This window comes from Pelodiscus sinensis, chromosome 20, assembly GCF_049634645.1.
Source record: "Pelodiscus sinensis isolate JC-2024 chromosome 20, ASM4963464v1, whole genome shotgun sequence".
In the NCBI taxonomy this organism is placed as follows: domain Eukaryota; kingdom Metazoa; phylum Chordata; order Testudines; family Trionychidae; genus Pelodiscus; species Pelodiscus sinensis.
In genome coordinates this window covers 12,614,560-12,718,026 of record NC_134730.1, presented here as the reverse complement: position 1 = coordinate 12,718,026, position 103,467 = coordinate 12,614,560, and the positions used below count along the sequence as shown (strand labels likewise).

The following is a 103,467-nucleotide window of genomic DNA, read 5'->3' as shown; positions in this document are numbered from 1 at the left end:
ATAGTTGATGCAAAATGAATCAACTATTTGATTAGTCAGTTAGTCGATATTTAACATCCTTATAGTTAACTGGAAGATTTTTTTAAAGATAAATATAAGGATAAGATATTGTTTTAAATAAGTATTAAGCAATTTATTCTTTGTAATTGGAAGTAGCAGTTACCTTCCAATTGATAACGCTGTAGTATTTGTAAAGCATGATGAGGTCCATATAAACACCTAGGTAACATTTTTCTTTAACTGTGGCACCAAGAAGAGCAGAAAAAGGATGTGATCCTACTGCACACAGATTAGAATCAACATGGCAAACTAATTACCAGCTGCTTTTGAATGTGAATTGCATGATAAAGTAAACATTTCCTTCTCTTTTTCTTCTACTTACAGTCAATAGTAAGGCAGAAGTTAGATTCCATTTGGCATCAGCGGATTGGATTGCAGAAGATGTGAGGGAGAAAATGGCAGTGATGGTAACTATAAGCTTTTTCCTTCCCCTTCCAACTATTTTGTTTAATGTTACAGCCTTCTGTCACAGTTTAGGGCAACTGCATCTGCAGTTTCAGCTCATGGTCCAGCAAGGAACCTGATCTAGGCTTGTGGCTCCTCAGCTATCACCTTATTTGGATGGAGACCTGTATCTTTTTTTCTCCAGACCTCAGTTTTTCCAGGCTTCACAGTTCTCTGCCTGCACTGTGATTTCCCCAGCAAGTCAGGGTGCCTAAACTGGACAATACCTGGCAGTGATCAGACTTTCAAATCCCACCAAGAAGGTTGTCTGTCATAGTTCAACATAAGCACCCATATGCATAGATTAGTTGTTCCTTTATACAGGTAGTGTCTTCGATCTTCAGAGACCATGCATAGTTAATGTGTCAGATTATGGTTTTCTCCTCGGGACTCTGTTTCAAAAGGTTGGGTCCAGACTTAGAACTTGCATTCTCTCCTGCACAAGTACATCCTGGAAAACCCATTTAACTATGTTTGTCCCAAAAGTTCTTTCTTGTCTGGCACATTGTTTAAAATAGTTCTTTGAAGCGCATAACACTTCCTGATGTTGGTCTCATCTGTCCCCCAAAGATGATTTATATAATCCTACAATACCGGTACATAAATTTTGCATGTCTAATGCAATAGATTTCAAAGCTATTTAAACTTAAGACAATAGATATCCCAAAGATGTTGTGGAAAATTATCAGCTCTGTCTCGGCTTTGATGCCAGGAAATGATACATTTGTAACCGTGTTCATGATCAAATATTTTCTCTTTTCCTTCCTAGCACAAGAATAAAATAAACAAAAGTGGTGAGCTGATCATAAACTCTGAAGTGAGTCGCCACCAAATGAAGAATCTAGCAGACTGTTTGCAAAAAATCAGAGACATGATTAAGGAGGCCACGCAGAAACCCAACGTGGTATCCAAGGAGACTACTCAGCTCCTCATAGCCAGGTATAAATCAAACATAGGGCTCAACTTCAGACAGATTTGGATTAGACAGAAAAAATCCACAGTCCAGTTGGAATTTGTAGGTGAGTTAAACACAGGTCTCCCTGGGCAGGGCTATCATGATGCCAGAAGGGACTGTAGCAGAGCTACAACAAGGTGACAATGGGTCAGCTGCTCTAGTTAGACCGTTCTAAATAACTTGCACTGTTCTATCAGTTCTGGAGTGTTTTAATATAACTTTATATTGTGTTAGCCAGTGTAGTAGTCTTTTTTCATACCTGATCAAACCACTGGTCCATGAAATTTTATTCACATTCTTTCAAATGACCAATACGTGAGGTTCTTGAACAGTGATTCTCAACCTATTTACCACTTCAGGCCATGTATATGGTTTTCTGTGTGTTATATATACTGTGTGGATGTGGCCCATATATTATCTGCATAGCACAGAAGATGTAAATGGGCTGCAGCAGTGTGCTGGTTGAGCCATGAACAGCCCACAGGTTGAGAACCACTGCTAGAGGGAGGTGAAAGTTCCCTATGGGGAACCGAGTAGTGCTGTTTTGGGGTGAGAAGGGCTGGAATTCCTTCCTGGCCTTGGCGATAATCAACTTGCATCCTGAGACATGAGATTTTTTTTCTACTCTTGTCCTAGCATGAATAATTTTAGTATAGTTCAGCAGTTTATTTAAATCCAAAGGGCAGGGATTATCTCCCTGTATGGCACCTGGTAACACATTGTGTGTGTATCATCAGACAAGTGTTGAATAATAATAGTTGTTTTTAAATATTTTAGGGGTAGGCTGATTAAGGTTCTCATTCTCTGTTTTTAGGGTACAAAAAATGAATCGTGAACGACTGCGACAGAAAAAAATTCATTCTGCTATAAAACAAAGCAGGAGGATAGATGTTGATTGAAGATAAAAAAGAAATTCCCTGGATAGCTTACTTTTAAACACATTCATCTGGAAAATGAAGAGGATATTCAAATTACAAACTCAAATTACAAAAAAACTTTGCTTAAACATGTAAAATGTAATTTAACATGTGCTTTCTTGTATATAATAAAGTGGGTTTTCATGAACAATATTAATATTGCATATATTTTTCCATGTTTTAAAAGAAAGCCAAAAGCTTAGGCTTTCTTCTGCCATGACTTTTTTTTTCCTCGTGCCCCAACTGTACACCCTTGTGTATTGATGTATGAGAGTAACCCCTGTTTCTGAAAAAGCAAGCAGGTTAGCTTTGGAGCAGAATTGTGCACCAAGAGATTTAAACAAAGATGCTTTAGCAAGTTTAGGCTGTTATGCTTATAAGAAGCACATGGGATTTTTTCAGGGGAAAAGGCAATATGCTGCATTTATTGAGAATACAGTCGAGAAGCAGTTAGCATATGCTTTATAATGACACAGACGTCCTACAGATGGTGCATAATTACCAGTCTGTCGTGGCTCAAGTCAGTCTTACTGGCCAGGCAAGGCTCACTGAGTGAGGAGTCGGGGTCTTTTGATCGTGATTCAAGGCTCCTGCGAGGCTTGGCTTGGCTTGCAGGATGGAACCCAGAGTTCCATGGCAAGAGCTCTCCTTATACTTGTAAGTTCCCATTTGGGTCTATGGATATTGCAGTGTCATGCTGCAGTCATCCACTCTTACGAGGTGTTAATCTGCGTTCACCAATGTTATCCTTTGATGGTGATTGTCAGGATTCTCATCCTTGTGTCTCAGTCTTGGTGGGGTCTCTGCTTGTCTCCAGGGTTTGTCAATGCTGCTAATTCAGTTCAGCCTCAGACACAATGACTGTTTTGTTATGTTCAAAGTTTCCACTTCTTGATCACCTGGGCGTCTGTGATGGCTTTCACTCATTCCAAACAATTGTACAGTTTCAGACAAGATAATTACACAACTTAGTTTGTGATGCAGACAAGGGATACAACTTTAAGAAGGAGGCATCTGAACCACGCCTTGAGGTGGCCGAAGACACACTCCATCTGACTTGCCCGACTGAGATGGGACTTAATTGGTCCCTGCTGGGGTCCAGCTGGCTGGAGTATAGTTTAATCAGCCACAGCATGAGGGGGTAGGCTGCCTCCCCCACAATGCACAGTGGCCTCTGCACATCCCCAACTGCAATGTCATGCTGGGGGAAGAATGTGCCCACCTCTAGCTTCCTGTAGAGGCTCGAGCTGTGAAATACGTGGGTGTTGTGCGCCCTCCCCAACCACCCAACAAAAATGTCCGTGAACTGTCCACAGTTCACGGTCAACCAGGGCCTGTAGCACCATGGAGAATTAGCCCTTCCTGTTGATATACTGGGCTGCTCAATGACTTGGTGTGCAGATTGGAGTATGGGTTCCTTCTGTGGCACCACCGCAGTTCAGGAAACCCAGGGCGGCAAATCTTACGATGATCGGTTCCAGGTCTTCCAGGCAGATGACCCTGAGCAGCAGGATGGAATTGATGGCCCTCACAACCTGCAAGAGGAGACAAACACACACACAAAACAGAGAATGAGAGGGAGTGCCTCAGCCCTTAGGATGTGCCTGTCCCCTTTTCTTCCCCCCCCCCCCAAAATGCCCCGGGAGCCCTCCCTATGATGCCGCTCCCCCAGCAGCAGGGCTGTGTGAGGATGGGATGGTACGGTACAACCCCCCACCCGTTTCCCTAGGGTCCCCCTTTTCTAGGACCCCCCCACCCCACAGGGACTGCAGCCCAAAAGCACCTTACCTCCATGAGAAGGGCCCCGATGGAAGACTTTCCCATGCCTGACTGTTGCCCATTGACCGGTAAGCTTCCAGATGGCAATTGCGACCTGCTTCTCCAGGGGGATGGCAAGCCACAGGTGGGTGTTGAGTTGTCAGAGGGCAGGGGTGAGCCAGGTACACAGCTCCAAAGGGTGGCCTTCCTCATGCGAAAGTTTTGGAGCCACTGCTGGTCATCCCACTCCTCCATGACCAGCCAGTCCCACCAGTTAGAATCGGTATCCAGCCTCCAAAACTCTCCACTGTGGAGTGCGGTTGCAAAGGTTTTGGTTCCATGCTCAAGGAAAGAGCCTCTAGAATGAATTTGGTGTTGAGCTCGTGGAGGGCCATGAAGGCAGCCTGCACAAACTGCTGCAGCATGGCAGAGTGGGGCCATCGTATGCTCAGAGGAAGCTCCAGCTCCATGGCAAAAAGAAAAATGTGGTGGCATCCAAAAGCTGGGCAACTAGAGCATGCGCTGCTAACGCTTTGCTGTCCTTTGGAGGGTAGGCAAGCATGTAGCAGAAGCAGAGAAACAGCTTCTCCGGGGGGGTCCCTTTAACCACGTCTCAACTAGATTTAGGCAACAGCATTCGGAAGCACCTGGTGACCTAATGCCCTGCCTGAACCAGATGGCCTTACATGTGACATAGCATCCAATCAATGTGGACGCTATCTTTCGAAAAAGCAGAACACTTTTTCAATGTGCTTTTGCTGCGTAGATGCTCTCTTTTGAAAGAAGTTTTTCTGGAAGATCTCTTCCAGAAAAGCTGCTTTCAAAAGAAGCTTGCAGTCTAGATGTAGCCCCACTCAGGCAGTGGCCGGACAACCAGCACAGGCTGCCCCAGGGATGGAGCTGGGTCCCATACTAAGAAGGCAGGATAAGGGACCTGCCAAAGGTAGGGGCGTGGAGTGGGATCTCCAGTGAACTCAGGGATAGGGTGATAGAACAGGGTGGTGGGCCCAATCCCACTCAGGAAGCAGCTAGACAGCCAACACAGGTTGCCCCAGGGATGGATCTAGCTCCTGCATTAGGAAAGCAGAATAAGGGACCCCCTGAAGGTGGGGTGGGTTCTTGAGTGGGATAGGGCATTTACCTGGGGAAAATAGGGTTGTGGGCTTGAGTCCCACCCTGGGAGTGGCCAGACAGCTGCCCCATGGGTGGAGTTAAGGCAGGATTATTCTTGCCCTGGCCTGTACCACTCCATGTACAGAAGTGGCTCCATGTCCTTCCCTCATCTACAGGCATCAACCCCCACCTTTACTGGCCACTGTTCTCCATTACTGATCATTGGAAGTTGCAGGAATGGTGTCTTCAGGCAAGGATAGCATGTGGAGACCCCCTGCTCTGATGTCTTCAGGGGCTGCACGGACATGCCAGTCACCCTCAGGAGCACAATTACCACAGGGTTGTGGGCTTGTATCACAGGGATAATTACTCCAGACATGACAGGTTAGGCAATTTTGAACTCACTACTCAAAGAATTAAATTTAAGCATAAGGCAGAAATGAAAGTTATGCACAGACCAGTCAAACACTAAAAATAACCCACTCGGCAAGCAGTAAAAGATGCCTCTAGTGTAGGCCATGCAACAATGAAAGGGAAAACGACTGATGGAGCCACCACAGCGATTGAAAGTCCAACAAAAGCAAGTGACTGTCTGAACAAAGGTGATGGGGAGGAATACATGTAGGATGATCAGTGAAACGCTGCTGAGCCTGGTCTTGCACACTTTGGATACGTCTACACTGCACACTTATTTTGGAATAAGCTATTCCGGAAGAAATACTATGGGGAAGTCTCAAAATTAGTCCGAAGCAGGCTCCCCTAATGTGGATGTGCCACCTCAATTTAGAGCCTCAGGAAGCACGAGGGAGTTATTACTTTGAATGCCCTGGGGGGTGGAGCTATTTTGAAATAGCAGCAGTGGAACTTCCACACTACAGCTATTTCGAAATAGCAGTTTTGGAAGAGGCATTATTCCTCGTGGAAAGAGGTTTACAGAAGTCGGAATAAACCATCCATTATTTCAAATTTATTTTGAAATAACGGAATTGCTGCATAGACGCTTACATTCTTATTTCAGAATAATTGCTGTTATTGCAAAATAACGCTGCTGTGTAGCTGCACCCTTCTAGAGCACTTCTATGGGAATTGTCTAATGAATTAGCAGCTGGCTCTTTTCCCCATAGCTTTGGATGGCAAACTTGGTTAAGAGATACTGCAGCTAAGCACTTGCATGTGCCCTTGGTGACCTAATGGCCTCCTAACAGAGATTGTGGGCTCACCATAGTTCAAGTGCTTTTAGGAGAGACATGTTCCCTGCAGACAAATTTGCTTTCTCAGGGCAGAGCTTTTCCATTTAAAGCCTTTGCAAATATCTTAAGTCCCAAACAGTTAATATAAAGCCTTGCTTCTCTTGCTGACACTTTTGCATATTGATGAACTTTTAAGCAAAGATGTATAACTAAGTTTTGCCTAATTAAAGAAAGGGAAGCATAATTAGCAGTGGACAATGAAGCTCTGTGGGCTAGACAAGCATAATGGCCGGGTTTGCCTTCCTTGAATGAAAAATGACATAAAATAAAACAGGGGTGGGGAACCTAAGATCCAGGGGCCAGATGCGGCTTCCCCCTTTCCCCAGCTTGCCTGGATCCGGCCCTTGGGGCTCCCCCCAGCATTGGGGAGTCTGCACTGACACTCCAGCCCCCTCCACTGCCCCCTGTTGGGGCTGGAACACACAGAATCTTCTAGTCTGAGCCTCCCTAGGTTCTGGTGTGAATGTATGGAATGTCTTTCACACATACAGAGGAATGTAGGGTGTCTCTCTCCTCAGTTTGGGGCATCATCAGCGAGGGTTTTTTTTTGTTTGTTTTTTGCGTCACACTTGTATGTGTCCCCCAACTGATTTGTTTGTGGCTCAGCAGCCCCCGATCCAAAAGAAGTTCCCCACTCCTGGAAGAAAGGTATATAAAGATGGATAAAATTGCAAGAGCTGGCAAAATTTATCACAAGTCTAGTGACATTTGGTGTTTTTATCAGCTTTTGAAAGCTAGTGATTCCATAAGAATTTCAACTGTCTTTAAAACTAAACTTAAGATCCCTCATGATTATGGTTGGAAAGCTTGAAAAGGTGAAGCAAAGATTCATAAATAAGCACCTACAGAAGTGTTAGGAAGCCAAACTCATAATTTTTCCTTATGAATCTGGAAACCCCTAGCACACTCTGGGTGTGATCAGAGTCAAAATAAATAGTGAAGACAAAAGAAAGAAGATGAGTCTTGCTAGCAGAATCTGTTAACTTCAGCTGGAAAGTGTGTCCAGCTAAATTGATTCAGTTGCCCTTATAGTATGTCTACACTGCAATACTATTTCGGGATACACATTTGAATAACAGCCAGTGAATCTGTCTGAGTAAAACAGAAAAGGAAAAATCAACAGCAGAGAATAGCGTTTTCATAAAACCCTTGGGCTACGTCTACACTGCAGGTTTTTTGCACAAGAACAATTGCTCTTGTACAAAAACTTGCTGGGTGTCTACACTGCACGCACGTTCTTGTGCAAGTAAATTTACAGTACAGCATTGGAAAACAGGGCTTCATCCAGAAGTTATTCCTCTCCTCACGAGGAATAAGCCCTCTTGCGCAAGAGCTCTTCCACAAGATGGCAGTGTAGACAGGCAACAGGGGTTTCTTGCGCAAGAAAGCCCTATGGCTAAAATGGCCATCACAGCTTTCTTGCACAAGAGAGCGTCCACACTGCCATGGATGCTCTTGCTCAAAAGCACATCTCTTGCACAAAAACACACGGCAATGTGGATACGCTCTTGTGGAAGACCTTTTGCACAAGAACTCTTGTGCAAAACAATTTTTGCACAAGAAGCCTGCAGTGTAGACGTAGCCCTGGAGTGAATCAAAAAGCCACATGATTGCGCCCTGAGTTCAGAAATGGGAAGGAGCTGCTGCTGGGAACTGAGCAATAGTTTTAGATATATAGTTTGCTCCCAGTTAGGGGTAAGGATGCCCTTATGCACCAGCTAAATAACCAGATGAGCTACAAGGATGCCTCCAGGAGGGGCAGTGGTGGAATAGCACTGAGATTATTGTGGTGACTAGCCAGGCCCAGCCTGCTATTCTCTGGAGGCAGTTTGTCCTTCAAAGGAGTATCCCTGCTTCTAATCCCTTTCAAGCAGTTGCCACCTCAAGTGCCAAAGCATCAGTGATGTAATAGATGAAAACCACACAATCTGGAGACAGCAGGAGCAGGCTGGAAAGGCAGCTTGTGGCCTCCCAGGCAGTTCCTCCTTGACGTACAACGTGGTGTGGCAGCTGTGGTTCCTGTAAGAGAGGGGTGGAGAACCTTTTCTGGGTCAGAGTCCACCAATCCACAGAAAAAAATTAGCACCGGAGAAAACAAGCAAGAATTTAAAAAAAAAAAAAAAAAAAAAAACGGTCAAACCCTCAGAGAATCCCAGAGAATCATGGAAGAGACCTCCACTCCCCCTCACTTATGGCAGGAGCAAGCACCATCTAGACCAGGGTTTCCCAAACTTTTTCTGCCACAGAGCCCCTACAGCAGGGGCCTCACCGACATGGCCCCCAATTGACAAGTAGAAAGACACTCCCCACACACACCAGAACCTAGGGGGACCAGGCTAATAGATTTTGTGTGCTCCAGCCCCATGGGAGGATGGTGGGGGAGAGGGGCTGCAGCGCCAGTGCGGGCTCCCTAATGTTGGGGAGAGCCCTGAGCCTGGGAGGATGAATCCAGGCAAGTCCCCCGCCCTAAATTCCCCACCCCTGCCATAGGATCTCAACAGCATGCATATTCCTGTCTATGACACTCGAACCACTGAACACCTTCAAGGCACAGCCAGCCTCTGCCACCCAACTCCATGCATCTTCCCTGCCTCCATGAAGCAGAGCAGGTATCCTTTTCCCCTACCTCTCTTTGAAGGGGGGGATCTGGTTCCCTCTTTGACCCCATTACAGAGAAGTGGGAAAGGGAGATGAGGAAGACCAAAACGTATTTAATGCTTATTAAAATACGGAGGTGGGGAATAAAAACAAAACAAAAACAAAAACAAAACAACAGCCAATATTAGAGCTCAACTGAGGAGCGTAAGTTGGTAGATTGCTGCTGAATAGATCTACTTTCCCTAATAGGAGCAAAAATTCACACTAGATGGGATTAGCAAACAAACAAACAAAAAACTCTAAAGGCATCACACTAGATTTTGCTGGGCAATCAACCAGCCAGGAACTGATCACACAGATCCGCAGTCTCTTATCTGTTGAGAAAACTGGAGCTCAATAAATGAGGTGCGGTTTAAATTTGCAGACAGGCACCGAATTTAGATGCTGCCTGGCGATACGGTTGGCTTTTAAAAAAGTAAAAGTATTCCACCCCAGATGGGACTCGAACCCACAATCCCTGGCTTAGGAGGCCAGTGCCTTATCCATTAGGCCACTGGGGCTTGGTGAGAACAATTGCTTCACGCTCCTACTTAACTCTCTGCTGGCTGAATGTATTTCTCCTATATTTTCTGTATATATACCCTCGTCCAAATGAAATTAGATTGTTTTTTCCTCCCTAAACCCTCACTTCAGTCTCCGAACTAATCTCGTCTGGCGCTCCCCGTGCCGCAGCGCCTCCTGAATCAGGAACGTGCGCAAAGAGAAGCCCCCTTTCCTTCCTCTGCACTGTTAGCTAAGAGTTATCGCTGCGCCTCTTAGGACAGGAATGGAAGTCACCCGCACTGCTCGCTGTCCTCGCACACCCTGGCCTGTCAAACTGCTTCGCAGCCCCCTGTCCCTTGGAGGCACCGCTGAGCCAGCCGCGAGAGAGGAGAGCGGTGGGGCAGGAAGAGCAGACTCCGGCCACACTAGCATGACTTCCCTTTGCAAACAAAGCGGTAGGGGAGGCGAGAGCATGGGGAGAGTGGGGTTTATACCTTGGGGGGGGGGCACACTAATGATTGACAGGAGCAGCGGGCAGCTCTTTGCGTCACATACTAGTAGCACGATCGCAGCAGACGCTGCCGATGAGGTTCCGTGGCTGGAAGGAAAGGTCTTTGTGTCTTAGAGCAATGAGTTCAATGTTCGAATCCCGTTTGGGGTGACGATTTATCACGCAGCTCTGCTATTAGCTGCTTGCTGCGTGCACCAGTACAAACCAGCCTGGGAAAATGACAGTGGCATTTAATGCCCTCGAAGATTTGACGTCGGGTTTCGTTCCCCCCGCCCAATTAAAATAGAACTCTCCCCCCTCTTTAAATATGTAGTCATACCCCAGTGCTTGCATGCATCAGTTTATGAAAGCCAGTCTGTTTTACAAATTGTGACCATAGCCTTAAGTAGTCTATTTTAGGATGTAAATAGACATTTTAACTAGAAAGTTAAATGGCTGAAATACGATTTGAAAGAAAGTGACGGTTTTGCCTATAAAATAAAACCAAACCCCCCTGATTTTGGATGTAATTAATTATTATTATTATGGCCAATACAGTTTTAAAAGGCTCAAGGAAGCGTTTTCCCACACGCAGTACAAATGTGGAATTGAAGCAAAGGGTACTGTCAGCTTTCCTCGCAGGAGTCGCAGCACAGTCTGAGGGAAACTAGCATTACAATTAGTCTTAGAAAGTGAAAGCACTCTGCTCCTACTTCTCACGAACTCTTGCTTTCTGGTTATAATACATGATGTCCTCACTACTACTGTTGCTGTGCTCAACGTGACCGCGTGGCCTAATGGATAAGGCGTCTGACTTCGGATCAGAAGATTGAGGGTTCGAGTCCCTTCGTGGTCGATTAATTTAATTTTAACGCATAAATGAGAAAATAAGGAAGAGCGGATGTAAGAGCCTACTTAAAGGGGAAAAGGCCATGGGGATTGTTTTGAAGAGTGATATTCTAGAAATCAGTTGCGCACATTTGTTCCCCTTAATGCCACAATGAGAAAGCAGCTTCTCCAGAAAAGTATGGAAAGCAGAGTTTATCTTCCCCTCTGTACAGACATGACCACCCTACCCTGCTCTTCTCCATCCATTTGGAATTGAGAGCTATTACAATGCATGAGAAATAGCTCCTCATCACGTTATTAAAGCCTTTATTTATGCATTTGGGACAAGTGCATGGAGTTAGCCCAGCATCTCTATAAAACAGAGAGTAGGGTAGGGAGTGGAAGAGTTGGATATGAATATGATACACAGAGTAGTAGCAAGGCAATGTCTAAGGAAGTAATGTGAAAACAACCCAGTCTTTGGACTTTGAAGATTTTGCCATCAGATGTGGGTGTGATGAAAAATAAAGTTACAAGACAGAATGCATTCACAGAAGGGTGTGCACTCAATTGTCCACTCGTGGTTAAATGTGCACAGAGAAATGAGCTTGTTATTGTCACAATAGAAAGTGAACCATCCTGAAAGCGTCCAGATGAGAAAAGCACTGGGATATTGTTCTCCTGAGCTAAGTGGGTATGATGAACTAGTTAGCTCTTGAGTCACTGGTGCTCTGATATGAAATGAGCTGCCTGGCGCCAAAATGAACGGAAAGAAGATTCTTGCAACTGCATTAGGGCAAAGCAGAGGATAAAAGGCTACTTGAGCCAGAAGGGCGCTAAGGGTATGGCTACACAGCAGTTATTTCAGAATAACATCAGTTAGTCCAAAATAACAAAGAGCACATCTACACAACAAGCCATTATTTCAAAATAATGGCGAGCTGGGAGACTTCTTAGTCCAACTCCGGTAATCCTCATTTCACAAGGCCAAATGAAGCTATTTTGACTTCAACTACACAATTGATGTAGCTGAAGTTGTGTAGCTTGATTCGGCTATTGCCCTGCTGTGTAGACATGTCCTAAGAGGGTTTACTATCAGTAAGTCAGAAAAGGGACTTGAGGGAATAAAATCATAGAAACATAGAATACTAGGACTGGAAGGGACCTCAAGAGGTCATCGAGTCCAGTCCCCTGCCCTCATGGCAGGACCAAATACTGTCTAGACCAGTGGTCCCCAACCATTTGGGGTTGCCGGGCGCCAGGGGGTGTGGCTGTTTGCCCGCCGGGCGCCTGGGGGGGCAGGGCCCCCCCCCATAGCTGCATTCCCGGGGCCGGCGCTCTCTCCCCCCTCTCCCCCAAGCACCGCGCGCCCGGGGCCGGCGCTGGCGCTCTCTCCCCCTCCTCCCCCATGCGCCGTAGGGGATCAATCCGCGGCGCCCCCGGGGCCGGCGCTCACCGTGCGCCACGCGCCCGGGACCGGTTCCGGCACCGCGCATGCACCATGTGCCCGGGGCCAGGCCAGCCCTGAGCACTTGGCGGGCGCAGACAAATGCCCCCGCGGGCGCCATGGCGCCCGCGGGCACCATGTTGGGGACCATGGGTCTAGACCATCCCTGATAGACATTTATCTAACCTACTCTTAAATATCTCCAGAGATGGGGATTCCACAACCTCCCTGGGCAATTTATTCCAGTGTTTAACCACCCTGACAATTAGGAACTTTTTCCTAATGTCCAACCTAAACCTCCCTTGCTGCAGTTTAAGCCCATTGCTTCTTGTTCTATCCTCAGAGGCCAAGATGAACAAGTTTTCACCATCCTCCTTCTGACACTTTTAGATACCTGAAAACTGCTATCATGTCCCCCCTCAATCTTCTCTTTTCTAAACTAAACAAACCCAGTTCCTTCAGCCTTCCCTCATAGATCATGTTCTCTAGACCTTTAATCATTCTCATTGCTCTTCTCTGGAAGAAGAGAAATGTCTTCATGCAACTAAAAAGCCACCAATCAAATATGATGACTCAAGAGACAAGGACATAATCTCGTAGTGGATTAATTTAATAGGCATTGGCTTCCTAAACTAGGGATGATGGATTCAAATTTCATCTCTAGGCTAAACGTTGGTTTTATTATTGTAAAAGCCCAGTGCTTTAAACTGCTTCATATTATCAGTTTAATTAGATTGGAGCATATTCTAAATGAAATATATTTAAGGCATCCTTTAGCCAATTTATTGGTTCCAGGAACAATAAATAAAACTATATGGAAAAGTAATTATTTTGCACACACAAAGAACAGAATATTTTTATTCGCTACATGCCAAGATGTAGTAGATATAGTCAGCAAATTATCCCATATGCCTTACAGGGATAAACTACTCTCTATTTTTTCCTCTATGTTCTGTTCTTATTGGCATTGCTTTTGTATTAATTAAATAAGAGAGTGTTTCACAGAAACAAACCACTAGCCTTCTCCTTGAAGGGAGATTGGAGACCCAGTCATGAGGACTTGTAATGCTCTCAGTGCACTCTACATGGTTTCTGAAGGTTACATCCTCTCTCATTTTTAAAGCAGAACTTGTTCCATGTACAGGCAAGAGTTTGACATATAGACATACACACACAATTACTGGGGGGAGTCTATCATTTCTATAGGCTGAGCTCTTTGCACACACAGTCCCTTGTACATCCCTCCATTTCCCCCACAGGACCACTATATACTACTCTCTTATCACCTTCTATTTCAGGGGTTTTCTGTAGCCCCCCAATTCCCTCCTTGCAGGGATTGTGTGTGTACTCTCCTCCCCTATAACAGCATCCTTCAGTTTTCTACAGCCTCCAGGAGTTGTGTCCCTGCTCCCCACAGCTGTGTGTGCCCCTATTACTACCCCCCAATAAGAACATAAGAATGGCCGTACTGGGTCAGACCAAAGGTCATCTAGCCCAGTAGCCTGTCTGCCGACAGTAGCCAGCACCAGGTGCCCCTGAGGGGGTGGACCAAAGACAATGATCAAGTGATTTGTCTCGTGCCATCCATCTCCAGCCTCTGACAAACAGAGGCCCTGGACACCATTTCTATCCCCTGGAGGATAACCTTTTATGGACCTGACCTCCATGAAATTATCTAGCTTCTCTTTAAACTCTGTTATAGTTCTAGCCTTCACAGCCTCCTCTGGCAAGGAGTTCCACAGGTTGACTACGCGCTGTGTGAAGAAGAACTTTCGCTTATTAGTTTTAAATGTGCTACCCATTAATTTCATTTGGTGCCCTCTAGTTCTTCTATTATGGGAACTAATAAATAACTTTTCTTTATTCACCCTCTCCACACCACTCATGATTTTATATACCTATCATATCCCCCCTTAGTCTCCTCTTTTCTAAACTGAAAAGTCCCAATCGCTTTAGCCTCTCTTCATAGAGGCTCTCTGGTAGGGGCTCTGTATGCACTCCCTTCCTACCACCTCAGTGGAATCCTCAAACTTCTCCTCTGTCCCTTCCAGTGTTCCCCATTCTCCTCCGGTGCCTGGTACTCTGTCCACCCCAATGCCCCCTAGTCTTAGGTGGATTAGCCCACCAGAGTGCCATCTCCCCCTCCTCCAGCATCAAGCAGTCATTCTGACTTGATTGGTCTTCCACTGCTCCATGCATTTCTAAAAATCTTCCAGCCAGGGTACCCACTCAGCTAAAACAAGCGCAAAGAAACCAGTTCTTCCATTTCCTCTGGGGCACCTGAACACCAGTAATCTTCCTGGACCCAGCCTCCATAAGCACCCTACACCTGCTCACCCAGCCTGCCTCCTTGCAACAGAGCTGGGCTCTCCACTCCTCTCCAGTGGCTCTCTGGTGTTGCAGAGAAGGTTGATTGCAACTCAACCAGCCCACTAATTTTCCTGCCTTGGGTGGGCTTTGTGTGCCACATTGCACCACCTTTCCCCATGCTGGGGGGTTCTGTGTCCCCCCAATACCCAGATCACCCATTCTCCTTTCCCCTTTGTTAGGGACTGTGTGCATGCCACCACTCCCAGCTCTTCATGACATTCTTCTCCAGCTCCCCATTATTCTTCTTTCTGTCTGGGAGCTAAGTCATTCAGGGTGTCAACATGTTAACCAATTAAACAGGGGTGGGGGCTGAACATCCCTAGCCTCAAAGTGCTGAATAGAGGGGAATAATCAGTTCCCTCAATCTACGGGCAATACTCCTACTAATGCAGCCCCATATGCCATTAGCCTTCTTGGAAACAAGAACACCCTCTTGACTCATATCCAGCTCCTCATCCACTGTAATCTCCTGGTCCTTTTCTGCAGAACTACTGCTTAGCCAGCTGGTCCTCAGCCAAAAACCAATTATTTGTCCTAAGTTTAGGATTCTGCATTTGTCCTTGTTCATCCTCATCAGAATTCTTTTGGACCATTTACCACAGGTCAAGTTCACCAGGGAACTCACTTAACAAAACACTTTTGGCCACTCTATCATAAACTGACTAAAGATGTATTAACTAAGAAAAAGAAATGAGTTATTTACAAGGTTAAAGTAGGTATAAACACACACACACACACACACACACACACACTCACTCACAGGTTCCAAAAGATGGTAGAAAATGGCTGTAATTACTCCTGAAGGAATTATGTGTCAAAAATTAAAAAGTCTGCACAATTTTTTTAAATTCTGAGTATTTTATTTTTCAAAAGAACACAATAGAATCAAACCAGTTTCAATTAGTTTTGGTCATTTATTTTGAAATACCTGTCAACAAGTATGTTTGTAGCAACACAGACAACAAAAAAGACGCAGGAAATATTTGTTGATAAAGAGATTCCTTATTAGGCATATGAGTACAGAACTCAGTAATTGAAAGTACAATGCAGAGGCAGTGTGAAGGTTTGTGAGAGTCGGGGTAACAAAGCAGCTGAGGGAGAGAGAAGTAAATTGCTGGGAAAGAGTCTGGTGTGAAGTTGGAGGGTTGATGGGTGTGGGTGGGAAAAGTCTGGAAGAGGTTTTTTGTGGGGACAGGGAAGGATTATTAGGGATTGCTTCCCCTATGCAGACCTTGGCTGACCCCAAGCCTTTCCCATTCATAGAAGGGATGTGCTACACACCACCTTCATATTGGCACACCTCACACAATTCATGTGGTGGGAGTGAGGCCAAGGGGCTCTGACTATGGAAGGGGGCTCAGGTGTGGGGCAGAGGATTGGGATGCAAGGATATGAGGGCCCTGGTTGGGGGTGTGGGCTATGGCTGGGGATGGGCAAGAGATGAGGGCTTAGGGCTGGGGCAGAGAGTTGAATGCAAGAGGCTCTGGCTGGGGGAGGGGGAAGGACTCTGGGGTGCAGCCAGGGATGAGAGGCTCAGGACTGGAACAGAAGATGGGGTGCAGGAGTGTAAAGGCATTGGCTGGGGGGTGCAGACTATATGGTGAGGTTGGGTTGAGGGACGATACTCTGGAGCTACTGCAAGGAGAGAGAAGCCCTCCAGTTCTCTCTCCTTGCAGCAGCACCTGGGGTGGGATGGTGTGGGAGGGAAGGCACCTCTCCCTGCTGTGGCAGCTCTGGGGCTTGGGTAGCAGGATAAGTGCCCCTCCCCCACCTCATCAGTTTGAGCCAGGGCTGTGTTGTGGCTGCCCTGGCCACAGCTTGGTTCAGGGCTGGAGGAGAGGCATCTCAGCCATGGCAGACTGGAGACCAGGCTAGGTCAGGGATGGGGATGGGCAGCCCTCTCACCAGCTGTGGCAGATTCCTGTTGGGTTCTTTGAGCACCTGTGTGGTGCAAAATAAGCAGCCGAGTGGCTTACAGGGAACTTAGTTCCCCCTGTGTTCCTGCTCCCCCATGTGTCCTTGTAACACCTGTTCACATGTGTACCTCCACCTCCACTCTCATCTCCCTTTAGCCCACCTCCATGTCTCTAACCCCACTTCACCACTGATCTCCATGTGTGCCTGTGTCCAGAGTCATTCTTAGCCATACTCAGAATATGCAGCTGCATAGGGCACCCACAAATTTGGGGAACTACTAAGTTTTAATGTCCATCCACCTGCCTCTTTCTAGCCCTATTCTGTGACTCTGCTTCCTCCAGAGAGGATCTAGTTAACTTAAAGGTGAAAAACCCTGACTATGCCGAGTAAACTATTTTACATGGCTCCATCGACAGAGCCATGTAGTCTAGACGTACCCTAGTTGATTATTTCATTTTGGACCTCCAGCTGCTAACTTAGAACTCACACACAGAGAGCAGGCATGGTATATATTTACAATTTAAATTTCAGCATTGTATCCCATTGGTTCTTCTGGCTTCCTGCCAACACCCTTAGCTACCCGAGTTTAACCCTTTAGTCAGCAGGGGGCTGGCCAACACTCCTATCCATCACACAAGCTCTAAGAACACAGGCTGTCTCAGAGCAAGCTGCTGCTGTGTCCTAGTACCAAAATGCCCTCTGATGGGCAAAAGACAGAACTGCACAAACATTTCTGCAGATTTTTTTTCTATACAAAAAATTAAAATTATGTAATTATGTACATGAATTATGTACCTGTGTAGTAGTGTGGAATTCCCCCAGGGGTGGGGACAAACAGGGGCAGGCCTTGGCCCCCTGATAATTGGCAGGGGCACAGAGTTCCATCAGAACATGCCCCTCCAAAAGCTGTCACATTTAAATTTGTGTTTTTCCCTTGAGCTCACGCAACCTAAACAGCCAGGGACAGGCCCGCCAACTGGGGAAGGGCAAAGGGCACAACTGCCCTGGGGCCCGGTGATTCAAAAGGGCCAGGCACAGTGGCAGCAGCTGGTGCTCCAAGCCCTTTAAATCACCACCAAGGTCCCATATGGCTTGCTCAAGGGTGCACTGAGGGCTGGCTGGGAGAAGCTAGCCCTCAGTCACACCCCTTCCATCTCAGGCCCCAGCCCTTTCAGGGGCACAGAGCTGGGTGACCCTCACATTGATCAGGGGCCCAGCAATTCTGTCGCCCCCCATAGCCAGGGATCTCTTCCTTATGCTTTGAAGTCTCTTGCTCTCTCCATGAAGGCCAAGCAGCATAGGGATAAATTCCTTCTTGCCAGGAGATTTGATTCCCTTCTACCAGAGTTCAAACTGATGGAGTCGTCCTGCACATCTCTTCTTCATAGGTGCTAATTGCTTTTCTACTCACAAAATGTCTTTGATGTTTCACAATGGCTCATTTGGTTTCAATGGGCCTTCTTGGCTGTGTCTAGGCTGCATCCCTTTTCCGTAGAAGGGATGCAAATTAGACACATCGCAATTGCAAATGAAGCAGGGATTTAAATGCCCCCGTTTCATTTGCATAAACATGGCGGCCGCTTTTTTCCGTCTCGGAGCTTTGCCGGAAAAAAGCGCCAGTCTAGATGCGGATCTTTTGGAAAATAAAGCCTTTTCCGAAAGATCCCTTATTCCTCTTAATATAAGGAAAAAGGGATCTTTCAGAAAAGGCTTTATTTTCCGAAAGATCCGCGTCTAGACTGGCGCTTTTTTCTGGCAAAGCTCCGAGCCGGAAAAAAGTGGCAGCCATGTTTATGCAAATTAAGTGGGGGGAATTTAAATCCCCGCTTCATTTGCAATTGCAATGTGTCTAATTTGCATCCCTTTTACGGAAAAGGGATGCAGTCTAGACACAGCCCTTGTGTGTAGAACATAACACCTTCTGTAAGGAAGCCAGTATTTTACATTATGTAACTCAGTGGTCCCCAAGCTTTCAGGGCTGCTGGGCATCCGGGGGCGGGGTCACGCACGCGCTGGGCGTCCAGGAGCGGGACCACGCACATGCCGGGGGCGGGGCCGGCCCAGATCATGCTGCAGGTGCACATAAATGCCCCAGTGGGCGACATGGCGCCCACGGGCACCGCATTGGGGACCACTGATGTAACTCAAATAGGGAAGTCTCAGAGGGGTAGCCATGTCAGTATGTAACTTTAAAAACAACTTTTTAAAAAAAACAAGTAGTCCTGTGGCTCCTTAGGGCATGTCTGCACTGTGGGGCAAAAGTCGAATTAAGCTATGCAACTTCAGCTGTAGTCGAAATAGCTTAATTCGGCTTTTCGCACTTTCTACACAGCAGGAAGTTGAAGGAAGAACACTCTTCCTTTGACTTCCCGTACTCCTTGTGAAATGAGGGTTACAGGAGTCAAGTAAGAAGTCCTCCAGCTTGACATTATTTTGAAATAACACATTCTTATAACTCTAATGTCTATTTTACCTATACTAACACACAGTTTAGCCAGACTGGTTTGCAGCTATGCACGTGCCAGTGCTCAGTTATGGTGTGTCTACACTGCAGGTATTAACTCGAAATAACCTACGTAAATTGAGCTACGTCTATTGCTCCTGGCAGGGTGGGAGGAGGCTTCACATGCTCCCAGGCCAATCAGAGCTTGGGGGTGGGGGAGCACACAAAGCTTCCTCCACCCTGCGAGGAGCGCACAGCACTTTGAAGTGCTGCACACTCCTCGCAGGGCACGGGTAGAGTGGAGGAAACTTCATGCACTCCTCCAGCCAATCAGGACTTGGGGGCGGGGGAGCACATGAAGTCTCTTCCCATCCTGCCAGGAGCACGTGGTGCTTCAAAGTGCTATGTGCTCCTGGCAGAGGAAATTTTGTGTGCTTCCCTCACCCCCAGGTCCTAATTGGCCTGGGGGAGAGGGAGCGGCAGGGCCTCCGCGAGCCAGATCAACATGCTTGGGGGCTAGATTCGGCTCACGGTGGCCCTTTTGCCCACCCCTGGTTTGGAGGGAAATTTCTATCTAGTCACTGAAGTTAAATGGAGAAGAAATAAACAGAGATGTGATCTCTGCTTTACATTGAGAATGATTAAAACAAAACAGGAAGTTCCTCAACACCAGTCTGTCAGGTTCCCTTGGGATGCCACCTGGAATTGGGATAGGGTATAGAGCCCCTGTGACCCACAAGCCTGGGCTCCCTATACACTGTACTGCTGCTGGGGCCAGCGTGCCAAACCATCTCCCAGACTCCAGCATGCACATTGGTAGGAACACACCCAGCTGCAGATACATACACTTTCTTTAACCAGCCCTTGTAAGGGAAGGCACAGCTCAAGCACCTCCCATATCCTAGGGCATGCACCCCCCCTTTGGAATGTAAATCCAAAGTTATACCCTCTTGTGCTACACAGAGATCTGTACAAGGCAAGCTCATGAAATTCATCCCCCCCCCCCGCAATGTGGAGAAAGCTATGCAACAGCTTTCTGCCCCCAACTTATCACCCCCACATACTGGTTTTAGACAAAGCAAATATAAGTTTATTAACTACAAAAGACAGATTTTAAGTGATTATAAAAGACAGCAATTAGATCAATGCAAATTATCTAGCAAATAAACAAACCATGCAAGCTAAGCTTAATATACTACACAGATCAGATATGAATGGCAAATTCCCACCATAATGCAATCTCTAGGTTTTTAAGGGGCACACTGCACTGAGTTGCAGTTTAAAAACCCCAGATACTTAATTTACAAGCTAAAAGTCCCTTTAGCCTGCATCCAACACTGGCCCCCAGTTCCATCCTTGTTCCTCAGGTGTTTCCAAGAGTCTCTTTGGGTGGGGAAATCGGTGAAGAACCATGAGGATGTCACTCCCCAGCCATAAATAGCTTTTTCATAGGTGGGAGGAAACCCTTTGTCTCCAAGCTTGGTTCCCACACTATCCAATGGAAAAACACTGATATTCCAAGATGGAGTTCAGTATCAGGTGACATGGTCACATGTTCCTGTAGCATCATATGGGCAAGTCAGTTTTACGTCCATGCCTGCTTCACTTAAGTCATAGCAGAGGCCATTATCTAAACTTTAATAGAATGTTTACAGGAAAGCCCATTAGGTGCAGATGGATATATTCCACGGTTCACTGTGAGAAAAGTGGTTCCCTGATGGGCCATCCAACTTGAATAAGCCCTTCCAAGCCAGCCATTTAGGCTGAGAGCCTTTTCCGACTGGGCCTTGCCCAGGAATAATTATATGAACTACAGATACACAATATTATTAATTTCAGAGCCAAAAATGATACATGTATACAAATAGGATAACTGGGTTCATTCAATCAGAACCTTTTCAGTGATATTTCACATGCCTTATCTTACATGAAATACATCATAATTATATGCCATACGCCATGTCACATCAGTTGAACCTCTGGAAATGTGAAACACTATGCTGTGTCGGAGCAGTCCTTTTACACCCCACAAAGAGATGGCTCATCTAGGGTCACAAGTCCATGACAGCATCAGCCCCGAACTTGCACACAGACATTTGGGACTGCAAGATACCCAGTCCTTCCACTCCTACATTAAAAATTAGGCTGCTGGGTGAAAAACAAGATCCACTTCAATTTAGGCTTCAACAGTTTATTTTAGCCCAGGGGTGGCCAACCCGCCACTCATAAGCCACATGCGGCTCTTCTTCCCCAAAAGTGTGGCTCGCAAAGCTGCTCCTGCACCTCCCAAATGGCCTCTGCCCCTGGCTCCCCCCCGGTTCCCCTGTGCTCACTGGGACAGCAATTCAAAATGGTGCCCAAGATGGCAGCTGTTGATGGGAGCCTGATATGGCTAAAAAGCCTAAGCTTGTTTCTTAAAAGGGCAGCCTCCTTTTTTTTTTTTTTTGCACCAATTCTGGTGCAGCTCTCTTCGCATTTTTTCCCGCTGCTGTTTTGGCTCTCTTTGTTAAATGGGTTGGACACTCCTGTTTTAGCCTTTCTTTTATCTGGTTTAAGAATCAGTTCCCCTGGGGACAGGGCAACTCTACAATCCCCATGTTGGGGGGGCCCCCCCTTGATGGGGGTTGCCACCAGCCTCCGAGGCATCATCCAACCAACTGGGGCCTCAGCCCCAAAGCGTGATGCCCCCTTTTGGGGGAAATACGGCCTCCCAGCCTAGTCCACAGTTTACAGGCCCAGAGGCCTAGTCCACAGTTCAGTGTCTGTTACCCCAGTCCCCACTCGCCAGGGTCTCGGGCAGCAGGGGTAGGGGGGCCCGGGCCCTCCCTCTCCACCAGGCCCCGACCCAGGGCCCTAGTAGTGGCGGGCGGTTCCCATCACTGGCTCGGCGGGGGCTCCTCCCCGCAACGCCCCGAGCCCTCAGGGGCTTCTGCAGCTCCCTGCCCGGGGTCGCTTCCTACCCCCTGCTCTCGGCCGGCCGCGGTCCCACCTGTTGGCGTCGGTCGACTGGCTGTAGCGGTACTTCCCCTGGCCGCCTCAGAGTTGGCCAAGTCTGGTCCGGTGCTCGGGTCACGGGGGGCTGGTCGGTAGCTCCGGCGTTGGGGCCGAGCCCGGCTGAGGCCCAGCAGCAGCACGATCAGCTCCCTGGGCGACTCCCTCTCTGGCCGATGGTTGCTAGCTCCAGCTTGGGTCGCAGTCTGCCCCTTCTGAGCAGGCCAGCAGCCTTTTGTACCTGTGCTCCCCTTGGAGCATGCCCAGTAGGGCTGTGTGGGTGGGGCCTTCTCCGCCCCCGGCCCCAGGTGGTTTCCCTGGGCTTGAGTGCGGGGCGGGGCCGCCCCGTCACACCCCCCCTACCTGAAGTAAATACTCACCAGCAACTACATACCACACAATAGAAGCACTAACCCAATTGTGATGGCGCGTTGGGGGTGCCCCGTCTCCTGCACCCCGAAATGGCACAAACAGACTCCACCAGCCAGTGGAATTGAGGGTGGTTTATTGCTCCTCCAGGATACAGCATAGCACAGATGTAATCTGGTTACAGGAACTGGGGCTAAGAGGCCTCAGTGCCCCCCTTGAGATAGGGGAGTCCCAGCCCCCCTCCCCAGCTCCTTCTCCCCTGCTTTCCAGACAGGAACTCACTAACCCTCTTCCAGCCCTGCCCCCCAGCCAGGGCAGCATTCCACCTTCCTTTGTTCCTCTCCATGGGGGGTGGCTGGCCATACTCGTTTGCATAGTGACTCATCCTGTTTTGCTGGGTCGTGGTACCCACGGCAGCCAGTGGGGGTTACCCCAGAGCCAGCAGCATAGAAACCAGCCAGGTACCCCCACTACGTCACACCAAGACTGAATCCCTGCAACAAATCCCACTGCACACATACCTACTCAGGTGATACCATCAGGGGCTCGTTCACCTGCACATCTACTAATGTGGCACATGATGGCACATATCACCAATGCCCCTCTGCCATATACAAACTGCCAAACTGGCCTGTCTTTATGAAAAAAAATGGATATAAATCCGACATAAAAAATGATAACATTCAAAAACCATTAGGAGAGCACTTGAGTCTCCCTGGACACTCAGTAACAGACCTGAAAATTGCCATACTTCAGCTAAAACCCTTTCAAAACAGACTGCAGGGTGAAACTGCAGATCTGGAATTCATATGCAAACTCGACACTATCAGACAGAGTCTGAATAGACACTGGGTGGTTAGTTTACTGCAAAAAGTAATTTTTTCTCTTTTGGTATTTACACCTTCTCATCAGCTGTTGGAAATGGGCCACATCTTCCCTGATTGAATTGACCTTGTTAGTACTGGTCCTCCTCATGGTAATGTAACAATCCCATCTTTGCGTGTGGCTATAGACCTGCCAAACTGAAGTTTCCATTTCATGCATCCGACAAAGGGGGATCCAGACCATGAAGGTTTATGTTCAGATAAGTTTGTTAGTCTTTACAGTGCCACAGGACTCCTTGGCTGTGTCTACACTGGCCACTTATTCCGGAAAATCAGCTGCTTTTCTGGAATAACTTGCCAGCTGTCTACACTGGCCACTTGAATTTCCGGAAAAGCACTGACGATCTACTGTAAGAAATCAGCTGCTTTTCCGGAAATACTATGCTGCTCCCATTCGGGCAAAAGTCCTTTTTCCAGAAAACTGTAGACAGCACAGTAGTGTTTTCCGCAAAAAAGCCCCGATTGCGAAAATGCCGATCGGGGCTTTTTTGCGGAAAAGCGTGTCTACATTGGCACAGACGTTTTTCCGGAAAAAGTGCTTTTCCGGAAAAGCATCCTGCCAATGTAGACGCGCTTTTTCCGGAAATACTTATAACAGAAAACTCTTCCGTTTTAAGCATTTCCGGAAAATCATGCCAGTGTAGACATAGCCCTGGTTTTTAATTCACTCCCTGGCATTCTCCACTTTCCTATCACCTATCTTCTATCTCTTGTCTCATAATTTTGTATAGATTCAATTTGACTAGTTACCTCATCTGTGTACCTATCTATTGAAGCCCTAATTAAAAATTATAATGCATAACAACACATTTTTTGCTTATCCTAAGAACAAGAGAATGGTCATACTGGATCAGATCAATGGTCTATTTAGCCTAATATCCTGTCTTCCGTCAGTGCCCAGTGCCATATGCACCAGACGTAATGAACAGAATGGGCTTGATCCTTCTGCCATCCAGTCCCATAAGGTTTCTGGCCTCCAGCTAAAACTTACTTTTTTCCTGTCTGTTTCTGTCATCTATTCTTCATTGTCAGCCCTGCTGGCTCCATCCAGTTTTTATTTTACAGGTGTGTTTTTGTGGCCTTCCCATACAATGGCTGGTTTACTTGTTAAAGTATCTTGTTGGAAGTTGGGGGAGGGCAGCTGAACTTAACAATTCCCTCACAACCTCTGTTTCAGCCTGCTATTTGCATAGATCAGGGATTTTTACAGACAAGACATCCAAGCGAGTTTTAAAGTACATGAAATATGTCTCAAATCAGAGTGCCCAACTGCTGTTTTTAAACAGTATCAAAACACACTTCAGTGTTGATATGTCCACTGCCTTCCTTGACCCAACCCATGCATTTATTTTTCACTTGCTGCTTTCACAGATCTGATCTGGGGCTGACAGCTTCTCCAGGTCACCTCTTTGCTCTCCAAATGCTTTTTGGGAGCGTGATTGTGTTGGTGTAATTAGTCTGTGATAAAAGTTCTCTAATGAGGACCTGTAAAAGAGTTTATTAATTGTAAATGCACAACTGAGGCTACGTCTAGACTGCAGGCTTCCTGCACAAGAAGCTTTTATTGGAAGAGATCTTACACAAAAACTTCTTGCTCAAGAGTGCGTCCACGCTGCAAAAGTGCATCAAAAAAGTGATGGGCTTTTGAGAAAGAGAGCATCCAGACTGCATAGACGCTCTCTCGAAAGTAAGCACTGATTGGTACACACAGAATGGCCACCAGAGCCCCTGTGCTTTTTCCTCTTTCCTCTTTTAGTGCAAAAACCCCCTCTTCCCCACCCACACACACCTTTTGGCAAAAGAACTCTTTCTCAAAAAGGCTTCTTCCTCATAGAAAGAGGATTACTAATGCCAGAAAAACCCCGCTGTTCTTTTGATTCTCTTGTGCAAAAACACACTTGAAGTGTGGACGCTCTGCAAGTTTTTGTGGAAAAATGACTGTTTTTCCACAAAAACTCTGTAGTGCAGACATAGCCTGAATATGTTTAATATTTTTCCATGGTAATTAAAGCTCCTTAGGGATGAAGACATTAAAGTCTGAGATACTAGGACAAAGAAATTAAACAGAACAGCTGGCTACCCCACACGGACTTCAGCCCAAACTCTCTACCTTGGCAGACTAAGTCTACCCATATGTGCTAACTGCCAACCCTTGATCTTTAATGATGAACTTCTATGGGTCTGCAGCACATGCCTACAACTCACAGTCATGTCGTTTTCATTGGCAGTAGTTCCACATTTCCCCTCCTTACACATGTCACTGGGCTCCTCTCTCCACCCTACCACCTTCTTTCCTTATAAATAAAGTAGATGTCTCCTTTCCACAAAAAAAGGCCATACTTCACTGTTAACTAATGTTTGTCCCTGCTTCAATAACAACTTCAGAAGGGGGAAAGGAAGAAATCAGCAACCTGTGACCTGTAGTTTCCAGAGGCGGATAGCCATTATTTGTTCTCTCAGGCTCTGGATTTCAAAGTAGGACATATGTAAAACTTCAGTGGGGTTAGCCATACATTTAAGTCAGTTCATTTAGCCTGGTTTTCTAGTAGCATCTCTGATCTGATCGGCTGAGTGCATTAGGGCTCCTTTGGGCAGCTAATTTTGGTTTTTCATAGGAAAGACCTTGGGCACATTGTGGCTATGTCTACCCAGAAACATTATTTCGAAATAACTAGCACTATTTTGAAATAACATCGTCCGTGTCTACATAGCCAGCAGTTATTTCAACATAATGTCGAAATGCTGTCAAGCTGGAGGACTTCTTACCCCGACTCCTGTAACCTTCAATTTATGAGGAGTAAGGGAAGTTGAAGAAAGAGGGCTCTATTTCGAAATAAGTGCTGTGTAGACAGCATCAAAACTTGAAATAAGGTATTTCAAAATAAGCGATGCAATTGACGTAGCTCAATTTGTATAGCTTATTTTGAGTTGAGCCCTGCTGTGTAGATGCAATGCTGTACTGCAGCGTTATTTCTGAATAACTGACATTATTTCAAAATAACATAGTGCGTGTCTACACAGCAAGCCTTTATTTTGAAATAATTTCAAGGTGGAGGATTTCTTACTCCTACTCTTGTAACCCTCATTTCATGGGGAGTAAGAGAAGTTGAAGGAAGAGTATTCTTCCTTCAACTTCCTGCTGTGTTGTCAGCACCAAAAGCCAAATTAAGCTATTTCTACTTCAGCTATGCATTAGATATAGCTGCAGTTACAGATCTTAATCTGACTTTTGCCCTGCAGTATAGACATGCTCCTTTTCTGGGAGGGGAAAAAATGGCTAAATCGACCACGAAGGGACTCGAACCCTCAATCTTCTGATCCGAAGTCAGACGCCTTATCCATTAGGCCACGCGGTCATCTTGGCTGCATTTTAGGCACATAATAAGAAAGAGCATCCTGCTCACTGCTTCCAAGGGATTTTATTCGCTACAAAGCAACTGCCTACACGCGCAGCTAGACCAGCCACCCGCACACGTGCTCTCCACCAGCCCCCACTCTGTTTTTGTCCTGATGCCCACGCGGGAAGGGGACGAGAAGGAAATTCCCTCCACTGGGCTCCTGATCTGCGAACAGCCTCCGGGAAAGCAGCTGCCCTTTGTATTCTCCTTTCCCCCCCACCCCTCCCAAACTGCTTTCTTTGCTCTGCGCCCCTAAGTCCCGACCTTTAGCCACGGACCAGCTGCGGAACCCTACTCCAGAGCAGCTGTCCCGGCCCCTCGCTGGTCAGCAGAGATTTTTTTTCCTTCCCTTCCCAGTCTCTCCCCCGCCTAGGGCAGCAGGTTCCGCTGCGCCTCCGCTGCCCGGGGGCCCGACCCCACTCGCTTTCCCCGCATACTCCACTCTGCCCCCGGAGCCAAGGCGGTGGGCAGGCAGCGCGGCTCTCCCTGGAGAAGGGAGCGGACCCAGCAGGCTGGCCGGGAGGCTGGAAGAGTTCGTGGCGGGGGAGGGCCGAAAAGAGCTACTGAACCGACCTGTCACCCTGGTAATATAACAACTTCAAGCTAGGGGGAGGCAGCAGCTGTCAAGATTTGTGGGATGTCCTGCTCAACACACCCACCCTGGGGAGGTTTGATTTTCTGGGGATATGTCTGCAAGGCTATTTCGGGATACCTGAGTCTAGGGAAATGACTACCCTGCCTCCTCTCAGCAAGTCTGTTAGTTTAGACTTGCTCTTCCGACCTCCCTGTAAACTCATTCTACAAGGAGTAAGGGAGGCTTCGGACTAGCGCTGAAATTTGGAATTTGGCACTGTGTAGACAGCACCAAATGACAAAATAAGCTATTTTGAAATAAAATACACACTTTGCATGGCTCAAAAAACACTAGGGATGTTACGGTGCTGTGTAGATACATCAGGGCTGTGTCTACACTGGGCCACTTATTCCGGAAAATCAGCCGCTTTTCCGGAATAAGCTGCGAGCTGTCTATACTGGCCCTTGAATTTCCGGAAAAGCAACGACGCTCTACTGTACAAAATCAGCCGCTATTCCGGAAAAGCTACGCTGCTCACACTCGGGCATAAGTCCTTATTCCGGAACACTGTTCCAGAAAAGGGCCAGTGTAGACAGCCCAGTAGTCTTTTCCGGAAAAAAGCCCCGATCGCGAAAATGACGATCGGGGCTTTTTTCTGGAAAAGCATGTCTACATTGGCCATGGACGCTTTTCCAGAAAAAGGGCTTTTCCGGAAAAGCATCCTGCCAATGTAGACGCTCTTTTTCCAGAAATACTTATAATGGAAAATTGTTCTGTTTTAAGGATTTCCGGAAAAGGGTGCCAGTGTAGACGTAGCCCAGGCGTGGGCATCTCTGCTGAGTAAAGTGACACTATCCCAGCCCATATTACATTGACTACCAATGGGGGAGGAGCAGATCTGGCCCTGATCTTACAGTTTATGGTGCTCTTGGGACTTACCCACTTTTCCAGCCACACTCAGTTTAACCTCTGCCATGCATGGGCTGCTTTGATGCTAGTTTCATCTTTTCAAGGCATCAACCTGAGAGCAGAAAAGGCCAGTCCCAGATGCCTCAGATGCTGCAGATGGAAGGACACCCCTGGCTGGGCACTAGGGATGTTAACTAATGAGTAATTTACTAGTCGAGTAGTCGATGGAATTTCCATCAACTACTCGACCAGTTGATAGGCACTTCTGCATTCCTCCTTTAAAATGTACAAGAGCCCCAGCAGGAATTCAAACGAGGAAATGCAGAATTCCGGCACGCGGGGCCCAGAGTCAGCAGGACTTCCCGCTGGCCCTGGGCTGCACGTGGCATGCCAGATTGGAAATGAACAAGAGTCCCCAGTGGAGGCTCTTGTGCATTTCAAAGCGGAAGCACCCTCATGGAGCCTGAGGGCAGTGGGGGACTCAGAATCCCCTGCTGAGCCCAGGCTCCATGTTGTGATGCCACTTTGAAATGACACTCGGAGCGTGGAGAGTCCCCAGCTGATCCCGGGCTCTCTGCAGCTTTCTGCAGAACCCGGGATCTGCTGGGAATCCCTGTCCTGCTGGCCCCATGCTCCACTGGCTAGACACAGCGCAGGCATGTGCCATCCCTGCAATGTGCAGGCCAGCCCCAATGAGATGAGGGAGAGAGCAACAGAAGCCTCTTCATATACTACCACTATTGCCTGCATGCAGTGGCCCCATAGACACTGCTCCCTTTGGCCAGGAACAGGAGCAGTGTGGGACAGGGGTCATGACCTTTTGGGGTTTCCCAAGCTTTTATAGCCTGTGAAGCACAGAAGTTCGGGTGCAGGGAATCTGAAGGCAAGAGGGAGGTGCTTTAGGGCTGCACTGTGTAAAGCAGGGCTGGCAGTTGTGAAAGCACCAAGCCTATGAAACCTAAACAGTACAGGGAGCAGTGAAGAATGAGCATCAGGATAGAGCTGGCACTTTAGTTTAAGCAGTGGGAATTAAGTGGGATAAAGTGTCGGCACTGAAGGACCATGTCACTGTCTTACCAGGAAGGTCGTTTTTTAATTTCCTACAACTTTCAGAACTAGAGCAGGTGATGTTTTTACAGCGAGTGACAGATTTTTCCATTAGCTGGTTGTGCGAAAAGATCCAGTGGGTTTATTGCAGTGAATCAAAAAGTGTATTTCAGAGCAAATAAAACATCTTTAACCCAGAGTGTTTTGCTCCCAAGCATCTTCAAAGGGCTACATTAATAAAACAGCCAAAAGACGGCCATCCTTAATTCTAAAGGTGCTTAACTAGGATATGGAAGACCAGGTGGTCAAGTCCCCTGTGGCAGAGTGCAAAAGCAAGACTGTCCAATAAGCAGCAGGACCCTCTTGGGACAAAATTTTAAAATAAAAAAAGCATGGATTTATTTAAATAACTAAGTCATCTCAACAAGAAGGACTACTTTCCAGAGCATACCTCCAAAGGCCATAGATAGCATTCCCAACTTTTCCCTCCTGTCACTCTAACACTAAAACACTCACACTGGCTGATGTAGAAGCCAAGGATATTTGTAGAGGACTTTCCTACCCAGAACCCTTTTCAGGGAAAGGAAGTCCCATCTTTATCTCTCCAGGAGACTGACAAACCATCCAGCCAACAAAGTGTCCTTTCCCCTAATCCTGGTTTGACAAGAACATCATCCCACTACACCCCATACATTTTGGGATTTCCTGCTTTTCATAGGTTGTCCCCTTAGTTCCCCTTAGTCTCATTAGCATCTCATTAGTATCTATGTAAACATGTTCCCATGGTAACCTGAAATAAGAGCAGAATTTTCCCTGATGTTTCAATCATAGAATCATAGAATAAATAGGATTTGAAAATACCTTGAGGTCATCAAGTCCAGTCCCTTGCACACATGGCAGGATCATAGACCATCTAGACCAGAAGAGGGAAACCTCTTTTGGGTCAGGGGCTGCTGACTCATAGAAAAAAATCAGTTGGGGGCTCACAGAAGTGAGGAGCAAAAATAAAATAAAAAACCCTTGCTGATGTGGCCCCCGACTGTGCAGGAGAAAGACACTCCCCACATTTTCTGCGCACATCAGAGGCTGGGGGGGAGGCAGATAGATTCTATGTGCTCCAGCCTCACGGTGGGGCATCGGGGCACTGGAGCACCAGCACAGACTCTCCGATTTGGGATGGGGGGGAGCACTGAGCATTGGGGGCTAGATCCAGTTTGGGCCTGAGGTTCCCCACCTGGGATCTAGACCATTCCCAACAGTGTTTGTCTAACTTTGTGCTTAGACAGGTACAAACAGCATATTTTCCTGACCATCGCCTACTGGCCCATTCTTTACATAAGTTTGTAAATTGACAGACACACGATTAGTCATAGATCGCCTACTTGAAGCACACCTCCTTAAGCCTGAGGCCTAGCATAACTAAGTTAAACTTATGTGCCTTAGCCTGTGTAGACCTTGCATTACAGCCTTGCTTTTTTAATATACCCAATACACACGCCTCACTCTTATTCACTAGTAAATTTCACACGCCGCTGATACAATCCTACTTGTAACTCAACTTATACCTATAACTTAAATCTATGTATCACACTTTGATTCCATATGGGCTACCAGATGAGTCTGCCATGACAACAGATAGCACAGTTAAATGATACAATGAACTAACTGGCTGCATAATGCCTTGGCCAAATCACCCCTAATGTAATTCCATGGAATTAAATGATTTTGGAGCTCATGCTGTATCCTGCTGTTGCCTCTCCGGCTTGTTCCAAAGTCACCCACGGTTCAATCACAGCAGATGTTAGAGGGGGTTTTAACTGAAAAAAGTGACATGAAGGACAGTGATGAACCCTCACTGTCAATTAGGGCTAGCAAGGCTAGGGAATGATGTGCATGTGCTGAAATTGTCTGCTCACCCCACAAAAGGAAAAAGAAACGAGAGTGCAGATGAATGTGCGAAAGGACTGATGGCTAGAAAATGGAGAAGTTCTACCACAGGGTCACTCACCACCCCCCTCGCCTGAGCAACCCACATATGGGAACAGGAATTCAAACACAAGAGAATTTTAAGTGAGTTGTGTAGCCCCAAATGTTGCTTTATCAGACAAGTAAAAACCTAGAGTGACTCTATTTCCAGAGAAATGGAACTGCATCAGATTTAACACATAAACATGCACAAGACTTGGCTCTTAAAGGGCTAATGCTTTTAGCATTATGCTTGGTGATACTGAATCCTTCCCTTTTCTCTGCATAAGTTCTTTTTTTGGGGGTGGAGTGTGGAATCCATGAAGTTAAAGCAAATGATTCCTACTGCAGCACTGGCCCTATAACATCAATATCATTAACAGTAATTTGCCAGGCAGATCCCAAGAGCCAGCTGAGTGCATCAACCCATTATCATTGAATTCTTCATTAAAAAAAACCTAGCCTTCAATTACATCAGCTTTCTCCCTGCACTGATTAATATCAAATCACCAGCACCTCAGCAAATAGCCACAGGCAACTCTTGGTAGCGTCAGTTCTACCACTTGCTTCATTAGGAAAAGGGGGAAGATGTGGGAAGCCTTCTTAGCCATTCTCACTGTGTCTTTGGCAACAGGTAAGTTACATTTATAGTAAGACCAGGGGAAAAACAACCAGATTACACCTGAGTCATTTAGATTCTCATATATGCATTAGGAAGATTAAGACGGGCACCCTAGTTCCACCAGTGTGAAAGGGAAAAGATCTGACTGTGGTTTTCTAGTAGCTATGGCACAATGTCTTTATCCTCTGATGTGCATTCCCATTCGTAGTCTGGGTGTGTGGTATATGTTGACATCCTGCCAGTATTGCTCTATTAAAATGAATTTAAATGTAACTCAACTTTCATTTTATTTCCACAGGTGCTACCCCAGAACAGCTCTGTACGTATGATGATGTCATTCACTACTTGAATATCTCTTATGAAAAGGCACCCATGCTACATACAATACCCAAGAAAAATTGGAAAGAGCCGTTGAAAGTGGAGATAGAATTTTTATTGTTTTCCATCCTCTCAGTGGTAAGGAAACAAATGTTATTAGTTTTATAGTGGGAAATTTTGTGGAAAGTGAGATGTTGAGGCAGCTGATGACCCATGAGTGAGTGAGTAATTTTTCTCTTTCTCTGGCCAGTCCATATCAGGAGTAAATCCACTGATCACAGCTACTCATGTGAAAAGTTTGATGCTATACACCTTAGATCTTCTAAAGACTTTATGGCTGTGGTCTGAAAGCATAATCCAGAGCAATGTATATAGGGAGGCTCCAGATGTAAAATAGTTTGTCACATTCACACAGATGGGGGTATTGTTTAAAATCTCTTTAATGCTCACCCAATGTTAAACAGGTGTCACATTAAAATGAACTCTAAGGCTACGTCTACACTGGCCCCTTTTCCGGAAGGGGCATGTAAATTTCACGAGTCGTCGTAGGGAAATCCGCGGGGGATTTAAATATCCCCCGCGGCATTTAAATAAAAATGTCCGCCGCTTTTTTCCGGCTTTTAAAAAAGCCGGAAAAGAGCGTCTAGACTGGCCCCGATCCTCCGGAAAAAGTGCCCTTTTCCGGAGGCTCTTATTCTTACTTTGAAGTAAGACTTTGAAGTAAGAATAAGACTTTGAAGTAAGAATAAGAGCCTCCGGAAAAGGGCACTTTTTCCGGAGGATCGGGGCCAGTCTAGACGCTCTTTTCCGGCTTTTTTAAAAGCCGGAAAAAAGCGGCGGACATTTTTATTTAAATGCCGCGGGGGATATTTAAATGCCGCGGATTTCCCTACGACGACTAGTGAAATTTACATGCCCCTTCCGGAAAAGGGGCCAGTGTAGACATAGCCTAAAAGATCACAGTACAGGGCAAGATTCATTTCTCTAGCAGCCTCCTACCTGCTTTGTAATTGGATAGTTAAGGTGCAATTTGTTGCCAAAGCAATGCAAAGTTGTCCAAGAATATTCAGGAATTTGGTCCTTGATTTGGATTTCATCAGAACTTCTTTCTTTTTCCTCCAAAAAAAAAGCCTTTTACAAGGGAAACACCACTCTCTGCTTAGCCTGCCTGGGTGCTGTGAATCCACATTATTATCCAGTGTTAAAGCAAAGTAGAGTGGGAGAGTAAGGAGAGACCTGGTAACTCTTATTGGGTTTTACCCTCCTTATATATCAGGTATTGGATTCTGTAGACTATATTTCCTTGAGCCTTGTTGCAATTTTTCTCCCATTCTGCTGTTCTGTTCTGGATCCTCTCCCAGACCAGATTTACACAGCCAGGTGTATCCTATCAGGCAATTATTTTTTCCAAACATTTATCCTTCCATTCTACTCTTCAGTTTGTAAGACCAAAAATAATAAGTCATTGACCTGACCTGATTTTCCCATATCTGTGATACCCATCATGATATTGTAAGAAAAAGACCAACCAACTGACAAGCGCCATCCCTACCTTAATGGAATCGTGCTAACCACGTCCCATTTTGCTTCTGTAGGTTGAAAAGCTACAGACTGTCACTGTCTATTTCTTGGTGACCATGGTAAGAGCCCTTTTCTGTAAAATCAAAGCCATTTCCTATGTGCTGTGAGTCCAAACATTGGTTCCATTTGTGATTTTTCTTTCCTCTAGAAGTGGGAAAATGTCTTTGCAACATGGAATCCTCAGGAGTTCTGTAACATTTCCAAACTCATTCTGCCAGTGGATACATTGTGGTCCCCATATATCGGCATTTATGAACAGTAAGACTCTCCTTAGCTGATTTTAATTCACTTCCTTATGACAGATAATTACAAGGGGCATGATTGGTGCCGCTGAAATCAATGGGACTAATTCACTGGAGTGAGGATTACTGGTACTCATATAAACAAAGGTTTTGGAGGATGATTTTTTTTTTTTTTTTTGTGGTAATGGGCAATAGCTGAGAGTCATGTAATTTATCTCATAGCAGTAAGAAAACATTGATTAATTAAAATGGGGATCAGGGAGAGAGTTTAGTCCCTGTGTGAGAGGGCACTACTACAGCATGTGTAGGCTATGGGCAAACTATCTGACAGTCAGGGAAGCCAATCAAAGAAAGAGAGACTTTCACAATATATCTTAGTGGCTATCACTATTCATTCTGGAGGACCATGAGCTGCCTGCAGTACTATTACAGTTGGTATTGTTCCAAAAGGGTTAATTATTAATGATTATTTGTCAAGCAGTAAGAGCAAGTGTAACCGCCTGCAGGCAGAACTAAACAGGGGATCTCAAGAGCGTGGTGTAGGAGCCTCTACAGTTTGAACTATAAAACCAGCTGCCTCTCAGCTTAGGCTGGAGAGCTCACTGTACATGGTCTAAGTGCCGCTACATGGAACAGTGAAGCACACCCACTGGGTATGCGTGTTACAGATGCGCATGACCACACAAGGCCTGATTCTGCTCTTACCTACATGCTGGCCTATCCGTTCTCTGCTTGTTTTCTCTCTTCCTGTTTTCTCCCAGTTTTGTTGTTGTTCTCCCTTGTTTTTAAATCTTTCATCTCTTGCAGACTCATACTCAGGACTTTCGGGGGGGGGGGGGGGCGCAAGCCATAGGAGGAGTTGGTGGCCGCCCAGCTTTGCCCTCGGTTCCACTCCTGGAGGTGGGGCAGAAAATCAGGCCCAGCCTTCCCCCAGTCGGAACACAGAGGAGGGAGGGAGACTGAGGCAGCGTGCCGCTCCTACCTTTCCCTGGATTGGCCGGAGCATGGGCGAGAGAGGCTGGGATAACACACTGCTCCAGCCTCATGCTTACTTGGGGAACCATGGGACTGATGCATTCATCCTTTCCCACCCACCCCCTATGTACGGGCCTGACTTGTTACTCACTGTCACTCACCCTTTCTCTTCCATTTCTTGTTGTACATAGATAGGGTCACTGACCAGTCAAAGTCAGACAAATAGCGAGTTGCAAATAAAATAGTGACTTCGATCTGCAGTGACTTCGATCTGCAGTGACTATTTGGTCATTTTACTGTTTGTTTTTGCTGAATCGTTGGTTTCTTCAGAGTGGATGAAGAGAAAACACTGAGCAGGTCCTTTCTGAACATCATTCACAATGGCACCATTCATACAACCCAGCAGCACCGTGTCACCATAGCATGCAACTTGGAGATGAACAAGTTTCCATTTGATACCCAGATGTGCCAGATAACCATCTTCCCATTTATGAATTCAGGTATGTCCATTTTTACTCACATTTACTACAGCTACATTGGATTTGTTGTTGCTGGCCACTGTCCGCAGACACAGAATGGACTAGCTGGATCACAGGTCTGATCTGCTCTTGAATTTTTAGGTGCTTATAGACAGTTTTGCCTGTTACATTACTGCTCAGCTTTCCCTTTGATATTTATATACCCACTGCCTCCCCTCCAGCCCCCCCCCCCAATTTTTTCTCTCTCTCCTCCCCCATTCCTCTTTCCCTATTTATTTTTGGTTCTGCACATCCAACTCTCTGGTCATCTGAAGAAGTGGGTTGTGCCCATGAAAGCTCATGATACCACCTACATGTTTCGTTAGCCTTTAAAGTGCTACCAGACTTTTTCTTTAATTTTTATGTTCACTAATCAATAGCATTCCCTGAGTTTAAAAAAATTACAGTGCAAGAGGGAAACTGGGCCATAGTATGATTTCCCACTATGGAGTCTTGTGTGTAAAGCTCTGGAAGAATCTAGGATCTTCCCCTTCAAGCCTTCCAGGAGTGGTCAGTTTAGTCAAATGTCTCGTCCCACTGACTGCAATAGGGATTACTTGAATTTACAAGATCTAGTCCTTAAATCATGCATGAAGGTCTAAATTAAAAACACAATTCAGATTTAAGTTGGTAGGAGTACTCACAGTAGTAAAAAGGGCTGCAAGATGGAACCCAAGATTAGAGATTTGAGTTCCAGGCTAAATCTGCATTAGCTGCGACATGTTTTCTTAGAGGCAAGACTTACTATAAAGCATGATCTTTTATTGTTTGCTCAGCACTGGTTTCCATTTAACTAGAACTAGTCTAATAATTCTGTTACACTTGAAAAACAATTGCCTTTGTTAAACTAAGATAGAAAATGTTTCATGACTTTCCTAGAGTTTAAAAACTGAAGGAGCCATTAGATCATCTAGTCTGGCATTCTGTGTATCACAGGCTACTAAATGTCACACAGTTAACCTTGTCTTGAGCCCAATAACATGTGTTTCGCTAAAGCAGCTCATCCAGAAAGGCAGCTTGTTTTGCTATGAAGAGGGAAACAGTGGCTAGGAGTGCAAGTATTAAACCAGACCAGTTCACAACAGGGAGGGAAGCATTCCAGGGAAACCATCTTGGTATTGAGCTCTGGATATTTTTCTCAGGAAAATGTTTCATTTCCTCAATGGCCACCGTAGTCAGTCTGTGAAGAGGATAAGAGCTACTCCCACGTATTCATGGAAGCACAGGAAAGACAGACCCTCCACACGGCTCCTCTAAGGGTGTGTCTACACTACATGGCTCCGTCAATGTAGATTAGGGTCGTAGGCAAATAATAGCTGTTTCATTTAAATTTAAATGGCTGCCGCACTGAGCCAAAAAACAGCTGATCAGCTGTTTGTCGGCTCAACGCGCTAGTCTGGATGCTCCCCCGTCGACATCAAAGGCATTTGTTGACCTCCCTGGTATGCCTGTGGGATGAGGTTTACTGAGGAGGTCGACAAATGCCTTTGATGTCGACAGGGGAGCATCCAGACTAGCGTGCTGAGCCGACAAACAGCTGATCAGCTATTTACATTTAAATGAAGCTGTGATTATTTACATCATGGCTTCATTTCCCTTTGCCCAATAAACAAATCTACATGGCTCCATCGACGGAAAGATTCCCACTGGCTTCAGTAGGATTTGGATCAAGGCCTTAAGATGGGAGACACAATGTAATCAAGTAGCCAAGACCAATGAAGTTATAAAACTCCAACTGTCTGCAGACATTTGTTCCCATTTAAGCAGTGAACACTTGGCTGGATTCTGATCTCATACTGGTATAACTCCAATTATTTCAATGAAACCATTCCCTGTTTACCGTAAATAAGAATCAAGCTCCAAATACACAAGAGCTGCAACTTTCCCACTGAAAGGGGCCTTCACTTTCTCTCCCCCCCCCCCCCCCCCCCCGCGCCTTCTAAATACACACCTGGCGTGTTCCAGTGATTTGAATTCCTTACCCTGAGAGAGGAAACACCTTTAAAGCACTGTGTTTTCACTTTCTTTCTCCAAACAGGGGACATCATACTCCTGTCCAATCAGACAACAGAGGTTGTGACTAAGCAAAGCAAACTTTATCTCCTCACCAGTGGGGAATGGAAGTTCATAAAGCTAAATATTATATCATATGAAGAGTTAGTGGGGGAAGAAGACTGGATTTCTGTGATCACCTATGAGGTATTGCATTGTCAGTGTATTCCACACCTTATATATTTCATTCATTCATTCATTCATTCATTCATTCATGTATCAAAAACACAAGTCTTCAGAACATTTGGGTTCATCTATGAATGCTATGACCACAACACAAGCAAAATATAGTCATCTTTACAGGACTGTGATGGGGCAGCACACGCACTAGCCGAGCGCCGTCCCCGGCATGCTGGGGCGAAACGGCGGCTCTGCGCTGGCTCCTGCTCTGCGCGGCTTGAGGGCCCCGACCAGTTGCGCCCGGCCACGCCGTCGCAGCCCTAGCCAGGCAGGAACAACGGGGAGCCGACACAGCCCTGCGGCACCGGCCGGCATAGGCGCCGTGGCGGGGCAACTTCCCCCGGCGGAGGAGGCGGTCCCGCCCCGCTACGGAGGACGTCATTGTGGCGGGATGCTCAAAAGGAGCGCCGTCGCCAGAGCGAGGGGGGAGAAGACGCACAGCAGGATGGAGGGCGGACGGACAGAGGCACTTCGGACCCTGTCTGCGGAGACCCTCGGGACCAAGCCGTCATGGCGACGCGGCGAGGGAGGTAGGAAGCGACCCAGGGCAGGGTATTGGAACCCAGGGAGTTGGTGTGTTTAGTGGACTCCCTCCCACACCAACCAGGGCTGGGGGGGCGCCGCATCCCCCCAGACCTTAGGGCCCTGGGTCAGGGCTCGGAGTGAGAGCGGGCCCGAGCCCCCCTACCTCCCCTCGCTGACGCGGACGACAGTAATACTCTACTGAGTGTGGACCGACCCTGCTGGACTCGGGGCAGGGCTCCTGGGTGATCAGGGAGCACAAGGGGAAGAGACCTCAGGTGAGGGAAGCCGGAGGGGAAGGGCGGAGGACCCTGTGTGGCCCTCGGGGAGGGTCACGCCGACACCATGCCCCTCCACAAGGACCAAAACCCACAATTACAAATAGACATTCCTCACCAGGCAAAATGCTTTATAAATTACTACAAGATTTACCGGGTGTTGCTGGGGTCCTTAACTCAATTAATATTTGTTTTTCTTCATTTAAATCATTGCTCTGGGGTGGGGTGGCATGAGGGGTTCAGTATGGAGGCTGTCCCAGGGAGAGAGGACTACTTCAGCCCTCTCTCACCGCAGCAACTTGGGGTCAGGTGAAAAGTGCCTCTCCATGATTTCTGCAGCTCCAGTGGGCACTGCTGGGGGAGGGTTCAAGGTTTGTCTGCCCCCTGCACTCCCCAGCCAGTCTGAGGGATGGAGCAAACAGTGCACTTTCCCTTCACTCCCTGATGAAGGGGACTAGCCAACTATATTCCCTTATGAATCAGGGAGGGGGAAACTTCAGCCCTCCTGCCCCCCTTAAAGGGCACCTGGGAGGTGAGAGGTTCGGGGTTGAGGCAGTCCTGGATGGAGGGCACCCCCAGACTGCCCCTTTTACCTGCCTGGTGATTCTGTCTCTTTTCTGTCTAGTTGTATGAGAAGCAATCCATTCCAGGCACATTCTATTGTCCTGGCACAACCAAACCAGCACATTGCTTTAAGCTATGGTAAGAGGAAGCAGTATACTGAATTGGTGGCCCTAGCTCTTACCATAAAGGAATTTTTTAAAAAAACAGACACACTCTATTAAACATACAGTAGGTAAGTATTTTAACAAAAGGTTTAGGGAGATAAATATTATTCTCTTATGTCCAAGCTTTAGCATTGCTACTTTAGTAAGTTTATAGGACTCTAACATCCCAAAACAGAATGATCTGATTAAAGTGAATGTTGCATGCCTCTAGGTAGAGGTCTCAAAATGTGTCCCCTCAGAGTATTGTGCCAGGCCTGCCTGACCCCTGCAACAGAGGTAAAAACCGGGCACCATCTACTGCTAGTGCCAAGTGCTGTGTTCTTCAAGGAGGTCATGGGGAAATATGCAACTTCCGTGTCTAAACAGGAGAACTGCAGCAGTTTCACAAATCCAGCAGCGCATGGGCCCAAGACAATTCATGGCACCAGTTCCACTGCCAAATTCCTAGCATCTCACTCCTAACAAATGCTCCCGAGGCCACAAAGAATATGGAACCAAAGCAGTCCACTGCACAAGCCAGATGATGCTTAATCAAAATGATCTTTGACAGCACAACACTCATATGTTGTCAGAAAAATACGGAGTCAGAGACTAATGCTGACAGGTCTCTAGCTTCCTTCAAAGCTGATTAAAAAATACTCTTCATGATCTAGAACTACACAGTTATAGGACCAGATCTTCACTAATTTCTATCAGCTGAGGATGTGGCCTAACATATTTTCTTCTTGCTTTAAGATATCTAGCATAGGCCATTGTGAGACAGGTTACTGCAATAGAGGGAACTTTTCATCTGCTTCATTTTGAATATGTGGGTTTAGGGGACTAGAAGAAAAAATCAGCCAGATAAGAGCATATGTATTCAATGGACATGTGCATGAATATACACAGAGAGGATACAACCAGGAAAATAGTAAGAGTGTGCAGAAGAATTTAGGGCTCAGCACAAAATGAAGGCAAAGGGGGTTAGGTGGAGTGGATGGAAGTAGATGTTAGAAAGAGATGGGCTGGTAAGGAAGAGCCAGCAGGACAAATGGAAGAAAGGTCAGACTACAAGAGGAGGGGAAGTAGGAGTTAGAGGGAAGGGACCCAGAAGAAAATGAAGGTAAGCAAGCAAGGAAAGAAAGCTAGGGACAGGACGAATGTGAGTATTTAAGGCTGGTAGTTGAAGCTTGGGCTGCACTAGAGAGGAAGAAGGTCACTGAGGCCTGTTCCCACCTTTGAGTTGATAGCTTAAATTCCAACCAACTTTGGAAGAGTCTGTGTCATCCCATCAAGACCAGTGTTAATCCAGGCCATTGTCTCATTTCATGTTTGCCTTGTTCCCCCCCTCCCAGATCTCCATGAAGAGACGACCCATTTTATACGTTTTGAACCTTATCTTCCCAACAAGTGCGCTCTACTTAATGGATATGGCTATTTTGTTCAGCTCCGGCTCCTATGGAGACAAGATCAGCTTCCAGCTGACACTCATCGTTGGAGAGTCAGTGTTAGCTGTGATTCTTGAGAATATTATTCCCACTTCTTCTGATGACCCACCCGTAATAGGTACTTGTCTTTATTGAGTAACAGTCACATGCACTAGATCTAAGGAAGAGAGCAGAGTACAACCATGCCACCTGTTCAGCTACAGTAAAAAAAGGAACACATAGCCGCTGCTTTAGAGCTGTAATAATAGAAGTTTCTGTTCAGAGTAGTTTTTGGACTTTAGGGCCTTATATTTCTTCTACCAAGCAGGAGAAAACAGTACAATAATTCCTCAATGAACACATACCCGCTTAACATGTTTTTGCGATAGCACGATTTTTTTTTTAAGGAACGTTTTTTGAATTACACGACCATCCCCAGAATAGCACGATTTCCCCATCAGGCCCGTTGCCGGCGGCTGCGCGGGGCTTCCCCCACCTCCCTGCAAAGCAGCGGAGGGTTCGCCACTCACCGCGCCGTTTCCCAGCGACCCCCCCCCCTCGCCGGACGCAATGCGGGTCCCAGCAGACCTGTCACAGGGGCAAACCAATCCCCCTTCCCTCTGCTCCCCTTCACTTCCCCAGAGTCAAACACCTCCCCTCCCTGCTGTAACCCAGTCCCCTTTCTCCCCCAACCTTATGTCCCGGTCCCAACAGACACCAACACTTGAAACACAACCCCCACCTTTTCCATTATTTTCAATGGGAAATTGACCCTGCATAACATGTTTTCACTTAACACGATCATTTTCTGAAACATATCTATAGTGTTAAATGAGGAATTACTATAGATAAGAGTGACTAGACCTCGAGGAAGTAAGTTTATCAAGCACATCCTTTGCCTCTTGTTTTGCAGTGATGTTTTTCATAGGTGTCTTTGTCCTAATGTTTTTGGGTATATTGGAGACCTGCTTTTTAATGCAACTGAAGGCGAAACCCCTACACCCTTTACGCAAGGCTATTAGACTGCTTAAATGCGCCACGCAACCTAGAACAACATCCAGAGACCTCCTAAGCAAACAAGGTTGGTGTTTGGTTACCTACTTTGGAATGTTCCGTATCCAGTTGCTGGGTTCTGTCAGTAGGGAGCACTTATCTCAGGAAATCAATCATGCCAGCAGGCTTAGAACCAAAGCTGATTGTGTTTCAGGACACGTTTGATTCTAAATTCACAAACTTTAAGACACCTACCACTGCTCAACATCACCATGGTGCATATGTTATCCTAATCAAATATACAGCATAGAGGCAACTGTGTATACAAAGAAGCTGTACCTTGGTTCTTTATGTAAACTCAGCAGTAAACACAGTGCCCTGAAGCATCCATCACCTCTGGCCCCCCTCACATGGTCATGGAGCCAGGACAGACCCTGAGATTTTCTGACAGAAAAAGGTTTGAAGTTTTAATTAAAAAAAAACCTATCAAGCAAATAAAATCCAGTTTACGCTCCTGCAGGCCTCTGCTCTTGTCCAAAATTTCCCCTAACGTATATTTACATTTGGCTGCTGTTTTTCCCATTGTAGGAGACTCGCTGACTGAGATGGTCATGGGAGAACAGGAGAGCAGAGATTCAGACCCACTTGGAAAGGGAAATACAGAACCACCCATGCTTGTGGGAAGAATCGATGCAGACAGGCAAGGAACTGGCAAGCAGGCGGAACCACAGGCGTGCGAGTCTGATCTGCACTTTCTGGAGAAGTTGTTTTTCTGCAGTCATTTGCTCTTATCTCTGCTCTTTTTCATATTTATTACTATACGGTGGAGCAGTTAAACATGGGCTAATTGCCGTTTCTAATACTTCCTTGTCTCAGCCTCCGAACCAGGTTTTGCTGATTCTTATGCTTGAATTAAACGATTTGCTGCATGTCTGAATAAAGGAATAAGGTCAAGAGCCTTGTTCTTGCATGTGTTTGGTAAAGCAGCATGTGCACCGTGGGCATCCCAACCACAAATAAGTTACCTGAATCAAATATATTCATGGAGCTGGCAGGAATTTATTGGCATTGGTATCAGTCACCTTACCTGTACCTACCGAAAGTGCTAAACTACACATGGATTGAAGTGGTTGCGAGTGAAAACAGTCAGATCAAAGTAAGTTACTTGTTATATACCAATTCTTACCCATAACATCTAAAAAGTCATCTAGGTTGGGCCTGATCTTTCCCGCTGCTCTATCTTTTATGTTTGTAGCAGGCATCTTTGGTGGTAAGTAGGGGCCGCGGGGAGTCTTCCGGCATCTAGCAACTGCCCTTATTGTTTGGTTCTCACTCTTATATCCCTTTTTCCAAAAGCAGAAATTCTTTGCTCATTTCAAGCTTCCAAACTTGAGTGGAAAAATACCAGATCCAAAATGGGTTTCAGGCTCAGGTTTCAAAGGGCTTGTGAAGACAAAAGCCACCAGCCTCTCCTGGATGAAAGGGCAAAATTGCTGCCAGGTAAACCTTCATTGAGGAAGTAGCCAGGCCCTTGATGTTTCAGTGGAGAGACTTGTTTTTACTACAATTGACAGAAAATTAGTTATCTTAGGTGTTACTTGTAACAACTGCTAAGTAATTTTGGAGACAAGTTTTAATGTTGTGTGTAATCTGCGCATTCCTTTGCCTTACACGTGTGTCACTTTAGCAATACACCTTGAACCTCTCTAAGCCTGATCTCTCTCATCCAGAAACATCCATCATACAGAATGATCTGAGTTAGTCAGATGTCCACTTTTAATGGGTGTGGCCAAGTTTCCCACAGTCCCATAAAGTTTGTTTACAGCCACCAGTCCTAGCTCTGTGTCCAGTTCTGCTATTTACCTGTAGTTTACCCCATAAATGTCCTCTAACAGCCCAGTAAGCAGTGGAAGTGTTGGTAATGCTGTAGACAATATTGGCCTCCCGTGGCCCAGAAAATTCTCTTATTCAAAACTAGTCAGGTCCTGAGGGTGTGGAGTAGAGAGGTTCAACCTGTACTTGTGGGAGGAAAAAAATTACATGGCTGGAAGCCAGCAGAATCTGGCAACCCTGCACCTGAGCAACAGTAAACAAAATATCTCATGAGTCACATATAGAATTTAATGGACCACTGGTTGCCCACAGTGTTCTAACTCCACCAGCTCCTTATGTGGTCTAGGGAAAGTCCTGGTTATTTCCCCAGTGCCCAGTCATAAAAAGAAGTCACCATTCACTTCCAGGGATTAGTCTTATCACCACACCACTCTGGGGGTATTGACAGTGATTTTTTTTTACTTCCTGCCCTTCAGTGAGCTGGGCTGAAGGGACGTTTGACCAGTCTTTTCCCACAGAGCACAGAGTAATTTCTCAAGCCGTGACATCTCACTCAACAGTATTTGCAAAATTACTCCTGTAGGCTTCTGAGCTGGGTTCTTCTGATTTGACTCCATAGGTTCAAGGTGCAAAGGCTGGAGGGAGTGGGGTAATGCTAGAAACACAGCCCAAGAGCCTCGCTTCTCTGAGGCACTTACTCTGTATTCATACTCCATGTGTGGGGTGTAAGTGTATACAGATATGCACACATCCCCAAATTAACCTCAGAGATACAAGCATGAGCCAGCTATATTTGCTCAATAGTAAACTAGTGAAGGAGCAGCAGTGTTCAGAATGGAAGGCTCTTACACCTTAAACCACAAACCAGAGAATGCAGAATCAATGAGGAGAACTGTGCAAAGTCTCCCTAACTTCCAGCCTACTCTCTCCTCATAACACCTAAGGAAGAGCTGCCCGCCTGTCTTGTTATTGGATTTTAGTCCGAGCAGACAAATCACTGTTGCACCCATGGGCGGTGTTTGCTCCAAGTACTGTACAAAGTGGGCCATGTGAGGTGTCAAATGAAAGCTTATGCTGTACTGATTCTATGCATGCTACTCATATACCTGTATGATTTTTGTATGTGAAGTTATAAATATGGGCTCTGTTCTTATATATTAAATGTTCTCTGTCTGGGAGGGAGCAATGGGCCCGGACTGCCTATTGTGAGGAATGATTGTTCAATGAATGGCTGTGCTAATTAGCGGTGCTTCTTGGACAATGGCTCTCAGAGTTGCCAATACACACCTGAGAAATGCATCTGGAAACCTGCAGCGCAGCCAGTGTATAATGGCTACTTGCATGTGAAACACAGACAGGTCACTTGATCATGTGACCAGCTCCAGTTTGGGAGGCACCGAGAACATAAAAATCCTATGAGGCCATCTCCATCTTGTCTTCAATCCTGCTCCTGATTTCAGAGGCATCCTTGCTAGGGACAGAGAGCCGGGAAGGATTTGCTGACCCATCCTGGTACAGGATGTACACCAAAGACTTTTAACCTAGCAGTTTATAACATCTCTGCTAAGAGCCTGCATCAAGAACGTGGTGATTGATGTATGTAATGTATTCTCTTTAACAATCTCACTCTCGACCTTTTCTTTCTTTTTGTTAATAAACCTTTAGATTCTAAAGGATTGGCCCAGCATGCTTTTGTGGGTAGGATCTGAGGCATAAATTGGCCTGGGGCTGTGGCTGGTCTTTTGGGACCGGGAGAACCTGTTCAGAGGTGGTGAAATTGGGTTTTATGACCTCTCACCTGTGTGTAAGGTCTGGTTCTGATTGTGGCACAAGGAAAGCTGGGGTGCCTGAGGGGTTTTGCTTGTCAGGCCTCCTGCTGGCCAGATTGGCAGCTGAAGTGCTCTGTGTGACTGGTTTGTTGCCTATGGGAAAGGACTTCAGATGTGGGCTGTAAGTAGCCCTGCTTTTGAGCAATTTACCCTGAACGGAGTCCCTCAGAAGTGTTCATACTCAGCCTGTTATATTCTACCACCCCATGCCTTTTTAGTTTTGGACGGGACATGCTTGATAAAAAGGATCTGGAGTCATGACCCTCTGGGGTTCCTAAGCTTTGTATAGCCTGCAAAGCACAGAAGTTGGGGATGCAGGGAATCTGAAGTCAGGAAGTGGTGTGTTAGAATAGCATCGAGTAAAGCAGGCAGCTGTGAAGGTTCCAAGCTTGAACTAAAAAAATGCAGAACTTTGGCCTCAGGTGCCAGACTGTGGGGAGGTGCCACTAGGACCCAGAATGTAGAAAATTGTGTCTGCTGCTGGTGCATATGTATTCTCTCTGCTCTAGATGCACAGAGATAGTGGAGTGCCATGAGAGGAGTAGAACAGTAAGGGTATGTGTGACGTAGTGGGGGTACTTGCTGGGCTGTGGTGACCCCTGCTGTCTGGAGCAAGACCCAGCAGGGAAAACCTCACTAGGCAGAGGTAATGCCAAACTTGTTGAACCAGTGGCCAGACACCCCCCATGGAGAGGAACAAAGGAAGGTGGATGCTGCCCTGGCTGGGGGGCAGGGCTGGAAGTTAGTGAGTTGGTTGCTGGCTGTCGGAGGGCATGGAGGAGAGCCTAGGGGAAGGGGCTGGAGTTTAGGGGCCCAGTCTCCCCCATCTCAAGGGGGCCTGAGGCATCCTAGCCCAGTTCCTGTAACCAGATTACATCTGTGCTGCGCTGTGCTGGAGGAGCAATAAACCACCCTCAATTCCACTGGCTGGTGCAGTCTGTTTGTGCCATTTCGGGGTGCAGGAGACGGGGAACCCCCAACGCGCCGTCACAGTATGTCTACACTACAAAGTTAATTCGAACTAACAGCTGTTAGTTCGAATTAACTTTCATAGCGTCTATACATGCAAACTGCTAGTTCGAATTTAAATCGAACTAGCAGAGCGCTTAATTCAAACTAGGTAAACCTCATTCTGTGAGGACTAATGCCTAGTTCGAATTAAGTAGTTCGAATTAAGGGCTGTGTAGCCAATTAATTCAAACTAGTTGGAGGCTAGCCCTTCCCAGGTTGCCCTGGTGGCCACTCTGGGCCAAACCAGGGAAACTCTTCTGCCCTCCTCCCAGCCCCGGAGCCCTTAAAGGGCCACGGTCTGGCTACAGTGCTTGTGCTAGTTGCAAGCCTGCCAGCACCCAGCCAGCAGACCCTGCACCTGGCACGGCATGAGCCAGCCACCCACTGCCACTTAGCTCTCTGCCTCTTCCCAGGACCAGGCTGGCAGCCCCCAGGAGTCTGCCCGGGGCCACAAGAGGTGGGCACCCGCCTGGTCTAGTGCGAAGATCGTGGACCTCATCAAGGTTTGGGAGGAGGCCTCCAACATCCACCTATCTCCGCACTAGGCACAGGAATGCAGCCGTCTAGGGCAGGATAGCTGCCAACCTGGCCACCAAAGGCCACATGCGAACCCAGGAGCAGGTTTGCATGAAAATCAAGTTGGTCCAGTGAGACCCCCAACCCTGAGCCCTGAGCTTAGAACATAAGAACATAAGAATGGCCATACTGGGTCAGACCAAAGGTCCATCTCACCCAGTAGCCTGTCTGCCGACAGTGGCCATCAACAGGTACCCCGGAGGGGATGGACTGAAGACAATGACCAAGCAATTTGTCTCGTGCCATCCATCTCCAGCCTTCCACAAACAGAGGCCAGGGACACCGTTCCTACCCTCTGGCTAATAGCACTCTATGGACCCAACCTCCATGAACTTATGTAACTTCTCTGTAAACTCTGCTATAGTTCTAACCTTTACAGCCTCCTGTGGCAAGGAGTTCCACAGGTTGACTATGTGCTGTGTGACGAAGAATTTTCGCTTATTAGTTTTAAACCTGCTGCCCATTCATTTCATTTGGTGTCCTCTAGTCCTTCTATTATGGGAACTAATGAAGAACTTTTCTTTATTTACCCTCTCCACACCACTCATGATTTTATAGACCTCTATCATATCCCCCCTCAGTCTCCTCTTTTCTAAGCTGAAAAGTCCCAGTCTCTTTAGCCTCTCTTCATATGGGACCTATTCCAAACCCCTAATCATTGTAGTTGCCCTTTTCTGAACCCTTTCCAAGGCCAAAATATCTTTTTTGAGGTGAGGAGACCACATCTGTACACAGTACTGAAGATATGGCGTACCATAGTTTTATACTTCCCCTCCTCCTTCTTCCCCTGGCTTCCCCCTTCCAGCTCCCTCCTCTCAGGTTTCTCCCTCCCCTATCGCACCCTCTCTCTTCCCCTCTCCCACCTCCTTTTCCCAGTCTCCCCAGAGGTTAAATCTCCCCTCCCCCCAGTTTTGTTAAATAAAGAGAGTTTCTATTTTTGAAAACACGTGTCCTTTAATTTTTCATCAGGAAGGGGGGCTAGGGAGGGGTAAGTGGAAGGAGGTGAGGGAGGAATGGGGCACAAGCCCCCGATGGGGAGGACTGGGGTGGCTCTGCGGCTTCCTCGGGGTGGAAGCTCTCCTGCAGGGCCTCCTGGATCCTGACAACCCCCGATTGACTCCCCCGGATGGCAGCCTGCAGCAAGTGCAGCCGGGCTGATGGCTGAGTGCTGTGATGTGCCGAGTGTGGGCACTCAGGGCACTCCAAGACAGGACTGCTTTGCTATCCCTCATCGAGATAGACAAGCAAGTGGGGAACCCTGAGAACTGTCTGTCTGGGGTGGGGGTCGGGTCCCTTTAAGCACAGCCCTCGGCTAGCCTGAGGCAGCAGCTCCACACTCTAAGGGTATGTCTACACTACACGCGGCACGGACTAGCTAGTGCGGATTAGAAGCCTAATCCGAACTAGCTAGTCCATGCCACGTATAGCCGCGCGGCACGGAGTCCGAACTAGCCGGCATTTAAAAATGGCGCCGGCCGGCTTCATGCAAATGAAGCCCAGGAAATTCAAATCCCAGGCTTCATTTGCAACTGTGGATGACTACATTACCCCCGCTAGTTCGAACTAGCGGGGTAATGTAGACATACCCTAAGTCTTAACCTGATGTCCTGCTGGCACTGGTTCCAGCCAGCCTTAACTTCGGTTCAGGGTCCATTCAGTGTGGACATGCTATTTCAAATTAGCAAAACACTAATTCGAATTAGTTTTTAGGTCTAGATGCACTAATTCGGATTAGCTTAGTTCGAATTAGTGCTGTAGTGTAGACATACCCTAAGAAGGTAGAACTGAGACCTGTCAAAGTTTTGGCCCAAGTGAGGGTGCATGGGGGCGTCATTTGAGCTCTGCGCCTCAGGTGCCAAAATGTTGTGGACCGGCCCTGGGTGGGAGGCAGTCAGGGGAGCCCCGAAAGCCTCGCGATCAACTGGTTGGGCCCCCAGGATCGACCAATCGATCGCGATCAACAGGTTGGTGACCATGGATCTAGATGTTGCTTGGTCCTGATGTGAGGGCAGGGGACTGGACTTGATGGCCACTCAAGGTTCCTTCCAGTTCTAGTGTTCTATGATTCTATGAGATATTTTGTCTAAAGCATCTTTGAGTTACGTATATTCATGTTCATAAGCTAATGCACCATGACATCGCTGTCTTGCAGCAACACTGATTTTTGTAGACCACTGAAAGTGTTTAATACTGGCCACTACCGATAGGCGGGGAGCTGACAGCCTCTGCGAGCCCCTGGACAAGGGGGCAGGCTGCAGTGCTGCACTCCCTGAAGGGGTGTGGCCTCGGGCAGAAGGGGCAGTGCTGGAAGCAGCCAGCCCTCTGTGCCACCCATTGCACGGCCCTCCCTCTCCCCTCAGAGCCACCCCACAGTGCCCTGCCCAGCACTCCAGCCATGATTTCAAGGGCCTGAGGCTCTATGAGCCATTGTGCCACAGTAGCAGTAGGGCAGCTGGGAGCCCTGGACCCCTCCCCGGTCAGTGTGTGTGCAAATGGGAGAAGAGGACCATCCAGAAACAACAGACACCAAAGATGGTCACAGCATTGGCTGAAGGTGAAACCTACCTAATGGCATCTTATAATCCTCTTAGAAGGTACGTGTTAGAATCCTAGGGCCATGCTTGATAAAAAGGATGTGGAGTCATGATCCTCCAGGGTTCCTAAGCTTTGTATAGTCTGCAAAGCACAGAAGTTGGGGATGCAGGGAATCTGAAGTCAGGAAGTGGTGTGTTAGAATAGCATTGAGTAAAGCAGGGCTGGGCAGCTGTGAAGGTTCCAAGCTTATGGAACTAAAAAAATGCAGAACTTGGTGAAGAATGGACATCAGGGTACAACTGGCACATTAAGCAAAGAGAATTAAGGGGATAAACTGCCAGCACTGAGAGGCCATGCAAGTTCCTTTCCAAGGAGGTAGTTTGTTACTTTCATATAACTTTAGAGTTAGGTGATGTTTTCACAACAAGTGAGTGGGAGGGAAAAAAACATAAATCATTTCAATACAGCCAGTCAACTTACAAAAAAATCTGAAAGTCATGAACAATTTCAGTTAATTAAAAAAAGTTTATTGCAGATCAAACAGCACGTTTAACCTAGAACATTTTTCCCCAAGCATTTTTAAAAGGCTACATTCACCAGATAAGCCTTCTTTAGATCTTAGGGCACTTACCTAGTATATGGAAGACAAGAGGCCTATTCCCCTGTGGGCAGAGTGGAGCAGCAAGGCTGTCCAATAAGCAGCAGTACCCACTTTGAACAAATTTAAAACCAAGAATGACTGGATTTATTTTAAATAAATCATTCCCATCCACAAGGCATATCTTCCATAACACACCTCCAACAGGCTGAAAGTCCATCACCAGATCTTTCCTCCTGTAATATTCTCCCTCTCTCTCCCTCTTAACTTGTAGCCAAGGAAATGTATAAAGAGCTTCCTTACCCAGAATCCTTTGCTGGGTAAGAAAGTCCATCCATTGTCTCTCTGAGTGATTGATAGCCCATCCAGTCAACCAGCTCTCTTTCCCGTGCTCTTTGTTTGACAACAGCTTCACATCACTAAATCCTCTATACTTCCACACACTGCACACATTTTGGGATGCCTCACTTTTCACATGTTGTCCCCTAGTTTCATTAGCATCTCATTAGTACCTATGTGAACGTGTTTCCATGGTTACCTGCAGTAAGAGCAGAACTTTCCCTAATGCTACAATCAGGTGTCATGTGGTCTAAATGGGTACAGGCAGCACATGTTCCTGACCATCACCTATTGTCACATTCTTTACACAATCTTCTAACTCAGTGTTCCCCAATTTTATTGGGCCATGGAGCCCAGCCGGGAGAAAATTTGTTGAGCAAAAACAAAGAAAAAAGAAAAAGCGGGGGAGGGGAGGGGAGGGGAGGGGAAGGGAAGGGAGGGAAGGGGCGGTGTCTGAAAGCCGGCGAGGAACCAGAGAAGGCTCCTCTCTGTCTCTTTAAGAGGAGGAGTGGGGAGTGATCAAGTTCTCGCAGAACCCTTACTTTCACTTCATGGAACCCCAGGATTCCACAGAATACCATTTGGGAAACACTGTTCTAACTTAACTGGTACAGGGTTAGTCATAGTTCACCTACTTATACCATGCACCCATAAGCCTGAGGCCTAGCATGATTAAATTAAATCAAGGGTGGGCAACAAGATGGCAGGTCACCAGGGTTAGCCCCTAGTGGGACACCACCAGTATATTTATCTGCATCTCTGCAGGTACGACTTCTTGCAGCTCCTGATGGCAGCAGATCACTGTTCCCAGCCAATGGGAGTTGTGGGAAGCCATGCGGATCGGGACACTGCTTCCTGCAGCTTCCATTGGTCAGGAATGGCGATCTGTGGCCAATGGGAACTGCAAGCATCCATACCTGAGGAGAGACAGGTAAATATAATAGTGGTGGCCCACCATGGGCTAACCCTGGCAAACTGGATCCAGCCTGCAGGCAGGTATTAGCCCACCACTGAGCTAAACTCTTACAAGCCTTAGCCTGTTGGACTTGCATTACAGCCTTGCTTTACTTACATAGCCCGTACACACTCATTCCTCTTATCTATTTGTCAATCTCTACACTCCCATGATGCCATCCTAGTTGTACCTCTACCTATATCTAACTTAAATCTATTTATCACACATTGATTACATATGAACTGTCAGATGAGTTTGTCATGACAATAGATAACACAGTTAAATGATACAATGGACTAACTGGCAACATAATGCCTAAGCCAAATCACCCCTAATGTAATGCCACAGGAGTAAATGGTTTTGGAGATGAAACTGTATCCTGCTGTTGCGGCTCCATCTTCTGCCAAAGTCTCCAGGGAGGTCAGCCACAGCAGACTTGTAGAAGTTAGAGAGGTTTTCTAATTGAAGAAAGTGACATAAAGGGAACTGACATACCCTCACTGTCACTTAGGACTAGGAAGGCTAGGGAATGGTGTGTACGTGCTGAAATTGTCTGCTCACCCCACAAAAGGGAAAAGAGATAAGGGTGGAGTGCATGTGTGAAAGGACTGATGGTTTAGGGTCATTCCACATTACCCCCTCTCCTGAGCACTCTACATATGGAAACAGGAATTCAAATAAAAGAGAATTTTAAGAGAGATGTGTAGCCCCGAAGGTACTTTATCAGACTAGTAAAAACCCAACGTGACTCCATTTACAGAGAAAACCCCAAAACCTAAAAAACAACCAACAGACTAGCAGCACCTTAAAGACTAACAAAACCCTCTTGGGTTGCACCCATCAAAAGCTCATATCATCATCTACGACAGATCATCTTTTTCCCCACCCCTTCCCTTCTCCTATTTATTTCGAGTTTCCTTATCCTCTAATCATAACTCCAGTTATCTGAAGAAGTGGGCTGTGCCCACGAAAGCTCATGATACCATCTACATGTTTTGTTAGTCTATAAAGTGCTACCAGACCATTTGCTTACTGTTTTTTTCTGTAACAGACTAACTCAGCTACCCCCTGAAGCATCTACATGTTTTGTTAGCCTTTAAGGTGCTACTGGTCTATTTGTTGTTTTTTAACTTTTTCCTGTTACAGACTAACTCGGCTACCCCTTTGAAGTTAGAGAAAACCCAGGCAGGTCAGTGTAACTGCATCAGATGTAAACCCAACATGTAAATATGCACAAGACTTGGCTCTTAAAGGGCTAAAGCTTTTGGCATTATGCCTGGTGAGACTGAATCCCTCCTTTTTCTTTACACAGGGTTCTTTTCTTTTCTTTTCTTTTCTTTTTACTGGGGTTTTGGAGTTAGTGGTGAAAGCCCAAAGGAAGCCACTGGTATGAAGACTGAAGAGCTCAACACCAAGACAAAAACCAGACTTGGTTTTTGGAATGTGCAGACAATATATGAAACAGAGAAATGAACACAGGTCATAGCAGACGTGAGACGCTACAGTTTATACACCCTAGCTGTCAGAAAGAGCAGATGGATCAGATCAGGAAGATTAGCAATAGGTTTGGGAGGAATTTTGCTGTATTCTGGACAGGATGATGGACAATGCCATGGGGCCATCGCCATCCTTTTGAGGAGGGGAGTGAAGCAGTCCCTTACTGAATGGAAGTCCATCAGCAGAAGACTTTGAGCACCACACTGAAAAGGAAACACAATAATATCACCCTGATTCAGTGCTATCCCCAGACAAACGACAGTGATGAGGAAGTAAACTACAAATTCTATCTTACATTACAGGCAGAGTTAGAGAGAGAACCACACCACAACCTATCGTCATGGGAGATCTGAATGCCAGCATTGGTAAGGACCACACAAACAATGTCAGAGCAAGGGGAAGACATGGGTGTGGCACCATCAATGAAAACTGAGAGATTTGTTGATAACTGCAGTACAATGGACCTAGTCATTGGCAGAATCCTATTTCAACATCATGAAATTCACAAGCTGACGTGATATTCTCCAAATGACAGAAATAAGAACCAGATGTACCATATGATGATCAACTGCAAATGGTGATGCCCATTGATGGATGTAAAAGTGAAAAGAGGAGCAGATGTGGGCAGTTATCACCCCCTTGTGATAGCCTCCATCAAACTAAAACTAAGTAGTGTGGGTCCATCAAACAATGGGCATCTATGTTATGACGTTGACAAGTTAAAGTCTCCTGAAATAAAGAATGCCTTCATTCTGTAATGAAGGAAAGGTTTCAGGCAGTTTTCATTTCAGTTTTTCCTGTTACAGACTAACTCGGCTACCCCTCTGAAGTTAGAGGAAACCCAGGCAGGTCAGTGCAACTGCATCAGATGTAAACCCGACACATAAACATGCACAAGACTTGGCTCTTAAAGGGCTAAAGCTTTTGGCATTATGCTTGGTGAGACTGAATCCCTCCTTTCTCTTTACACAAGGTTGATGAAGAGGAAGGGACTGGAGATGAGGAGATCAACAAGAAATGGGACAATGTAACAATGATCTATTAACAGCGAGTAGTCCTGTGGCACCTTAGAGACTAACAAAAATATATATAGTATAGTATAGCTTTTGTGGGCAAAACTCACTTCTTCAGATGAGCTGGAAGCATAAACCTATAAATCTATAAATGATAAACCTATATATTTATAAATCTATGAGCAGAGCAGTGAAGCCTGTCTAGGCTACAGGCAGAAGAGAAGAAAGAATGGATTACACCTAGCACCTGGAATGCCGCAGAAATCAAACCTGCCCTAAAGAAAGTGTTTTAGACACAAAATACCATACGCCAAAAGACACCACCACGAGCAGTACAGCAAGGCGTATTGGGAGGTCAAATACCTTGTGAGACAAACCGATAACTATTATATCGATAATCTGGCAACACAAGCAGAGGATGTGGTTATGGTAACAAGGAACTATCTACGACTGCACCTTATCAATGGTAAACAACAGACACCAACACTCTCCACGGGGACAAACAAGGCCAACTACTGACAACAGCAAAAGAACAGGAAATGTGCTGGACAGAGAATTTCAATGAACTCAACTGAACAGGGAGCTATTGAAAGAGGAAGCAAAGGAGGCAGAAGTTGCTCTTGATATCAACCCAGTCACCCCACTTAATGAAGAGATCATTCAAGCTGTCAAAACCTTACAAAATGGGAAAGCTCCTGGGAAGAATAGGTTGACTGAAGAATTGTTCAAGGTAAATCCTGAGTTAGCAACATCTGTCCTGGCCCCCCTATTTACATCAGTGTGGGAAAGGGGCAAAATGCCAGGTGAGTGGACCAATGGGATTATAATGAAGACACCAAAGGAACTCTCAGTGATTGTAATAACTGATGTGACATCACACTGGTATCTGTGCCATGCAAAATATTGTGTAAGAGCCTCATCCAGCATGTATCAGAGTTAGCTGATAACATTCTCAGGAAATAGGAAGCTTGTTTTCAGAAAGGAAGAGGACGCACAGACTAGGCCTTGATGCTACAAAACATAATAGGACAATGCTTAGAGTGGCCACAGCAACTCTACCCAAACTTCATACTTTGAGAAGGCTTTTGACAGCATTCACAGGGCCAGCCTACAGCACATTCTGCAGGCAGCTGGACTCCCTCTTCCTATAATCAACATCATCAAAAGCTTTTATCCCAACTATACAGGCAGTGTTGATCACAGTGAGCTCAGTTTTGAAGCCAAAACAGGAGTACATCAGGGGGTGTGTTATGTCTACACACCTCTTCGACATTGCCATGGATTGGGTAATTCAGCATTCAACAGAAGACATGCAACGAGGCATTAAAACAGTGGTTCTCAAACTTTTTGGCCCATGGACCACCTGGCTCAATGCAAATCTTTCCAACGACCACCAGTTGCTAATGGAAAGTGACCGCTCATTACATAATTACGCCTGAGCCATTTTGCTAGTGCTGAAGCTAGGGAAAATGGTTTAATTTAAATTATTAAACAGATTAAGCATTTTAACTTGCTCATGTTAGTTTATCAAACTTCATTTTAAATAGAAGTAAAATATTAATTTATGTCCAATAAAAATGGTTGCAATGTTTTCTTTATTTATGGCAGAGGTGGGAAACCTTATTTGGGTCGGGGGCTGAGCTCGAAACATGAACCACCTGGGAGGTGGCCGGGGACCACAATTGGTCCAGGGACTGCACTTTAAGAACCATAGCATTAAATGGACACTCTTCTCGTCCCTTGAAAACCTGGACTTCAGAGATGATCTCACTCTCCTGTCACATACCCAACACCGTATGCAAGAAAAAAACAACTCGAGTCAACACACATTCAGCCAGCAAATTGAACTTAAAATCAAATGCAATAAGACAGATATCATGATCTTGAACATTACCTCACCATCACCAGTACAGAGAGAGGATCATGTTCGCATCCGTGTAGAAACATTTGGTAGGCAGGATGGTGGCACAAGACAGGATATTCAGAACAGAATCTAGGAGGCCAGCAACACCTGCAGGAGCTTAAATACATTCTGGAAATCATCACAATACAACAGTGGAGGAGCTTCCTTGCTCCCTTAAAGGCCAGCGGCATAATGGGAATGTGATGTGATGATGATGGGCTTAAAGCAAATTATTCCTACCACAGCACTGACATCAATATAATTAACAGTAATTTGACAAACTGATCCCCAAGAGCCAGCTGAGTGCATTGAGCCATTTTCACTGAATTCTTCATTAAAAAAACAAGCCTACAATTACATAAGCTTCCTCCCTACACTGATTAGTATCAAATCACCAGCTGCACTGTAGCATCAGTTCTACCATTTGCTTCGTTAGGAAAAGGGGAAAGATGTGGGAAGCTTTCTTAGCCATTCTTATTTTGTCTATGGCAACAGGTAAGTTAAATTGCAGGAGAATCGGGGGGAAACCAACTGGATTACCCTTGTGTAATGTCTATTCTCATACATGAATGAGGAAGAATAAGATGGGCATCCTAGTCCTGCCAGTGTGAAAGGGGAAAAAGATCTGACAGTGGTTTCCGAGCAGCTACACAGTCCAATGTCTATTATCCTCTGACATGCATTCCCATTTCAAAGGCTGGGTGTGCAACATATGTTGAGATCCTGACCTGTATTACTTTGATAAAATGAATTTGGATGTAACCGGATTTTAATTTTATTTCCACAGGCGCTACCCCAGAACAGGTCTGTAAGTACGATGACGTTCTTCAGTACTTGAACATCACATCTGAAAAAGCTCCCGCACCACATACAATACCCAAGGAAAATTGGAAGGAGCCATTGAAAGTGGAGATGCAATTTATACTGCTTTCCATCCTCTCAGTGGTAAGAAAACAAATCTCTTCATCATTCTGAATGCTAGAAAATATTGTGGAAATTGACAAGTTGAGGCAGCTGATGATCCTAAAGTGAGTGATTCCTCTCTCACTCATACCAGTGCAAATCAGGAGTAATCCCAGTTACTGCCATGAGTGTGAAAGAGCAGAACCTGAACTTTAGTTCTTCTTCTGATCTTGTACAAACTTTATGGCTGTGGTTTGACAGTATTCTCCAGGGCAATATATGTTTGGAGATGTCAGGTGTAAAATAGTTTGTCTCAGTCACATAAATGAGAGTGTTGTTTAAAATCACTTTAGTGTTCATCACATGTTTTCAGGTGTGTCATTAAAATGAACTCTAAAAGATCAAAATCCAGGGCAAAAATCATGTCTCCAGCAACCTCCTACCCACTTTGTATTTGGTCTGTTAAGCTGCATTTGTGTTGCCAAAGTAATGCAAAGTTGTCCTAAAATACCCAGGAATTTGGCCCTTGATTTTGTCAGAACTTCTTTCTTTTTTGTTTCCTGGAGAGAAAACACCACTAACAAGGGAAACACCACCCTCTTCTTAGCCTGGGTGAAGGGTCGACATTATTATTTAATGTTACAGGAAATGACATTGAGGGAGAGAGGAGACCAAGTAGAAGCCCATGAAGTTCTTGTTTGGTTTTGCCCTCCTTATACATCGGGGATCAGATTTTTTAGACTCTGAGCTGTGTTGCAATTTTTCTCCCATTCTCATGGGCGATGGGTGAAGCTGCTACATGAGGATACAAGCTGCCTATTCTGTAGCCCCGCCCATACTGCACCCCTGCTCCGCCCGGGCATCATCCCCACTGTGCCCAGACTCTTTCCCCTCCCCACTGTCTCCCTCTCCTCTTCTCTCCCCCTCTCTGTTCACCTCTTAAAGCCACATCCCTGAATCCAAATACAGGCAGTCCCCGGGTTACATGGATCCGACTTACATCGGATCCCTACTTACAAACGGGGTGAGGCAACCCCGCACTAGCTGCTTCCCCCCAGCAGACCAGGGAGACGTGGAGCGGCTTTTCTCAGCAGAGAGCTCAGCTTGAGAATAAAGGACTGAGGGAAGTGAGGTGTGGGAGAATAAAACTGAGCTCTGGAGAAATGTTTGGCTAGAGTTTCCCCTACAATATGTACCAGTTCCGACTTACATACAAATTCAACTTAAGAACAAACCTACAGTCCCTATCTTGTACGTAACCCAGGGACTGCCTGTATAGCAAATGACATTTGAAAAAAACCCTCTTCTAAAATTTATTTCTAAAGAAAATGGAGCATGTTTCCCACTGCTTGCCATATTATGAAGACTGGACATGCAGAAATTACCTAATTAAAAGCACAAAATTTGAGAATAAAAAATGTCAGTCACTGGTATTTTGATATTCCCTGAAGTTAGTCAGCAATGTATTTACAAAAGCGTGGTAAGTAAAGGCAAATCAGCTGTCCCACTGAATACAGCATTAAATATTATGGAATACATGATGCAGCTCTTCTCTGTTTTACATTTTCTTCATCAGTATTTCTAAGCTGATTTAATATTTTAAATGTACTCTTAAGCATTCATAAAGTAATCATTCCAGATTACTACATATTTAACGCACTGAAACAAATGCATTATTTTAAATTAATCAGAGCAGTTTAGTGTATTCATAACAAAGTTCATTGCTTTTAGAAAGAGGGAACACTAATTTATTATGTGTGAGCTCCATAACAATGGGCATGTTTATGAAATTTCATCTTAGATTTATGTTAAAGTATAGATCCAAAGATTTTAGGCATAACAAAGGGTTTTATGTCTTACTAAGGTACTGATTTTAGTGGAGAGGTTCTCTTAAAACTACAGGCAGTCCCCGGGTTACGTACAAGATAGGGACTGTAGGTTTGTACTTAAGTTGAATTTGTACTTAAGTCGGAACTGGCATCCAGATTCAGCTGCTGTGCCTCCCCCCCCCCCCAGCAAACCATGGAGACACAGGCGGCGGGACCGAGACACGCCGCGGTCCCACCGCCCGGGTCCTCCGCGGCTTTGCTCCGCGTTTCCCTGGTCTGCTGGGGGCCTTCCCCCCAGCAGACCAGGGAGACGTGGAACAGCTTTTCTTGCCCCAGAGGACGAGGGCGGCGGGACCTCGGCGCGTCTGGGCGGTCCCGCCGCCCGCATCCTCTGGGGCGAGAAAAGCCCTGTTCGTAAGTGCGGATCCGACATAAGTCGGATCCGCATAACTCGGGGACTGCCTGTAGTACATCAAAGAGTCAGAAGTAAAGAAAGGGAAACCCATTTGTTCAGCTATCTGAAAGAAAAGTAATGTTGTCCCTTTAAGGGCTCTCTTCAATAAGGGGTAAAAGGAGAGCAGGGATGGACTGGAAGACTTTGGAAACAAATTTTTGTACAATAGTAATTAAAATACATATTTTAGATAAGGGTGATCTTTTGAAGAATTTATTTAAAAAACTGTATCTGAAGGTCCAAGCATTTAAGGCTAAAGCTGAGTATTCAGACCGTGCATCTAAAAATCTATGCAAGAATTTTTTAGCGATGTGAGTTTTATAATCTTCAGCAACAAAAAAATGAAATATGTAAAGCAAATTTTAAACTATTCCAGTAATACACAACTATTTTAGTCAATACATTCAGAAACTGATCTATATACCTCTGGATTGGCACATGCCCATTAAATGGCTTCACTACCGCTTACTGGCTCTTTCACAGGTTCAATGTTATGCTAATAAGACTGGCAAGCTGTTAATAGATCCACTCTGGGGAAGACTCACAAAGCTGCAACAGCCTGCAGGAACTCGCAGAATAGAGATAGGAATAGGGGAATGGTTGAGCACAAATACCCAGGGGAAGCATTGCCTTTCATTGCCTCTTATATGGTCCACCATACTACTGCTCTGCTCTCGATCCTTTCCCAGTACAGATTTACATAGCCAGCAGTATTCTACCAGGCAACGGTTTTTTCCCCTCAGACAATAACTCTTACCCACCCATTCTACTTCTAAGTTTGTAACATGAAGAACAGTGAGTCACTGCCCTAACCTGATTTTCTCATCTCTCTGACACCCATCACACCATCATTATAAGAAAGAAACTGACCAGACGCCAAGCGCCGTATCTATCTTAATGAAATCATGCTAATCACTTTCTCATTTTGTTTCTGTAGGTTGAAAAGCTACAAACTGTCACTGTCTATTTCTTAGTGACCATGGTAAGAGCCCTTTTTGAAGAAATCAAAGCGATTTCCTGTGTGCTGAGAGTCCACACATTGGTTCCATTCTGTGATTTTTCTTTCCTCTAGAAGTGGAAAAACGTCTTTGTGACTTGGAATCCTCAGGATTTCTGTAACATTTCCAAACTCGTTCTGCCAGTGGATACATTTTGGTCCCCATATATCATCATTTATGAACAGTAAGACTCTCCTTTGCTGATTTCAACTTGCTTCCATGAGAGGGATAATGACAAGGGACATGATTGGTGCCACTGAAATCAACAGGATTAACTCATCATAGTGAGGATTACTCAGTCACATTAGCAAAAGCTTTTCAGGCTGAATGTTGGGGTGGGGGCAGAATAGCTAAGAATCAATTAACTGGTCTCATGCTACAGTAAGAAAACATTCATTAAATAAAACCTTGGGATTTTCAGTCCCTGGGTGAGGGGACACTAGTAGAACATGTTTAGGCTATGGGCAAACTGACAGGCAGGGAAGCCAATCATAAGGAGACAGACTCTAAGGGTACGTCTAGACTACATGGCTCTGTCGACGGAGCCATGTAAACTAGTTTACCCGGCATAATCAATGAAGCGGGGATTTGAATAATCCCCGCTTCATTAAAATAAAAATGGCCACCATGCTGTGCCGACGATCAGCTGATCTGTCTAGACGCAGCGCGGTTGACAAGGGAAGCCTTTGTCGACCACTCCAGTATGCCTCGTGAAACGAGGTTTGCCAGAGTGGTCGACAAAGGCTTCCCTTGTCGACCATGCCGCGTCTAGACTGCCGTGCTGTGCCAGATCAGCTGATCATCAGCACAGCATGGCGGTCATTTTATTTTAATGAAGCGGGGAGTATTTAAATCCCCGCTTCATTGACTATGCCGGGTAAAGTAGTTTACATGGCTCTGTTGACAGAGCCATGTAGTCTAGATGTACCCTAACAGTGTATCTTAGTGGTTTCTGTCACTGTTTATTCTTCAGGGCCAGGAGCTGCCTGCTGTACAATGATACTTGATATTGTCCTAAAGGGTTAATTATTAATGATTATTTGTTAAGCAGCAAGAGCATGCTCAGCATGGCACCAGGCACAAAGACACAGGGCCTGATTCTGCCATCACTTCCATGCTGGAAATCAGGAGTGATTCAGCTGAAGTCAGTAGAGGGTGGAAGCAGTGTGAGATCAGAATTAGGCCAACGGTTCCTTACCCAATAGGGCATGTGGGTCGCACTGAATGTCTTTCCTGTCTCATCTGGCAAGCTAATGGGATGCGCAAGTCTTATTTCAATGGGGTTATCATCCCTTCTCTGTGCCCCACACTGTCTCTGCTTGTTTTCTCTCTTCCCATCTCTTCCCACAATTGTTTGTGTTTCAATCTCTCACCCCTTGTTACTCACTGTCACTCACCCTTTCTTGTCCATTTCCTGTTGTATGTAGTAAGGGTCACTGACCATTCAAAGACAGACAAATAGCAAGTTTGACTTCTGTAGTGACTTAGGTCTGGAGTATTTGGTCATTTTATGTTTGTTTTTGAATCGTTGGTTTCTTCAGAGTGGATGAAGAGAAATCACTCAGCAGGCCCTTTCTAACCATTACTCACACCGGCATCATTCATACAACCCAGCAGCATCGGGTCACCATAACATGCAGCTTAGAGATGCACCAGTTTCCATTTGACACCCAGACCTGCCTCATGACCATGTACTCGTTTATGAATTTGGGTATGTCCATTATTATTCACGTTTACTACAACTAGACTGAATTTACTAGTGCTGGCCACTGTTCACAAGTAGTCAATGGATTCAGTGGTCCCCAACCTTTCGTGGCTCCTGGGCGCCCAGGGGCGGGGCTGTTCATGCGCCAGGCATCCGGGGGTCAGGCCACTCACGCACTGCAACCAAGGGTGGGACCACGTATGGGTCGTGTGCCCGGGGGCGGGGCCACCCACAAGCCACGTGCCTGGGGCCAGCACCGCGCTTGTGCCGCATGCCTGGGGCAGGGCCCACCCATGCGCCGCGCGCCTGGGGCCAGCACCATGCATGTGCCGCGCACTGGGAGCAGGGCCAGCCCAGGGCTGTGTCTAGACTGGCAAGTTTTTCCGCAAAATCATCTGCTTTTGCGGAAAAACTTGCCAGCTGTCTACACTGGCCGCCTGAATTTCCACAAAAGCACTGACGATCTCATGTAATATTGTCAGTGCTTTTGTGGAAATACTATGCTGCTCCCATTTGGGCAAAAGTCTTTTTCCGAAAAACTTTTGCGCAAAAGGGCCAGTGTAGACAGCAGAGAGTTGTTTTCCGCAAAAAAGCCCCGATCGCAAAAATGGCGATCGGGGCTTTTTTGCGGAAAAGCGTCCTGCCAATCTAGATGCGCCCATCTAGATGCGCTTTTCCGAAAATGCTTTTAACGGAAAACTTTTCCATTAAAAGCATTTCCGGAAAATCATGCCAGTGTAGACGTAGCCCAGATGTTTTGGCGGGCGCACATAAATGCCCCGGCAGGCGCCATGGCACCTGCGGGCACCACGTTGGGGACCACTGGATTAGACAGATCAAAGGTCTGAGCGAGTCTCGAAATTTTTATGTTTACTACTCAATAGTGACCACTGTGTAAAAAAAATTATGATGCAAGGGAGAAACTAAGCTATAGCACAATCTCCCATTATGGAGTCTCCTATATGTATTTATCTGTAAGAATCCAGGATATGCCTCTGCAAAGCCTTTAATCCCAGGAGTGGTCACCTCTTAGTCAAATGACTAGTCCTACTGACTGCAGTAGGGATTACTTGTATAAGAGTTTGTAAAGTCTAGCTCTTAAAACATGCATGAGGATTTAGATTAAAAATAGAACTCCAAGGACTGATGTTGACAGGACTACTCCAATGAGAAAGGGCTGCAGGACTGAATCTGGATTTAGAGATTTGAGTTCCAGGCAACAGATCACGGTTTTGGACTACAGCAGGGGTGGGGGAAAAGGGCCTCCATGGACCGGATCCAGCCCATGGAGGCCCTGCTGCTCCCCTGCCCCCCGACCAATTAGGGCCTGAGGGTAGGGGGAGTACGCAAAGTTTCCTCCACCCTGTCATGGTCTGGGGGTGGGGAACGTGGAAGTATTCCAGCCCGCCCTTTCCGCTCAAGGCCCCTCCCCTTCTGGTGCGGTCCGGGGCCATTTCAGAAATTTTTGAAGTGGTCACCAGCAAAAAAATTTTGCCCACCCCTGGACTACAGCGTGCTGTCTTCTTTTATCCCCATGGTGGTCACAGAAACTGAGAGGCAACACTTACTTTCAATCATGATCTTTTATTGTTTGCTCACCACTGATTTTCACTTAGCTACAACTATTCTAATAATTCAGTTTCACCTGAAAAGCAATTGGCATTGTTAAACTAAGGAAGAAAATGTTTCATGACTTTCCTAGAGTTTAAAGCCAGAAGGAACCATCTAGTCTGTGTCACCTAGTTACCTCTGCATTGAGCCCATTAATATGTTTTTGGCCAAAGCAGCTCTTCAAGAAAGGCAGCTAGACTTTATGTGAAGAGGAAACTTTTGGCTAGGAGTATATTAAACAGGCCCAGTTCACAATGGGAAGGGAAACAAGAGGGCTAAGCCCCTGGAATGTTATCAAGATGTAGACATTTTTCCCCCAAGAAAAATTATCACCGTAAGGATCATCCCTTTGTAGCTAAAGGAATGTGCTTGCCGTAGTGAGTCTGTGAAGAAAAGGGACAGTTTTTTACTTAATCCCAAGTATTTAGGAAAGCACAGGAAAGAGACATCCACTGCCAACAGCTCCTCTTAGTGCTTAATCCAAAGGTCAGTACAGATAATGGAGAGACTCCCACTGTCTTCAATAGGATTTGGATCAAGGCCTTAAGATGGGAGACAGAATTCAACTAAGCATCCAACACTGTCTGAGTTATAAAAGTCCAGCTGTCATCAGATATTAGTTCCCAGTTAAGTGTGACTGCTTTAGGCCAGATTTCAATCTCATATTGGTGTATGAAATCCATTGATTTCAATTAGGTTATTCCCAGTTTACCCTGGAGTAAAAATCAAGCTCCAAATTCACAATTAACTTTGTTTTGGGCAACTTTCCTGCTAGCCAAGAGAGATCTGAATTTTCTCTTCCCTCCTTCTGAATACATACCTGGTTTGTGGCAGTAGATTTGAACTATGAAAAGAAACACCTTTAAACCCCACTATGTCTTCACTTTCTTTCCTCAAACAGTTGACATTATACTCGAATCTAGTCAGACAACAGAAGAAGTGAATAAACAAAGCCAAGTTTATCACCTTACCAATGGAGAATGGAAATTTACCAACATAAATATCATTTCAGTCACAGAGTCAATGAAGGAAGAAGAGTTTTCCGTGATCATCTATGAGGTATTGCATCAGTGTATTTCATACATTATGTATTTAATTCATTGAGCTATCAAAAACTCTTTCGAACATCAGGGCTCATTTACAAAAGCTAAAACCACAACCCAAGCAAAATCTAGTAATTTTTAAAGGACCATCACCCACAATTACAAGTGCACATTCCCCACTAGGCAAAGCACTTTATAAAGTAGTCAGAGGGGTAGCCGAGTTAGTCTGTAACAGGAAAAACTTAAACAACAAATAGTCTGGTAGCACTTTATAGACTAACAAAACATGTAGATGGTATCATGAGCTTTCGTGGGCACAGCCCACTTCTTCAGAAGACCAGAGTGTTGAATGTCCAGAACCAAAAAGCTCATGATACCATCTACATATTTTGTTAGTCTTTAAAGTGCTACCGGACCATTTGTTGTTTTTTTAAGTTGTATGAAGTACTGGTATTTTAACAAAAGGCCCAGGGAGAGAGATATTATTTGAATGTGTCCAAGAGTTAGTATTGCTACCTTAGAAAATTTGTGGGAGTCTAGCAATCTCAAAACAGAATGGCCTGATAAAAATGAACATTACATACTTCTAAATGGAGTTCTCAGAATGTGCACCTCTGCAGCATCAGAGTATTGTGCCAGGTCTGCCTGATTCTTACATTGTCTGTAGAGCTAAATAAAGAAGGACCATGATCTAAAAGGAGTTCAAGGGGAAATATGCAACTCCCACACCTAAATGAGAGAACTGCAGCAGTTTCACAAACCCAGCAGCACGTGCCCAAGACAACTCATGGTACCAGTTCCACTGCCACATTCTAGCTTCTCACTCCTAGCAATGCAGGAGACAAGGTCAAAAAGATGGAATAGGATGCTGCCCATTGTGCAACCCACCTTGTGTTTAAGCAAACTGGTTTTCAAAAGTACATTTCTCATAGAAGCATATGGAGTCAGGCACTAATGCTGGCAAGTTGCTGGATTCCAGCATAGCTAGTAACGAAAACATTTTTTCATAATAAAGAACTACAAAATTCTGGGGCCAGATCCTCAGTAAATACTATTAACATCAAAAGAGCTCTACTGATTTATACCACCTGAGGATGTAGCCTAAGGTGATTTAATCTTTAGAGCCCTGCAAATCTGCAGATATCCATGGGTATCCACATCTGCAGAGATCTGCGGATCACTTTTGCAGCTGTGGATACTAATTTTGTATCTGCACAGGGCTCTATTCATGTTTCTTTGAGACATCTAGTCTAGATCATTGAGCAACAGGTTATTGCAATAGATGGAGCTTTTATCCACTGCAGTTTCAATGTGTGTGTTTACCGGAGTGGAAGAAATCAGCCAGATAATGGTACATGTATTCAACAGACACGCGCATGAATATACATAGGGAGGACACTAAGGAAAATAGCAAGAGTAGGCAGAAGACATAAAATAGGGCTTGACATAAAATAAAGGCAAAGGGGATTAGGTGAAGTGAATAGAAGTAGATGGCAGAAAGAGATGGGCTGGTAAGGAAAAGCTAGTAGAACAGGTGGAAGAAGGGTCAGACTATGAGAGGAGGGGAAGTTGGAGTTAGAGGGCAGGGAGCCAAGCAGGAAATGAAGGTAAGCAAGGAAAGAAAGCTGAGGACAGGATGAAGACATTTAAGGCTGGCTGTTGAAGCTTAAGCTACGCTAGAGAGTAGGAAGATAACTGGAGCCTGTTCCTGCCTTTGAGCTGATAGTTTGGACTCCAACCAAACTGTGTCATCCCATCAAGATAAGCACTAATCCAGACTACTGTATTATTTCATGTTTGCCTTATTACCCCAGATCTCCATGAAGAGACGACCCATTTTATACGTTTTGAACCTTATCTTCCCAACATGCGCCCTCTACTTGTTGGATATGGCTATTTTGTTCAGCACCTGCTCTTATGGAGACAAGATCAGCTTCCAGCTGTCACTCATCATTGGAGAGTCAGTGTTAGCTGTGATTCTTAAGGACATACTTCCCACTTCTTCCGATGACCCACCCGTAATAGGTACTTGTATTTATTGAGGAAAAGTCACCTTGTATTGAATATATGCACTAGATTTAAGGAAGAGAACAGAGTACAAACGTGTCATCTATTCAGAGGTAGTAAGAAGAGGTACGCCTAGTTACTGCATGAGAGCTGTAATAATAGAAGTCCTTATTCAGAGCATGTTCTAGAATTAGGGCCTTATATTTCTTCTACCAAGCAGAACACGGTAGCTAGAATTATGGATCTAAAGGAAGTAAGGTAATTTATCTAGCACAGCCTCTTTCTCTTGCTTTGCAGTGATATTTTTCATAGGTGTCTTTGTCCTAATGATTATGGGTGTATTAGAGACCTGCTTATTAATGCAGCTGAAGAAGAAAACTCTACACCCTTTACGCAAGGCCATGAAACTGCTGAGATGCCCCAAGCAACCTAGAACAACATCCAGCGACCTCCTAAGCAAGCATGGTTGGTGTTGGTTATGTGTATTTAAATATTCTATATCCAGTAGCAGGGTTCTGGCAGTAGAGAGCCCTTGTCTTTGGAAATCACTCATACTAGTAGATTTAGAACCTAAAGTCCATGGTGTTTCAGGCCACATGTGATCATAAATTCACACATTAAGAAACCTACCACTAATGTCAACATGGTGTATATATTATGCTAATCAGATACAGATTGCCTCTGCTGTATATGTACAAAGAAGCTGCACCTTCGTTATTTATGTAGGCTCAGATGCAAACACAGCCCCATGCAGCATCCACCACCTCTGGCCCATTCAACAAGTCCATTGTGCAAGAACAGGCCCTGAGACTTTCTGATACAAAAATGGTTTGAAGTTTTCATCAAAACTATCAAACAAGTAAAGTCCAGTTTACACTCCAGCAGGCCTCTGTTCTTGTCCACAATTTCCTGTCAGCCGAAATGGTCAGGGCAGTGTGTGCGTGTGTGTTACACCCAAGTCTTCAACTGCTGAGACGCAAAGTCTCGTTGCAGTGGGCAGCCTAGGAGGCTGGAGGGCGCCCCGAGAAATAGTTTAACGTCTGTGACTTTACTGCTAGGACCGGGGTCCTGTCGCTATACACCCGAGACTTCAACTGCTGAGACTGGGGTCCCTTGCAGCGGGCAACCTGGAGGAGGTTGACGGGCGCCCCAATGAGTTTATAGGGAGAGCTTATAACACCTCAGATTTTAGCTGGTAGGATACAGAAATCCCTTTGCAGCTGGCAGCCTGGGGAGGCTGAGAGGTGCCCCAATGGATCTGTCCCCTGGAAGCGACACAATCCAAAACACTCAAGCTCTTCCTATACGTGTCCCTTTTGACCGGCTGAAGTTCTTTTGTTTGTGTTCGGTTCGGGTACAGCAGCTTGACACGCACTGGCTTATTTACAGGAGAAAGAAAGAGAAAAGAAATAAAGAAACTTGGTTCAGTGTATATATATATATTTTAAGTGAATGAGGGCACCCCACTTATTCCCAAAGTTTATAGCTAAATCACCTTACCAAAGGCAGTTTACAATAGAAATGAAGCAGTTTGACTTAAGAAAACTATAATAAAGTAACTAAACTTACAACAGAGACAATTAGAGTGTACACATAAAGAAAACACATTGCACGTACAATTCTCACCCCTGCGTTCCAGACTTGGCGTGGCCAGCGTCTTTCTCTCAATCCCTTGGGAAGAAGTAGGGCGAGGTTGGGCGTCCCACGGACCTCAGGAGACAATCAATACCTGCCAGCAGGTGTAGGTGATTGGAGCTCAAATGGGGTGGGCAACTAAACCCTCTTTATACCCCTTGGGTCACATGGACTTCTTCCTGGTCTCAAGTGGCCAATTAGGAAAAATGGCTTTGAACGCCAAGTTTCCCACAAAGGGTGCAAAGCATAATTCACACCTGGGAAGATGCAGACAATGGGCACCTCTGGTATGTGATGGGCGAAGATTCCTCTCCTGAGACAGTGCAGGCGTGTCAATTACTGATACTAGCCATCACGGCGATGGGAGGCCTCCCAGTCGTCAGCTAGCCCATTTTACTGTCTGGTTTCTGTTTATGGTAGAGTCAGGGACAGGCACCACACCTGCGTTCCCAGGGCATCAAAGGCTGACTGCCTTTCTCTTGCTCTCTGGGGGGGGGGGGGGGGGGGGGGGGGGGGGGGGGGGGGGGACGACAAGATGGGGTTCGTGGAAAAACAAGATGGGGTTTGTGTCTGGCTACATTTCCCCTAATGTATATTTACATTTGGTTCCTGTTCTGTAGGAGACTCGCTGACTGAGCTGACCACAAGGAAACAGGAGAGCAGAGATTCAGACCCATTTGGAAAGGGAAATACCGGACCACCCATGCTTGTGGGAAGACTCAATGCAGATGGGCAGGGAACTGGCAAGCAGGCAGAGCCACAGGAGTGCAAGTCTGAGCTGCGGGTTCTGGAAAAGGTGTTTTTCTGCAGTCATTTGCTTTTATCACTACTCTTTATCATCTTCATTATTATACAGTGGAGCAGTTAAATTTTGGCAAATTGCCATTTCTAATACTTTCTTGCCTTAACCTCCAAACCAGGTTTTCCTGCTTCTTATGCTTGAATTAAGCTATTTGCTGCATGTCTAAATAACGGTGCAAGCTCTGCAGGTTACGAGCCTTGTTCTTGCATGTGCTTGGCAAAGCAGTTTGTGCACCTTGAGCATCCCAACCGCAAACGAGTTACCTGAATAAATTACATTCATGGACCTAGTATTCCAGCTATAATTCATCTTAGCTGGTATTAGTCATCTTAGCTGTCCCTCTCAAAAGAGCTAAAATACACATGGGGATCTGGGGTGGGTGGGGACAAAGCAAATGTGAAATAGCAGAATGGACTGAATTAGTGCTGATTGTAATCAAATGAGACAGGTACCCCAACTGTGTTTGGAGTCCAGGTTACCACTATCAGCTCAAAGAAGAGAAAGGCCCAGGGTGGGTTTTCTACTCTGGAAGTGCAACCCACACCATAAGTGTAAAGAACAATCAGCTCCAGAGGAAAAAAAGGTACATTTACCATAGCAAAAACTCCAAGCAGTTAGTGGTCACAGGACATGCTGTCTTGCATAACGATATCATGTAGCTAATTTTTGCAGACCACTAAAAGCATCTGCCTTACTAGGATTACTGAGAGACCTGGACCACTCACACAGCAAAGATAGTCACAGCTTTGGCTGAAAGTGAAACCTCCCTAATGGAATCTTACAATCCTCACAGGAGGTGCGTGTGGTGAGGCTGCTTGCCTATTCATGCTACCTACATTCTCAAATGTACACAACCTGTAATGTAGAATAAGAGCAGCGTGTCTACCTGTTCTTGGATGGTTTCACATAGCCTGCCCTTGTTTGTCTGGCTTTGTGATGGAACCCCCACACCCAATCCCTGCCTCTACAACCAGGAGGGCTTCTCCTACCCCATGCTGAGGCAGCCTGAGCTAATTGCACAGCAACATAGTAGGTGTCAAGGCACAAGCACAGGTGGCCACTGAGGCTGTAGGGAACAAAAGCAACTGTAGGTTTGTAAGGTTTGATCAAGTTTGTAACCAGATCCAACGAGTGTCTCATGGATAGGCTAGGGAGATTCGCTTCCACTTGTAATATAGACATGGGCTGAAAGTTAAACCGGGCTGGTCATTTGTATTGCTGAACTGTTCTCTCAGTCACCTGAACAACTTTGGGTGTAACCTGAATGTCAGGAACATGGAGCATATTCTACAGACATTAACCCTGAGCGTCCTGCTAAGAAGACTCAGTCCCATCCTCTTTCAGGAACTATCCCACCCTGTAAAGCATTCAGCGCCTCCACAACCAATGGCCTGCTAATTTCACAACATTTGTCACCTAGTTAAAAAACAAATCCCTACTGGATTTTATCTTAGCTTTGAGATCAGAAGACACACTGCGGATGCCCTGTACATTTACTTTATTTAAAAGAGTCTACAGAAATTGACAGTCACCAGAAATGGCTTTCAGATTCACAGGTCCTCAATAGGTTTGTGTGGCCAATATGGATACTTCTCTTTGTCTAGTTTGGTTTCAGGGAAGACTTCACCCAAATCCTCAAATGTCATCTGATCAAATGGAACCATGTTTTTGAGCTTCTCAAGCTTGAAGTGGGAGGACAGACAAGAAAACATGGAAGTTAGTTCTAAGCGAGAATTCAAATTAAACTTCATGTACATTTAGGGTACGTCTAGACTACAGGCTTTTGTCGACAGAAGTTTTGTCGACAGATACTGTCGACAAAGAGCGTCTAGACTACATTCAGTTCTGTCGACAAAGCAAGCTGCTTTGTCAACATGATAGTGTAGACGCAAAGGACAGTTTACATGCAATAACACCTTCTGTCGACAGAAATTCTCGTAAAATGAGGTTTACCAGCGTCGACAAAACTGCTGAGTTCCGTTGACGTTATGTCGACAGAACTCAGCGGTAGTGTAGACGCAGGTATAGTTTTGTCGACAAAAGTCCACTTTTGTCGACAAAACTCTGTAGTCTAGACACACCCTTAGAAACTGAAACATGGTTGCCTGAAATTCACAGGGTACTACAGTCCATCAAACCTACCTCTCTCATATACTGGACAATACGAGCTTTAGAGGCCTGCACATATTCAGCAGCACCCTTAGCCTGCAAGAGAACAAAGGATTTGGTGAGCACATTAATTCTACATTGTTTCCTGCAGTGAAGCTGTGACTTTCATCCTACTGCACTTTAAACATTCTCATCTTACCTCTTCCTCTAATAGAGAAAGCCACAAGGAGTTCGAGGAAGACAAGTTCTCTGGCTAAAGATAACACCAATGACTCGAGTAGCACCACTGGAGTTTGTTATATTTAACATCATCCTCTTTACACTAAGGAGGAGCCCACAGAGTAAAAGTCCTACCATTAAATGCTCTAACTTGACCTATGCAGTCTCCAAGAATTCCAACTCCACATTAAAAAGGATTCAGGCCTATTTTATGCTACGTAGGTGCACCCTTAGGGCTGCTGACAAGATACTAGTAAGTTCCTCGGTTGATCAGAGTATGGTTGCCTTTGTTTTACACTAATTTCAAGTCTGTTACACCAGAAGAGCAAGCAGAACTGCAATCCAGTCCTAGAATCTAAGTTCCCAAGTGGGGGCATAGACAGGTAGAGAGAACCTACTCTTGTTCAAAAGCTATATCCACAAACCCAGAGCTGCAGCTCCTATTTTTCAGCACAATACACCCATAGAAAGCTTTATCCCAGAATTATTCTTTACCTCTACAAAGATCAAATTGAAACCAAGTGACAGGGAAGAATTTTCAAATACTTACAGCTTCCTGTTCCTGGGCATTTATCTTGTCTGTGTGTGTGTCCACAGGCTCAGGAACCTTTAGTGTGTGGTACTGTGAATTAAAAAAACAAAACAAAAACAAAAAAAATCTAGACACGTTTTTTCTCAATCCTGCTAAAGCTCTGCATGCTCCTAAAGCTAATATTTCCCCAGTAGCCAGACTGGTGCTTTTCGGTTTCTTCCAAAACACTCAGACCCATCAAAGTGAACTGGCTTCCTGTAGTAGGTCAACTCAACTGGATGCTAGCTTCTCAAATAGTGTTGTTTGGCTCCCATATGTGCATAACATACTCAGCGCTCTGCCGTCATTGGGATGCTCAGTCTTGTACAGAGCCACAATACAGTGCTGTATGGAAGTATTAGCAACAATCTAATGCCAAAGAGAATTATTATCTTGTCCAATAAATCAAATTATACAAATAAAAAACAAGTCCCTGGATTCCTTTACATTTCAGCAAGTCAGCTTTGTGGCCTGAGCACAGAGCCAGGAGAGGAGAACTGCTATGTTCTAATTCTATCTCTGACTAAGGATGTTAAATTGTGACTAACAGAATAGTCAATGCATTTTGCATCAACTATTCAATTAGTCGATAGGGCACCTCTGCCTTTGAAGTGTAGCAAGAGCCCTACAGCTGTTGCTACACTTCAAAGGCGAAAGCCCCGTGTGGAGCCCAGGGTCAGACGGGGATTCCCCGCTGACCCTGGGCTCTGTGCAGCGCTGCCGCTTTGAAATGCCATGTGCAGCCCTGGGCCAGCTGGGGTGTCCTCAGGCTGCATGCTACATCTCAAAGCAGCAGCGCCGCATAGATCCCAGGTTCTGGCCCCAGACTCCATGCGGCGCTGCCACTTTGAAGTGCCCTCTCCTCACCTCCCCCTCTTGTTTCCTCTTTCTGATAGAGGCAACAAGTGTGGGGGGGAAGCAACTAGTCTACTAGCCTGTCGACTTTCTGATAAGCATTCGCTTATCGGCTAGTCAACTAGTTCTTCACATCCCTATCTCTCACACCAATCCCTTATGTGAGCTGGGGCAAGTACTGGTTATTTTCCCAGTGCCCAGTCATAAAAAGAAGCTAACATTCACTTCAAGGAATTAGTCTTATCACACTACTTTGGGGTATTGACAGTGATTTTTTTTTTTAAACTTCCTGCCCTTCAGTGAGGTGGGCTGAAGGGATGTTTGAACAGTCTTTCCCCCACAGAGCACAGTTATTTATCAAGCCATCACATCTCACTCAATAGTATTTGCAAAATTTTATTCCACTAGGCTTCTGAGCCAGGTCCATGGCACAGCTCAGAATGTGATGGAGATGGACAAAGATGGCCTTTTTACTCCTAGTACTGGACCAGCTGAATGCAGGCATGTATCAGAGCGTACATCGGAGTAGTCTTTGTGCTTAGTGGGTTTAAAAGACTGATACATCAGCTGGGAATCAGCAGAGACTAGGAAAGCTTTGACTCTTTCCTAAGGCTACTCCTACAGACTGGAAAAATCTATTCAGGCTGTACGAGAAAAAGTATAAACTTTGGTAGAGAGGGATCCTCCAGTGGCATAAAATGACCCTGGCACCCTGTGGTTAGCTATGCCAGCTGTCAGGATGCCTTGTGCTAGCAGTATGACACAAAGCAACTGCACACTACAGCAAAAGATCTAGGCCAATGCTACTTAAAAATCTCACCAAGCAACCTACAAAAGAAAAAGTTCATTGTTCTGTGTCCTGTACATCTGATATGAGCAGCCTCCACTTGGATTTCAAAACAGCAGCAACATCTTAATTGAGGATGAGAATCTCACCTTCTTTTCAAACTCATCCACCATGCCAGCCTTAGCAACTGCAGTCTTGTAATAAGCCCAATCAATAGCTGGAGGCTTCTCTGGCAAGGAGGTCAGCCTGTACAGATGGAGCAGAACAGCTGATAGAACAATCCCCAGTCATTTTAGAGAGCACCCAGTTCCAACTCAAGCCACTCTGCTGTATCCATAGCCCAGCCCATCCACAGTCCCGAGGATAGGAATTATACTCATTTTAGATGCCAATAGTTTCAGACCGACCTTTAACACAGAAATGGCAATAACACAGCCACACAAAATTCTACATGCCTACAACTTTTTTTTGGATGGACAAATATAACACACTCAGTTTTTTCATTATGAATGATGGTAGGAGCAGGCAAGGAGAGTTTGTCAATGTAATGAAAAACAACCATCCTAGTTTTACAAGGCTAACAAAGGTTTTGGGTTTTTTGTTGTTGTTTTTTAAAAAGAAGAGATAAGTTATGGTATTTTAACTGTATCTACATTACAGAACCTGCACTGACACAACTTTACTGGCAGAGACCTAAGCATCATTGGGTTGTGTGTGTGTTAGGGATGTTAAATTTCGATAAATCAACGAATCTAACAGACAACGGAATTTCCATTAACTACTCGATTAGTCAATAAGGGGGGCACTCACTATCCCACTGCGCCTCTGCTTTTGAAATGTACAAGAGCTGCGGGTGACTCTTGTTCATTTCAAATGGATAGGCACAGCCGCTGGGACTGGCACAAGTGGGGACTGAAGGGCTATGTCTACACTCGCGGCTTCTTGCACAAGAAATATGCAAACAAGGCTAAGCATGGAATATTGCCAAGCCTCATCTGCATACCTAATGAGCCGTCATTTTTGCAGAAGAGGCTTCTGCGCCAGAAGGAGCTGTCTACACTGCCCCTTCTTGCACAAGAAAAACTTTCTTGTGCAACGCCATTATTCCTGAAAATAATCGGCGTAATGGCATTGCACAAGAGGGTTTTTCTTGCACAAGAAGAGGCAGTATAGACAGCTCCTTCTGGTGCAAGAGCCTCTTCTGCAAAAATGGTGGCTTATTAGGTATGCAAATGAGGCTCGGCAATATTCCACACAGCCTCATTTGCATATTTCTCACGCAAGAAGCCCCGAGTGTAGACATAGCCAAGCAATCCCTGCTCACCCTGTTTCCTCGCTGTGTCTCTGCCTCCCCGCAGAGATGGTGCTGAGGAACCAGCTTTTAAGCAAGCTCCCCTCAGCACTGGCTCCTGCTTCCCTCCTCCCCCACCTGTTTCTTATCCCTAGTGTGTGTATATTTTTTACACCTCTGACTGACATAGCTATGTAGGTATAAATTTTAACTGTAGACCAAGCCTTAGCTGCTGAGGCTTTCTGGTTAACCATTCACATCTCTAATTTACACCTCTACTGACAGTGCAGAATTGCTAATGTCACTGTCATCTGCCGGAGCAGCCTTTTCACCCGGAAATATACTCACTTGGCTGAAAGGGTATCACTACGTGTTTTCAGGGCATTAAACATAGCTCTCTGATTGGGAGGCACTCTCTCTGCAAATGCCATCCAGTCAATCGCTTTCACAGCAGCTCTGCGACCTGCCATTTTTGTGCTCTAGAGAAATAAAACAGCAAAGAAACTTAAATTTGAAGAGAAATATAAGAGAACAGGCAAGTTTGTATTCATCAATATAAAAGTCTGAGTATTTCATCAACTGAAACATAACTGCAGCAGCTGTGCTCATTCCATTGACTCCCACCAGCAGTAAAGCTAATAATACTTTTCATTCCTTATGTTGTTGAGAAAAGAGAAGCACTATTCGAGAAACAACTGAGCATCACAATACAGGTTGCACTCCCAAAACCAGAATTCTCTCGTCCAACTGGACCAGGGATATTCCTGGATCAGAAAACCCCAGTAGTCTACTGGCAGGAGGGCAATCCAGGGGAGGCGGGGCTGGAGCTGGCAGCAGCTCATACTCTGCAGCCTGCGGCACTGGGACCAGGTCAGGGCAGCCCCTGGCAACTCAGGACCCGGCTGACAACAGCCTGTGGCAGCACAGGGCCAAGACCAGAGCCCAGGGCAGCCCCTAGAAGCAGGACCAGAGCTTAAAGACTGTGGCGCAGGAGCCTGAGCCCTCGGCAGGAGCGGAGCCAGCGGCAGCCCCAGCAGCAGAGGCTGGAGCCCCAAAAACCCACGGAAGTGTCCCCAGACCCGCAGGCACCTGTGGAGCTGGGACTGGAGCATGAGCCCTCGGCAGCCTGTCCCTGGCAGTCTGTGGTAGTGTGGGGTCAGAGCCTGTGTCAGCCCACAGCAGCGTGGGCTGCTGGAGCCTGGCAGGCAGTCTGGCTGGGGCAGCACCAGCAGAGCCAGCAACCCAGCTGGCAGCCCGGCCAGGGCTGGAGGTGGTGCCATTCCCCACCCAAAGCTGATAGAGTTGGCAGCAGAAGCCTGTGGCAGGGAACCTTCTCTGGTCCAGCAAATTCCCTGGTTCATATCAGGAAGGTTCAACCTGTATTTCTCATAGCTACATAAGATTATAGAGAGAGCGCTCACTTCAAATGGCCTCAAAAGCATTCTTTCCTGGGATGGAGCATGACAGTACACCCCAATACTATCAAACCATTTAAGGCAAATTAAAGCCTTCTCTGCCCAGTTACTGGAATTATAACCACCAATGTGGAGTTACTTAGCTGGAGCCTGAAATTGTGGCTATCACCCTGCTCTCGTTATGGGAACTTCATCATCATTGGTCACTACATTCTTTTAAGGCAGTGGCCCCCCAAACTGTGGTCTGTGGATACTGGTCCGTGGCTGCCTTCCAGGTGGTCCACAGCTTGAGCTCAGCCCCCCTTCTTCTCTCCCTCCCTCTCCTCGCAGCAGGGAGCCCAAGCTGGTGCTCCAGCCTCTCACCCCATCCCCCACAAGGCTGGGGCACTAGTGCAGCTTCCTGCTGGGGAGGGAGCGGAGGAGAGCCCTGAGACTCCCCACTAGACCCGGCTCGTGGGGAAGAAGTGGAATTATAAGAGGCTCAGTGTGCTGCTGCTCCCCTACCCCCAGCTGGGGGAACAGCATCGCACAAACATTCTGCCTGGAGGCTTTCCCCACTACTCCCATTGGCTAGTATAGAATCAATGGGAGCAGTAGGAGGCCGTGCCTGGGAGCTGTGAGTAGCATGAAAACAAGTACATACCCCCCACACCTCCAGATCATCACGCACAACCCCACCAAGATCCTGCATCCCCAGCCTGCTCCTGCACCTTCCCCCTTGGTCAGACACCTACTCCGTCCTTGCACCTGCACCCTCCCACCTGGCCATACAGTACATCTTCCTTTACTCTTGCCCCCTCACCTCTGACCAGACACCCTACTCCAAGCCTAATCCTGCACCCTACCTCCCACCCAGACCCCACACCCTCATCCCCTCCTGCACTCCACCTCCCACCCATATCCTGCACTCCGATCCCTTTCCCACTCACTGGCAGCCCTGTTCCACACACTGAACCCCTCATTTTTATCTGTACAAAATACTCTAACCCTGGAACTCCAGAAGAGTAAATCTGGCCCATGGGAAGTCCTGAACCTCAGTCCTCTCTGTCCCTCCCTCCTCACCCCATGGAGGGGGCATATCAGTGAGAGTTGGGGATTTTTGGAGGAGATTTTTTGCTTCTCCCTTGTTTGGCCCCAACTGATTTTTTTGTGGGGAAGTGGCCCCCCAAACCAAAAATAAAGATAACACTGAAAACTTTTGTGTTGAACATAAATTAATATTTTACTTTATTTAAAATGAAGTTTGGTAAATTAACATGAGAAAGTTAAATCAGTTAATCTATTCAATAATTTAAATTAATATTTCCTTTCTTACAGGTTAAACTAAAACTTCAGAGGAGTAGGTGAGTTAGTCTGTAACAGGAAAAACTTAAACAACAAATAATCTAGTAACACCGTGAAGATTAACAAAACATGTAGATGATATCATGAGCTTTTGAGAGCACAAAGCACTTCTTCAGGGTCATCTGAAGAAGTGGATTGTGCCCACAAAAGCTCATGAAACCATGAAAGCTCATGAATTTGGCACACCAAATAAAGCACTATTCCAGTATCCCTGTAACGCTCGTTCTATGAGGGTTAAGGGATTTGTCAGAATAGTGCACCCACTATTTCAGGAAATAGTAGGCACTTTTAAAGAGATGATAGTAGTAGATTAATAGTAGGCACTTTTAAAGATACTTCTGGCATCCCAAAACAGCAAGACCATCTAGACGTACCTGAAGAGGCCACAAGAGACCATCACATCCAGCCACCTCTCATCCAAAAGGCAGCACCACAAAACCACCTCTAGTACCAGTCTAGGACATCAATAGAGGTCTGAACAGGGGAGAAAATGCTCCTCGATTCACCCCCTGGCAGGGTCTCAGTTACGGATGAAACAAAAAACAGGACTATGTAGCACTTTAAAGACTAACAAGATGGTTTATTAGGTGATGAGCTTTCGTGGGCCAGACCCACTTCCTCAGATCAAATAGTGGAAGAAAATTGTCACAACCATATATACCAAAGGATACAGTTAAAAAAAATGAACACATATGAAAATGACAAATCAAATTTCAGAACAGAAGGGGGGGGGGGAGGTAAATGTCTGTGAGCTAATGATATTAGAGGTGATAATTGGGGAAGCTATCTTTGTAATGGGTAAGATAATTAATGTCTAGGAAGTGGGTCTGGCCCATGAAAGCTCATCACCAATAAACCATCTTGTTAGTCTTTAAAGTGCCACATAGTCCTGTTCTTTCTTTCGGCTACACCGGACTAACACGGCTACATTTCTATCACTCAGTCACGGATGTGAGAGTTTAAGGAGTTAACCATTTTACTGATAAGCTAACGGTCTCAGTTAAACAAATGTCATTGTGGAGCCTTTGGCTATTATCTTTGAAAAGTCGTGGAGATTGGGAGAAATCCCGGATGACTGGAAAAAGGCAAATGTAGTGCCCATCTTCAAAAAAGAGAAGAAGGATGATCCAGGGAACTATAGACCGGTCAGTCTTACCTCGGTTCCTGGAAAAATCATGGAAGGGATCCTTAAGGAATCCATATTGAGGCACTTGGATGAGAGGAAAGTGATTAGGAATAGTCAGCATGGATTAACAAAGGGCAAGTTGTGCCTGACCAATCTGATTAGCTTCTATGATGAGGAAACTGGCTCGGTGGACATGGGGAAGTCAGTGGATGTTATATACCTTGACTTTAGCAAGGCTTTTGATACGGTCTCCCACAATATTCTTGCCAGCAAGTTAAGGGATTGTGGATTGGATAAATGGATGGTAAGATGGATAGAAAGATGGATAGATGCCGGGCCCAGCGGGTAGTGATCAATGGCTCGATGTCAGGATGGCGGTCGGTTTCTAGCGGAGTGCCCCAAGGTTCGGTTCTAGGACCGGTTTTGTTCAATATCTTTATTAATGATCTGTATGAGGGGATGGATTGCACCCTCAGCAAGTTTGCGGATGACACTAAGCTGGGGGGAGAGGTAGATATGCTTAAGGGCAGAGATAGGGTACAGAATGACTTAGACAAATTGGAGGATTGGGCCACAAGAAATCTGATGAGGTTCAACAAGGACAAGTGTAGAGTCCTGCACTTGGGACGGAAGAATCCCAAGCATAGTTACAAGCTGGGGACCAACCGGTTAAGTAGTAGTTCTGCAGAAAAGGACCTGTGGGTTACAGTGGATGAGAAGCTAGATATGAGTCAACAGTGTGCCCTTGTAGCCAAGAAGGCTAAAGGCATATTAGGTTGCATTAAGAGGAGCATTGCCAGCAGATCCAGAGATGTCATCATTCCCCTTTATTCGGCTTTGGTGAGGCCGCATCTGGAGTATTGTGTCCAGTTCTGGGCCCCCCACTACAAAAAGGATGTGGACGCACTGGAGAGGGTCCAGCGGAGGGCAACCAAAATGATTAGGGGGCTGGAGCATATGACTTATGAGGAGAGGCTGAGGGACTTGGGTCTGTTTAGTCTGCAGAAGCGAAGAGTGAGGGGGGATTTGATAGCATCCTTCAACTTCCTGAAGGGAGGTTCCAAAGAGGACGGAGAAAGGCTGTTCTCAGTAGTGACAGATGGCAGAACAAGGAGCAACGGTCTCAAGTTGTGGTGGGAGAGGTCCAGGTTGGATATCAGGAAAAACTATTTCACTAGGAGGGTGGTGAAGCACTGGAATGGGTTCCCTAGGGAAGTAGTGGAGTCTCCATCCCTAGAGGTGTTTAAATCTGGGCTTGACAAAGCCCTGGCCGGGTTGATTTAGTTGGGATTGGTCCTGCCTAGAGCGGGGGGGGGGGGGGGGGGGGCTGGACTTGACGACCTTCTGAGGTCTCTTCCAGTTCTATGACTCTATGATTAAACTCTGCCAGCTCCCAGGGAAGAGGGTTCGCTGTGCATGTGGGGAGGGGCTAGCGGGAGGCTTTCTGGGGCTCTGCCGTAAAACGCTCAGCAGGCAGCATCAAGCAGAGCCCCCGGCGCCTGCACCACTACGAGTTGTTAGCGGCTACACAGCTACCGCATTACCCGCGTTTTAACATCCTTCGCCTCAGAACCCCCCGGCTCGAGCCCTCCCGTGACCGGGCATCGCTCGGGGAGGGGGCACGGCTGCAGCGCCGGATACGAGGACGGCCCCCCCCCCCCCCGGCAGGCGGGCACCATCCTGCCGTGCACATTCCCCTCCACCCCTAACACACCGCACCGCCCGCGCCCCCCGAACCTCGCGGGTTGGTCTCACCTTCAGTGACCGTCGCCACCCTGCAGCTCGGATCCTTCCGGAAATCCCGTCCGCTGCCAACCAATCATAGGCCTGTACCCCCGGAAGGACTCTGAGGCAGTCTCCTTCCCGCCCCCTTAGGCACCCCGGAAGTGATTCTGAACGGTTCTGTTTTCAACGGTCATATCTCTTTTCAAACCCCTCCCTTCACGTTTACCCTTGACAGCCTCCAAAATTCCAAGTCTTCCACCGGCTTGCCCACCTCGCCGACTTCCGGTTACTCCGGAAGTAATATTCCGCGCTTCCTCAGGGATTGCCTATTCTAATACATTCCCGGGTTTTTCTTTCCCGATGCGCACCTCGGCATCCCCCCTTTGACATAGAGTAGCTGTCGGTTTGTGTGCGCCGCGGGAGGGATTTGGTGTGACCCGGCGGTCGCTGTTGACCCGGAAGTCAACTCCAGCCCTTCCTGGGAGGCGGGGGTTCGGTGTGAGGGAGGCGATGGCTGCTGGGCGCAGGATCCAGCTCTCCCCACAGCGCTGAGCGAGGGTGGCTGCCCTCGCCTGGGACGCCACACGCAGTTGAGGTCCAGGATGGCGGAGCTGATGGCGGTGGGGGATGGGCCGCCGCGGGGCCGTACGCCCAGCCCAGTGCTGGGGGGCATCCCGGTTCCCCCCGGGCCGCCGAGCCCCCGCCTGCCCGGGCCAGCCAGTTCCGGAGGGGGGCTGTCCCCGCGTAGCTCCGAGCCGCCCGTCCCGGACAGACCTGGCTCTGGCTCCAAGTGGATCCGGCTCAATGTGGGCGGCACATACTTCGTGAGCACCCGACAGACCCTGTGTCGCGAGCCCAAGTCCTTCCTGTGCCGTCTCTGCTGCCAGGACGGGCCCGAGCTGGGCTCGGACAAGGTGAGGGGCTGCGCGGTGCGGGTAACGGGCGCCATATAAACCCCCAGGTTTTGCTCCCTGACGCTCTGCAAACTCTTACGGAGACCGCAACCCCAGTCGCAGTCTCACGGAAGCTTCATCTGCCCCTCTCCCCATCATATAATACTAGAACTGGAAGGGATCTCAAGAGGCATCAAGTCCAGTCTCCTGCCCTCACGGCAGGGGTGGACAATAATTTTAATGTGGGGGGAGGGGCGCTCCAGGATTTTGGAAAGTGCTCAAGGGCTGCACTTTTCTATGGAATTGGTTGTAATTTCTGGGATGGAGATTGGGTGCAGAAGAGAGCTTGGAATACAGGACTAGGTGTAGAAGACACTGTGGGGTCTAAAAGGAAATCTGGGTGACTGAGAGGGTTGTGACTATGGTAGGGGTCTGGGAGGTGCAGACTCCAGGAGGGAATATGGGTATAGGAGAGGATTCTGATCTGTGGGAGAGGTGTCGGAGGTGGTGCAGACTCTGGGAGGAAGTTAGGATGCCAGAGGTGGGCTCTGTCTAGGAGGCGCATGCCTAAGCAGCTCCTGGCCAGCAGCACTCACAGGCTTACCTGCCTGCCAGCAGCCCCAAACTTGCTCAAAGTAGTTGGCTGTTCCATGTGGCTCTCTGCACTGCAGGGGGAGGAAAAGGAGGAGGGGACGGGGAGGTAGGCTTCATGGACTGCCCTAGCTCCCAGCACAGTCTCTCAGCTCCTATTGGCTGGAAATCAGCTAATGGGAACTGAGAGATTGTGCTGCATTGCCTCGCCCCACCCCCCAGCACAGAATCACAGGGAGGAGCCAGCAGCTTTGAGCACCCTGGAGATGCTCTGTGCTGCTGGGATAGGCTACAGGCTGGATCAGGCCCATGGACCATAGTTTGCCCACCCCGATCTATACTACCCTTGACAGGCATTTGTTTAACCTGCTTTTAAAAATCTCCAATGGTGGAGATTTCACAACATCCCTGGGCAATTTATGTCAGTGCTTAACTGGTTAATATGCCTCCAGTAGAGATACAGAACAATCAGTGCCTTCCCCTTTGCCAAGATATAGCAGGATTGCAGTGTCCGCACATATACAAAGCCACTTTTGTTAGTCTTTAAAGTGCTACATAGTCCTGTTTTTTTGTTTCATACTTAATCCATGAGCCCTAGCTATGTTCACCCTCCACATGGGTGGGGGGGGGGGCGGAGGGTGACATGTCCCTTTATCACTACACTCACTAGGGTGTAAGCAAGTAGTTGACTACTCGATAAGCCTAGGTGCCGCCTGCCCTCCCTCCCCTCGCTGCCTATATCAGAGGCAGCAGCGTGGGGGGCAAGGGAAGCTACTCTGGCAGCAGCCTCTGTTCACAGTGGCCTGAGCTGACCGAAGGCAGAGGCTGCTGAACCGTCTGTTTGCAAGTTCCCTGGTCGCTGACTCACCTCCCTGAAGGGAGGTTCCAAAGAGGATGGAGATGGCAGAACAAGGAGCAATGGTCTCAAGTTACAGTGGAGGAGGTTTAGGTTGGATATTAGGAAAAACTATTTCACTAGGAGGGTGGTGAAGCACTGGAATGGGTTACCTAGTGAGGTGGTGGAATCTCCATCCTTAGAGGTGTTTAAGTCTCAGCTTGACAAAGTCCTGGCTGGGTTGATTTAGTTGGGATTGGTCCTGCCTTGGGCAGGGGGCTGGCCTTGATGACCTCCTGAGCTCTCTTCCAGCTCTATGATTCTACTACATTTAAAATGCAGAACCACAGCAGGTGTAGCTCCCGGACCTGGCATGAGCCAGGACTGAGCACCTTCCCCTATCGACTAATTGTGTAGTTAATAATTATATTGACTACACGATTAGTTAAATACCTGCTTCTTAACATCCCTAACACTCACAGCAGGCTCCTCTGTCCCTCCCCCCAATCTGTGCTGCTTCTGTTGGAGGGAGGGGACCCAGCTTTGATCAGACAACTTGAGGGGATTGAAGCTGTGGGCATTTGTTCACCCAGCATAAACACTAACCATACCCCTCTCATCTAGATCTTCTGTTACTCTTCCACTACAGCTATACTGTACTACATCATAACACTAACTACCAGCTTTGTTTCCCACACCCATATGTATTCAGCATAAATAAGTGTATCACATGCCCCCAGATCCTTTAGGCTGCACCTAAACAATGACTTATTTATGAGAACTAATGAGTATGGGGAAGTGCTCATCAATTATAAAACACTTCTCTCTTCTCTAGATATAAATATTTAGTAATTTTTCTCAGCCTGGGAATATATTTGTCATTTCTATTTTTCTTTATATTCTTCTCTGGCTTGCTTTATTACTTATTAAGTATATTAATATGCTATTTACTTTGGTCTGCAGCTTTGAGAACTCAGATTTCTATCTCCTACCCACACTGGGAATTTCACAAATAAATCACTATGTTGGTAACCACAACTTTTATTTTCTATGATATTCTTTATATAAATTTCACAAAAGTACTTTACAGAGAGATTAGATACAGAATTAAATAATCCCTCCTTCCAATTACAATTAATCAGGAGTTTAAATTTCTGCCTGCCATTACCTTAGTATCTCAGTACAGAGTAAGAAGGGGCTTCAGAAAAAAATCATATTTGTGCTATAGAGCAGACTGCCCCAATCTCAGTACCACTTAATTTGTTCAATGAACAAAACCTTTCTGTGGTGTTTAAAAATAGAACTGCGACCTACTTCTAAAGATAATGAATGCTCACTGCATCAAAGTGTATTTCAAAAAGTCTGCATTGTTATGTGTCAACACATTAAACTTGGTTCAAGAAATGTGTTTTCTTTCACCTATTACGTTTTGTTAATTTTATAATGATATACAGCACCCTGCCAATCTTCTGTGAAGGTCCCAATATAGAGAACTAACTTGTTATTGCAATATTGATTTTAAAAAGTGGAAAAATAATGAAGCGTTTGTGAGCATCTGACGCATAGTTTAGAAATCAACATATTGTCCAGAGGAGATGAAAACCATTAATCATTTTCAATCAGTCCAGAAAGAAAGAAAGAAAGAAAGAAAGAAAGAAAGAAAGAAAGAAAGAAAGAAAGAAAGAAAGAAAGAAAGAAAGAAAGAAAGAAAGAAAGAAAGAAAGAAAGAAAGAAAGAAAGAAAGAAAGAAAGAAAGAAAGAAAATAAATTCTCATGTTTTCTGATTGAACAAGTCACAGAAACAAAAAGCAGACTGATATTAAAAGACTGCAGTTTTTGTGGGAGCAGTAACGTTTGACCCTGTTGTCACAGTGCTGAATGAGTGCTAATGTGACCAAAATTTTTATTTACTTTCACTCATAGGAAAAAGTAATTGTCCCTTAAGGTACCCTGGTTCGGTGTATGCTTGCATGAATCCAGTTAAACAATCAAAAATATTTTTATGTCAATACACATTGGAATCACCAAGACATACATACATTACCTTGTTGTAACCCTCCCCCCAGTTCTGCTAATTGCTTATTACTTTCTATTATGACATTAAGTCTAAATATTGGGCTCACTGCATTAAACACTTAAGAGTAGTCCCCATTGAATTCAGTAAGCTAGAGTTTGCATGATTATGTCCTAACGCTGTTATACGTTCAGGTCAAGGGTTGTCTTATTTGTCCATAAAGTACTGTTTATTTCTAAACTTTATCAGTAGTATTTGGTGCTTTAGGAGCAGATATTAGTGCCAATAGTCACTCTAAAATGAATTGGTACAAACAGATGCTGAATCCAGCATAATCTATAGAGATTTGAAGTAAAGATTAACAAGGACTGTCTATGGAAACATAATTTAGATGGAAGAATTGAAGTAAAATATACAATCTATTTTGAATGATAAACTGAGATTTGGCCTCTGGGCAAGGAAGTTTTATTTTAAAGACGCATTTTATGGAACAAGAGCCATTTTAGACTGCCTGACTCCCAAGGAGTCTTTTGGCCTCGGTGTAATTTTCAGGTAAACGAAAAGGAGTTCAGGAATTAACATAAGGTTTTGAGATTGGCATTTACATATAAATAGGTTATTTTTAAAAATTGGAGTTGCCTCTCTTCTTTTTGCATGAATGAAAACCCAGTTCCTGTGATCAGGATGATCTATTTCATGCTATTCCTTTCACGCACCAACTTCTCTGGTTCACTTTAACCATCCTTTTAACAGATACTCATGTTGGATCAGAAGTTGTAGAAAGAAAAGTAGTGTAGACAGGCTTGCTTGCCATACTGTACATCCAGACCTTATCTACTCAACAGGGCAAATATAAACCTGCACCTGTCTACATAACAGAAATTTTGGAATGTTTTCTCATCATTAACATCAATACATCTTTACAGGAGCTAATAATTTTAGGAGTCCCTGTGTAGGGGACATCTAACTTGACTCCCATGTGTGTTTCACAGGATGAGACGGGGGCATATCTCATTGACAGGGATCCCACTTATTTTGGTCCGATCCTGAACTACCTCCGACATGGAAAACTCATATTAAACAAAGAGCTGGCAGAAGAAGGTAAGAAAAAATGTATTGCAGAGTGAAGAACTGTCAAGGCCCTATTGGTATTGTTTGACTAACCCTAGATAATGATTGACAAGTTTGGGTATGGAAGCTTACTAATGCATGAACATGGTGCCTTGTGCATAAGCTCCATTTCACAATAATACTATGTTTTCTTTTAGTTTCCCGCAAAGATGCTCATGAATAATATGAAAACAATATATATTGGAAGCCAAGAATACTAGATCATAACCTTGCTATGCTTAACTCATTGACTTTGAACAGCAAATTGTACTTTTTGAGAAAAAGAGGAGACATTCTCTAAGAATGATCTCTCTTGTTCACTCTTCAGATTGCACTCCTGTATATCCAAAGCCATTAATGGCTTTTTTGTAATATGCTGAGATGAAACAGATTGATCTGAGATGGCTAAATATATTTTGCCAAAAGCCTCCAATAAAAGAGCAGTATTTCCCTATTAAAGCCTTGGGGCTTTCTATAATCCTAGAGAAGGAGGAGTTAGATATCATGTGCTTTCACATAAAGGAGGCTATTACCAGATGAATAGAGCATTTTCTTCCAGACTGAGATCAATAGCACCATCCATTCTGCATCTATTTATTGCACCACAGACAGGCTAGATTGCAAATATAAGGTTAAATACAAACTGATATCATGCACTGCACCCTTTTGATAAAATTGACCTTATTCTGTTTTCTGTTGACTAACAGAATTCCTTCCTCTGCTTTGGCATATTTTTAGGGGTACTGGAAGAAGCTGAGTTTTACAATATTGCATCCCTTGTGCGTCTGGTGAAGGAACGGATACGGGACAATGAGAACAGAACCTCTCAAGTAATGCATGTTAAAACTTAAGTAGAAAATCTTAGTCATCAGGATTCAATCATTTATAGGGGTGTGACAGGGAGAAAGTGCACTCCAGGGTGAGACATGTCTTGTCTCTCAAACGGTTGGGTGTTCCTACTTCCTCTTGTATTCAACATATGATTGAAAGAGAGCATCCTTCATGGCTACCGACACAGGCTCCCAAATGTGCTTCCCCCTACTTGCACGTAGAGGTCAGGAACATGGAATAAAAGGGGGCTGTAAATAGGGTCAGTTGAAACAAGGCATGAAAATGAGGACTCAAAGGCAACAGAGAGGACTTTGGAATCCAAAAGCAGATTAGTTGGCTGACCTCTTAAAAGACCATATGGGGAGATGGGCTATGTATCCCATTTAAAGAATGGGATTTGGGTTTCGTTTTTTTTTTTTAATTTGCATTAATAAAAGTGCAGTGATACTTTTTTGGCAGAAAATGTTAAGCTGCATAAACAGTTTGTGAGAGTGCCCAGTGTAATCTGTTTCCCTTTCCTGATGTAGTAACATCTCTCAGTTGTGGGTGACTCTTTACCTAAAGGGAAAAACTTTAAAAACAACAAATAGTCTAGTATCACTTTAAAGACTAACAAAACTTGTAGATGGTATCATGAGCTTTCATGGGCATAACCCACTTCTTTGCCTGTCATTTGAATAAGTGAGTTGTGCCCACGAAAGCTCATGATATCATCTACATGTTTGGTTAGTCTTTAAAATGCTACAAGACTATTTGTTTTTCTTGTTACAGACTAACTCGGCTACCCCTCTGAAGTTCTTTCCCTAAAGCCAATTCTAGGAAAGGGAACTTGGCTGATTTTTCTCTCCCATTATATTTACAAAATGAGCTCTCTGTGTATGTTTCTCTTGTCCTTTCCAGACAATTTTAATATTTCCATCAAATATAAACCATCTCAGAATAGCATTTCTTTTTGCTGGTGGTGAACTATGATTTTTAACTTATAGATTCAAATCTAGAAACACACATGGAGGACTTGGACTCCTAACATCAGTTAAATGCTTTTGATAATGTCATCTCAAAATCCTCACTCCCCTCAATACGGAAAAAAAATTATTTAATATAGACTAGCTTGGGAAGGTCAGTGCAACTCAGTCTCCCTCTTCTAATATAATCTTCATGGCACAAAACATCCAATTTCCCTACAAGAAGAAGCTAAAGTCTCAGTTGTAAGCAAACACAGTTAAACCAACTCCTCCTGATTTTAATATTGCTCCTCTTCCCCCCCCCCCCCCTTGTTGCTTTAGGGGCCTGTGAAACATGTGTATAGAGTCCTGCAGTGCCAAGAGGAAGAACTCACACAGATGGTTTCCACTATGTCTGATGGATGGAAATTTGAACAGGTACTGTTGCCAATGATTGCTATTCCTATATCCGATTAAAGGAATCCCCCTCTGGGAACAGCATATGGAATGGGTTTAGATTTCTGTTTATCTACACTTCTCATGACTCCTCTTTGCTGAGGACAAGGGGAAATCTGTATCCAGAATAGGGATGTAAAATCGCATTTAATCAGTTAACCGGTTAAACCAGTGGTCCCCTACGTGGTGCCCGTGGGCGCCATGGCTATTTATGTGTGCCCGCGGAGCAATCTGGGCTGGCCCCGCCCCCGGGCATGCGGCAGGTGCCAGCCCCGGGCGCATGGCCGGCCCCCGCCCCGGGGGTGCCGCGCGTGTCCCGGCCCTGGCCCTGGCCCCGTCCCCGTCCCCGAGGGCGCCCCGCGAGCCGGTGCTGGCCCCGGGGGCGCTGTGCGTGCCCGTGCCGGCGCTGGCCCCGGTGCTGGCCCCGGCACTGGCCCCGGGTGTGCTGCGCGTGCCGGCCCTGGGTGCGCGATACCTGGGCAGCCTCTGCCCGGGGTCATGGCACATGCCTGTGCCGGCCTCGGGCGTGCGGCGCATGCTTGGCCTCGCCCCCAGTCACATGGCCTGTGAGCGGCCCCGCCCCCGTACGCGCAGCGCGTGAGCGGCCCCGCCCCCAGGCGCCCGGCAGCACCAAAACCTTGGGGACCACTGGGTTAAACATTAGGTTTAACCAGTAAACCAATTAAGCGAGAACTCCAGGTGGGGGACCACACCAGCCTGACTGGAGCAGCCCCCAGCCCACAGGGCTATTGGCTCTGCTGGTCTGTTACACAGCTGCTAGATCCCAGGCCAGCTTGCAGTGCGGTGGGCCCACTAGGGCTGGAGCATCCCTCTGCCCTCAGTGGGCCGAGGGCAGGGGCTGCTCCTAGGCACCAAGTTACTGGTTACCCATTAACTTCCCTAATCCAGAATCAGTCCACCTTACATGGAATGACTGGCAGAAGAGCAACAGTAGCTTACTGAACCTATAATAAGAAGTAATTAAATTTGTCAGACTTGAGAAATTCTTCTCTCCTCCTGCTTTTCCTGGCTCCACTGTGGAGCTTTAGTCTAAGGAGAATAAATGGAATCCAGAAGAAATTAAAACAACTTTCTTTAGAGCCCAGTAGCATGGCCCTTTCAAGGGGAAGTGTTGAGTGACATGAGAAGTACCTTATCCTGCAAATGCTAAACACTCTGCATTTGCAACATAACCAGTTTGCTGACCATGTTTCAGGGAGGATCCAGAGGGTATAAAAGTGCCTCAGCTTTGGTACCAGAAATAACAAAGTTTTCTTGTATGTTTGTAGTACAATATTTCTCAAAGTGTTCCACAGACCCACTCTGAGAGAGCTGCTAGCGGGCCACTCTGGTTTGTCTACTTACTGGCTCCGCAGCCCCAGAGCCTCGCAGCTCCCATTGGCTGCAGTTCACTGTTCCTGAACTGTAATCTGCAACATCTACTTGGAATGAAATATACCAAATGGCTCATAGGACTAACAAGACAAAGCCTTTGCTTTCTAGATCATCTGTCCAATCCAGTCCAGTTTAGTAGTGACCAAAATCTGTGACTGTCCAATATGAAATCAGAGTGGTTGTTCAGTGTCCATTGTTCAATGGACAAGCATCCTTATCACATTCGGCACTACTTACTCTCTTTGTTAGAAGCACAGATACCAAGGATTGACCAGGGTGAGGAATTAAATTCCCCTGTCATCCCCTGACAGGTTCCCTCTGTGGCTGTGGCTGTGGCTGTTCTATAAGCTAGGGATGTGATTCTCCTGTTCCTGTGCATATACTCTGCTCGCTCAATGAAAGCTAGGGCGAGTATAAATAGCAGCATAGTGAGGTAGGAGAGAGAGCAGCTAAATATCTTTTCTAATTTACATGGATTCTATGTACCCATTGTGATTTGTGGTCTGAAGTGCAGCTGTTCAAGTTCATTATAGTTGAGACAGTCAAGTGGTGAAATACAAAGGAAAAACAGTCCATTGACATCTAGAGACCAAGTCTTTTGTCCTCCATAATGAATCAATGCAACCATTAAAGCATATTCATTATACAAGACATTTCTATTATTATAGCTTGGCTAATCCTCCTTCAAACCTGCAGAACAATGGATATGATGATTATATTAAGGGCACAATGATCCACGTCTATACCTTGTTTTAGTGCAAAGTTCTCTTTTCTAAAATCAAAGTATATCCATTAAAATACACACCATTCATACTGTTTTTCTTCAGTCTGTAACTATGCTGTTTATTCCAGGTTGTCACTTTAATGTAATAATTATAGAAGAATTGTGCCAGTTTGTCAGGTATCACTTAGTTCAGGAGTGGGCAAATACCAGCCCATGGGTCAAATCCAGTTTGCCAGGATTAGCCCCTCCTGGGCCATGACCACTATATTTACCTGTGGCTCTGCAGATACGGGTGATTGCAGTTTCTATTGGCTGTGGATTGCACTTTCTGGCCAATGGGAGCTGTGGAAGCAATGACCTGGTCCGTGCTCTTCTATTGTCCACCCCACTTTAGTTGCTGGAGTACAGTGTCCTCCTACCTTTGTGATAAACATGTTGCCTGTCCAGTGTTTCTGTGTCAAAAAGTCCGGAGTTGTATTCCTAGAACTGAAACAGGTGTATCCTCTGGGGTGAGTGATTCTTTCTGTAGAGCCCACATTGCCTGGCATATCTAGTCTCTGAAGTATTTGGCTGGGGATTAACATTTTGTACTGCAACATTTCATCAATTTTGTCCTGAATTGGAAAACGTATCACAGCTTTCCAAGTTCCCCTTTTACATTACAGTCAGAATTTTCCCAGCTCATCCACCACCAGGGGACTCTGCAGCACGTCTAGTCATGGCCCCGTACCATTTGAGGGGAAGGCTTATAACACAAGTCAGCATCCAAGACATTTTTTTCCTGTTGAAACTTTAGTTCAGACTGGGTTCAACCAGCCAGTTATTACAGTTCACAAGGTAGTATCAAGGACAGAGCTAAGTACATTGGCTATTGCTAGAGTGTCCATATTTCCTTATGGTGAATACTAAGGCTGTTAAAATGTGGTTACTTTCCTAATCGAGTAGTCGATAGATTTTTTTTTTTATTGACTACTCCATTAGTCGATAATGATCGCCATTACAGCACTCATTCTGGCTTGCGGGTCCCAGCATAACCTCCCCCGCTGCTGCTCTGCATTACAAGGGACAGGTGAGCTGGTGCGCAAAGTGCTGGAGCAAGGATCTACCCCTGATACTGGTGCCAGGATCCCCCAGATGCCCAGAGACTCTGGGCCTGCTGGCTGGTGGCCAATCCCTTAATCCTCCTGCCCATGGATTTTTTTGGGGGGGTGCAGTGCTGTCTCTTTCACTCCCATGCGTCACCTGTCAGAGAAGTGGTTGGGAGACATGGGACTTATGGGATCCCAAGTCCATTTAGGCTGTAACCCTTTCTCTGTCTGAGTGTAGTATGACTTCTGTTTTGGGGACAGAGGCCAGCAGGCTCAAGCCAGCTTCATGTGGCAGATCTGGGGAGGCAGTGCTACCTCCACCCTGATTCATCCCAGCAGGGTGTCTTGGTTATGGCAGGGGGAGGCGCAACCAAAAAATATGGCTTAAATGGTGGGGAGGGGACTTAGCTCAAGTTTGAAAACAGCTACTCAGGGAGCCTGGAACAGGTAGCTCAAGGTATAGAAAGAGGAGTGGCTGGGGCTGTGTGTAGGCAGGCAGGCAGGCAGGTAGCTCATTGCAGGAAGGGGGTAGCCAGAGGCTGTGTGAGGGCAGGGCTAGCTCAGGGTGCAGGCAAGAAGTAGCTAGGGGCTCTGTGCGAGTAGGGGGGTAGCTCAGGGGACAGAGATGGGGGGAGCGATAGCTCAGTGGTTTGAGCATTGGCCTGCTAAACCCAGGGTTGTGAGTTCAATCCTTGAGGGGGCCATTTAGGTATTTGGGGCTAATCTGTCAGTGATGGTACTTGGTCCTGCCGTGAGGGCAGGGGACTGGACTTGACCTTTCATGGTCCCTTCCAGTTCTCTGCAATAGGTATATCTCCAAATTGTAACTAGAGGCTGTGTGCCAGGAGGCTACACTGCAGCCCGTCCCCCAAAGGCTCTGCCAGACATGGAATCTGGTTCCCCACTCCTGCAACTCTTACAACTCTTACCATATGTGTGAGAAAAGGGGACTGGGACTGGGTGCCGAGGACATCTTCACCCCTCTGCCCCTGCAGCAGCATGAGAGGAGGGAACAGCACAGCTGTCTGCACCATGGCACCAAGCAGGGGAGCAGATGCCCTGCACTGCATGGCTGCAAATTCCTACCTCCAAACTGGCCAGGGGATGGGGAGAAAGGGAAGGTGGCTCTGTCCCCAGGACTGCCCTGCACTTTCACTGAAGTTTGGGGTGGGGGCAACGTCCTCAGTACCCCCAAACTTTGCCCCCCGCCAGCCACAAACAGGAGGCTGCTGCAGCTATGCTAATTGCCCACTGACCAGCAGGGGGCGCACCAGTGTGGAAAATACAGGACAATTGGCTTTTTTTTTTTAAAGGCGGGACACCAGCACCAGGGCTTAAATAAGGGACTGTCCCATTAAAAATGGGATGGATAGTCATTCTAGCTATTGCTGCATTCATCCTTACACCCTTACACCCTCTTGGTTATTTTCCTGTTCTTCAGCTAATCAGCATTGGATCTTCCTATAACTATGGCAATGAGGACCAGGCAGAATTCCTCTGTGTCGTCTCCAGGGAGCTCAATAACTCTACCAATGGCATTGTCATCGAACCTAGCGAGAAGGCAAAGGTGAGGAGCCTGGTGAAGAGAGCTGTCTTTAAATGGCCCCATGTACAGAAGAAAAAAAATTCCTCTGTGCTCTAACGATGCCGTGAGATTGATATAATTCCTTGTGCACACTTATTCTCTTCCACTCTTTCCTCCATCCCAGTGAATTTTCAGTTTTACTAGATGACATTACAGCAAATCTATCCAGATCCAAAGCTCTTCATACATTTCACATTGAGCCATGGATATATAAGGAAAAGGGGATGAACTTTGTTTTAAATATGTAAAAAGGAGTGAAGAAAGGGTGAGAACAGATTACATTTCCTAACTGATTGTCAATACAGAGAGCAGAGGAAATTGTGGGTTTTTTTTTCTTTGATCAACACTATATCAGCATATCAAAAATATGAAATGATCCTTCTGAGGTTCCTGCATGCAACTGACCTCTACCTCTAGAAGAGGCTGTATCATCTTATCTCCACAGTTTCTCTAAGGTTCTGAGGGAGACTCGTAGGTGTTGGTGGACCTCAGAACCAGGATAGCTCTGTTAGACATGCTTTTTGGCATTGAGCAGGTCATTTAATATCTGTGCCTCTGTTTTCCCACCTGTAAAACGGTCATAATGCTTATCTCACTGAGATGGAGCACTAGCACCTTGTCTTTCATGAAGTAAAATATATATATTGCTTAAAAATACTACAGTTCATGCTGTGGAATCTGAGTGGGTGAGGTACCTGGGTAGAAACAGGGGAAGAACTGTGTTATGAACCAAGACGATGCATCATTAAATATTCACAAATCACACAATCTGAAACGATAAAAGATTTTTGTCAAGGTGCAGCAAAAGTCAGTGCCTTGCTGTGACCAAAAGCCAAGTGTTTTAGCACAGGCCTGTCTTTTCCAAGGAAATCAGGTGTTCATAAAAATTATGTAAAAACCAGCAGCCACTCCTAAGGATTCTTCACATATTCCCCTCCATCAATTTTTCCTTCCCCTATTTGCATAAATAGTATTTTTTTTGTAGACTGTGAGAACTAATATCCTAATTTGTCCAAGTTCAACCCTTATTATATCAGCCCTTCTCTTTTCAGATTCTTCAGGAGCGAGGATCCCGGATGTGATCCACATGTCTGGTTCTGTTATACTTTGAGATGTCAAAAGGGCAATCTAGCTGGGCAGAGCATTTCTCCGCAGTTCAGCCTTGCTCTTGTACAGTAACCGAGCTAACGCAAAGCAAAGCTGAGCCTGTCCTGCCAACAGAGAATAATTCTGGTCAAAACCAAAGGCTTCCCTCTAATCCCAGGAAACAAAGGAAAGAAGAGACTCTTCCAGTCGGATAGTCCCTTTTCCAAATGTTTTGTTTTGTTTTTTTGGTCGGCGCTGTATTGAATTTTTCCAACAATGGCTGGGCTAGATTCCCTGTCAGAGCCTTTATGAGGGTTGCTTGTGTCCATGAGCCCTTGTAGTCAGCCCAACTTGCCATGGGCTGGAATAGGTGAAAGAGGATTTGTATTAGAGTTGTGCCATTTTGCGTGCCCAGGCTTATCAAATAGGAAACTTGGAAGATACCCTCCAGTGTTCCTCCCCACCAGTTGGCCCCATGCAAATCAGTTGAAGAGGGTTTAGAAGTGAGTGTCAAAAACCAAGAACTTTGTCTCTTTTTTTTTTTTTTTTTTTTAAATACTGAAACTCTTTCATTCTTGTTTGTATTTGTCAAGTTCCTGAGCACTGAGTTAGATACAAAAGAAGTCTAGTGGGGAGAGGACTTGTGTTTCTGTCTAATGTGGATCTTGGAGGGGGTCTACTGCTGGCACTATTTAATGTGGGCTCTTGGCATATCCCAAAGCCCATTGCTCTTCACGCATATTTAAAAATCTACATTGGCCCATGCTAGTGACAGAGTAAATGGTTCTGTCCTTTATTCTCTCCAGGTTGGATGAGAGTGGTGACAGGGATCCTGTCCCACTTCCCTTCCAGTCCCTTGCCATAGATCTATTTTAGCCTGGCATGACATTACTTGATTTACCAAGATTAGGGACTTGTTGCTCCCACGTTCAGCTTTGCCTTGTTTGTCTCCAGCAGCACGGACTCCCTTGATCTACTACTGTCTTCTCCCAGCAGGAGGAGTTAGGGGAGGCTTTATTTTGTACTGTAGAAGCAGGTAGGTTTGTTTTAAATCAATCTGATAGTTTGGGGCCCCAATTGACGTATGGCGATTCCACATCTGCAGCCCCCTCATTATCCCACCTTCAGTAGGTCAGCGCAAAGTACCAAGGGGCATTGCAGAGACTTTGGGGGGCTTGGTGAAAGTTGCCAAAGTGTTGTAATGTTTCTTGTCCAAAGTGATGTGTCGACTTTTGTGACTTTTTTTGGAATGCCTTGAATGGACGTGCAAATGTTCGTTTGTGCCTCTCTCTTCAATTCTAATCTTAGCCAAACTGGAGTCACTGATCCCTTCAATGAATCTGTGCCATCCCTAAGCAGTGACATATCCCTCCTATTTGGTAAATGGAATTTCATAGAAATTTGCTGCATGTTTTTTCCTTTGTTATGGCTTTGTTCCTTGTAGGTCAGTGCTCTGGCACCTGGGCTTTTGAGTCGAATCCCAAACTGTGGTTGAACCAAAGTTCCAGATACATTGGAATTCACTGGCACTGGCAAGGCCATAGTGGAAGTTCCTGGACTAGGCCACGAGCATAGACTTCCTTGTTTGGGTTGATGAGTGTGGGATTCTCCCTGGAGGAATTTGGGCTCACTGTGGTCTTGTCAATGTTTTGTGCATAGGGAAGTTTCCCATCCTGTCTCCTCCTTGTTGACTTGAGGCAGAGGGCAGCGAGCAGTGGCTTCTGAGGATATGGATGACCTTTTCATTGAACAAGGTGCAGTAAAGAAACTCAGAGGGATATACCCCCTCACGCTCTCCAGTCCAGCTTTTCTCCAAACTGCTGTCAGTGTGCTTCCTGCAGTGGGGTCTTCACCTCTTTCTCAGGAAGGAGGGTGCTAGCTAGTCTTGGTAGCAACAGACTGTGCCAAATGTCTTTGAACTCACATTGTGTCAGTTTGGGGCTGTTAACATTCAGTTGGTGTGGCACCATACTCTAAAGTCCAGCTTTCTTGCTCCCCCGCCCTTTCTTTCCTGTCTGTCGTGGTGAAATGACATGGGTGTGAATAGACTGGATGCCTTGGCTGGGCCCAAATAACACTGTGATGTGTACATATAGCTCTTAACTATGGGTATCTTGTAGCCCCAGCCATAGTCAGTTTGCGGACAGAGCTGAGAAATAAAAAAAAAATGCACGTATGCAGTTCAGCAGCATAAAAGCCACATATCACACTAGCCTTTGCACCATCATCTATCTCACCACCCCCTCCCTACCACCCGGGAGAATGAGAAGTTGGGAATGATCCGACTAACAATAGCAGGAATAATTTAGCTGCCCTATTCACATTATCAACAAAAAGCCTCTCTGACATGTTGTTCAAGCTGGTGGGCATGAAGCAATGCTAGGTTTGCTTGGAGGGTGACATTTTACCCAGTGCAGTTTGACAGAATGATACCCCATGCCTGTGAAGCCCATATGAGGAGTGCCTGCTGTCAGAATAGCTGTTTGAATAGACCTACCTTCTCCACACCCAACAGGAACGGTGCCAGTAAAACAAACCAGAAGAACAACCAGGTAGTTACAACAGGCCGTGACCACTTCAGTGTGTCCTGTTTAAGTTGCAAAGAATTGAATGTTTCTGCCAGATACATGGGGGAACAGACAATAAAGATTACATTCTGTTCTCTCCCCCACTTCCCTTTCCAACCAGAAATGTTGGTGGATTTAATGCCCCCCTGAAATTCAATTGACTGTTCTTGGAGCGAGTTGTTTTGTAGAAAATGATTTCTATCATTTGCGTCCCCACTGAATCTCAAGATTTTTGGTAATAATAGGGGACTGTTCTAGGCTTCTGGAAGGCTCTGGGCTCCTTTAGGTACAAAGACTTGCAGTCCATCTAGAGAAGGAGGCTTTAGAGTTGCTCCTCTGTAACAGGGCGAAAGGTTACCTGTTGCAGACAGTTAAGTCTAAAGAACTCGTCTCACTTGGTTTCCACATTACATACCAGTTGCATTGGTGCACTGCTGGAGATGGGGCTTTCCGTTCCATTGCCTTTAGTTCAGTCACATCTCCTCAAATGAAAGCTGAAAGAAAAAAAATCACATGAAATCAGTCCTGTTGCCCCTCCTGGGCAGTATATTTTGGTACCTGGGAGAGGGGAGCAGTGGTAGGAGGTGTGATGAATAGCTGTGGGGTTTTGCATCTTGGGAAGGTTCACTTTAAAGCATTAGCTCTGGGATCGGATAGTGAGTTTTATCTAATTTCCCAGTGGCCTAAATTGTTCCATTATGGTGAGACTGGAATTAACCTTCTCTTAAAGTGTCTTTGTTTCTGCACATTTTTAAATCAATCTTCTCAGGGGTGACTGAGTGGTCCGAGGGGAAGGGAGGGGGTCAGCCACAGGGGTGAGGGCACAGTTCCTCAGACCTCTGCAGCTCAGCCGTAGGCTCCTCACCCTCAGGTTTTGCCTGCAAACCCAGAGGTTTTGTACAGTTTGTCATGTGTCAGTGCCCTTTGCTACTGTTTCTCTTTGTTTATTAAATGTGTTTGAATAATAATTCAGATGCTGTGATTAATTTTTTTCAATAAAGATTCTGAAATGGGTTGGAAATTTGAGCTAATGTCTTGTCTCCTGCGGCTTTGTTTGTATTGATTTTTTTCAACTGGGCTGCCATCTTTTCATGTAACTGTGTGTTTTACTCCACTGCCCACTACAAGTTTGGAAAGAAGGATGCTTTGGGCTGGGATAAGCTCACAGTGTACATCTGTGGTGATTAGAAGATTAAAAAGCAAAGGGGAAGAAAATGACAAAATCCCCAAAGAGCATGAAGTACAAAAGACAGAAAACACTTATACACATTTCTCCCCACCCCCATAAAAGTGGTAATCTGCAAGTGTCCATTTGGAAAGAGATTGCATGGTAGTGTTTGAGTAAAATCTGACTTCATTAAATGTTGTTACCCTAATCATAATGCCCCCATCATTTTCCTCGTGTCTCTCTTTAGCTGGATTGATTGAATTAGCAGAGATTCAGTTGTGTTTCCTGTTTACAAGGATTCATTTTCAGAAATGCTTACAACACAGAGACACCAACAGATGGACAATCAAGGAAGGGAAAGAAGCCAGGAAGGAAATAAATGTTAAACATTTCAGTCTGTCTTTAGTGAACTAAGAGTCAACATGTGTTTGCATGTCAAGTATCCAAACAGAATTTGCCATTCAGAAAAGAAATCTCTGAATTTTAGTGTCACGCTGTTGTTACATTCTACATCTCTTCCAGATGCTGCTCTGGCTCCTTGCTTACCACTAATATCTCAGCTCTGGTAACAGTCTAGCTCCAGGAAATTTGGTCAATATCCCTCCCCCCCCTTTTTTTTTATTTCATGTCCTTTGTCTCGGGATCAGCATCTTTAGGGACATCTTAAAACTTCTCTCTGTCGTTGTGCTGCGATCTCAAAGTATTAAATGCAAAGTAAGCTTCCCGTCCCTACCGAACAGAGAAATGATTTGCTCAAGATCATGTAGGGAATCAATACTAAAGCTGGGAAAAGAAATAGGAACAAGGAACTGCTAGGCCCCTGCTCAAGCTACAAAATTACATTTCTTAAGGTCTGTTTCTGAGCATGTATGTAATCTGCCACCAACTCTGTTCCTGCACCTGGTAAAGCCTTGACTGCAGAAGGGACTCCCCCAGAGTTGGACTACCGCTACACTGCCATTTTTTTGAGGAAGAGGATGATATGCAAATTGTGCTCATTTGCATATCTTCCGATTTTGCAGAAGAGATTTAGCCTCGTGTAGATGGGACCATTTGTTGGGGGAAAAAAACCTTTTTCACAAGATCCCTTATTCCTCAAAAATCAAAGTTTTCAGGATCTTGCGAAAAAGGGGTTTTTCCAACAAATGGCCCCGTCTACATGGCGCTTTTTAGCGGCAAAACCTCTTCCGCAAAAAGAATCAGAAGAAGATATGCAAATGAGAGCACAATTTGCATATCCTCTTCCACAAAAAAAACAGCAGAGTAGCTGTAGCCTTGGGCTCGCTAAGTTTGGAACCCTAGTAGTAGGACTGCCAGAATTTTGAACACTTAGGTGTCTAATAACCACAACATTAGCAGCATCTGTCAGGTCATCTATGCTGGGGTTCTGGTTCTGAAGATCTCTTTAAACTAGAAACATCATTTAAATTATGGGCTGGGAGCTGTTGGCAAACAGAACTCACAAGTTGTTTTCTCTTGCCTCTTTCCTGTCTCAGATGGTAACAGCACAGCTAGCAGTACTTTAAGGTTCAAAATGCCAACTGCTTTGGCAGAATAGGGATTTGGGTGGTTTGCACACAGGTAGGCTGTGTTGGTCCAGGATATGAGAGACAAGGTGAGGGAAGTAGTATCTTTTATTGGACCAACTTGGTGAGAGAGACAAACTTTCAAGCTACCTGCAGAAGACCTCTGCATATGCTCAAAAGCTATTCAAAATAGGAATTCCATTTATAGCCACCTGAGTTGCTCAGCTTTCACTCTCAAATTGCACCTATGTGAGGCTATGTCTACACTTATGGTGGCTGTGTCTAGACTGGCAAGTTTTTCTGCAAATGCACTTGCTTTTGCGGAAAAACTTGCCAGCTGTTTACACTGGCCGCTTGAATTTCCGCAAGAACACTGACGATCTCATGTAAGAAATCAGTGCTTCTTGCAGAAATACTATGCTGCTCCCGTTCGGGCAAAAGTCCTTTTGCTCAAAAGCTTTTGCGCAAAAGGGCCAGTGTAGACAGCTCAGATTTGTTTTGCACAAAAAAGCCCCGATGGCAAAAATGGCGATCGGGGCTTTTTTTGTGCAAAAGCACGTCTAGATTGGTACGGACGCTTTTCCGCAAAAAGTGTTTTTGCGGAAAAGCGTTTGTGCCAATCTAGACGCTCTTTTCCGCAAATGCTTTTAACGGAAAACTTTTCAATTAAAAGCATTTGCGGAAAATCATGCCAGTCTAGACGTAGCCATGGGGTTTTATCCCAGAAAAACTCTGCCGCGTCCGGGGAACATGTCCTCTTTTCTGCTTTTTTTGCGGAAGAGCAAACATGCTCTTTTGGCAGCCCTGTCTTCCTCCTCCCACAAGGAAGAAAGGCTCTTCCAAAAGAGGTTATTTCTGAAATTTGGCTCAGTGTAGAAGGGGTAATGGTATACAAATTGTGGAGCTCAATTTGCGTATCTTTTTCTGATAGGTCAGTATAGTGTAGACATACCCTGAGCTTTTACAAATTCTGACTTGTCTGAATATAGTATAAAAAAAAGTTCAGAATCTTTGTCAGCCAGGCAAATGGTTTTCCAGAGCCAGACGTTTAATACACCTACAACTTACTGAAAATATATTGTCACTAGGTGGACTGCACAATTGGGTGGAATCTGGGGAAGAAATCCCTCCCTTGTAATACTAACTGTTCTCAAATCTGAACTGTTCCAAATATTTCTCTCTCTGTTTTCAAATCATTTCTTTGCTTCTCATAGCAGCCATTTTACAAGGTCTGTTGTGAGCTACTTTTTATCATGAGCCAAAAGTCAAAAAGGCTATGTCTACACTCGCGGCTTCTTGTGCAAGAATGGCCGTGCTTGCACAAGAATCTGCAGAGTGTCTATTCTGTCCACCTGCTCTTGTGCAAGTAAATGTACAGTACAGCATGATAAGAGATGGCTCCTTGCACAAGAGCTACGCTGTTTTCTATCAGGTGTAATCTCTCTTGCGCAGGCGCTCTTGCACAAGAGAGCAGTGTGGACGTTCAGCAAACGCGTACTTGCGCAAGAATTGGCCTCCAGTCAAAAACACAGGTGGCCTCTCCGACACTCTGTACAGGCAATCACCACTCGTTAGTTCCCCCTAGTTGACCCCCCCCTTAAAGGCACAGGCACATAGCACAGCCATTTGCCACGTGCAGCCTGGGTAGCAGCCAGGAGGAGCAATGGCAGCTGCCCAGCCTCAGCCAGGTCCCTCAGACCCCACCGAGGAGCCACCCCAGAGCACCTAGCAGGCCCACAGGTCCTGCCCTCCTGGACCTCTGGGGAAAGGAGGAAGCCCTCCGAGACCGGTGTATGGCCACATCAGCCAGGCCATCAGGGGTAGGCCGCATCCCCCAAGATGCAGACCAGCATCCTGACATCCCCAATGGTGAATTCCCGCTGGGGGAAGTAGGTGCCTGTCTCCAGCCTGTGGCACAGGCCTGAGTGCCTGAAGATGTGAGCGTCGTGGGCCCAGCCAAACCACCCCACATAAATGTCCTGGAACCAGACCTGGTGGTCCACTAGCACCTGGAGCACCACTGAGCAGTAGCTCTTCCAGTTTATGAACTGGGCCGCTTGGTGCTCTGGTGCCCGGATGGGGATGTGGGTCCCGTCTACGGCTCCCCCACAGTTCGGGAACCCGAGGCTGGCGAAGCCGGCAATGGTGGTGTCCACGTCACGGGGGCGGATCACCCTCTGCAGCAGCACGTCATTGATGGCATGGTTGACCTGCAGAGGGGCATATGGGAGCACAGGGGATGCATGGAATGAGACAAAGTACGTACATGGGCCCCTGGGGTGTGCTCACCCTCCCTTTGATGGCCCCTCCCCCCACGCAGGCCAGGGCCCTCTGCCCCCGGGGTTCCCCCCCCACCAGCGGGGCTGTGTGCAGGAGGGACAGCATGACCCCCTGGGTGCAGGGCTTTCCCCTGCCCCTACAGCCTCCCCCCGCCTGGTCTGGCCCCTTTCCTCCCCCAGGACGAGCCCGTGATCCACGGAGGGCCTTACCTGCTGAACAACTGTGCCGACGGTGGACCTGCTCACCCCGAACTGGTTCCCCACGGAGCGGTAGCTGTCCGGGATTGCTAGTTTCCATACGGCAATCGCAACCCTCTTCTCCCTCTTCTCCACGAGGATGGCGGGGCACGGGCGGGTGTCCTGCCTCTGGAGCGCAGGGGTGAGCCAGGTGCAGAGCTCATGGAATGTCCCCCTGCGCATCCGGAAGTTCTGCACCCATTGCTGGCCGCCCCATTGTCCCAGCACCAGGCGCTCTCACCAGTCCCCACTGGCGTCCTGTCAGTGGTGGGGTGTGGGTGCCCGAGCCCAGTTGCAGCCGTGGCGAGGTCCTGCACGTGCTGCCCAGTCTCCAGCTCCTGCTGGAGCAATGTGGCTCCCTGGTGGAGGAGCTCCACAGCCTCTATAATGGCCATGAGGAGACGTTGCTGGCTGGAGTCCTCCTCCGGCTCCATGGCTGTGAAGGTGGCAGTGAGGATGCCCAGGGGCACTTGCCAGGAACAGAGGTGACAGGCACTGTTGTAGCTCTCGCTCCCTCAAAAAGGGTGCCTGAGCATGCAGCCACAGGGAAACGGCTGTCCAGGAGTCCCTTTAAGTACGTTTCCCAGTGGGGTTCCGCAGGGATCTGTTTTGGGACCGGCTCTGTTCAATATCTTCATCACCGATTTAGATATTGGCATAGAAAATACGCTTATTAAGTTTGCAGATGATACCAAGCTGGGAGGGGTTGTGACTAATCTGGAGGATAGGGTAATAATTCAAAATGACCTGGACAAATTGGAAAAATGGTCTGAGGTAAATAGGATGAAGTTTAATAAAGACAAATGTGAAGTGCTCCCCTTAGGAAGGAACAATCAGTTTCATACGTTCAGTATGAGAAGCGACTGTCTGGGAAGGAGTACGGCAGAAAGGGATTTAGGGGTTAAAGTGGGCCACAAGTTAAATATGAGTCAGCAGTGTGATGCTGTTGCAAAGAAAGCAAACATGATTCTGGGATGCATTAACAGGTGTGTTGTGTGCAAGACACGAGAAGTCATTCTTCCGCTCTACTCTGTGCTGGTTAGGCCTCAATTGGAGTATTGTGTTCAGTTCTGGGCACCACATTTCAAGAAAGATGTGGAGAAATTGGAGAGGGTCCAGAGAAGAGCAACGAGAATGATTAAAGGTCTAGAGAACATGACCTATGAAGGAAGGCTGAAAGAATTGGGTTTTAGTTTAGAAAAGAGAAGATTGAGGGGGGACATGATAGTTTTCAGATATCTAAAAGGGTGTCATAACGAGGAGGGAGAAAACTTGTTCATCTTGGCCTCTGGGGATAGAACAAGAAGCAATGGGCTTAAACTGCAGCAAGGGAGGCAGGGGACTGGACTCGATGACCTCTCGAGGGCCTTTCCAGTCCTAATATTCTATGATTCTATGCCCACAGACGCTGCTGGTGACCTCGTGACATGGCCGAATTTCTTCCGGAGACACGTTCTTGTGCAAGGGCTTCCCGCCAGTGTGGACGCTTTCTTGCGCAAGAGCTCAGCGTTCTTACGATGCGGTTTTGGCCAGTGTGGACGTTTGCTTGTGCAAGAGATCTTGCGCAAGTATAGTCGTGCAAGATATTCTTGTGCAAGAACCCGCCAGTGTAGACATAGCCAAACTGTTCTTAATACAACTCTTATTATTTCTGCATGGGTATAGGCTGTAATGTTTATCTCTGAAGTTTCCTAATGTTCAGGAATGTTTGGATCCAGTGCAGGAGTGGAGGGAGAACATAAGAACAGCCATACTGAGTCAAATCAAAGCTCCATCTAGCCCAGTATCCTGGCATCCAACAGTGGCCAATGCCAGATGCCCCAGAGGGAATCAACAGAACAGGGAATCATAAAGTGATCCATCCCCTCTCACCCATTCCCAGCTTCTGACAGGCTAGGGACACCATAGTTGCCCATTTTGGCTAAAAGCCATTGA

The 103,467-nt window shown here is 46.1% G+C and overlaps 5 protein-coding genes and 3 non-coding genes across 10 annotated transcripts in view; 5 read left to right on the top strand and 3 right to left on the bottom strand.

Moving 5' to 3' along the window:
• Positions 1 to 2,529, top strand: part of MRPL58 (mitochondrial ribosomal protein L58) — a 6,611-nt gene extending 4,082 nt beyond the window's left edge. The window contains exons 4-6 of one of the 2 annotated variants that reach the window (XM_075903703.1): positions 385 to 467; positions 1,274 to 1,523; positions 2,274 to 2,529. In XM_075903703.1, coding sequence (XP_075759818.1) covers positions 385 to 467; positions 1,274 to 1,523; positions 2,274 to 2,287 — 347 coding nt within the window. In that variant the 3' untranslated portion in view covers positions 2,288 to 2,529. The remainder of the gene's footprint in view (positions 1 to 384; positions 468 to 1,273; positions 1,524 to 2,273) is intronic. The other variant, XM_006136408.4, reaches the window with a different exon arrangement.
• A 7,053-nt stretch (positions 2,530 to 9,582) lies between these two features.
• On the bottom strand, positions 9,583 to 9,655 carry TRNAR-CCU (transfer RNA arginine (anticodon CCU)). Its single transcript has one exon. It is a non-coding gene; the product is annotated as a tRNA-Arg (tRNA).
• Positions 9,656 to 10,911: 1,256 nt separating this feature from the next.
• TRNAR-UCG (transfer RNA arginine (anticodon UCG)) lies at positions 10,912 to 10,984 on the top strand. The gene has a single exon. It is a non-coding gene; the product is annotated as a tRNA-Arg (tRNA).
• A 15,676-nt stretch (positions 10,985 to 26,660) lies between these two features.
• Positions 26,661 to 26,733, bottom strand: TRNAR-UCG (transfer RNA arginine (anticodon UCG)). Its single transcript has one exon. It is a non-coding gene; the product is annotated as a tRNA-Arg (tRNA).
• A 5,047-nt stretch (positions 26,734 to 31,780) lies between these two features.
• On the top strand, positions 31,781 to 42,639 carry LOC102460885 (5-hydroxytryptamine receptor 3A-like). Of its 2 annotated transcripts, none has more exons than XM_025178122.2 (9): positions 31,781 to 31,904; positions 32,191 to 32,348; positions 33,806 to 33,850; positions 33,940 to 34,049; positions 35,339 to 35,508; positions 37,565 to 37,725; positions 40,621 to 40,831; positions 41,606 to 41,773; positions 42,274 to 42,639. In XM_025178122.2, the coding sequence occupies exons 1-9, from the start codon at positions 31,859 to 31,861 to the stop codon at positions 42,519 to 42,521; spliced, it is 1,317 nt and encodes a 438-aa protein (XP_025033907.2). In that variant the 5' UTR covers positions 31,781 to 31,858; the 3' UTR covers positions 42,522 to 42,639. The 2 variants fall into 2 exon arrangements, with proteins under 2 accessions (XP_025033907.2, XP_075760374.1); XM_075904259.1 differs by lacking the exon at positions 31,781 to 31,904 and adding an exon at positions 31,969 to 32,105.
• Positions 42,640 to 55,520: 12,881 nt separating this feature from the next.
• Positions 55,521 to 68,920, top strand: LOC106732899 (5-hydroxytryptamine receptor 3A-like). Its single transcript, XM_075904266.1, has 10 exons — positions 55,521 to 55,821; positions 56,562 to 56,719; positions 59,898 to 59,942; positions 60,033 to 60,142; positions 61,500 to 61,669; positions 62,235 to 62,237; positions 64,176 to 64,333; positions 66,132 to 66,342; positions 66,622 to 66,789; positions 68,580 to 68,920. Exons 1-10 carry the CDS (start codon positions 55,521 to 55,523, stop codon positions 68,825 to 68,827), a joined length of 1,572 nt encoding a protein of 523 aa, XP_075760381.1. The 3' UTR covers positions 68,828 to 68,920.
• A 1,324-nt stretch (positions 68,921 to 70,244) lies between these two features.
• Positions 70,245 to 80,375, bottom strand: ATP5PD (ATP synthase peripheral stalk subunit d). The gene is made up of 6 exons (XM_075903702.1): positions 80,234 to 80,375; positions 74,942 to 75,072; positions 73,452 to 73,548; positions 71,640 to 71,711; positions 70,904 to 70,966; positions 70,245 to 70,443 (listed from the first exon to the last, which is right to left on the bottom strand). The coding sequence occupies exons 2-6, from the start codon at positions 75,061 to 75,063 to the stop codon at positions 70,312 to 70,314; spliced, it is 486 nt and encodes a 161-aa protein (XP_075759817.1). The 5' UTR covers positions 75,064 to 75,072; positions 80,234 to 80,375; the 3' UTR covers positions 70,245 to 70,311.
• Positions 80,376 to 80,539: 164 nt separating this feature from the next.
• On the top strand, positions 80,540 to 97,343 carry KCTD2 (potassium channel tetramerization domain containing 2). Its single transcript, XM_006136410.4, has 6 exons — positions 80,540 to 81,117; positions 85,529 to 85,637; positions 86,385 to 86,476; positions 87,764 to 87,859; positions 92,526 to 92,651; positions 93,722 to 97,343. The coding sequence occupies exons 1-6, from the start codon at positions 80,806 to 80,808 to the stop codon at positions 93,749 to 93,751; spliced, it is 765 nt and encodes a 254-aa protein (XP_006136472.2). The 5' UTR covers positions 80,540 to 80,805; the 3' UTR covers positions 93,752 to 97,343.
• The last annotated feature ends 6,124 nt before the right edge of the window (positions 97,344 to 103,467 follow it).

What these genes read in the sequence shown, in the direction of transcription:
- LOC102460885 (XM_075904259.1), top strand. Translation starts at nt 32,057, where the DNA reads ATGGCACAATGTCTTTATCCTCTGATGTGCATTCCCATTCGTAGTCTG. An exon ending in CATTCCCATTCGTAGTCTGG is followed by an intron (nt 32,106 to 32,190) that starts GTGTGTGGTATA and finishes TTATTTCCACAG; the next exon opens with GTGCTACCCCAGAACAGCTC. An exon ending in CTTCCCATTTATGAATTCAG is followed by an intron (nt 35,509 to 37,564) that starts GTATGTCCATTT and finishes TTCTCCAAACAG; the next exon opens with GGGACATCATACTCCTGTCC.
- LOC106732899 (XM_075904266.1), top strand. Translation starts at nt 55,521, where the DNA reads ATGAACCACCTGGGAGGTGGCCGGGGACCACAATTGGTCCAGGGACTG. An exon ending in CGATGACCCACCCGTAATAG is followed by an intron (nt 66,343 to 66,621) that starts GTACTTGTATTT and finishes CTTGCTTTGCAG; the next exon opens with TGATATTTTTCATAGGTGTC. An exon ending in CGACCTCCTAAGCAAGCATG is followed by an intron (nt 66,790 to 68,579) that starts GTTGGTGTTGGT and finishes CCTGTTCTGTAG; the next exon opens with GAGACTCGCTGACTGAGCTG.
- ATP5PD (XM_075903702.1), bottom strand. Translation starts at nt 75,063, where the DNA reads ATGGCAGGTCGCAGAGCTGCTGTGAAAGCGATTGACTGGATGGCATTT. An exon ending in AGTGATACCCTTTCAGCCAA is followed by an intron (nt 73,549 to 74,941) that starts GTGAGTATATTT and finishes CCATCTGTACAG; the next exon opens with GCTGACCTCCTTGCCAGAGA. An exon ending in TGGATGAGTTTGAAAAGAAG is followed by an intron (nt 71,712 to 73,451) that starts GTGAGATTCTCA and finishes TTTAATTCACAG; the next exon opens with TACCACACACTAAAGGTTCC.
- KCTD2 (XM_006136410.4), top strand. Translation starts at nt 80,806, where the DNA reads ATGGCGGAGCTGATGGCGGTGGGGGATGGGCCGCCGCGGGGCCGTACG. An exon ending in ATGAGAACAGAACCTCTCAA is followed by an intron (nt 86,477 to 87,763) that starts GTAATGCATGTT and finishes TTGTTGCTTTAG; the next exon opens with GGGCCTGTGAAACATGTGTA. An exon ending in ATGGATGGAAATTTGAACAG is followed by an intron (nt 87,860 to 92,525) that starts GTACTGTTGCCA and finishes CCTGTTCTTCAG; the next exon opens with CTAATCAGCATTGGATCTTC.